At 49.2% G+C, this 142,681-nt stretch overlaps 4 protein-coding genes across 9 annotated transcripts; 3 read left to right on the forward strand and 1 right to left on the reverse strand.

The window, feature by feature from the left end:
- The first annotated feature begins 22,989 nt into the window (after positions 1 to 22,989).
- Positions 22,990 to 45,590, forward strand: NLRP8 (NLR family pyrin domain containing 8). The gene is made up of 10 exons (XM_079906685.1): positions 22,990 to 23,482; positions 24,700 to 24,774; positions 25,932 to 27,531; positions 28,599 to 28,769; positions 31,469 to 31,636; positions 34,605 to 34,760; positions 36,246 to 36,416; positions 38,102 to 38,272; positions 41,707 to 41,877; positions 45,329 to 45,590. Exons 1-10 carry the CDS (start codon positions 23,101 to 23,103, stop codon positions 45,456 to 45,458), a joined length of 3,195 nt encoding a protein of 1,064 aa, XP_079762811.1. The 5' UTR covers positions 22,990 to 23,100; the 3' UTR covers positions 45,459 to 45,590.
- Positions 45,591 to 52,467: 6,877 nt separating this feature from the next.
- On the forward strand, positions 52,468 to 81,398 carry NLRP5 (NLR family pyrin domain containing 5). Its single transcript, XM_079906686.1, has 11 exons — positions 52,468 to 52,765; positions 55,710 to 55,787; positions 59,207 to 60,803; positions 61,825 to 61,992; positions 65,486 to 65,650; positions 67,387 to 67,557; positions 70,077 to 70,247; positions 72,770 to 72,940; positions 75,429 to 75,596; positions 78,768 to 78,938; positions 81,005 to 81,398. Exons 1-11 carry the CDS (start codon positions 52,477 to 52,479, stop codon positions 81,135 to 81,137), a joined length of 3,282 nt encoding a protein of 1,093 aa, XP_079762812.1. The 5' UTR covers positions 52,468 to 52,476; the 3' UTR covers positions 81,138 to 81,398.
- Positions 81,399 to 85,096: 3,698 nt separating this feature from the next.
- On the reverse strand, positions 85,097 to 109,038 carry ZNF787 (zinc finger protein 787). 3 transcript variants are annotated; one of them, XM_079907687.1, is made up of 4 exons: positions 108,891 to 109,038; positions 97,643 to 97,849; positions 95,109 to 95,197; positions 85,097 to 86,856 (listed from the first exon to the last, which is right to left on the reverse strand). In XM_079907687.1, the coding sequence occupies exons 3-4, from the start codon at positions 95,185 to 95,187 to the stop codon at positions 85,784 to 85,786; spliced, it is 1,152 nt and encodes a 383-aa protein (XP_079763813.1). In that variant the 5' UTR covers positions 95,188 to 95,197; positions 97,643 to 97,849; positions 108,891 to 109,038; the 3' UTR covers positions 85,097 to 85,783. The 3 variants fall into 3 exon arrangements, with proteins under 3 accessions (XP_079763813.1, XP_079763814.1, XP_079763812.1); XM_079907688.1 differs by lacking the exons at positions 97,643 to 97,849; positions 108,891 to 109,038 and adding exons at positions 93,680 to 93,777; positions 102,028 to 102,056; XM_079907686.1 differs by lacking the exon at positions 97,643 to 97,849.
- A 14,420-nt stretch (positions 109,039 to 123,458) lies between these two features.
- On the forward strand, positions 123,459 to 138,280 carry ZNF444 (zinc finger protein 444). 4 transcript variants are annotated; one of them, XM_079907800.1, is made up of 4 exons: positions 123,459 to 123,677; positions 130,619 to 130,952; positions 135,374 to 135,458; positions 136,953 to 138,280. In XM_079907800.1, the coding sequence occupies exons 2-4, from the start codon at positions 130,641 to 130,643 to the stop codon at positions 137,534 to 137,536; spliced, it is 981 nt and encodes a 326-aa protein (XP_079763926.1). In that variant the 5' UTR covers positions 123,459 to 123,677; positions 130,619 to 130,640; the 3' UTR covers positions 137,537 to 138,280. The 4 variants fall into 4 exon arrangements, with proteins under 4 accessions (XP_079763926.1, XP_079763923.1, XP_079763925.1 ...); XM_079907797.1 differs by lacking the exon at positions 123,459 to 123,677 and adding an exon at positions 123,748 to 123,835; XM_079907799.1 differs by lacking the exon at positions 123,459 to 123,677 and adding an exon at positions 124,155 to 124,181.
- The last annotated feature ends 4,401 nt before the right edge of the window (positions 138,281 to 142,681 follow it).

Genomic DNA, 142,681 nt, shown 5'->3' on the forward strand with positions numbered 1-142,681 from the left:
CAGCAGCAAGGATGGACTAACCTATGATCGTACTAGGTGAATGAGGTCAGAGAGAGAAGGACAAATAGCACAAGAGAGCCATTATAGGTGAAACCTATCAATTTATGCAAATGATCTAACTGAAAAAACAGAAAGAGACTCTCACAGATAGACAAGTAACTTACGATGACCATACAGGAAAGGTGGGTGAGGGATATATTTTGAGGTTGGGATTGGCGTATAAGCACTATTATGGATCGTAGATCATCCAAAAGGACCTTGGGAATAGCTCAAGGAGCTCTACTCAACACACTACAATCACCTTGTGGAAAACCAACCCGAAAAAGACTAGATAGACCTCTCTGTACGAGGGAATCACGTTGCTGAACAGGTAAACCCAGAATACGTCAGTGCAAATCAGCTCTACTCCCATATAATATAAAAATTAAGTTGAAACGGAAAAGAAGCAAAGAAAAAAAAAACAGACAGAGAAACCTGGGCAAGAGGAAATGCTGCCGCCTTGTGGACCGTTCCTGTAATTACAACGTGGAAAACGCTGCTGACGGGCCCTGAATAATCGCAAGGCCTGTGAGGCTGTTATTCCATAACACCTGCCCTCCAGAAAAACCCGGGGCTACTTCCTGGAAAAAGAATGCAAAACAGGGCAGTCATTCAAGAGGCCGAGTTGAAGATGTCAATTTTACTCACACTGTAGGAAAAAGAAGCCCATGCAAAGCCGCTCAACATCACTCATTATCAGAGAAACGCAGAGTAAAACCACAATCAGGTATCACCGCACACCACTCACACTGGCCATCGCCAAAAAAATCTACAAGGAACAAAGGCTGCAGAGCACGTGGGAAAAGGGAACTGTCCTACACTCTTCCTGGGAATGTCAACTGTTGCAGCCACTATGGAGATCTGCATGGACCTTCCTGTAACATAGCTAAACAGAGAACCCATAGGGGACCTGGCAGTCGCACTTCTGGCCTTGCATCCCGATATGATCATAATTCGGAACGACACGTGCCTTGGGGCCGTTTCCCTTCACTAAACGTTACTAAAACCGGTGCTGCTGGGCGCTTCATATTCACAACCCCTGCGGGGCGGAAAAGCACGCCTGCCCTCAAGAAATGTGCTGAGGTAGGCGACTGAAAAGGAAGTCACGACAGGGCAGAGGTTCAAGAAGCCAAATTCAACAGGTTACTTTGCTCACACTATGATCAAAACGTATTTTAAAACAGGACCTGACACGTTTCAACCTCGCTGAACGTGAGAGAGCTACAAATCAGAACTACAACAAGATACCTCCTGCCACCAGTCACATGGCCATTGTCAACTTAATGTACAAATAAGAAATGCTGGAGAGGGCGTGGAGCAGAGGTAACCCTCCTACACCGTTGCTGGGAACGTAAAACGGTAGAAGCCTCTATGGAGAGCACTGAGGGGGTGCCTTACAAAATAGAGAATGATAATGGAACGCTCCCCAAATAACTGAATCACTTGCTGTGCACCAAAAAAAAAATAAAAACCGACCCTCCTGACTATCTCAACTATACTCCAGTACAAAATACACGTTGCAATTAAAAAATAATGCCGACCCCATTCCCCTACGGCCTCTGGGACCTGGGCTGGAGTCTCATCCATGGACGCGGAGCAGGCTTGGGGCCCAAAGCTGGACCGTCGCGGTGCTGAGCGAGCTGGGGACGATGTGACAGCAAAGGACCCCCTTGGACCTGGAGTGCCTGGTCCCGTCTTAATTGGCCCACAATCTCCACATCAAGGGGGGCTCCCCTACAGCTACACCAAGCCTCGGGCACCAGAAGTCACGCTGCATTCTGGGCGGGAAGGAGAGCTCTCAAAGATGCCCGGGGGCCCACGTCTCCTGGGGGTGGGGTTCCCTCCTCCAGCCTCTTTCCATGCAGTCGCCCCACCTACGCACTACACCTCCGTCATCAGAGCAGTTTCCCGGGCTTTGGGATCTCCCTCGGGGGTGAAGGGCAAGGGTGAGGAAGCGATGAGACACAACCCCTTCGGTGTTTCTTCTGGCACATCCCACTCACACTGAGGACCCAGGGACAGGACTTTCCCTCAGGCTCAGCTTCCCGGGTAACCTCAGTTGGGCCTGAAGAAATGCTGCCGCCTTGTGGACGTTTCCTGTAACAACAACGTGGAAAACGCCGCTGCCGGGCCCTGAAAAATCGCAAGGCCTGTGGGGCTGTGAATAAATAACACCTGCCCTCCAGAAAAACCCGGGGCTACTTCCTCGAAAATGAATGCAAAACAGGGCAGCCGTTCATAAGCCAACTTGAAGGTGTCAATTTTACTCACACTGTAGAAAAAAAAAGCCCATGGAAAGACGCTCAGCATCACTCATTATTAGAAAAATGCAGAGTAAAACTACAGTCAGGTATCACCTCACACCACTCACACTGGCCATCTCCAAAAACATCTACAGGGAATCAAGGCTGCAGAGGACATGTGCAAAGGGATTCGTCCTACACACTTGCTGGGAATATCAACTGGTGCAGCCACTATGGAGAAGGGTATGGAGCTTCCCGTAATGTAACTAAACAGAGAACCGTAGGTGATCCGTGAATCCCACTCCTGGCCTTGCATCCCGATATAATCGTAATTCGAAACACGTGCCACCTGTATTTTCACAGCAGCACGATTAGGACCAGTGCAGACATACATTCCACCCAAATGTCCATCAACAGAAAAATGAACATTATGGGCTACATACATACAAAGAAATACTACTCAGCCGACAAGAAGAATGAAAACATACCATCTGCAGCAGCAAGGATGGACTAACCTATGATCGTACTAGGTGAATGAGGTCAGAGAGAGAAGGACAAATAGCACAAGAGAGCCCTTATAGGTGAAACCTATCAATTCATGCAAATGATCTAACTGACAAAACAGAAAGAGACTCTCACAGGTAGACAAGTAACTTACGATGACCATACAGGAAAGGTGGGTGAGGGATATATTTTGAGGTTGGGATTGGCGTATAAGCACTATTATGGATCGTAGATCATCCAAAAGGACCTTGGGAATAGCTCAAGGAGCTCTACTCAACACACTACGATCACCTTGTGGAAAACCAACCCTAAAAAGACTAGATAGACCTCTCTGTACGAGGGAATCACGTTGCTGAACAGGTAAACCCAAAATACGTCAGTGCAAATCAGCTCTACTCCCATATAATATAAAAATTAAGTTGAAACGGAAAAAAAGCAAAGAAAAAAAAAAACAGACAGAGAAACCTGGGCAAGAGGAAATGCTGCCGCCTTGTGGACCGTTCCTGTAATTACAACGTGGAAAACGCTGCTGACGGGCCCTGAATAATCGCAAGGCCTGTGAGGCTGTTATTCCATAACACCTGCCCTCCAGAAAAACCCGGGGCTACTTCCTGGAAAAAGAATGCAAAACAGGGCAGCCATTCAAGAGGCCGAGTTGAAGATGTCAATTTTACTCACACTGTAGGAAAAAGAAGCCCATGCAAAGCCGCTCAACATCACTCATTATCAGAGAAACGCAGAGTAAAACCACAATCAGGTATCACCGCACACCACTCACACTGGCCATCGCCAAAAAAATCTACAAGGAACAAAGGCTGCAGAGCACGTGGGAAAAGGGAACTGTCCTACACTCTTCCTGGGAATGTCAACTGTTGCAGCCACTATGGAGATCTGCATGGACCTTCCTGTAACATAGCTAAACAGAACCCATAGGTGACCTGGCAGTCGCACTTCTGGCCTTGCATCCCGATATGATCAAAATTCGGAACGACACGTGCCTTGGGGCCGTTTCCCTTCACTAAACGTTACTAAAACCGGTGCTGCTGGGCGCTTCATATTCACAACCCCTGCGGGGCGGAAAAGCACGCCTGCCCTCAAGAAATGTGCTGCGGTAGGCGACTGAAAAGGAACTCACGACAGGGCAGAGGTTCAAGAAGCCAAATTCAACAGGTTACTTTGCTCACACTATGATCAAAACGTATTTTAAAACAGGACCTGACACGTTTCAACCTCGCTGAACGTGAGAGAGCTACAAATCAGAACTACAACAAGATACCTCCTGCCACCAGTCACATGGCCATTGTCAACTTAATCTACAAATAAGAAATGCTGGAGAGGGCGTGCAGCAGAGGTAACCCTCCTACACCGTTGCTGGGAACGTAAAACGGTAGAAGCCTCTATGGAGAGCACTGAGGGGGTGCCTTACAAAATAGAGAATGATAATGGAACGCTCCCCAAATAACTGAATCACTTGCTGTGCACCAAAAAAAAAAAAAAAAACCCACTCTCCTGACTATCTCAACTATACTCCAGTACAAAATACACGTTGCAATTAAAAAATAATGCCGACCCGATTCCCCTACGGCCTCTGGGACCTGGGCTGGAGTCTCATCCATGGACGCGGAGCAGGCTTGGGGCCCAAAGCTGGACCGTCGCGGTGCTGAGCGAGCTGGGGACGATGTGACAGCAAAGAACCCCCTTGGACCTGGAGTGCCTGGTCCCGTCTTAATTGGCCCACAATCTCCACATCAAGGGGGGCTCCCCTACAGCTACACCAAGCCTCAGGCACCAGAAGTGATGCTGCATTCTGGGCGGGAAGGAGAGCTCTCAAAGATGCCCGGGGGCCCACGTCTCCTGGGGGTGGGGTTCCCTCCTCCAGCCTCTTTCCATGCAGTCGCCCCACCTACGCACTACACCTCCGTCATCAGAGCAGTTTCCCGGGCTTTGGGATCTCCCTCGGGGGTGAAGGGCAAGGGTGAGGAAGCGATGAGACACAACCCCTTCGGTGTTTCTTCTGGCACATTCCACTCACACTGAGGACCCAGGGACGGGACTTTCCCTCAGGCTCGGCTTCCCGGGTAACCTCAGTTGGGCCTGAAGAAATGCTGCCGCCTTGTGGACGTTTCCTGTAACAACAACGTGGAAAACGCCGCTGCCGGGCCCTGAAAAATCGCAAGGCCTGTGGGGCTGTGAATAAATAACACTTGCCCTCCAGAAAAACCCGGGGCTACTTCCTCGAAAATGAATGCAAAACAGGGCAGCCGTTCGTAAGCCAACTTGAAGGTGTCAATTTTACTCACGCTGTAGAAAAAAAAAGCCCATGGAAAGACGCTCAGCATCACTCATTATTAGAGAAATGCAGAGTAAAACTACAGTCAGGTATCACCTCACACCACTCACACTGGCCATCTCCAAAAACATCTACCGGGAATCAAGGCTGCAGAGGACGTGTGCAAAAGGATTCGTCCTACACACTTGCTGGGAATATCAACTGGTCCAGCCACTATGGAGAAAGGTATGGAGCTTCCCGTAATGTAACTAAACAGACAACCATAGGTGATCCGTGAATCCCACTCCTGGCCTTGCATCCCGATATAATCGTAATTCGAAACACGTGCCACCTGTATTTTCACAGCAGCACGATTAGGACCAGTGCAGACATACATTGCACCCAAATGTCCATCAACAGAAAAATGAACATTATGGGCTACATACATACAAAGAAATACTACTCAGCCGACAAGAAGAATGAAAACATACCATCTGCAGCAGCAAGGATGGACTAACCTATGATCGTACTAGGTGAATGAGGTCAGAGAGAGAAGGACAAATAGCACAAGAGAGCCCTTATAGGTGAAACCTATCAATTCATGCAAATGATCTAACTGAAAAAACAGAAAGAGACTCTCACAGATAGACAAGTAACTTACGATGACCATACAGGAAAGGTGGGTGAGGGATATATTTTGAGGTTGGGATTGGCGTATAAGCACTATTATGGATCGTAGATCATCCAAAAGGACCTTGGGAATAGCTCAAGGAGCTCTACTCAACACACTACAATCACCTTGTGGAAAACCAACCTGAAAAAGACTAGATAGACCTCTCTGTACGAGGGAATCACGTTGCTGAACAGGTAAACCCAGAATACGTCAGTGCAAATCAGCTCTACTCCCATATAATATAAAAATTAAGTTGAAACGGAAAAGAAGCAAAGAAAAAAAAACAGACAGAGAAACCTGGGCAAGAGGAAATGCTGCCGCCTTGTGGACCGTTCCTGTAATTACAACGTGGAAAACGCTGCTGACGGGCCCCCTGAATAACCGCAAGGCCTGTGAGGCTGTTATTCAATAACACCTGCCCTCCAGAAAAACCCGGGGCTACTTCCTGGAAAAAGAATGCAAAACAGGGCAGCCATTCAAGAGGCCGAGTTGAAGATGTCAATTTTACTCACACTGTAGGAAAAAAAAGCCCATGCAAAGGCGCTCAACATCACTCATTATCAGAGAAATGCAGCGTAAAACTACAATCAGGTATCACCGCACACCACTCACACTGGCCATCGCCAAAAAAATCTACAAGGAACAAAGGCTGCAGAGCACGTGGGAAAAGGGAACTGTCCTACACTCTTCCTGGGAATGTCAACTGTTGCAGCCACTATGGAGATCTGCATGGACCTTCCTGTAACATAGCTAAACAGAGAACCCATAGGTGACCTGGCAGTCGCACTTCTGGCCTTGCATCCCGATATGATCATAATTCGGAACGACACGTGCCTTGGGGCTGTTTCCCTTCACTAAACGTTACTAAAACCGGTGCTGCTGGGCGCTTCATATTCACAACCCCTGCGGGGCGGAAAAGCACGCCTGCCCTCAAGAAATGTGCTGAGGTAGGCGACTGATAAGGAACTCACAACAGGGCAGAGGTTCAAGAAGCCAAATTGAACAGGTTACTTTGCTCACACTATGATCAAAACAATATTTAATAACAGGACCTGACATGTTTCAACCTCGCTGAACGTTAGAGAGCTACAAATCAGAACTCAACAAGATATATCTTGCTACCAGTCACATGGCCATTGTCAACTTAATCTACAAATAAGAAATGCTGGAGAGGGCGTGGGGCAGAGGTAACCCTCCTACATTGTTGGTGGAAAGGTAAAACGGTACAAGCCTCTATGGAGAGCACTGAGGGGGTGCCTTACAAAATAGAGAATGATAATGGAACGCTCCCCAAATAACTGAATCACTTGCTGTACACCAAAAAAAAAAAAAAACCCACTCTCCTAACTATATCAACGATACTCCAGTACAAAATACACATTGCAATTAAAAAGTAATGCCGAGGGCTTCCCTGGTGGCGCAGTGGTTGAGAGTCCGCCTGCCGATGCAGGGGACGCGGGTTCGTGGCCCGGTCCGGGAAGATCCCACATGCCGCGGAGCGGCTAGGCCCGTGAGCCATGGCCGCTGAGCCTGCGCGTCCGGAGCCTGTGCTCCGCAATGGGAGAGGCCACAGCAGTGAGAGGCCCACATACCGCAAAAAAAAAAAAAATTAATGCCGACCCCATTCCCCTACGGCCTCTGGGACCTGGGCTGGAGTCTCATCCATGGACGCGGAGCAGGCTTGGGGCCCAAGGCTGGACCGTCGCGGTGCTGAGCGAGCTGGGGACGATGTGACAGCAAAGAACCCCCTTGGACCTGGAGTGCCTGGTCCCGTCTGCATAGGCCCACAATCTCCACATCAAGGGGGGCTCCCCTACAGCTGCAGCAAGCCTCGGGCACCAGAAACGATGCTGCATTGTGGGCGGGAAGGAGAGCTTTCAAAGATCCCCGGGGCCCCACGTCTCCTGGGGGTGTGGTTCCCTCCTCCAGCCTCTTTCCATTGAGTCACCCCAGCTACGGACAACAGCTCCGTCATCAGAGCAGTTTCCCGGGCTTTGGGATTTCTCTCGGGGGTTAAGGGCAAGGGTGAGGAAGCGATGAGACACAACCCCTTCGGTGTTTCTTCTGGCACATTCCACTCACACTGAGGACCCAGGGACAGGGCTTCCCCGCGTGACCACAGTTGGGCCTGAAGAAATGCTGCCGCCTTGTGGCCGTTTACTGTAACAACAACGTGGAAAACGTTGCTGGTGTGCCCTGAACAATCCCAAGGCCTGTGGGGCTGTGAATAAACAACACCTGCCCTCCAGAAAAACACGGGACTAGTCCATCGAAAATGAATGCAAAACAGGGCAGCCATTCAAGAAGGCAATTTGCAGATGTCATTTTACTCACACTGTAGAAAAAAGAAAAGCACATGGAAAGACGCTGAGTGAGCATCACTCATTTTTAGAGAAATGAAGAGTAAAACTACAGTCAGGTATCACCTCACACTGCCAAGATCTGGAGAAACCCTAAATTTGGAGAGACACCTCCTCTTTAACTTTCATGGCAGCACTGCTTACAATAGCCAAGACATGGAAACAAATTGTATAATGACTGATGAATGGATGAAGAAGGTGTGGCCCCTGTACCCAATGGAATATTATTAAGCCATAAAAAAGGACGAGTGAATTCCACTTGCAGTAACAGGCATGGAAGCAGAGATGATTATACTATGTTAAGTAACTCAGACCTAGGAAGACAAGTAAGATGATATCACTTACAGGCAGAATGTAAAAATGGAAACAGATGAACCTGTTTCCAAAATAGAAACAGGCTCACAGACTTAGAAAACAAACTAATGGTTACCACAGGGGAAAGCAGCATGTAGGGAAATTAGCAATTTGAAGTTGACATATACACAGAAATATTTGTAAAGTAGATAATGAACAAGGACCCACTGGATAGCACAAGGAACTCTACACTGTAATAACTTAAATGTGAATTGAGCCCAGAAAGGAACAACTATACCTCTATGTATAATTGAATCAAGTTGCTCTACTCCCCGCAAAAACAAACAACAAAATACCCCAACACTGTCAATTACCTATACACCAATACATAATATAAATTAAAATAAGAGAATAAAAGAAATGCTGACTCTATTCCCTTCATGCCTCAGTGATCTGGGCTGGTGTCACATCCCTGGAACCTAAGCAGTGTGGGTCCCAAGGCTGGACTGTGCAGGGGTGTGGGAGCTGGGGACGATGTGACAGCAAAGGACGCCCTTTGACCTGGAGTGCCTGGTCCCCTCTGCATTGGCCCACAATCTTCAGATCCGGGGGCGGGGCCCTACAGCTAAAGCAAGACTAGTGCACCCAAAGGATGGTGGACCGCAGCCTGTGATTGGCCCTTGGGTCCCTCTAGCTCCTATCAGGTCTGTCTCCGGGCATCCCACCCCCTTTGTTGCAGCGTGTCTCGGGATAGGGCAAGAAGCCACCAAGACCCAGCTGCTACAGGTAATTGCAGAGTCCTCTTCTTTTAGGTGTTAATCATCCCCACCTGGGAGAGGGGAAGCAGAGATGGGTTTCTAATTAAAAACCCATCTGATGTAAACGGAATCTTCCACTTCAGCCAAAGGCCACTAATAGTATCCTACCATCTGTAGGGTCTTGTAGGACAATGAAAGATGATAGGAATCAAGAATCTGTGAGGCCTCGATACAGAGAACAGACTACTGACTGCCAAGGGGGAGGTGAGGTAGGTAGGTAGGTAGGTAGGTGGGTGGGTGGGTGGGTGGGTAGGGTGAAGGGCTGGGAGTTTGCGTTTTAGCAGAAGCAAACTATTATACATCAAATGGATCAACAAGTCCTACTGTATAGCACAGGGAACTATATTTAACATCTTGGGATAAACCATAATAAAAAGGATATTTAAAAAGAATGCAGGGCTTCCCTGGTGGCGCTGTGGTTGAGAATCTGCCTGCCAACGCAGGGGACACGGGTTCGAGCCCTGGTCTGGGAAGATCCCACATGCCACGGAGCAACTGGGCCCGTGAGCCACAATTACTGAGCCTGTGCGTCTGGAGCCTGTGCTCCGCAACAAGAGGGGCCGCGATAGTGAGAGGCCCGTGCACCGCAATGAAGAGTGGCCCCCGCTTACCACAACTAGAGAAAGCCCTCGCACAGAAACAAAGACCCAACACAGCCATAAATAAATTAATTAATTAATTAAAAAGAATGCATATATATGTATAAAAATCACTTTGCTGTACAGTAGAAATTAACACACTGTAAATCAGCTCTGCTTCAATAAAAACTTTTGACCTCAAAAAATAAATTAATAAACATAAGTGGACTGAACACTATTTAAAGACTATCTGGAAAACTAGATTAAAAATAAAAAAGATCAACCTTCAAGATGGCAGAGGAGTAAGATGTGGAGATCACCTTCCTCCGCACAAATACATCAGAATTACATCTACATGTGGAACAGCTCCTACAGAATACCTCTGAATGCTGGCAGAAGACCGAAGACTTCCCGAAAGGCAAGAAACTCCCCACGTACTTGGGTAGGGCAAAAGAAAAGAGAAAAAACAGAGACAAAAGAGTAGGGACGGGACCTGCACCTCCGGGAGGGAGCTGTGAAGGAGGAAAAGTTTCCACACACTAGGAAGCCCCTTCGTGGGCAGAGACTGCGGGTGGCGGAGGTGGGAGCTTCGGAGCCGCAGTGGAGAGCGCAGCAACAGGGGTGCGGAGGACAAAGCGGAGAGATTCCCGCACAGAGGATCGGTGCCGACCCGCACTCACCAGCCCGAGAGGCTTGTCTGCTCACCCGCCAGGCCGGGCGGGGCTGGGAGCTGAGGCTCGGGCTTCGGTGGGAGCACAGGGAGAGGACTGGGGCTGGCGGTGTGAACACAGCCTGCAGGGGATTAGTGCACCACAGCTAGCCAGGAGGGAGTCCAGGAAGAAGTCTGGACCTGCCTAAGAGGCAAGAGACCATTGTTTTGGGTGCACGAGGAGAGGGTATTCAGAGCACCCCCTAAATGAGCTCCAGAGATGGGCGCGAGCCGCGGCTAACAGCGCAGACCCCAGAGACAGGCATGAGATGCTAAGGCTGCTGCTGCAGCCACCAAGAAGCCTGTGTGCGAGCACAGGTCACTATCCACACCTCCCCTGCTGGGAGCCTGTGCGGCCCGCCATGCCAGGGTCCCGTGATCCAGGGACAACTTCCCCAGGAGGACGCACAGCGTGCATCAGGCTGGTGCAACGTCACGCTGGCCTCTGCAGCCGGAGGCTTGCCCCACATTCCGTACCCCTCCCTCCCCCCAGCCTGAGTGAGCCACAGCCCCCAATCAGCGGCTCCTTTAACCCCATCCTGTCTGACCAAAGAACAGACGCCCTCAGACGGCCTACACGCAGAGGCGGGGCCAAATCCAAAGCTGAACCACAGGAGCTGTGCGAACAAAGAAGAGAAAGGGAAATCTCTCCCAGCAGCCTCAGGAGCAGCGGATTAAATCCCCACAATCAACTTGATGTACCTGCATCTGTGGAATACCTGAATAGACAACGAATCATCCCAAAACTGAGGTGGTGGACCTTTGGGAGCAACTGTAGACTTGGGGTTTGCTGTCTGCAACTGACTTGTTTCTGATTTTTATGCTTATCTTAGTATAGTTTTTAGTGCTTGTTATCATTGGTGGATTTGTTTATTGGTTTGGTTGCTCTTTTCTTTTTTAATTACTTTTTCATTTTAATTATTTTATTTTATTATTTTTCTTTCTTTTCTTCTCCCTTTTCTTCTGAGCCGTGCAGCTGGCAGGGTCTTGGTGCTCCGGCTGGGTGTCAGGCCTGAGCCTCTGAAGTGGGAGAGCCGAGTTCAGGACATTGGACTAGCAGAGACCTCCCGACCCCACGTAATATCAATCGGCGAGAGCTCTCCCAGATATCTCCGTCTCAACGCTAAGACCCAGCTGCACCCAATGGCCAGCAAGCTCCAGGGCTGGACACCTCATGCCAAACAACTAGCAAGACAGGAGCACAACCCCACCCATTAGCAGAGAGGCTGCCTAAAATCATACTAAGTTCACAGACACCCCAAAACACACCACCAGACACAGCCCTGCCCACCAGAAAGACAAGATCCAGCCTCAGCCACCAGAACACAGGCACCAGTCCCCTCCACCAGGAAGCCTACACAAGCCACTGAAGCAACCTTACCCACTGGGGGCAGACACCAAAAACAATGGGAACTATGAACCTTCAGCCTGCAAAAAGGAGACCCCCAACACAGTAAGTTAAGCAAAATGAGAACACAGAGAAATACACAGCAGATGAAAGAGCAAGGTAAAAACCCACCAGACCAAACAAATGAAGAGGGAATAGGCAGTCTACCTGAAAAAGAATTCAGAGTAATGATAATAAAGATGATCCAAAATCTTGGAAACAGAACGGAGAAAATACACGAAACGTTTAACAAGGACCTAGAAGAACTAAAGGGCAAACAATGATGAACGACACAATAAATGAAATTAAAAATTCTCTAGAAGGAATCAAGAGGAGAATAACTGAGGCAGAAGAACGGATAAGTGACCTGGAATATAAAATAGTGGAAATAACTACCACAGAGCAGAATAAAGAAAAAGAATTGAGGACAGTCTCAGAGAACTTTGGGACATTAAATGCCCCAACATTAGAATTATAGGGGTCCCAGAAGAAGAAGAGAAAAAAAAGGGACTGAGAAAATACCTGAAGAGATTATACTTGAAAACTTCCCTAATAAGGGAAAGGCAACAGTCAAGTCCAGGAAGTGCAGAGAGTCCCATACAGGATAAATCCAAGGAGAAACATGCCAAGACACATACTAGTCAAACTATCAAAAATTAAATAAAAAGAAAAATATTAAAAGCGGCAAGGGAAAAGCAACAAATAACATAGAAGGGAATTCCCATAAGGGTAACAGCTGATCTTTCAGCAGAAACTCTGCAAGCCAGAAGGGAGTGGCAGGACATATTTAAAGTGATGAAAGGGAAAAACCTAAAACTAAGATTACTCTACCCAGCAAGGATCTCATTCAAATTTGACACAAATTAAAACCTTCACAGACGAGCAAATGTTAAGAGAATTCAGCACCACCAAACCAGCTTTACAACAAATGCTAAAGCAACTTCTCTAAGCAGGAAACACAAGAGAAGGAAAAGACCTACAAAAACAAACCGAAAACAATTAAGAAAATGGTAATAGGAACATATATATCGATAATTACCTAAAGTGTAAATGGATTAAATGCTCCAACCAAAAGACACAGACTGGCTTGAATGGATACAGAAACAAAACCTGTATATATGCTGTCTACAAGAGACTGACTTCAGACCTAGGGACACATACAGACTGAAATGAGGGGATGGAAAAAGATATTCCATGCAAATGGAAACCAAAAGAAAGCTGGAGTAGCAATTCTCATATCAGACAAAATAGACTTTAAAATAAAGACTATTACAGGAGACAAAGAAGGACACTACATAATGAACAAGGGATCAACCCAAGAAGAAGATATAACAATTGTAAATATTTATGCACCCAACATAGGAGCTAGGAGCACCTCAATACATAAGGCAAATGCTAACAGCTAAGAGGGGAACTCGACAGTAACACAATAGTAGGGGACTTTAACACCCCACTGTCACCAATGGACGGTTCATCCAAAATGAAAATAAATAAGGAAACACAAGCTTTAAACGACACATTAAACAAGATGGACTTAATTGATATTTATAGGACACTCCATCCAAAAACAACAAAATACACTTTCTTCTCAAGTGTTCATGGAACATTCTCCAGGATAGATCATATCTTGGGTCACAAATGAAGCCTTCGTAAATTTAAGAAAATTGAAATCGTATCTTTTCCAACCACAACACTATGAGACTACATATCAATTACAGGAAAAAAACTAAAAAATACAAACACATGGAGGCTAAACAGTATGTCACTAAATATCCAAAGGATCACTGACGAAATTAAAGAGGAAATCAAAAATACATAGAAACAAATGACAATGAAAACACGACGACCCAAAATCTATGGGATGCAGCAAAAGCAGTTCTAAGAAGGAACTTTATAGCAAAACAATCCTACCTCAAGAAACAAGAAAGATCTCAGATAAACAACCTAACCTTACACCTAAAGCAATTAGAGAAAGAACAAAAAAAAAAAAACCCAAAGTGAGCAGAAGGAAAGAAATCATAAAGATCAGATCAGAAATTAATGAAAAAGAAATGAAGGAAACAATAGCAAAGATCAATAAAACTAAAAGCTGGTTCTGTGAGAAGGTAAACAAAATTGATAAACCATTAGCCAGACTCATCAAGGCACTTAGAGAAAAGCTAACACCTATCCTTCTCAAACTCCTCCAAAACAGCAGAGGGAGGAACACTCCCAAACTCATTCTATGAGACTACCATCACCCTGATACCAAAGCCAGACAAAGATGTCACAAAAAAAGAAAACCACAGACCAATATCACTGATGAACATAGATGCAAAAATCCTAAACAAAATACTAGCAAACAGAATCCAACAGCACATTAAAAGGATCATACACCATGATCAAGAGGGTTTATTCCAGGAATGCAAGGATTCTTCAATATAAGCAAATCAATCAATGTGTTACACTATATTAACAAATTGAAGGAGAAAAACCATATGACCCTCTCAATAGATGCAGAAAAAGATTTTGACAAAGTTCAACACACATTTATGATAAAAACTTTCCAGAAAGTCGGCATAGAGGGAACTTGCCTCAACATAATAAAGGCCATATATGACAAACACACAGCCAATATCGTTCTCAATGGTGCAAAACTGAAACCATTTCCTCTAAAATCAGAAACAAGACAAGGTTGCCCACTCTCACCACTATTATTCAACATAGTTTTGGAACTTTTAGCCACAGCAATCAGAGAAGAGAAATAAATAAAAGGAATCCAAATTGGAAAAGAAGAAGTAAAGCTGTCATTGTTTGCAGATGACATGATACTATACATAGAGAATCCTAAAGATGCTACCAGAAAACTACTAGAGCTAATCAATGAATTTGGTAAAGTAACAGGGCACAAAATTAATGCACAGAAATCTCTTGCATTCCTATACACTAATGATGAAATGTCTGAAAGAAAAATTAAAGAAACACTCCCATTTACCATTGCAACAAAAAGAATAAAATACCTAGGAATAAACCTACCTAAGGAGACAAAAGACCTACCTGTATGCAGAAAACTGTAAGACATTGATTAAAGAAATTAAAGATGATACAAACAGATGGAGAGATATACCATGTTCTTGGATTGGAAGAATCAACATTGTGAAAATGACTCTACTACCCAAAGCAATCTACAGATTCAATTAAATCCCTATCAAATGGCAGTTTTCACAGAACTAGAACAAAAAAACTTCACAGGGCTTCCCTGGTGGTGCAGTGGTTGAGAGTCCGCCTGCCGATGCAGGGGACACGGGTTCGTGTCCCGGTCTGGGAAGATCCCACATGCCGCGGAGCGGCTGGGCCCATGAGCCATGACCGCTGAGCCTGTGCGTCCAGAGCCTGTGCTCTGCAATGGGAGAGGCCACAACAGTGAGAGGCCCGCGTACCGCAAAAAAAAAAAAAAAAAAAAGACAGTATGGTACTGGCACAAAAACAGAAATAAAGATCAATGGAACAGGATAGAAAGCCCAGAGATAAAACCCATGCACATATGGTCACCTATCTTTTATAAAGGAGGCAAGAATATACAATGGAGAAAAGATAGCCTCTTCAATAAGTGGTGGTCGGAAAACTGGACAGCTACATGTAAAAGAATGAATGTAGAACACTTCCTAACACCATACACAAAAATAAACTCAAAATGGATTAAAGACCTAAACTTAAGGCCAGACACTATAAAATTCTTTGAGGAAAACATAGGCAGAACACTCCATGACATAAATCACAGCAAGATCCTTTTTGACCCACCTCCTAGAGAAATGGAAATAAAAATAAATAAATGGGACCTAATGAAACTTAAAAGCTTTTGCACAGCAAAGGAAACCATAAGCAAGACAAAAAGACAACTCTCAGAATGGGAGAAAATATTTGTAAATGAAGCAACTGACAAAGGACTAATCTCCAAAATATACAAGCAGCTCATGCAGCTCAATATCAAAAAAACAAACAACCCAATCCAAAAATGGGCAGGAGACCTAAATAGACATTTCTCCAAAGAAGATATACGGATTGCCAACAAACACAGGAAAGGATGCTCAACATCACTAATCATTAGAGAAATGCAAATCCAAAGTAAAATGAGGTGTCACCTCACACCAGTCAGAACGGGCATCATCAAAAAATCTACAAACAATAAATGGTGGAGAGGGTGTGGAGAATAGGGAACCCTTTTGCACTGTTGGTGGGAATGTAAATTGATACAGCCACTATGGAGAACAGTATGGAGGGTCCTTAGAAAACTACAAATAGAACTACCATACGACCCAGCAATCCCACTACTGGGCATATACCCTGAGAAAACCATAATTCAAAAACAGTCATGTACAACAATGTTCATTGCAGCTCTATTTACAATAGCCAGGACATGGAAGCAACCTAAGTGTCCATCAACAGATGAATGGATAAAGAAGATGTGGCACATATATACAATGGAATATTACTCAGTCATAAAAAGAAACAAAATTGAGTTATTTGGGGCTTCTCTGGTGGCGCAGTGATTGGGAGTCTGCCTGCCGATGCAGGGGGCGTGGGTTTGTGCCCTGGTCCGGGAGGATCCCACATGCCGCGGAGCGGCTGGGCCCGTGGGCCATGGCTGCTGGGCTTGCGCATCCAGAGCCTGTTGCTCCGCAGCGGGAGAGGCCACAGCGGTGAGAGGCCCGCGTACCGCAAAAAAACAAAACAAAATTGAGTTATTTGTAGTGAGGTGGATGGACCTAGAGTCTGTCATACAGAGTGAAGTAAGTCAGAAAAACAAATACCGTATGCTAACACATATATATGGAATCTAAAAAAAAAATGGTTCAGATGAACCTAAGGGGCAGGACAGGAATAAAGACACAGACATATAGAATGTACTTGAGGACACGAGGAGGGAAGGGTAAGCTGGGATGAAGTGAGAGAGTGGCATGGACATATATACACTACCAAATGTAAACTAGATAGCTAGTGAGAAGCAGCTGCATAGCACAGGGAGGTCAGCTCGGTGCTTTGTGTCCATCTAGAGGGATGGGATAGGGAGGGTGGGAAGGAGATGCAAGAGGGAGGGATATGGGGATATATGTATATGTATAGCTGGTTCACTTAGTTATACAGCAGAAACTAACACACCATTGTAAAGCAATTATACTCCAATAAAGATGTTAAAAAAATAAAGAAGATACACTTCAAGTATCAGAGCATAAACCATTTAAATTAATGGGGAGTAATGCAGTATGTACACCCTAACCAGAAATAAATGTGCATAGCTATATCATTGTCATGTAGATTTTAAAGCAAAATTACTACTAAATACATAGCACACTATATATTGTTGAGTACAGCAGGAAGATATGGCAAGTCTAAAATTTTATGTACCAGATAGTATAACTTCAAAATATAGAAAGCAAAAACAGAACTAAAAGGACAATACATTGGAGATTTAAATACATCTCAATAGCAAAGTGAACAAGCAGGAAAATCATGTAAGGATCTAGATTATTTGAATCACATCGTTAATCAACCTGACCTAATTGATATAGATACAACTACACCCAACAACTGCAATAAAAATATTTAGGGGGTCAGAACACTTCAACAGGAACCTCACAAATGAGGTTAACCAAATGACCAATAAGCATGCCTCAGAAAATCTCCATTAAAACCCCAAGGAAATAATATTGCCCTCCATGTGACTAAAACGGTAAGAGTTGACATCACCAACTGTTATCAAAAATGCACAGCAACTGGAATGCCCATACGTTACTTGTGAGAATTTTAAAAGATACGTCCAATTTCTAACATTGTTTGCAGCATATATGTACATACACCCTGTAATTCCACTCCAAAGACATGTGCAAGGATGTTTCCAGCAGCTCTACTCGATGATAAACATTTGGAACAAATAAAATGTCCACCAAGGAGAACGTGTTACCTTCGTATGATGGAATTCTACAGAGTAATACAAATAACTAATTGATACAGGCAACAGGACACATGACCCTCACAATTATGTTGAGCAGAAAAGATAACCAAAGGCTCCCACTGCATAATACCTTTCTATGAGTTCAAACATGGGCAAAAAGGAACCAACTCTACCATGTGTTGAGAAGAGTGGTCAGTGCTGAGGGGGGCATTTGGAGGCATTCTCGGGCACCAGAAATGTTCTGTAGCTTGAGCAGGGAGATGGCCTGTGGGTGTCCACATAAAATACATTAAGCGGGCCTCCCTGGTGGCACCGTGGTTGAGAGTCCGCCTGCCGATGCAGGGGACACGGGTTCGTGCCCACATGCCGCGGAGGGGCTGGGCCCGTGAGCCATGGCCGCTGAGCCTGCGCGTCCGGAGCCTGTGCTCCGCAGCGGGAGAGGCCACAGCAGTGAGAGGCCCGCGTACCACAAAAAAAAAAAAAAAAAAAAGCATTAAGCCATTGTGAGCACAAATACAAGTCAACATTTTTTAACTTTAATTCTCACTCATGTAAACAGGCACAGAGACTTTCCTCTTCCCCCTTTTTAAAAAAATCAGTTTTATTGGGGTATAATTGACAAAATTGTAGGATACTTAAAGTGTGCATCGTAGTGATTCGATATATGTACACATTGTAAAAGGACTGTCCCCATCTGGTTAATACATCCATCTCTATATGTGATAACATATATATACACACATATTTTGGGGTGAGAAAATTGAAGTTCTGCTCCCTGATCAAATTTCCATTATATAAGACAGTGTTAGCAGCTAGAGTCTGCACGCTTTACATTAGTTCCTCAGAGCTACACTAGGAACTGGTGACACGGATGTGAGTGAGCAGATCTCACAAGCTTACGTGTTGGTGATGAAGATCATGTTTAGGAAATCCTTGTCTGCCTCGTTCAATCCTCCATTCCCAGGCACACGAGGCGCACATGATAACAGAACCACTGCTTCTACGGGAAATACAGGATTAAGTACCTTCGAGCCTCTGGTTAGAACATTTTGGTCAACAAATCAATACGTAACCTTATTTTATGTGTGTGTCTGTTTAAAGACACCTTACTCAAAATATATTGTCGATTCACTCATGTTGAACTCACAGCCTACAGCACTGTAACTCATGCCTGAAGGAAGCTTATATAACACGCCTGTTTCTCCGGAAGACACATGACAGCCTTCAGGTGCTCAGGAACATTAGACCACACTTTCAGGACTATACTTGGGTTTGTTAAACAGCAATGTCACACCCAAAAATTGGCACCAAATAGATACACATAAACAACACTCGTATAGAGGATGAGACTTCAGACTTAACCAAGAAGGCAAAGAACTGCCTGGTCCAACCTCGGCTGGGTTGTGTCAGGGGACTCAAATTTTTCATCTTTCTGTGCATGCCCAAGAATGACCAGGGAGAGTACCCCAAGTATTGATTTGGGGAGTTACTAATAAATTTTAGCAAGCAGCTGAATTCACAAACATGGAAGCCAACAATAAGGAGGATCAACTGTAATTAGTATCATGTGTGTTGAGTGTGAGACGGGATTTTCCCCCCGACAGGAGCCATGAGATGATACCGTGTAGAACAAGCGAGCCTAGGAAAGGGAATTACGAGAGACTCGAAGGATGCATCATCTTGAGGCAAGGAGGGTGGAAAGGCTTACAGAGCAGTGGTCAGTGAAAACAGGTGGGAGGGAGAAAAAACAAGAAGGGAGAAATTCATCTGCAATTTCTCAAAGACCTGTGTAGAATCTCCTGGGTCTAGAAAGCAGGAAGCTTCAAATGAGAGGACAGAGGTGCAACAGATTCCTGCTGATTAAGAAAACGCCAGCAACAACTCCCCGTTTTCCGCTCCCCCACCCCAAGCTCCTGGTAACCACCGTTTTCGTCTCTGCTTCTAAAAGTTGGAGTCTTTTCGGTACCTCACAGATGTGGAATCTTGCTGTATTTTCCTTCCGGCGCTGGTTTACTTCACCTAGGATAATGTTCTCCAGCGTCATCACACAAATGGCAGAATTTCCTTCTTTTTTAAGGCTGAATAAAGTCCTATTGTACGTATCTCCCACGTTGTAAAGTGTCAGTTATGCAAGATGAATCAGTTCTGGGGATCTGCCCTACAGCAAAGTGCCCATAGTCATCAATACTCTATTGTACCCTGAAAATTTTAAGAGGATGGGTGTCATGTTAAATGTTCCTGCTACACACACACGACACAAAGAAATTTTGGAGGTCCTGGCTATGTCTATTCCCTTGATTGTGGTGTACGCCTGTGTCCAAACTCATCAAGTTACGTGTGTTAAATACGAGCAGTGTTTTTTTCATATATTAATTATACCTCAAAACTGCTTGTTTCTACCCACCCCACGACTTTAAATCAATCACAATAAAGCTGTTCTTTTAAAAAAGAAAAAAAAAACCAAAGGACAGGAAAGTTTGAAGCCCCAGAGAAAGGAGACATCACTTACCTATCAGACCTCTAATCTCATACAAGTTTCCAGATGCCCTTTGCAGGGAACCTCAAAGATGAAGTCAACTCCACGCCCTCCCCAGCCTGTGATTGGCCCTCGGGTCCCTTCAGCTCCTATCAGATCTGTCTCTGGGCGTCCCGCCCCCTCCATTGCAGCCTATCCCGGCATAGGTCAAGACTCAGCTGCTACAGGTAATTGCTGAGCCCTTCTCTTTTAGGTGTAAATCATCCCCACCTGGGAGAGGAGAGGCAGCGATGGGTTTCTAATTAAAAACCCATCTGATGTAAATGGAATCTTCCACTTCAGCCAAAGGCCGCGGATGTGAATACCTCTCCTACCATCTTGTAGAACAATGAACGACTAGAGGAATCAAGAGTGCCTGAGGCCTCAGATACAGAGAACAGACTAGTGGTTGCCAAGGGGGAGGTGAGGTGGGGGAGGGAAGGATTGGGCGTTTGGGGTTAGCAGATGCAGACTATTATATATTGAATGGATAAACAACAAGGTCCTACTGTATAGCACAGGGAACTATATTCAATTTCCTGGGATAAACCATCATGGAAAAGAATATTAAAAAGAATGTATATATATGTATAACTGAATCACTTTGCCATACAGTGGAAATTAACACAGCATTGTACATCAACTACAATAAAAATTTTAAAAAGTGTCCTTGAGGCCTGAAAACCACAGAGGCAACCGCATCTAGGGACCATTTCTTCTCCCAATGCCAGGAAAACCACCTGTGAAACCGTTCCATCATAACACGGAGGCTTTTATACTGAAGTCAGGAACGAGACAGATGGTCTCATGGCCACCACTAACTAACGTCCTGTTGGAGGTTTTAGCCAATTAAATTAGCAATTTTAACTACAATTTTAACTAATTTAACTCACCCCTGGAGGGAATTAGGCTTCCTGGCTCCTGTCAGAAACATCTCCCAAAGCAGAAGGAAAATGCACTTGGTCTGCCCCACCTTCCAACTTAATAAGCTCTGGGGATCCAGGAAGTTGACAATTGTAACTAATTTTAAATTTAAATCAGCAATTAGAGAAAGGCATAAGAATTGGAAAGGAACAGGTAAAACTATATGTGCAGATGACTTGATTACATTTCAGAAAACCCAAAAGACGGCAAGGAAATCTACTACCAATATATGTGTTTATATATATGTCTGTGTGTGTGTGTGTGTGTGTGTGTGTGTGTGTGTGTGTGTGTGTGTGTGTCATTTTCCTACCTGCTCTGTCTCTGAGTCTCCTTCGACAGGGTCTATTGCTTTGGGACCCACATTAGGTCCCCGTGATACAGAAACCCTCCTTTTGCTTAGTAAGATTACATTCCAAATAGGGGAGATGCTCATGTGAACGAGATCATCCAATTAATTGCTCTAGATGTTTTCCGTTGGATGCAACACCTTTGGGCTGACAGCAGTGTTAGCCCTCTGTGAGTTTGGGGAACACTCCAATCCTGTAATTTTCTAAAGTTGTTTGTTCTTCTGAATCTAAGAGGTAGGAGAGCAGCTCCTTCACAAACTGGAAGCACCTGTGAGAATAAGCCTCGTAGCCCAATTCCTCTGACCGAGGATGCTAAATGCTTTCAAATCTGTGCCATGAAGAAGAACGATAACGCACCAGCCCCAGCCAATGGGAAGGGAGGATGCACGTTGCCCAGAACCCCAGGGCCTATTAAGGTGGAAAGTGGGGCAGACCAAGTGCTTTTTCTTTCTGCCTTGGGAGATGTTTGTGACAGGAAGGAGACAGGAAGCCTCATTCCCTTCAGCGGTGAGTGGTGGTGTTGTTTTCCTCTCTTCTACCTCCTATTTTTCCACATCACTTTCTTACAGTTACTACACCAGATACTTGAGTTCACCAGGTCCAGTTGAGCTAAGTTCGTTCTTTTTCCAGTTCTTTGAGGTGTAAAGTTAGGTTGTTTATTTGAGACCTTTCTTTTCTCTTAAGGTAGACTTTTTCTTTTTGCTCCAATATCAGAATAACAGAATCAAGAGTGGAGGTGAAGGTTAAGTAGCGAGGCTACTTCAGAGGTGGTCGTCATCCACAGGGAGCTTGCAATTCTCCAAATTCACTGCAGTGAATTGAAGGAGATAAAACTTTGAGTCAGTGCCCAATACATGATGACTTAAGTATCCAGGAAGTTCTCGGGTGATGGAGATGAGAATTAACAGATGATAATAATAAAAAAGATAACTCAGAGAAGCAATAGGATAGGAGTAGTAGGTAGACCAAGGCGAAAGCCCCACTCCCCCTAGTGAATTCATTCTTTTCTCCTCCACATTCCACTTTTTACACACAATAGAAGGAAGCCCCGAGTCATTGTTAGCTATGATGAACCAGGCACTGTCTTAAATGTACTTGTGGGTGTATCTCTTTGAGAATCCTCACAACCCCAAGAGCACATAGGATAAGATCCTGGTACCAGAGATGAGAAAAGAGGCGCAGAGAGGCTCTGCAATTTCCCCAAAGTCACCTTGCTAATAAGTGGCATAGAGAATTAAAAACTACAACGTGGTTTTGAGTCTAAACACTGAGCCCCAATAGTGGAGGGGCTCCCAGGTCTTTCCGCAGGCCAGAGAGTCTTGGAGGAAGGGAGGGGAAGAGGATATCCAGCACATGGTATGCTCCATCAGGTACGGATTACATAAATCTGTCCCCTGGGGTGGTGTTCTCACGTTCCTATAACTTCATGTCTCCCCAGGTCGCGTCTCTTCTCTCTTCCAACTGGTCCTCTTTATCGCTGGCACTGAGGCTCTCGGCCTCGGGTAAAGATGAGTGACGTGAGCTGGGATTCTGACTCTTCCCCCCGCTCTTCCTCACCTCCTTCTCCCCCCTCTTCCTCCGCTCACTCGCCTTCTTTCTTCCCATCCTCTTCCTCCTCCGCCTTCCCTTTCAAAGACGGAGTCATGCTGTACATGGTCTATTTAAGCAAGGAGAATCTCCAGAGGTTCAAGCAGCTTTTAGTGGAAGAGAGCCCCAGACCTGGCTCTCTCCAGATCAGCTGGGACCAGCTGAAGACAGCCCGGTGGGCGGAGGTGGTTCACCTCCTGATCGAGTCCTTCCCTGGACGCCTCGCTTGGGAGGTGACTCACGACATCTTCGCCAAGATGGACCAGGCAGAACTGTGCCTTCGGGTACAGATGGAGCTGAATGGTGAGTGAGAATCTGGTATACAAGATGCGGTTGGGCTTGGGTGCTGCAGACCTAAGCGCTTCACTAGCCTCTCCTGTGTAGGTACACTATGTTTACACTTTATGTTCTTATACATCTAACTATGCACATGCATAGATATATACACATATAGCACATGCATACATGGATATTAAAGCGTTTATTTATTTCTGTCGACTATGGTTTGGTTTTTTAATTTGGAAATTGGCTCCCTTTTTCATTGAAGTATAGTTGATTTACACTGTTGGGTTAGTTTCAGGTGTACAGCACAGTGATTCATATATATATATATTCTTTTTCAGATTCTTTTCCATTATAGCTTATTACAAAATATTGAGTAGAGTTCCCTGTGCTATACAGTAGGATATTGTTGTTTATTTTATTATTTTTTAAATTTTTATTGGAGTATAGTTGATTTACCGTGTTGTGTTAGTTTCAGTTTCAGGTGTTAGTACAGCAAAGTGAATCAGTTATACATATACATATATCCACTCTCTTTTAGATTCTTTTCCCATATAGACCATTACAGAGTATTGAGTAGAGTTCCCTGTGCTGTACAGTAGGTCCTTATTAGTTATCTATTTTATATATAGTAGTGTGTGTATGTGATCCCAATCTCCCAATTTATCCCTCCTCATACCTTTTCCCTTTGGTAACCATAAGTTTGCTTTCTGTGTGTGTGGGTCTATTCCTGTTTTGTAAATAAGTTCATTTGTATCATTTTCTGGATTCCACATATCTCTGATTCCATCCATGTTGCTGCAAAGGGCATTATTTTGTTCTTTCTTGGAGCTGAGTACTATTCCATTGTATGCATGTACCACATCTTTTTTACCCATTCATCTGTCGATGGACATTTAGGTTGCTTCCTAAATGCACATACGTGTGTATTAAAGTGTTTATGTGTTTTACATGTGTGTGTGTGTGTGTGTGAGTGCAGTGTTTGGCTGGGCTGTACATTTATATGTTATTAAACACCCTCCTCAGGACCTTCTGACACACCACCCTTTGCACACTTCCTAACACCGAGATGGGAGGTCTAGGTCATCTTCTTCTCCCTGAACTAAGGTGGTGAGAGAATGAGACTCGTGAATGACGTGGCTGCCGCTATCCTAAAAGGTCCCGTTACCTCCGTGCTGCTCTCCCTGTTCTGTCCACCTTATCATTCCAATGAGGGGCTCTTTGTTTGTCTGTTCCAGACATTTTACCTAACTTGGAACCGGAGGCCTTGAACCCAAGAGAAACACAAATGAACTTGGAGGAAGATGAGGCTGGTACGTGCTGGCCCTGTGCAGATTCTGGTGGAAAACAGGCTATGGGTGGGGATGAGAAGCCCAGTCCCCAACGCAAGGCAGGTTGTAAATGCATATGTCTAGTGTCCCTTCTGTGAATCAGAACTTCAGAAAAGAGAGCAGCTGTGCACTCACCTAAGCGGGAAGTCCAGCCACTGACCCAGCTGGATGCAGGGGCTCAGGCTACATCCTTGAGACGTCACCTCTCTCCCTCCTTCCATTGGATTCAGTCTTGAGCGGTCCCTCCTCTGCACACTGGCCGTTTCTGCCACCAGCTGCCCTTAGCAACACCAGCAGGAAAACAGAGTGCTTATTTCTCATTTTTCCAACACAAGTCCTGGAGCTCACTCCCCTGAATGAACTGAGACCATGAGCTCCTCGATGAATAATGTGGTGAAATGCTCTGGCGGGTGGACACTGGCTTATGTGCTTATGAGACAGCTTGATGGTAAGTCCAGCCACAGTCCAAAGTAACGGTCGGAGAGTGCGAAGGGGGCAGTTCTCCAAAAAATTTAGGGTGCTGTTGCCAGGCTAGGAATGGTCAGGAGATAGGCAAACACAGCAGCTATCTTAATCCATCCCTCCTTCCCCTACTCCATTATCCTGGACTATCAAAGTAGGATTCTAGGGAACTCCCTGGGGGTCCAGTGATTAGGACTCAGCGCTTTCACTGCTGAGGGCCCAGGTTCCATCCCTGGTTGGGGAAGCTAAGATCCCACAAGCCGTGTGATGCAGCCAAAATAAAATTTTAAAAATATATTTTTTAATTTAAAAAATACAAATAACATAGGTAAAGCTACCCCAGCCATCTTCTGAGAATTAAGAAATAGGAAGAAGGGACCAAAAGAACTGCGGAGCCAATAGAAGCTATGGGGTCACTGAACCAATTTCAAGAACTTTATAACCGCCCCCCACTTCTTATGTAAAGAGCAGCTCTTGCTTTGTCTGAGTCACTTCAAGTTGTCTGTTCTGTTCCTTGCAGCTTCTTAATTGATGCACTGCTCTCCGGAAACGTGCGTGATTGATGCACTGTGTCCTGGAGCTGGATGTAGACGTCAAGCCTCGTTTTCTGGTTGTTCAGTCAGTTCTCACAAACAACTGATGCTGTACCCTGTATCTCTCCCTTCTCATTCATCCAGATAAATTACGGGAGTACAGACTACACTTGATGAATGAATATTCGACCCTACGGAACAGCACCGCTTGGCCTGGGAACCACATGGACTTCTTTTACCAAGACCTACACAGAGAAGAGACATTCTTACCCTGTCTACTTCTTCCCAGAAAACCTCAAGGAAGACAGCCCAAGACTGTGGTTCTTCAGGGGGTCGCCGGGGTTGGAAAAACAAGCCTGGCCAAAAAAGTGATGTTAGAATGGGCAGAAAACAAGTTCTATGCCCACAAGCTCTGGAACGCTTTCTACTTCCATTGCCAGGAGATGGACCAGTTGGACGAGCAGAGCTTCGCTGAGCTCATCGCACGCAAGTTGTCCGGGTCTCGGGCTCTGGCGTCCAAGATCATATCCAAAGCAGACCAGCTTCTGCTCTTCTTTGATGGTTTTGAGGAACTAACCTCAACCCTCATAGATAGACCAGAGGACCTGAGTGAAGACTGGAGCCAGAAGGTGCCCTGGTCTGTCCTCCTGACCAGTTTGCTGAGCAAAAGAATGCTCCCCGGGGCCACGCTAATCATCTTCCTGAGGTTCACCTCTTGGAAGAACTTGAATCCCTTTCTGAAATGCCCATCTCTGATAACCCTTACAGGGTTTAGCGTGCCTGAGAGATCCAGGTATTTCAGGACGTACTTCAGAAACAAGCGCGAAGCTGATGAAGCCTTGAGTTTTGTCATGGGAAACACGATTCTCTTCTCCATGTGCCAGGTCCCTGTCATCTGCTGGATGGTATGTTCTTGTCTGAAACAGCAGATGGAGAGAGGAGCAAATCTCCCGCACACATTTCCAAATGCCACAGCTGTATTCGTCCACTTTCTTTCCAGCTTGTTTCCAACCAGGGTTAGAGACCTTTTCAATAAGACTCACCAAGAGCAATTGAAAGGTCTGTGCTCCTTGGCCGCAGAGGGTATGTGGGAAAGGAGATGGGTGTTTAATAAGAGAGATCTCAATCTGGCCAGACTGGATGAAACAGACGTCGAGACTTTTCTCAGCGCGAATATCTTTCGAAGGGTGGTGGGCAACAGAGACCTTTACGCCTTTGCCCACTTGAGCTTCCAGGAATTTTTTGCTGCCTTGTTGTATGTTCTCTGCTTCCCACGAAGACTCAGAAATTTCCATGTGTTGGACCGGTTCCACGTCCTACGTCTGATAGCACATCCCGGAAGAAAGAGGAACCATCTCGCCCAGATGGCTCTTTTTTTATTTGGCCTTTTAAATGACGCGTGCGCTCTAGCCGTGGAGCGGGTGTTCGGATGCAAGGTGTCCTTGGGCAACAAGAAGAAATTGCTGAAAGTCGCAGCCGAGCCTCATGAATGTGACCCACCAACCCCGCACCACGGGGTTCCACAGCTGTTCCACTGTCTGCATGAAATCCGGGAGGAGGTATTTGTGAGTCAGATCCTAAACAGCTATCGTAAAGCTGCTTTGGTCATCAGCAGAAGTAAAGATGTGCAAGTGTCTGCCTTTTGCCTCAAGTTCTGTCGATGTTTGCAGGAGTTAGAGCTGACGATCACCCTGATCATCACCAGAGCGAGCAGGCTCTACCCGGATCCCCTTCCTGCCTCTGGGTAAGTGCACCCATCTCTCCCTTGGTAGATTCACGGACCTATCGGGGACCTTGCCTACCATCTCCTGGGCATCTAGGGCGACCACCTCCGTCTTGAGGGGATCCCTTGCACATGGGACTTTCAGTCTTAAAAACAGAACGCAATGTAAAATAGGTAGCAAGTAGGACGCAGCCGCATAGCACAGAGAGATCAGCTCGGTGCTTTGTGACCACCTAGAGGGGTGGGATAGGGAGAATGGGAGGGAGATGAAAGAGGGAGGAGATATGGGGATATATGTATATGAATAGCTGATTCACTTTATTATACAGCAGCAGCTAACACACCACTGTAAAGCAATTATACTCCAATAAAGATGTTAAAAAAAAAAAACAAACAAACAGAAGGTGTTCCTGGGGTGCCGATTTCCATGCTAAAACTGGGAGAATCCTGGAAAAAAACAAGATGAGTGGTTCACCTACCTTGCCTCTATGCTGCACACCCTCCTTCCCATGTATGTGGGGACTCTGTTTCAACTATCACCCCGATTCTGTATATCATAAGCCTTTTAGTCTCTAAGGAAGTGCTGTCCAACGAGACTTCCTATGATGGGGAAGAATGAAGGAGAAAATTCGAGGTGTTCCCAGAGCCAAAGACACTACGTGCAGATCTTTCTCTGGATTTTGGATTCTGGTTCACCGTGCCCCTCCCCCACCCCCAAAAAGAAAGAATAATTTTCCCTTATTCTGTTCCTATATAGAGTTTTTTCTTTTTAGTAACAATTTCATAAGCACAGAGTAAGAATATGGATTATGTTTTGCATCCTAATCTCTGCCCTCACATAAATCCTAAGTGATTAAAAAGCAACTCCTTTTTTCCCTAAGTCATAGGACCATATAAGTGAGGCCACGAGTCTTCCTGGAATGAAGTGAAAAATCCTGTAACAGTTCTGCTGGGCATCTTCTTAAATGAGGGCATCTTTTGAAAGGCACAAAGGGGTCTGTGATCATAAGGAAGCCCCGGGTTTGCTAGTAGGTTTTCTCAAGCTTAATCTCTAACGATGAGCCCTTTTCTCTTTTTCTCCCACACAGACCAGAGGGCGGTGATAGGTGTTATCTCTGGTGGCAAGACTTCTGCTCTGTGTTTAGGACACATGAGAGTTTGGAAGTCCTGGCTGTGACAAACAGTACTATGGACCCTGATTCAGTGAAGGTCCTTTCTACAGCACTGAAACATCCACACTGTAAACTCCAAAAACTGATGTGAGTATGAAACAAATCCTAGTTGGAAGGAATTCCATGGAAACAGTCTGTTTCCCTCTCTGCTCACGCTAGACGTGCTCAAGGCATCCACGTCCATAGGTTTTTTTCCTAGTCTTACTGAGATATAACTGACCTATAACACTGTAGGTTTAAGTGTTACAGCCTAATGACTTGACATACATATATTGCAAAATGACGAGCACAGTAAGTTTAGTTACCATCCATCACCTCGTACAGTTACCAAAATGTTCTTTCCTAGTGATTGAATGGTCTACTCTCTTAGCATCTTTCAAATCTACCACACAGCATGGTTAACTACAGTCACCCCAGCACTTATTTGTCTCATAATTGGAAGCTTGTACCTTCTGACCACCTTTGCTCAATTCCCCCACCCCTGCCTCTGACAACCATAAATCTGATCTCTTTTTCTATGAGTTTCATTATTTTTTAGATTCCACCTGTAAGTGAGGTCGTTTTTCTAAAGAAGACATACAGATGGCCAACAGGCTCATGAAAAGAGGCTCAACATCACTAAACATTAGAGGAATGCAGATGAAAACCACCATGACATATCACCTCACACCTGTCTTCAAAAACACGAGAGATAATAAGTGTTGGTGAGGATGCAGAGAAAAGAGAACCCCAGTGCACTGTTGGTGAAAACATGAATTGGCGGCTACTGTGGAAAACGGCATGGAGGTTCCTCAAAAAACTAAAAGTCCTAGTTGTTTTTACTGCCTGAGTGGTAATGTGCTAAGCAGGTACTTAGTGTGGTGTACCACTGCATTCCTTTGGGGTAAGTACTGTTATCCTGATTTTTTTTAAAGGGAGAACCAGAGAGGTTGAGTGACTTGTCTGAGATCACACAGCTGGTAAGCTTTGGGGAACGCTCCCCATCTCAGGTGGTCTGAGGCTCGCCTCCTCCATCACCACACCACACACGCTTAGCAGGCCCCTGCGTGTCACAGGTCAAGATTTCCATGAAAGAGGGAAGAAGGTGAGCCAGATCCAGCTGCCGTTTGGCAGGCTCTACGAAATGAAAAATGCATGTACACCTTGACCCCAAGGTCCACTTTTTTAAATCCACCCAAGGTAAATACACATGCACATACTCAGAGGAATGGTTGAGACCATCACTGCAACATTATCTTCAATAGCAAAAAATGTACAGACATTTATGTAGCGCTCACCCTCTGCTGGGCTGTCTTAGGTCCAGCATTACAGTTCAGTGCTCTTAAAACTCACAGCCATCCTAAAGAAGTAGGTATTTCATGAGGAAGCTAGGGCATGAGGTTACACAGCTGGTACGTAATTGGAATACAGATTTAAACTCCAGAATCAGTTCTCTTAGCTATTACCTTATACACCCTCTCCCTATGGTTTTTAAAACCCAGAAACTCAATACTTCATCAAAATTCCTTGAAATAGCCCACTTGACCAGTATCTGACCTATTTTCTCTCCTGTTATTATAAAGATTATCATTAACTCCCATTGTTTTAAAAAGATTTTTTTTGATGTGGACCAATTTTTTAAAAATCTTTATTCAATTTGTTACACTATTGCTTTTGTTTTATGTTTTGCTTTTCTGGCCACAAGGCATGTGGGAATCTTAGCTCCCGGACCAGAGGTCGAACCCACACCCCCTGCTTTGGAAGGCGCAGTCTTAACCCCTGGACCACCCGGGAAGTCCCTAGCTCCCCTTTTTTGAGTGCCTTCCTTTCTGCATCAAGTCCTATGCAGAACCTCTTACAGGCATCACTAGTGTTAATTCTCACGACCATCCTAAGTGGAGAATGTCATGAGCTCTCTCGAGGATGTGAAATGAATCTTGGGGAGATTAAGTGACTCACGTAAGGTCGTCCAACTAGGAGGCTGAGCTGAGAAGAGAATCCAGTTTGGAGCCTTGGGCTGCACAGAAAGGGGCCTCACGCATTTATGGACTGATTGAATGAAGAAGAACTAATTAGCAAATGGGGAAATGTTGGTCAAAATGTACTATAGGGCTTCCCTGGTGGCGCAGTGGTTGAGAGTCCGCCTGCCGATGCAGGGGACACGGGTTCGTGCCCCGGTCCGGGAAGATCCCACATTCCGCAAAGCGGCTGGGCCCGTGAACCATGGCCGCTGAGCCTGCGCGTCAGGAGCCTGTGCTCCGCAACGGGAGAGGCCACAACAGTGACAGGCCTGCGTACCGCAAAAAAAAAAAAAAAAGTACTATAAACTCCCAGTTAAACATTGAATACTTTCTGGGGATCTAATGCACAGCATGGTGACTATAGTTAACAATACTGTATGGTATACTTGAAAGTTGCTAAGAAAATAGATCTTCAATGTTCTCACCCCAAAAAAGAAATGGTAAGTATGTGGCCAGATGGAGGCAGTTAGCTGATGCTCAAGTGGTAGTCATTTTGCAATATGTAAGTGCATCCAATCAACAAGCGATGTACACTAAACCGATACATTGTTATCTGTATCATCTCAACAAAGCTGGAGGGGAAAAAAAACTAATTAGCCACCTTGATTGTGGTGATGGTTTCATGGGTGTATGAACACATCCAAACTCATGAAGTTGGGTGCATTAGGTATATGATAGATGCACTTTTTTTGGTGTGTCGATTATACCTCAATAAAGCTGTTCAAGAAAAAAGAGCTGATGGGCTGATGCGAGCCTATGATAACCGGACACTGCTTACCTCTGCAGCTTTAGGCACGTGAGCCCCCTCGTGTTGAATGAAGACTTAATCAGGGTTTTGGTGGAAAACCAGTACCTGAGATACTTGGAAATACAAGACACGGAAGTGAGATGCCAGGTCATGGAGTTTCTGTGCAATGCCTTGAAACACCCCCAGTGTTTTCTACAGTGTCTGAGGTGAGACTGGGAGGGATGGAGAGAGAACCCTGGTACCCAGGCAGTCCGTTCAGAGGTGGGGGGTTACATGCTCAGCCTGCCTGACATCTTACTGTAATCAGTTGTCAGTTTCACTCAGCTTTTTTCTTTTATCAAAGTATAGTTGATTTACAATATTGTGTTAGTTTCGGGTGTACAGCATATTTACATATATACATATATATGTATATATGTGTATATATGTATGTATATATGTATATATGTATATACATATGTATGTATGTATATACATACATACATACATATATGTGTATATATGTATGTATATACATATATATATTATATTATATTTTATATATTTTTTTAATATTTTTAATATTTTTTAATATATTTATTTATTTATTAATATATTTATTTATTTATTTTTGGCTGAGTTGGGTGTTTGCTGCAGTGCGCGGGCTTCTCATTGCGGTGACTGCTCTTGTTGCGGAGCACGGGCTCTAGGCGTGCGGGCCTACAACTTCAGTAGTTGTGGCTCGCAGGCTCTAGAGCGCCGGCTCAGTAGTTGTGGCACACGGGCTTAGTTGCTCTGCGGCATGTGGGATCTTCCCGGACCAGGGCTCGAACCCGTGTCCCCTGCATTGGCAGGCAGGCAGGATTCTTAAGCGCTGGGCCGCCAGGGAAGCCCTACATATATATATTTTTAACATCTTTATTGGAGTATAATTGCTTTACATTGTTGTGTTATACATATATTTTTGCAGGTGCTCATCCATTATAGGTTATTGTGAGATATTGAACATAGTTCCCTGTGCTACACAGTAAACCCTTATTGTGTATGTATTTTATATATAATGGTGTGTATCTGTTAATCCCAAACTCCTGATTTATCCCTCTCCCCACCCCTTTCCCCTTTGGTAACCATAAGTTTATTTTCTATGTCTGTGAGTTTGTTTCTCTTTCATAAATACATTTATTTATGTTATGTTTTAGATTCCACTATAAGTGATATCAAAATATTTGTCGTTAAATCACTTCACTCAGTATGATAATCTCTGGGTCTATCCATGTTGCCGCGAATGGCAATATTTCATTATTTTTTATGGCTGTTCACTCAGATATTTTTTAAGGTGACAGTTTCATATATGTATGCACTGTGAAATGATTGCCACAGTCAGGCTACATAACCCATGTGCCACCTCACAAAGCCACCATCTGAACACTTGAGATCAACTCTCTTAGCAGACGTCAAGTATACACTACAGTCTTGTTGACCATCGTCACCATGATGTACATTAGGTCTCCAGAAGTTATTCATCTTATAACTGGAAGTTTGTGCCCGTTGACCATCATTTCCCCCACCCCAGCCCCTGCAACCACCATTCTACCCTCGGGTTCCAAGTTTCACTCAGCTTGAAAACTACAATTTGATGTCCCAGGTGTGTCTGAGATAGAGAAACCATAGCCTTAGGGGTGAGCTTGGGCCAGCCCACCCTGGCTTGCAAGAGCTGATCGTTAAACATTCAGGAATTTGGTGAAGGTTGTTAGACAGCATTATTAAAAAACTAACTCACATAAACTTAGTATCGAATAAATTATATTAAAAAACAAAGGCAATAGTTAAAACTCATTACTTCCTAATTTTTCTTACTATATTATTATCGGTGTCAGTGTTCAGCAAACCTTCTCTATGAAGGGCCGGGTAAGGAATATTTTCAACTTTGCAAGACGTACAGTCTCTGTCACGACTGTTCAACTCTGCTATAACATCTGAATTAAATAGTGGTGACAGAGAGCTAAAATATCCATTGCCAATATGCAAATGAATAGGCATGGTCGTGTTCCAATAAAACTTGATTATGATTAATAATTATGTATTCCTAGAGTTCATCAATAACTTTAATGATTTATTAAGTATCAATTGTGTTATTAATAACTGTAATAATTATATAATTTACTAGTGATTTTATGTATGAACACTGCAATTTGAATTTCATTTAATTTTCATGTGTCACAAAATATTCTTTAACTATTAAAAAAAATTTTAGGGATTTCCCTGGTGGTGCAGTGCTTAAGAATCCGCCTGCCAATGCAGGGGCCATGAGTTCGAGCCCTGGTCCGGGAAGATCCCACATGTCACGGAGCAACTAAGCCCGTGTGCCACAGCTACTGAGCCTGCGCTCTAGAGCCCGCGAGCCACAACTACTGAGCCCGTGCGCCTTAGAACCTATGCTCCACAACAAGAGAAGCCACCGCAATGAGAAGCCCGCGCACTGCAACAAAGAGTAACCCCCTCTCGCTGCGGCTAGAGAAAGCCCATGTGCAGCAACAAAGACCCAACACAGCCAAAAATAAATTTGAATTTTTTTTTTTTTTGCGGTACGCGGGGCTCTCACTGTTGTGGCCTCTCCCGTTGTGGAGCGCAGGCTCCGGATGCGCAGGCTCAGCGGCCATGGCTCACGGGCCCAGCCGCTCCACGGCATGTGGGATCTTCCCAGACCGGGGCACGAACCCGCGTCCCCTACATCAGCAGGCAGACTCCCAACCACTGCGCCACCAGGGAAGCCCAAATTTTAGAAAAATTTTAGATTACTCAGTTCACAGGCTGTACAGGACCAGGTGGTAATGCAAATTTGGTCCACGGGCCATAGTTTAACTGAATCTCATTCTTTATCCTGAAAATGGTTTGGCCAATAAATGTTTAAAAGAAGTTGTGTTTCAGGGGCAGAATCAAGTCCCTGGTTTGGAATTAAAGCCTGACAGCCCATGCCAATTTGTCATGGCCCTGAGTGTGTATTATTTTCTATTGATTATTTTCAATTCAGACGCTGAATTTGATGCAGGTTCACTCAGGCAAGATGGAAATCACCCCTCCAGTCACTCTTGGGTGAAGAACAAGGATGTGAGACAGTAGGTGAGGTCTAGGTGGCTATGTGGGTACCATTTTCCCCAGGAGCTAAGGTTCAGTGTTTTTGCGTGGCTTCTGTAGGGTGGAAGATTGCCCTTTCAGCCCGAGAAATTGGGCTGATCTCGCCAGGAATCTCAAAAACAATGTTCACCTGAAGACTCTAATGCTGAAACGTAGCTCCCTGGAGAGGTTTGAGCCATGTCACCACCTGCCAGTGGCCCAACTGGAGAAGCTGTCGTAAGTCTTTTTGTGGTTGTCATGCTGTTGCCCAGTTGTTTGGTAGATTGAGTGTTTCTAGGAGAAAAACAGAAATGGGGGAATGTGTGTATAATGGAGCAAAATTAAGTCGTGACTGTTAATGACATAGATGGGGCAGTGAAGGCTTGAGCTGAGAGAGAGACAGACAGACAGAGACAGAGACAGAGAGACAGAACTACATAAAAGTACATATTCGCACCTAATATCCTAGAATATATAACTGTAATGAGCCTGATGTATCCATCATCCAGTTTTTGAAATAGAACCTTAACCGTACTATTTTCCTTCCCCACTGATCATATCAATCCCCAAGTCCATGACCCCCACGCCCCCATAGCCATCTTGAATTGGGTTGATCAGGCTCCTTATTTGTATTTACACTGATAATACTGTACATGGATCCTTAAACAGAGCACAGTTTTGCCGTGCTTTGAATTTCACATAAGTGGCCTCATTGAGCATGTGTGCTTTTTCCCATCAACCGACGTTTTAGTCTTCATCAGTGTTTTGTAGTTTCTATAGGCTGTTCCTCTTTGGTGCTGAATGATAACATTTGTATAAATGTGCAACAATTTAGGTGTCCATCTTACTTGCCACCGAGGGTTGAGCTATTAACACACACACACACACACACACACACACTGACACACCGACACACGCTAGTAGAATTGCCACGTCATGGAGAGCATTCATCTTCAGTTCTACCAGGCTTGTTTCCAGACAGTTGGTACCAATTTGCAGTCCCACCAACGGTGTGTATGAAAGTTCCCCCAACTCCAAATTCTCATCCGACTCTTGTTACTGTTACTGCTTTTGCCAATCTGTTGAGCAGAAAATAACATGTTATTGTTTATTTATGACTCAAGTACCACTTTATTATTTTTTAATTGAAGTATAATTGACTTACAATATTATATGAGTTTCAGGTGTACGACCTGATATTTTTCTACGTTACAAAATGATCTCCATGATAAGTCTAGTTATCATCTGTCACCATACAAAGTTATTACAACATTAGATACTTTCTTGTTTACGTTTGCACTTCCCTCACCACACATGAAAACGTTTTCAGGACCTTCCTATACATCTTAGTTTCTCTAATACGAGTGCCCGCTTCTGTCTTCAGTGCGTGCTTCTATCTTTCTTTACCTTGTGAGATGGTGTCTCTTCCCAGGTCACCTCCATATATGTTATTTACTGTTTAGTCATTGCTGGTCCCTTTCTCTTCCCTCTTCATCCCGCTCTGTAACTGTTTTCCTGATCCCCAATTGCTTCTCACATCAAAGTTCTATCCTCCCCCTTAGATCTGAGAAGCCCTAAGGGCTGGTAACAGGAGTAGGATGAGGCGTTTGCATTTAGAAGGAAAGCCCTGATTGAAATCTTCGTCTCTCAGCACGAGACAAGGAAAATCCTGTCGCAGGCATGAATTAAATTGCACCCTGTCTGTGTGTGTCTGTCCCACAGGTTGGAGAATTGTGACCTCACGTCACTTTCCTGCAAAAGTCTTATCTCTTCTCTTGCGAGTAACAAGAACCTGACCCATTTGAGCTTGGCAAAAAATGCCTTGAAGGATGATGGGGCGAAACAGCTTTGGAACGCCTTGCAATGCTCTCAGTATCCTCTGCAGAGGCTGGTGTAAGTCCCCAAATGTCCTCTTTTTGGAACTCCCTGGAGTAGAATAGGGCAATGGAGAGCAACTGTGATATGTGTGTCCATTTATGCAACATACTTTTTAAGCGCCTACTGCATATTAGGCATTGTGCTGATACTGGAAGAAAGCATAATGAAGAGGAAGGTGGTTATGATTTCAGTCTCAGAGATAAATTATCTAGCGGCAGAGTTCTCAAACTGTGTGCCGAGGTACCCAGGGGTGAACTCACAGAGGCGCTGCAGGATATTTTAAATGTAAGAGATACTGACATCATCGCCGCAAGAACTATTAGCTTGAGGTAGTTCTGTTCTAACATCAGGTTGTGCTACTTCCTTTCAATGATGTCATATCTTTGCAAAGCTCTGTCTTTAGCAATTGCGATCACGAGAGCAAGTGCATTGCAAGAATGTTTTTTAACAGATTTTTTTTTTTTTGGCCATGCCGTACGGCTTGTGGGATCTTAGTTCCCTGACCAGGGATCGAACCCCAGGCCCCCGGCAGTGAAAGCCTGGAGTCCTAACCCGTGGACCCCCAGGGAATTCCACAGAGCAAAATTTAATGAAGTACAGGGGTGATGTGAAAAAAGTGAGATGCTAAGGAGGGCATAAATGGAGAAAGTTTGGGAACCTCTGATCCAATGCATTCCTCTAACTCCCAGAGTTTGGGAGTGAGAGTTATACCTCTGAGATCAGAATAATGTAATGTGACCTGGCTTTCTGCTCAGAAGTGAGTCGTGTATCAACCTCAGTGATATGGACCAGCATACATACTAAGTGATATCCTGTTTGGTGTTTGTCTCACTCTATCCTGAATTCTTTAAATGACTTCCCCTAGGTATCAGGGCACATTGGCTGTCATTGACAGAAATTAAACTCAGACTGTCTTAAACCGTAAAGAAATTTGCTGGCTGGTAAAACCAGAAATGCCGAACTGACACACAATACCCCCTGAACCCATTGAAGCTTTCAGGATCCCAAAAAGAAGCAGGAAATTGTGCAGCTGCTTCAGAAGACAGACGGGTGTCTCCTCAAAAGGTTAAACAGAAACGTAACATGAGTCAGCAGTTCTACTCCTTGGTATACATGCAAGAGAAATAAAAACAAAATCTGCACAAAAAATCGTACACGGATTTCCATAGCAGCATTATTTGTAGTAACAAAAAAGTGGGAAACAATCCAAGTGTCCAAAAGCTGATGAATGGATAAAGTGTGGTCTCTCCATATGATGGAATATTATTCAACCATAAAAAGCAACAAACTATATATTAATACATGCCAAGTGGATGAATCTTGAAAATATTATGCTAACTGAAAGAAGCCAATCACAAAAGACCACATATAGTATGATTCTATTTATATTAAATGTCTAGAAGAGGCAAATTGACAGGAAGAGAAATCAGATTAGTGGTTGCTAGAGCTGGGGTGGGTGGGGGAAGAAATTGGGAATGACTGCTAAAAGGTACACCGTTTTCCTTTTTGGGGTGATGAAAATGGTCTAGAATCATGGTAAATGTTGTGCAACTCTGTAAATATACTGAAAACCAATGGTGTGTACACTCCCAATGGGTGAACTATATGGCACGTTAATTATATCTTGATAAAGCTGTTATACCAAAAAAAAAAAGGCGGGAAAGAAAGCTAAGGGTGTTTTGGTTGGTGTTTCTCTGCAGGCTGAGAAATTGTGCCTTGACCTCTGAGTGCTGTCCGGATATGGCTTCTGCTCTTGATAAAAATAAAAACCTGAGAAGTCTGGACCTTGGTTTTAACAGCCTGAAGGACGACGGGCTTATCCTGCTCTGTCAGGCCCTGATGAACCCTGACTCTGGCCTACAGATTCTTGAGTAAGTTGTCCCCGTTTCCTTCTTTGAGACCGAGTGTCTGTAAAATTCTCTTGGGGTAGAATGTGGGAGTGTGTTTTGCACTTCTGGGGTGTTCCCTCCATTTGGTTGGAGGACTTGGAAACTTCAGAGCAGTGGTTCTCAAAGTACAGTCCTCAGACTAGGAACCTTTTCATCAGGGAAGTTGTTAGAAAGGCAAATTCTTGCATCATTTGTCTCTCTGTGTCTGGTTTATGTCACTGAGCATAATGCCCTCAAGGCCCACCCATGTTGTCACAAACAGAATTTCATTCTTTTTATCGGCTGAGTAGTATTCCATTGTACGTATGTGCCACATCTTCTTTATCCATTCATCTGTCGATGGGAATAGAGGTTGCTTCTGTGTCTTGGCTATTGTGAATAGTGCTGCTATGAACATGAGGGTGCAGGTGTCTCTTCCATACCCTGGTTTCGATTCCTTTGGGTCCATTCCCAGAAGTGGGGTTGCTGGATCTTGTGGTGCCCTGAGGGTGGGGGACACCCCAGTCTGTGCTTCACAAACACCTCCCATGATTCCTGTGAATGTTAGAGTTTAAGGACCATTGTTAAATTCTTCCATTCAATGAAAGATAAAGAAGAATTTGTTAATCTTAGACTAATACCTTAGATGGCGAGTCTTCCAAAATCAATGTTTATTCTTAGGGAATCTTTTTTGTGTGTATGTTTTTTCCTTCTCCTAAAGGTCTCTATGCTAACATGCATACTAGCCAAGTGATTTGAAAGAATTCATCCTATTTTTAATTGTTTTAGTGGTTACCCTAAATATTTAGAAAAGATTTATAGACATCTCTGATGACAAAGGTTGAAACTTTTTTTTGAGTTATTTTTTTTTATTGGCGTGTAGTTGATTAACAATGTTGTGTTAGTTTCAGATGTACAGCAAAGTGATTCAGTTATACATATACAACTGTTTTTTGCCTCTTTCCTACCTGCATTTTCTGTTCACTATTGGTATGATCTGGGTTCTAAGTCTAGGTCACTTTTTTCACTCAGAAATGTTAGCTTTTATTCTTTATTGAAGTATAGTTGATTTATAATATTATATTAGTTTTAGGTGTACAGCATAGTGATTCTGTATTTTGATAGATTATACCCCCATTAAACATTATTATAAGATAATGGTTACAATCCCCTATGCTGTACAATATGTTCTTGTTGCTTATCTATTTTATACATAATAGTTTGTACCTCTTAATTCAGTACACCTAATTTGTCCCTCCTCTCTTCCCTCTCCCCTTTGGTAACCACCAGTTTGTTTTCTATGTCTCTGAGACTGCTTCTGATCTAGGAGAGGCAGCAGTGAGCGGTGGCGTGAAGCGAGATCTTAATTCCCTGCCCAGGGACTGAACCTGGGGAGCCTGGATGAAAACCAGGAATCCCAGCCACCACACCCGCTGGCTCTTGCCCCAGTGAAAAATGCATTTCTCACGGAGGCAAAAAAAGAAACCTGTAAAACAGGTACAAAGTTTATTATTAGAGACATAGCACAACAACAAGTGGGAGAGCACACAGAAACAGTTTGCTTAGTTAAGATAGAAGCAGGGCAGAGACGCACACTCGGAGGGAAAGGATGTGGGCGTCCCCCCAATGAGGAAGAGCCCCATAAAAAGGCGGTTACGTCATTCATATAGGGCAGTTCTTCCGGGTCTTTGTTTCCCTTTGGCCAGTTATCTGATTTCTTTTTCCACACCTGACCTTCCCTAGGACCTTCCCCAACTTGCGTGTGCAACTTTTTTCCAAGATGGATTTCAGCCCAGAGGCCTATGGGAGGGCCTTAGCATCACATGTTGTGGGGTGGTGCCCCTCCTTTTTGACCCCCAAGGAGCCTTTCTGCACATATGCAATGTCTCCCTTGCCCCAAGGATGGGAAATACGTAACCTCTTGATCTTTCAACAGAGTTTGTCCCACTCTGTCCCTGCCATAAAAACGTCCAGTGTCTAGTTATTTACCCTATTTCTGTTACTGGTTTTTATATCGAGGTGCAGATCTTGAAATATAGACAGGAGTCCGGTCATAAATATGTAGTCCTGGAGTCCACTTGTCTCTTGCTTCAGGAAATGTAAACAGGGGGGCTGATAATGAATGTCTGGCCTGGAGCCCACCTTCTTCTCACCCAAGGAAGTGTAAGCAGGAGGCCAGTTGTAAATGGCTAGCCTGGAGCCCATCTATCTCCTGCCTCCCTTTTATTTTGCATATATACTCATTTGTGTTCTTTTTAATATTGCACATATAAGTGATATCACATAACTCTAGAGCATTTAAATCACAGTAGGTTACATCCTTAATTTCTAGGATTAGTCCTGATAATGGATTTCATTTTTGTTGATAATTACTCGAAAGGAGTTCTGGAGGTCACAATTCTTTTACTCCAGAAAGTTAGTCTTGGGTTGGGTTTTTTTTTTAATTATTTTTTTATTTATTTTATTTTGGCTGCGTCGGGTCTTCATTGCTGCCCGCGGGCTTTCTCTAGTTGCGGCGAGCAGTGGCTACTCTTTGTTGCGGTGTGCAGGCTTCTCATTGCGGTGGCTTCTCTTGTTGCAGAGCACGGGCTCTAGGTGCATGGCTTCAGTAGTTGTGGCTCATGGGCTCTAGAGCACAGGCTCAGTAGTTGTGGCGCACGGGCTTAGTTGCTCCACAGCATGTGGGATCTTCCCTGACCAGGGATCGAACCCCTGTCCCCTGCATTGGCAGGTGGGTTCTTAACCACTGTGCCACCAGGGAAGTCCTACTACTATATTTAAAATAATCAACAAGGACTTAGTACAGAGAACTCTGCTTAATATTCTGTAATAACCTAAATGGGAAAAGAATTTGAAAAAGAATAGGTACATGTATATGTACAACTGAATCCCTTTGCTGTATGTCTGAAACTAACACAACATTGTTAATCAACTATACTCCAAAATAAAATAACATTTTTTTTAAATTCTTTTCTTTTTTTTTTTTTTTAAACCCCACATTTGTTTATTTATTTATCTTTCTGGCTGTGTTGGGTCTTCATTTCTGTGCGAGGGCTGTCTCTAGTTGTGGCAAGCGGGGGCCACTCTTCATCGCGGTGCGCGGGCCTCTCGCTATCATGGCCTCTCTTGTTGCGGAGCACAGGCTCCAGACGCGCAGGCTCAGTAGTTGTGGCTCACGGGCACAGTTGCTCCGTGGCATGTGGCATCTTCCCAGACCAGGGCTCGAACCCGTGTCCCCTGCATTAGCAGGCAGATTCTCAACCACTGCGCCACCAGGGAAGCCCTAAAATAACATTTTTGAAAAGAAAAATAAGCTCCTTGGAATGAAATGACTCATTCCGGTCAGAGTGTGATTTCCAGGCTGTGAGCAGCTAGGCTGGCTCAGCTCTCAGGGGAGGGATGTGGTGACTTTTCTGCTGCCTGCTTCTCTCCCACAGGCTGGACAAGTGCCTGTTCACCTCCGGCTGCTGCCAGGCCATGGCTTCTGTGCTCCTCAACAACCAAACTCTGAGATACCTGGACTTGAGCAAGAACGACATCGGGTTCGGGGGCATCCTCCACCTGCGTGAGGCCGTCAGGAAGAGGAAGTGGGGATCTGAGGTCTCTCTGTAAGTCTCCGCTGGGTTCCCTGTGCAGGATGCATAGCCCTAGGAAACCTCCTCAGCAGCAGTGAGATTCTGGACCCCAAATGCTGTTGGCAGATGTTGCTAACGACCTTTGTTCCTTTCCTGGGGATTTTTATTTTAATAAATTTTTTATTTTATTTATTTATTTTTGGTGGCATTGGGTCTTCGTTGCTGCGCATGGGCTTTCTCTAGTTGCATCGAGTGGGGGCTACTCTTCGTTGCGGTGCGTGGGCTTCTCATTGCAGTGGCTTCTCTTGTTGCGGAGCACGGGCTCTAGGTGCGTGGGCTTCGGTAGTTGTGGCTCGCGGGCTCTAGAGCGCAGGCTCAGTAGTTGTGGCGCACGGGCTTAGTTGCTCCGCGGCATGTGGGATCTTCCCGGACCAGGGCTCGAACCCGTGTCCCTTGCATTGGCAGGTGGCTTCTTAACCACTGCGCCACCAGGGAAGCCCTCCTGGGGATTTATAGTTTCCTTCATGTGGCTGACAAACCACAACTCCTGCGTGTGAAATGAGAAAATAAACCTGGATTCTACTGTCTGCTCTTTTTTTTTTTTTTTGCATTTTAAAAATATTTGTTTGTTTTTTACAGTAGGTCTTTGTTGGTTATCTATTTTAAGTATAGTGTGTACATATCAATCCCAGACTCCCAATCTACCCCTCCTCCCCACTCTTCCCCCCAACCCCGTAACCATAAGTTCATTCTCTAAGTCTGTGAGTCTGTTTCTGTTTTGTAAATCAGTTCATTTGTATCATTTCTTTTAGATTCCGCATATAAGCAATATCATATGGTATTTGTCTTTCTCTGTCTGACTTACTTCACTCAGTATGATAATCTCCAGCCCATGCATGTTGCTGCAAATTGCATTATTTCGTTCTTTTTTATGGCTGAGTAATTAATATTCCATTGTATATATGTAGCACGTCTTCTTTACCCATTCCTCTGTTGATGGACATTTAAGTTGCTTCATGTCTTGGTTATCAGAAACAGTGCTACAGTGAACACTGGGGGGCATGTTTTCTTTCAGGTTATGGTTTTCTCTGGATATATGCCCAGGAATGGGATTGCTGGATCTTATGGTAGCTCTATTTTTAGTTTCTTAAGGAAACTCCACACTGTTTTCCATAGTGGCTGTACCAATTTATACTCCCACCAACAATGTAGGAGGGTTCCCTTTTCTCCACACCCTCTCCAGCATTTATTGTTTCTAGATTTTTTGATGATGGCCGTTCTGACTGGTATGAGATGGTAGCTCATTGCAGTTTTTTTTTAATTTTTTATTTATTTATTTTTGGCTATGCCTCACAGCTTGTGGGATCTTAGCTCCCCAACCAAGGGTCAAATCCGCACCCCCTGCATTGGAAGTGCAGAGTCTTAACCACTGGACCGCCAGGGAGGTCCCCTCATCGTAGTTTTGCTTCGCATTTCTCTAATAATTAGCGATGTTGAGCATCTTTTCATGTGCCTCTTGGCCAACTGTAAAAAAAAAAAAAGTGAAAACGTAGCCATCTGCTCTTAAACTGTTTGTTTCTTCATCTTCTCTCCTGTCTTAAACAAATGAATGTGTTATCATCACTTACCAGATCTGCGGCTGTGAAGGGCTTAGTGGATCTTTCTGTTTCTCCATCTGTAATTTTGGGTTGGCATCCTCCTCCAGGAGATACTATGAGGATTGGAAGAAAGTGCATCTATAAGGCACTAAGTTCAGTGCCTGAGACCATCATGATCTCAATTATCGATGGATTCTGGGTATAGGTCATAGGAAACAGCTGGTGTATTCATTATCTATTGCCCTGGAACAAATTATCTCAATGCTTAATAAGGCAACACACATCTGTTGTAAAATTTCTGAAGGTCAGAAATACAGGAGCAGTTTAACTGGATGGTTCTACTCAGACTCTTTTACAAGCTGAGTTAAGGTGTTGACTGGAAGGTGATGAGGCTGGAGGACCAACCTCCAAGCTCACCCATGTGGCTGTTGGCAGGAGGCCTCAGTTGCCCTCTGCAAGGCTGCTCCTAATGTTGCAGCTAGCTCCCTCCTGAACAAGTGATGGGAGAGGGAGGAAGGGGGAAGAGGGGGGGAAAAAGTGCCCAAAACAGAGCCACAGTCCTTTATTACTGAATCTTGAAAGACCCATCCCTTCTGCTTTACTCTAACGGTCACACAGACCCACTATAGCCCAGTGAGAGAGGGGGCTACATGATAGTGTGAATAACAGGAAGAAGGATCTTTGGGGCCACTTGGAGTCACCTGCCACACCTTGTAATTGGTGGATCCAAGGCACCTGGGCTTCATCCCTGAGCTCTTGAGAGCTGCACCATTGATCTTGAGCTTGTTGACTTGAAAAATATATTCACAGCCTAAAAGTTGAGAGGTAGGTTTTATTCAGTAGGAATTTTTAGGACTTCAAGCCCAGGAGTCAGAGTCTCAAGTAACCCTGAGGAAACTGCTCTGAGGAGGTGAGGGGAGAGCTAGGATATATAGGAGTTTTGCAACAAAGGGCAGGTGGTAGGAACAAAAGATTACTCTTAATAAAAGAAAAGCAGATACCTCGAGTTAAGGCATATAGCACTGTTCTATGTATGGGAAGATGCAAGAGTCTGGGCTCACTGAAATCATTCCTTTGCTATGTATCTCAGCTACTTGGGGCTAGTATCCTGTGTTTTCTCATCCTGAGTTCCCTCAGGGCTCACCGTGGGGAGTGGCTGCAGTCTGATGGCTGCTAGATGGCAGGTGTTCTTTGTTTCCTTCCTGAGTTCCCTCGGTGCTCACCAGCTCACCCCTGGGTTGCAATCACTGATGACTGTGACATCCTTTGTTTACTGATACGGCAGGCAATATTCCATTTACATTAAGTCCCCTACGTATGAACCTTCAAGTTGCGAGCTTTCAGAGATGTGAACGTGCATTCACATCTGTGTATGCCTGTCTGTCATACATTGTCTCGTGCGTGCGTCCTCTACTGGTTGTGCATCTTGCCCTCTGTCTCCTATGGCTGAGGATCCTTCAGCTCTGCCATCTCCCACCTCCTCTCCCTCCTCCAGTCAGTAACTCTTCTTGCCTGTTCACTCAGTGCAGCCCCTGTATGCTAGCTGTTATACTGTACTACTGTACTTTTCAAGGTACTGTTCTGTAAGATTAAAAATGTTTCCTTTGCTTTTATGTATTATTTGCGTGAAAAGTATTATAAACCTATTATAGTACAGTACTATATAGCTGATTGTGTTAGTTGGGTACCTAGGCTAACTTTGTTGGACTTATGAACAAATTGGACTGACAAACGTGCTCTCAGAATGGAATGTGTTCATATGTAGGGGACTTACTATATCAATCTCATGGGTGGTAAATTTCTGTCCTAGAGGTCTTACATATTTTCCAGCACTGCAAAAGAAAACTGAGCACAGGAGAACCAAACCTGATTCTTATCCTTCTCAGGGAGAAGAAACAGAGCGATGGAGTGGATATGATGAGAAGACTGGAGGGCCCAGTAGTGAACAACAAAATCCTGAAGATAGTTCAGGATTGGAAAGATGAGTGCTGTGATAAGGCAGAGTGGACGAATTGATCCGGTGACGCCCTGGATGATTTTTTCCTGATGAAAAATTGGGCAATGGTTTCCTATTCTGTGGGCCCTTCTGAGTCTACAATGGCTCAGTTAGTTCTGGGAAATGGTGTAACGCGTGACCTCCAAATAGCTCCCTCGGAGATACTGAAGGTCACGTGTCAGACATAGATTAGTCACGGAATTGGGGGCACCACGGTAAGCAGCGTTCCAGCTCACTTCTACTCCTGGCTTCTGGAAGTCATTGAATATGTCATGTTAACATTGTCTCTGGGAAATATCTGACTCACCTACTGGAGTATTGTGAGAATTGAATTAAAAATGTGCATGAATGCAATTCAAAAACTTGTCAAGTGTTGTTTATTTACAAATAGACTTGTACATCAACTGTTACGAAGGAAAACATCTTGCCTCGAAAGAGGGTCCACTACTGTATAGCACAGGGAACTCTGCTCAATGTTATGTGGCAGGCTGGATGGGAGGAGACTTTGGGGGAGAATGGATACATGTATATGTAGGGCTGAGTCCTTTTGCTGTGCACCTGAAACTATCACAACATTGTTAATTGGCTATACTCCAATCCAATACAAAATAAAAAGTTTTTAAAATAATAATAAAAAATAGGAAAAAAACAGTGTCCAGAGAAAATTTCTGAGGGAGATAATATAGCAGGTGATGGAACAGGGAAATCACCTCATGTTTAAGGAACTCTTTTTTAAAAAGTGAAGTGTGGGACTTCCCTGGTGGCGCAGTGGTTGGGAATCTGCCTGCCAATGCAGGGGACACGGGTTCGAGCCCTGCTCCGGGAAGATCCCACATGCCACGGAACAACTGAGCCCGTGTGCCACAACTACTGAAGCCCGTGCACCTAGAGCCCATGCTCTGCAACAAGAGAAGCCACCACAATGAGAAGCCCGCGCACCGCAACAAAGAGTAGCCCCAGGTCTCTGCAACTAGAGAAAGCCCGCGTACAGCAATGAAGACCCCATGCAGCCAAAAATAAATTAATTAATTAAAAATAAATAAATAAAAATAAAAAGTGAAGTATGACTCAACTTTTTTTTTGAAGGAGTTTAGTCCATTAATAAACAAATTAAAGCGAATTTCTCTTGGATGTGTACTAGGCTGAACCTGGACCCAGTTTGGAAGGTCTAGAGGGTGGTTTCCTGAATTCTGTCTCCCTAGTGACCATCACAGGACCTTGAGAAGCTTTAGAATGTGCAGGTGGCCTCCTGTGCAACGTCGTGGAATAGACTGCACATCACAGGGCAGACGCTGCACTTTTTTTTTCTTTTGGCCGCACCATGTGGCTTGTGGGATTTATTTCCCCAACCAGGGATTGAACCCAGGCCCTCTGGACCAGCAGGGAATTCCCCAGACTGCAGTTTTTCAGGTCCTAGCTATCTAGCGCAGGATTAAAGTATTAGGGCAGCATTTAGAACTCAAAGATCTAGAAAGCAGTCATACAAGTATTTTCTTTTGAAACAGTCCTCTTATTCTACACAAAGTGATGACCGGGTATTACCTACATTGGTTTCTCAGCTCTCTAAAGGGGTTTTGTTGCAAAAGTCAGAGCAGTTGAGACCCTCAACCCTACCCCCAGTCCATTCTTCAGCGGTGGACAGAAATAAATGTCCATCCAAAGTCGGACTCTAAAGTGAAAATTTGCTTTAATTTGTTCTCCAGAGCCCAGAATTTCACATGTCATGCATTGCTAAAAGGATTCACAGTGACTGAGGTGAGGCTGCCCAAAATGCTTTGCTGGGGGTGGGCAGGCTCGGAGGTGGGCAACGTAAAGCCAGAGACCTCCCCAACTGACACGTTCCCCAGAAGGACCTAGGAGACCCCCACTTTGCTAAAGCAAGGAGGGAATATGCCTTGAGATGAGCAAGGCTGAAAGTATGATCAAGGTTTCCCATCTTCGTGGCACACTTTATTAACACGGAATCCTTAAAGATGCTGTAGCCTAGCTCCCAGCTCCAGACATCCTGACTTAATTGGAATGGGTGCAGCCTGAGTATGAGGGATTTTAAAAGTTCCCCCAGAGGGAAGAGATATGGGAACAAATGTATATGTATAACTCGTTCACTTTGTTATAAAGCAGAAACTAACACACCATTGTAAAGCAATTATACTCCAATAAAGATGTAAAAAAAAAAAGTTCCCCCAGGTGATTCCAACCTGCAGTGAAGTTTGGGAACCACTGAAGTAGGAGATATTGTTACTGTGGTAACCATTTTGCAATATATCTATGAAATCAACATGTTATACACCTTAAGCCTACACAGCATTGATGATTCCCTCAATAAAGCCAGAAAAAAAGAAAGAACTGCTTTGGGAGGTAACCATTAATGTGGAGGCTCGAGGCACAAGGTAGCTGGTGTTGCTATTAACCGAGATGGGCACTTTTTATTTTTTACACAATTTTCAAAGGTTACTTTCCACTTACACTTATTACAAAATATTGGCTAAATTCCCCCATGCTGTGCACTACCTCCTTGTAGCCTGTCTTACACCCAATAGTTTGTACCTCCTACTCCCCCACCACTCTATTACCCCTCCCCCTCCCCACTAGTAACCAGTGGCTTGTTGCCTATATCTGTGAGTCTGCTTCTTTTTTGTTATATTCACTCGTTTGTTGCATTTTTTTAAGATTCTGCATATAAGTGATAAAATACAGTATTTGTCTTTCTCTGACTTATTTCACTTAGCATAATGCCTCCAAGTCCATTCATGTTGCTGCAACTGGCAAAATGTTCCTTTTATGGCTGAGTAATATTCCATTGTATGTATGTACCACATCTTCTTTATTCATTCCTCTGTTGGTGGACACTTATGTTGCCTCCATATCTTGGTTATCGTGAATAGTGCTGCTATGACCGTTGAGGTGCAGGTATCTTTTCGAATTAAAGTTTTTGTTTTTTTCCAGATATATACCCAGGAGTGGACTTGTTGGGTCATATGGTAGTTTTATTTTTAGTTTTTTGAGAAACTTGCATACTGTTCTCCATAGGGGCTGCCCCAATTTACATTCCCACAACAGTGAAGGAGGGTTCCCTTTCCTCCACACCCTGTCCAGCAGTTGTTACTTGTGGTCTTTCTGGTGATGGCCATTTTGGCAGATGTGAGGGGATAGCTCATTGCATTTTTAATTTGCATTTCCCTGGTGATTAGCAATGGTGAGAAGAGGGGCACTTTAGAATGTTGGAAAAGATTCATTTGATAACAAACAGGTATATATATTATGAGTTCACAGGACTCCAGGTGAGAGAGTTTTATGGAGAAAGTCAATTGAACAAACAACAGCAGCATCATTAGAGAGCGGTCAGTAAATGCCGGGTCTGGTAAAATGAGGACGCACACACACATCATTGCTCTGGGACAACCAGGTGAGGGCTGTAGAGGTCCTGGGCACAGGTGTGCTAAGGGTGCTGCAGCATCCTCACCTGTTAGGTGGGAAGGGGGCGGGGCATGCAGGTGCAGAAAGCAGCGGCTCCACATCTACCCTGGGTCTGGCCGTTTAGAGCCGTGGCAGCCAATGGACGGCAACAACGTCACCGGCCCAAGATTCCCCAAAGGCCCATCACCACGTGGTTGCCAGTTGGGATCTGGTCTTGGAGGCAAGGAGTGAACGTGGTGAGTAGTTTCTCCTGTCTTGTTCCTGGTACCTTTCTCTCCCCGTTTTTCTACATTCCTGGTTGGAACTGTTCGTTGCGCCCTGCTCTGTGCTCCCTCTCTCTCCATTTAGACTAGTCAGAGCCCAGAGACCAAAGATACCCTTAGACAGAAGGAAGTGTCCCATTTCCCCGCTTTGCTGAAAAATCTACCCACAAAACATATCTGTTTGGGGTGTTTCGGTACAGCTCTCAATGCTTCCTAATCTCTAGGTCTAAAGTGCAGGACAGAATTGGGGTGCTCTGACTCAAAGGGTCGAGACCAGCTGATGTCTGGTCCACATCTTACAAGACTCCTTTTTTAATTCTGCTAATAATATGTTCACTATGGCTTACAGCCATCAAAGTGCTATATGGTCCTGAGGGTGTTTGTCAAGGGAGGAAACTGAGTTACAGGTGAGTTAAATGTGTTTGCCTGGGGTGCTAAGAGGTGACTCAATATTTGAAACGGGGTCTAACTTATGTCAAGCCCTGTAATCTTAACTGCTTCTGTGGAATCATTCAAGACACCTGTGCAGCAAATGAACCTATCTACTACAAAACAGAAGCAAACTCACAGACTTGCAAACTCACAGACTTCCCCTTGCCGAGGGGGAAGGGGAAGGGGTGGGTTGGGAGTTTGGGGTTAGCAGGTGCAAACTATTACATATAGAATGGATAAACAACAAGGTCCTACTGTACAGCTCAGGGAACTATAGTCTACACCCTGGGACAAACCATAATGGGAAACAGTATAAAAAAAGTATATATGTGTATAGCTGAATCACTTTTCTGTACAGCAGAAATTAACACAACAATGTGAATCAACTATACTTCAATAAAAAAAAAATTTTTTTAAGATACCTGTGCAGAAACGTGTTTCAGGAAAGAGTATAGATAAAGGATAGAGACAAACACAGTTTTGGTGAGTCATTTGTTCCCAGAAAATAGCTTTGACCACCAGTCTTTTTTTATTTTTTTTTTTGGCTGTGTTGGGTCTTTGTTGCTGTGCGTGCACGGGCTTTTCTCTAGTTGTGGTGAGCAGGGGCTACTCTTCGTTGAGGTGTGTGGGTTTCTCACTGCAGTGGCTTCTCTTGTTGCAGAGCACGGGGCGCACAGGCTTCAGTAGTTGTGGTGCACAGACTTAGTTGCTCTGCAGCATGTGGGATCTTCCCAGACAGGGCTCGAACCCATATCCCCTGCATTGGCAGGCAGATTCTTAATCACTGCGCCACCAGGGAAGTCCCTGACTACCAGTCTTAACTTATATCCCTACAACCTACAGTCCTGCTTCTATTGGAATAATGTCTTTGCCTTCTCACCAATCCTGCCTCGATTTTACAGCAGAAGGTGTCCGTCAGCCTATCCCACGTTAATCCTTCCACCTGGGCTCTCCTCCCATCAATTCACCTGTCTTTTGTGTTTGATGTATCAGTTCCCAGTCTGGGATGTATTGGAAGAGGTGGAGTGTTAGAATCAGATGCACAGGACAATGCTCTTTTCTAAAAGAGAGCAAGCTCTTCCACTTTACAGAACTTTACAGAACCTCTGATTTCAACTCTGTGAAGTGAGGACAATAATAATATTATTATTATAGTAATAATACAGTAATCGTTATATATTGATACTGTTTACAGAAAGTTTACCTGAGATGCTGCAAATCTCCTAAGAAGGGATTTAGATAAGTACTCATTTAATTTTTGTTTTTGCTTTTTTGCGGTACACGGGCCTCTCACTGTTGTGGCCTCTCCGATTGCGGAGCACAGGCTCCGGACGCACAGGCTCAGTGGCCATGGCTCACGGGCCCAGCCACTCCGCGGAATGTGGGATCCTCCCAGACCGGGGCACGAACCCGCGTTCCCCGCATCGGCAGGCGGACTCCCAACCACTGCGCCACCAGGGAAGCCCTATTTATCCTTTTATTAGGAGGTTTTTTTACAGGGAAGAGCCAAAACTGACTACGTGTTGGATCTGTTTCTTTTACTTTAACCTTTGCTTCCTGTTGCCTTTGTTCACTAAAAGGATACTGTCTATACATAATGGCCTGCCTTGGGGAAACCTGCCCTCTGCCTGAAGGTTAAACCAAAGTGCCTTTGTTCAGGGAAACATCTGGACCCTGTTCGACCTGTGAATGGCTGCAAGAAAGAAGAAATTAACACATCCGCTCCTGGAGGCTGGCCATTCCAGGAGATATTTGCAAATCTTATGGCCTTTTTTACTTTACTTCCTCATCTCCTCCCCCTCTCTGTGCTATAAAAGAAGCTGGCATCCAAACCCTGATAAGATGGTTATTCGGAGACTTTAGTCTGCCACCTTCTCAGTCTGCCGGCTTTCCGAACAACTCGTCTCCAATTTATTGGCCTGTCGTTTGGCGAGCAGAGAGAGCTTGGACTTGAGAGCAGTTTTATATTTTCTAGATACAAGTTCCAGATCAGATATTTTCAGATACTTATTAGTATACTTTTTTTTAAGTAGTACCTTCCTTCATCTACCTTTAAATTTATTTATTTTATTTATTTTTGGCTGTGTTGGGTCTTTGTTGCTGCACGTGGGCTTTCTCTAGTTGCGATGAACAGGGGCTACTCTTAGTTGCGGTGCACGGGCTTCTCATTGTGGTGGCTTCTCTTGTTGTGGAGCAGGGGCTCTAGGCACGCAGGCTTCAGTAGTTGCGGCACGTGGGCTCAGTAGTTGTGGCTCGCTGGCTCTAGAGCGCAGGCTCAGTGGTTGTGGCACATGGACTCAGTTGCTCTGCAGCATGTGGGATCTTCCCGGACCAGAGCTTGAACCCGTGTCCCCTGCATTGCCAGGTGGATTCTTAACCACTGTGCCACCAGGGAAGCCCTATCAGTATACTTTTATACCAAAAATCTTTACTGTGTGTGTATAACTGAATGTTATATTAACAGGCACAACCGGAATCAACTGATCTAAAAACTGTGTGACTGATTTTCAGTAAGTGATGGGAACCTATGTGCCAATTCCCTGAGTCTGGCCTGTGAGCCAAGATCATTCACTGGCAAGTGTTTTCAGTCTTACTCTGTGCCAGATGCTATTTCAGGAACTAGGGATACAGGCAGTAAAATATCCCAGAGCTTATATTCTGGTAACAAGATAGATAACGGCGTCAAGTAATTCTAAGTCTATGAAGAATTGTTACCTGTTAATTGGGCTTCTCTCAGTATCTTTCACAAAAGGAATAGAGAATGTCATTCCATCTGGTGAGTCCATTGAGGCTGGTTGTACAAACTTGAGAATTGGATGCAAGGTTCTCTTTTGAATCGTGTCACTTTTCCAACAGGTCCCATTTGCTTCGTTTACCGAAGAATCTACTTCTCCAACAAAACCTGAGCTCTCAGCCTTGCGTTAAGATGGGAGAAGCCAAATTATCCTCCTTTTCCAGCTATGGACTGCAGTGGTGTTTCGAGCAGCTACACAAAGAAGAGTTTCAGTTATTTAAGGCATTACTGAAGGAAAGCGCTTCGGAACCAGCAGCCTGCTCTTTTCCACTGGTTGAAGTGGATAATGCCGATTCGGAACAGCTCACCTCCCTCTTGCATGAGCATTATAAAGAATCTCTTGCCTGGAAGATATCCATTGACATCTTTGAAAAGATGAGCCTGTCGGCCCTCTCAGAGATGGCCAGGGATGAGATGAAAAGTGAGTAAGACAGATTTGGGGCAGATCTAGGGGTAGGAGAAAAGGGAGGTGACCTCAGGTTCCCATGGGAATGGGAAAGGTATCATTGTTCTCTCAGGGAGTCCACCTCTACAGCATGAGTCTGAACTAGGAGAGCTAACTCACTCATTGGTCCACCTCCCTGGCTGGAAGCTAGAGTCATCTCCAGCCTGTGAAACAATGAAGGAGAAGACAGGGGTAGATAAGCCCTCTATCTGGACAGAATTTGGTCAAAGTTAGTAGATGGGATTTGTAGTCAGAAGTGCATAGCTCTGGTGCCACCACAAGTATGACTTATGGCAAATTTTCTCCTACTCTGACCCTTGGATTCTACAACTGGGAACAGTAACTGTGATGCTTATCTGTGCTGTTGCAGAGGTTCCATAAGATAATGTATAGAAAGTCCTTAACAAAGCTTCACTCATTTTTTGAGAACACTAATGGCTGTACAATGGGCATCTCCCTTATTTCTTGCCCCAGACTGAGGGACTAAGGTTCAAGGAACTTCTCTAAGGACTGACCTTCCTCAGAATGTTGGTGCCCATATTATAGCAACGTACTTAGATCAAATTGTGTAGTTATCTTAAGGTATTTAGGAGAAAGGTAGTAGAAAAAAATAATAGCTCTCCTTCATCAGGAGGAATTGTCTCCTCAACTGTGGACAAAAACTTAATGAAGAGCCCCAAGTGTAAGCAATCAGATTGGCCCTAAAGACTTACAGGTATTACATGCCTATATGTAGCTCATCAGCTGTAGCTGCAAAGGACTTGAACAGAAGCTATTCCTTCGGAGCCTCAAAAAAGCCCTGGGTGGAAAACATATTAGTATTATTCACAGGAAATAAGGGTTATAAAATTAAAATAATTGTTGGTGTTTACCAGTCAGTACCCCAGTCTAAATACCATGTTGAAGTTGTCATGTGCTCTGCTATTGATTTTCAAACTCACCCAAAAAATAGGTTCCCCATGACAGAAGCTAAAATAGAGATTCTACCAAGTTACACAAGTTGACCAGGTTCATGACCTAATATGTGACAAAAATTACTTAACATTCATTTTGCGTATCTTTAAATTCTCGTGTAAGCTGACCAAGTTCATGACCTAATATGTGACAAAAATTACTTAACATTCATTTTGCGTATCTTTAACATTCATTTTGCATACTCTCGTGTATCGTGTGCCAGAGATTTATAGCTTGCAATGCAATAGGGAAGAGGGATAAATGGGCAATTTTTTAAATGGATGGTGTAGAAAAATATGTGAAGACTAGAATCACTTCCTAGAAGAAGTAAGGTTTAGACTGAGACAAAAATGAAGAAAAGGAATTAGCCGAGCTAATTGGGTAGAGGAGAACATTCTGAGCAAAAGAGAGCAACATTATGAAGTCTTTAACAAAGAAAGAGGTTGGATAGACCATGAAGCATTGGAGAGAATATGGCAGGAGATGAAGATAAAAAGATGGTCTAGGGGCTTCCCTGGCAGCGCAGTGGTTGAGGGTCCGCCTGCCGATGCAGGGGACACGGGTTCATGCCCTGGTCTGGGAGGATCCCACATGCCGCGGAGCAGCTGGGCCCGTGAGCCATGGCCGTTGAGCCTGCACGTCCGGAGCCTGTGCTCCGCAACGGGAGAGGCCACAACGGTGAGAGGCCTGCGTACCGCAAAAAAAAAAAAGATGGTCTAGAAGTCAGACAGCATCTTGAAAATAATTTTAATAGCAAAGCACAAGCAATTAAATAGTTTTAAAGGGGTAGGGGTAGAAATAATCAAACTGGCATTTCACCATTGTTGCTGAAGTCATGAGTGGTCTGGAAAGAGTCATGAGTGGATATGGGGAGACCAGTTAGGGGTCCATTCTAGCATCCCATGGGAGAAATAAAGGCGGCTTGGACTAGGGTGATGATGGCAGTTAAAGAAAAAGTAGAAATGGAATTGGAAGATATTTTGGAAACAGACACAACAGTTTTTGAGGACTAAATGCAGATGGAGAATATGGAATCAAGCATGGTACCCAAGTTTCTGGCATGAGTTACGGGGTGGATGGGGTTCCATTGCCTCATCCCAGGAAATACTGGAAGAGATTTTTGCAGCAAGTAGATGGGGGAGGGGGAGGGGGAGGGAGGATTGGTCAATGTTAGAGCTTATGAGTTGAAGGTACCTCTATTTGGAGAACTCACAGGCATCTGAGTAGTTAACAAACTATTCTGATGTTCGAGAGAGGTGTTTAAGATGACTCTTGATGATTAACTCTTTTTTAAAATTTATTAATTAATTAATTTATTTTGGCTGCCTTGGGTTTTCATTGCTGCACGCGGGCTTTCTCTAGTTTCAGCGAGTGGGGGCCACTCTTCGTTGTGGTGTGCGGGCTTCTCATCACAGTGGCTTCTCTTGTTGCAGAGCACGGGCTCTAGGCAGGTGGGCTTCAGTAGTTGTGGCACGTGGGCTCAGTAGTTGTGGCTCGCAGGCTCTAGAGCGCAGGCTCAGTAGTTGTGGCACATGGGCTTAGTTGCTCCGCGGCATGTGGGATTTTCCTGGACCAGGGCTCGAACCCGTGTCCCTGCATTGGCAGGCGGATTCTTAACCACTGAGCCACCAGGGAAGCCCTTGACAATTAACTCTTAATAACCATAATATACTGTCTTATTATATGACCTACCCAGGATCACACAGCAAAAATGGGACTGAAATGTACATTTACGTGCTCAAAATTAGACAGTCTTTACTATAAATCTCTGCTGCTTCACCGTGCTGGTGGTATTTGAGGGTCTGTCTCCATTTTTCTCATTTCAGACTAGTCATGGAATAAACTGTGAGATCCTGAGACTAGTCTTTGTTGCCCTCAGTAATTTGGGCAGAGGATGTGCTCATCCCTGATTTGGGGAATTGTCATGACTTTATTGAGACATTATCTCATCTACTCTCTATTGCAGAATATTTACTGGCTGAAATACCAGAACATTCTACACCAACAAAGACGGACCAAGGTCTAAGCATGGAAGAAGTACCAAGTTAGTGGGGGAGAGGGGGGTGGAAAATGGATGTGTATGAATGATGCTGCTATTAACATTTATGTATAAGGAAATTATCACAGAAAAATATTTATTGCGATCTAAGATAGTAATATCTCAGTAAGATATGGGGTAGATATATCTAGTAGAATTTGGCGTTGAGGGTTTCAGAAAAACAGAGGTTCAGAAATTGCTCCCACCTTTCTGTTCAGACAACCTGGTGGATGGTGATGTGGAAAGTCAATGATTTTTTTCAAAAATATTGATTGATGGATTGACCGATTTGGCTGCACAGGGTCTTAGTTGTGGCACACGGGATCTTCGTTGCCACATTCAGGATCTTAGTTGCAGCCTGTGAACTCTTCATTGTGGCATGGCATGTGGCATCTTAGTTCCCGGACCAGGGATTGAACCTGGGCCCCCTGCATTTGGGAGCGCGGAGTCTCAGCCATTGGACCACCAGGGAAGTCCCGAAAGTCCATGAAGTAAATTTCAAACTCTGAAATCACTTCAAGCTGGGCTTTTATTCCATCCGTACAACATAACGTATGTTGGCAGGTGTGGGTTACTTTAATCATTCCTTGGACAAATACTTGAAAACCTAATAGCGGGCAGTATTGTCCGTTTTCAGTTGGAATGGGTAGTAACAAATACCAACAATGACGACATTTCTAGAATACTTGCCGTGGGCCGGGCGCTGTTCTCACATTTTGGGATTATGTTGTGGGATCCTACACCTGTCTCATAAGGGAGGTATTAATATCCCCATTTTATTGATGAAAAACTACCATAGAGTGATGGTGTGGGGCTAAAATTAGATTTCTGTATAAGGGAATGAGCCAAATATCTGTTCCAAGGTAAGTTCAGAAAGAGAAGCTTCTTTCTAATTATCATTTACGGGACACTTACCAGAAGGAGTAAGTTTTTGGTTAGAGGTAAAAGCTGAAATGAGTTTTTGGTGCATTGAATTTGAGGTCCCTTTAAGGTAGTGAGTTAGACATATGATCCTGGATTTTTAGGGAAGAAATCAGCACTAGAGAGCAATATTTGGAACTCTTAAGTACAGACATGATCACTAAATCCATGGAAGAAGAAAAGGTGTCTCCCCCCGACCCCTAGTATCCCCTTTGGTAACCCTAAGTTTGTTGTCTATGTCTGTGAGTCTGTTCGTTTTGTAAATAAGTTCATTTGTATCATTTTTTAGATCCCACATATAAGTGGTATCATATGATATTTGTCTTTGACTTACCTCACTTAATATGATAAACTCTAGGTCCATTCATGTTGCTGCAAATGGCATTATTTCATTTTTTATGGCTGAGTAATATTCCATTGTATATATACACAACACTGTATATAAAATAGGTATATTTAAAACATATATAAAACAGGTACCTACTGTATAGCACAGGGAACTATATTCAATATCTTATAATAAACCATAATGGAAAATAATCTGAAAAAGAATATGTGTTTATATATACTCATAAATATATATAAATAAATATATATACAAATATTAATATAAATATATATAAACTGAATCACATTGCTATATAGTTGAAAATAACACAACATTGTAAATTAACTGTACTTCAATTTAAAAAAAAAAGAAGAAAAAGAAAAAGCGGCTGAGGAAGAGGCAAAGAAGGGTTGAATTCAACTGCAGCCTCTCTTTCTGGGGTTCCTCTACCTCTGCAAAAACCTACAACCCAGGAGCACAGTCTGTCCTTTTGACGGAAGATAATACATCAGTGTGACCTCAGCAAATGGACCTTGTTCAGATCTCAGAGGGTCTGCTGCTTGTGGGTTCAATACAGATCTGTTCATGACCTTCCTGATGCAGAACAATGAAGTTTAAGATTTGGAACTTTTGTGTAGAGATTTTATGTAGGGCTAGTCACTGTCTCATGCACTTGTATAGAGAGAGTCTTACTCTCTCTCTCTTTTTTTTAAAGATAATGGTAGTACCAGCAAATGTAAGGGACCGGATAGGAATTTTTAAATTTTTTTTAATTTTTATTTTATATTGGTGTATGGTCGATTTACAGTGTTGTGTTCGTTTCAGGTTTAGAGCAAAGTGATTCAGTAACACATATATATCTCTTCTTTTTCATATTCTTTTCCCAACACAGAATATTGTGTTCCCTGTGCTATACAGTAGGTCCTTGTCGGTTACCTATTTTATATATAGTAGTGTGTATACTTTTCTCCCTCCCCGCCCCCGCCATTTCCCATTTTGGTAACCATAAGTTTCTTTTCTAGGTCTGTGAGTCTCCTGTTTTGTAAGGAAGTTCATTTGTATCCATTCTTCGATTCCACTTATAAGTGATATCTATGATACTTGTCTTTCTCTGTCCCACTTACTTCACGTAGTATGATCATCTAATTTTTTATGTTAGTGCATACCTATTGGATGTCAGAGACGGTTAAAGAGGCTACAGGGATGGAGGTAAAATGACAAGGTATTTTTCTCATGGAGCTCACCTTGGAAGCTGGGAGCTAGATGATTAAACACATAAAAGAATTGCCATTTATGACAAGTGTTGGGAATAAAATAAAGAGGGTAAGGTTGAAAGAATTACACTTTTTAATGCTAATACTGGCCATTGCTCATCTTTGCCAAGCCCCGTGCCGATAAATATCGAATGCACTTTCTGTTCCTTAAATATTTGTCGCAGCCCTTGAAGAGGATGTCCATCTCATCTTATGGGTGAGGAAATGGAGGTCCAGAAAATGAGGCAACTTGTTCCAAATCACAGACACTATAGAGCTTCGAGTTGCAGGCAGTACCGGTCTAACTTCAAAGGCTGTGCTTACCTCCCCGTAAACAGCAGTATCCCGTCACATGGAGCTGTTTCTCCACAGTAGCCCGGGATTCCTGGGCTGGAACTGAATGTGCATGCCCACCCCGAGGTCTGGAACGCAGGGCCAGGCACGCATCCTCAGCTCCCCCAAGCTTCTCTGTCTTTCAGAGACCACATAGGCATGTTCAATGTAGATTATTCAGTGAATACGTAGTTGTGTGTCCACAGGGCACCAGGCGCTGTTACAATACTGAAGAAACAGTAGCAAGTAGCAAAGTCCCTGCACAGAATCCATTGCCGGAGACAGACAATAAGCAAACAAAAATGTAACCTATCAGGTATGAAGTCCTGGAAAGAGAAATCAGGTTAAAGGGACACAGAGCTATTTGGCAGAGCATCAGTAAACTTTGAGGAAGTGATCTTCATACAGGGACAGAGCTTGTTATATGTAAGTTGCTAGGAAGAAACAAAAGACCCACAGCTGTAGGCTGTGTGACTTAGGATCCACTCGGTCTGCGGTTTTTGTTTTGCTTTTCTGCTAGTTTTTTTTACTGAAATCCAGACTTTCTTCAAACTCTCTATCTCGTTCTTCTTCTCTCCTGTCCGACTCAGGCCACAGAGATGACCAACAAGACTATAAGAGTCACGTGATGAGGAAATTCTCCACGAAGCTGGATGCACACCACAGCTTTGAAAAATTTGCCTCTGACTGTCCAGATGTGCACGTGTTGTTGGGGGCTTTTAATCCAGACCAGGGGGGCTTCCGGCCTCTCACTGTGGTTCTACACGGAAAGGCGGGGATCGGGAAATCAGCTCTGGCCAGAAGGATCCTGCTGTTCTGGGCACAAGGTGAGCTCTACCAGGGCATGTTCTCCTATGTCTTTTTCCTCCACGCCAGAGAGGTACAGCGGACGAGGGAGTGCAGCTTTGCAGAGTTAATCTCCAGGCAGTGGCCAGACACCCAGGTCCAGGTGGAGGAGATCCTGTCCCAACCAGAAAGGCTCTTGTTTGTGGTTGACGGATTTGAGGACCTGGACCTCGCCTTCAAAGACGATGACTCAAATCTCTCTGGAGACTGGGCGGAGAAGCAGCCCGTGTCCGTCTTGATGCACAGTCTTCTGAAGAAAGTCTTACTTCCCGAGTCTTCCCTGATCATCACCGTCCGAGACTCGGGCATAGAAAAGCTCCAGTCCGTGCTCCTGTCTCCCCATTACCTGTTGGTTGGGGGACTCTCAGTGGAAAAAAGGATGCAGTTGCTTCTTGAGCATATGAAGCATGAACATCAAAAGATGCAAACCTTGCGTTCAGTAGTGGGCAACCATGAGGTGTTTGACAAGTGCCAGGTGTCCGTCGTGTGCTCCCTGGTCTGTGAGGCTCTCAACCTGCAAGAGGCACCAGGAAAGAGCCTTTCCATCACTTGCCAGACTCTCACGGGCTTGTATGCCTCATTCGTGTTCCATCAGCTCGCTCCAAAAGATGCAGTCAGGAGCTGTCTGCGTCAGGAGGAAAGAGTCACCTTGAAGGGCTTGTGCCAGATGGCTGTGGAAGGCGTGTGGAATACGAAGTTCGTGTTTTACAGCGATGACCTGGGCATTCACGGACTGAAGGAACCTGAGCTCTCCGCTCTGTTTCACACAAGCATCCTTCTCCAAGGCAGCCGCTGTGAAGAGTGTTACATGTTCTTACACCTCAGCCTCCAGGAGTTCTTTGCTGCCTTGTACTATGTCCTGGAAGGATGGGAAGGAGAGGGGGACCCCTACCCTCTGTTCACTGAGAATGTAAAGAGTTTGATGGAACTCAAGCAAATCGACTTCAACGTCCACTTGGTCCAGATGAAGAGGTTCTTGTTTGGCCTCATGAGCAAAGAGGTGATGGGGGCGCTGGGAACCCTCCTGGGATCTCCTGTCCCCCTGGTGGCAAAGCAGAGGCTTCTGCACTGGATCTCTTTGTTGGGTCAACACACCAACACCACTGCCCCGCTAGACTTCCTTGACGCCTTCTACTGTCTTTTTGAGACACAGGATGACGAGTTTGTTCGCTCGGCATTGAACAGCTTCCAAGAAGTGTGGCTTCCGCTGAACCGGCCAATGGACTTAATAGTGTCTTCTTTCTGTTTCCGGCATTGCCAGTATTTACGGAAAATTCGGTTGGATGTCAGAGAGGTCCCAAAGCATGAATTTGCTGAGTCATGGCCCAGCATTCCCCAAGGGTGAGTACCTTATCTCTGCAATTCGTTTTTTTCTTTCCATCTTTGGGAGGGGAGCTATAATTGACAAATGAAAATTGCATATATTTAAGATGTATGCCTTGGTGTTTTGATATACCTGAAATAATCATCACCGTCAAGCGAATTAACATACCCATTACCTCTTATAGTTATCATTTTCTTTGTGTGTGTGTGTGAGAGCCAGCGTGTGTGTGGTGAAAACACTTAAGACTACCTACTATCCCTAGGCACATCGTTGTACATTAGCTCTCCAGCATGTATTTATCCTGCACAACTGAAACTTTGTACCCTTTGGCCAACATCTCCCCATTTCCCCCACCCCCAGCCCCAGGCAACCACCACTCTACATTCTGCTTCTATGAATTCGACTCTTTTAGAATCTCCGTGTAAGTGAGATCATGCATGTCTCTCTGTTACTGCTTTTTTTAGCATAATACCCTCTAGCTTCATCCCAGTTGTTGCAAATGGCAGGACTTCCTTCTCTTTTAAGGCTGAATGATATTCCATTTTGTGTGTATACCACATTTTCTTTATCCACTTATCCACTGACGGACACTTAGGTTGTTTCCATGTCTTGGCTATTGTGAATAATAGAGTACAAATATCTCTTTGGGATCCTGATTTCAATTCTCTGATATACCCCCAGAAGTGGGATTGCTGGATCATGTGGTAGTTCTATTTTTAATCTGGGGGGGAAACTCCATACTGTTTTCAGTAGTGGCTGCACCCTCTGACATTCAAGGGGGAGCTAGAATTTAAGCACAAATCTTACTCGAGAGCTGGAGGTGTGCCCCGTGGGTGTCGAAATATTCAGGAGGGAGGTGGTTATGAGAGCACTTCTCCAGAGCATGAGGCGAGATCTGCTACACTAGCCTCAGAGTCTCTAAAACCATCCCTGTCCCGCCCTAATACACTGGTTTCTCTCCCCGGGCATTTCTGGGGCAGTTGTTCATGTCAAAATCCATCCTGTGGAAGCAAATGCTTATTTCCTTCTCCAACATAGCCTGCAGATCAAGACCCATGATGAGCATTGGGAACACCTCTGCTCTGTGCTCAGCACCCACCCAAACCTACGACAGCTCGACCTGAGTGGCAGCATCTTGAGTGAAGAGGCCATGAAGACCCTCTGCATCAAGCTGAGGCAGCCAACCTGTAAAATACAGAATCTGATGTAAGGCTTCCCAGCCCTTGTACATGCCCCTTTGCCTGGCTGTGTCATGGCTCTCCTCTCCCACCTACTGAGGAAGACCAATCTATAAAATGTATTTGGAGGGAATAAGTGCCATGGAAGGTATAGGAACCAAGTTCCCAAAAGCACAGGATGGGGAATGACTAAAGACCTTGTGAAGGGATTACTAAGGTGGCTTCATTTACTCGGGGTCTTGAAGGATGAATAGGAGTTTGTTAGTGAGGGAAAAGTGAGGGAGGCTCATTTCAATAAATGGTAGAGCATGAGGCAATAGCAAGATCAAAGTGCATGATCTGTGAGAGCCTTTAACTCAGTCCTTAATGCTTTTAGGCTAATAAGGTAACAAATATTTAAATATCCAATATATTGGGTTGGCCCAAAAAGTTCATTTGGGTTTTTCCATAACATCTTATGGAAAAACCCAAATGAACTTTTTGGGCCAACCCAATAAGTTCCTGGGTCTGTTGGAGATGCCAGGGTACTTACCAGATACCTAGAACAGGAAATGAAGGGCTTGTTCTACTTCAACAAAGGTTCTATTTCTACTTTTCCCTCCAGGACCAAGTGAAGCACATGTGACACTCAAGACTAGACCAAGTCAAGTTCTTGGCTGCAAACATTTTCCTCTCCTGTGGCCACTTCTATCTCTTCCCGAATTAGTTTCCTTAAACTGGGCTGAGCCAAGGAACTTGGTGATCCCAGAATAAGGAATAATGCCTTGTTCACCTTAAGTCCTACACCAAACTTGATTGCTCTGTCAGCTGTTATCTTAACTGTTTTTCCCTTGGGAATCCCTCCCCACTAGCCGCCCCTATGTTAAGCTCTTGTTACACCCTGTCACTTGCTTTAATCCGTGTCATCCATATATACACTACCAAGTGTAAAATAGATAGCTAGTGGGAAGCAGCCGCATAGCACAGGGAGGTCAGCTCCGTGCTTTGTGACCACGTAGAGGGGTGGGATAGGGAGGGTGGGAGGGAGATGCAAGAGGGAGGAGATATGGGGATATATGTATATGCATAGCTGATTCACTTTGTTATACAGCAGAAACTAACACACCATTGTAGAGCAATTATACTCCAACAAAGATGTTAAAAGAAAAAACAGTAACTCTAAAAAAAAAAAATCCATGTCATCAATATTTGTCATTCAGCCCTAATACATGATCATCGTAAAGAGATTCAGGTAGTCCAAAGGATTTTCAGTAAGTCCCCTGATGCCTCTTCTGCTTCCTGTTTGCCTAATTACTTTCACATATTCTCATAAATTTTCCATGCAATTATAAATATTTAGTGGCATATGAAGTTCTTAATCCAAATGATATCACATTGCACAGTCTGACATTTGACTTTTTTCTTCCACTTGAACTTGGCTAGATATCTGTAGCTCTATTCTTAATGAACTATAACATATTTCATTCTTTTTTTATAATTTTTTTGGAATATAGTTGATTTACAATGTTGTGTTAGTTTCTGCAGCATAGCAAAGTGAATTAGCTATACATATACATACATCCACTCTTTTTTAGATTCTACTCCCATATAGGTCATTACAGAGTATTGAGTAGAGTTCCCTGTGCTATACAGTAGGTCCTTGTTAGTTATCTATTTTATACATAGTAGTGTGTATGTGTCAATCCCAATCTCCCAATTTAGCCCTCCCCCACCCTTTCCCCCTTGGTCATCATAAGTTTGTTTTCTACATCGTGATTCTATTTCTGTTTTGTAGATAGGTTCATTTGTACCATTTTTTTTTAGATTCCACATAGTGATATCATATATTTGTCTTTCTCTGTCTGACTTACTTCACTTAGGATGATAATCTCTAGGTCCATCCACATTGCTGAAAATGGCATTCGTTTGTTCTTTATATGGCCGAGTAGTATTCCATTGTATATATGTACCATGTCTTCTTTATCCATTCATCTGTTGATGGACACTTAGGTTGCTTCCATGTCCTGGCTATTGTAAGTAGTGCTGCAGTGAACATCGGGGTACATGTATCTTTTTGAATTATGGTTTTCTCTGGATATATGCCCAGGAGTGGGATTGCTGGATCCTATAGTAGCTCTATTTTTAGCTTTCTTATGCATAACTCTTTTGCCTCTGTTGAATGTCTTCCCTGATAGGTTAAGCTCCATAAGGCACAGAATATTAGCATTTGTTTAATACACTCTTCCCAGTGCCTGATGCATCATAGGTACTCAAGTGTTTGCTGCTTTAAAGTAAAATACTTTTGACCTTTGAACAATGCAGGAATTGTTTTGACCCTTGAACAATGCCAAGCCCTGGCCCCACGCAGTCAAAAATCCAAACATAACTTTTGACTCCCCAAAAACTTAACCACTAATAGTCTACTGTTGACCAGAGGCCTTACCAATAACATAGTCAATTAATACATATTTATATATGTATTATATACTTAGTCTTACAATAAAGTAAGCTAGAGAAAAGATGTTATTAAGAAAATCATAAGGAAGAGAAAGTATATTTTTACAGTACTGTATTGATACCATAAATTGACGTTGTCTGTTTATAAGGGGAATCATTTGTCAGTATCTCCATCAATATTATATGATACAAAATACTTTAGATGTTATATGTATAACATACATATGTGTAGATACATACGTGTTACAGTGGACATCAAAAATGAAAATATAATGTGAAAGAAATTCATATTTATTTACAGGTGTAATGATTCATGCATAGATAATGAGGAAGCAGCAATAAGATTGCTTTATGGTAGCCTAGCCTGTACACTAATGAATGAATCATCATAATTTTTTTTTTCTTTTTTTTTTTTTGCGGTACGTGGGCCTCTCACTGCTGTGGCCTCTCCCGTTGCGGAGCACAGGCTCCGGACATGCAGGCTCAGCGGCCATGGCTCACGGGCCCAGCCGCTCCGCAGCATGTGGGATCTTCCCGGACCGGGGCACGAACCCGTGTCCCCTGCATCGGCAGGCGGACTCTCAACCACTGCGCCACCAGGGAAGCCCCATTATAACGTTTTTATGGCATCCATATTACAGTCATACTCATAATACAGTATTGGAAACATTGTTACATTTTTTAAAAAAACACCTGTGACGATCTGCTGATACAGTGTCTACAATTATGAGAGAGAAAGGCAGACTGTACAGTAATGCAATTCTTTGAAAGCAAAGTTTTAAAACAGTGAGAAAACAAACACATTAATTTTATACTGAATATCACTCACCTTATTCCTGTGTAATGATAGGCTATCCACTTCAATACAAGTTTTGCACACAATGTTCTACATATATATTTTTATTGAAAAAAATCCATGTATGAGTGGACTTGTGCAGTTTAAATCCATGTTATTTGAGGGGCAATTGTAAATGCAAATAATGAGAGATCAGAGTTGAAATGGAAGAAAGAGCAAGAAGGAAACATTAGGATACAACCAAATGTCACCCAAATGTCTAACTAGTGTTTTCTTTCCTCTTCTGTAGATTTACAGGTGCCCAGATTACCCCTGGTCTCCGTCACCTCTGGCTAACGCTTATCAACAGAAATATTAAATACCTGGACTTGGAAAGCACTCACCTGAAGGATAGAGATGTTATGATGGCATGTGAAGCAGTAAAGCACCCAAACTGTTTGCTGGAGTCTCTGAGGTAAGTCCTGGGTATGGTTTTTGCTTGGCGGATTTCAGGGCTTTATTGTTTTTACTTTTTATTTTGAAATAATCATTCACAGAAAGCTGCTAAAATATTATAGAGAATCAGGAGTCTGGATAAAGTTGGTGGCGATGGCTGCACAACAGTGTGTCTATAATTAATGCCACTGAATTGTACACTGAAAAGTTAAGATGGTAAATTTTGTGTTACGTATATTTCACCACAAGAAAAAAGTAACTTTCAATTTTTTTTTTCTGGCAAAAACCAATTTTATTTAGGCTGTTAAAACATTTTTTTATTGTGGTACATTGACTTGTATATATGAAACTTACATAACATTATATTTCTTTTTGATTAATTAATTAATTAACTTTTGGCTGTGTTGGGTCCTCTTTGCTGCGCATAGGCTTTCTCTAGTTGCAGTGAGCGGGGGCTACTCTTTGCTGCGGTGCATAGGCTTCTTGAGGTGGCTTCTCTTGTTGTGGAGCACGGGCTCTAGGCGTGCGAGCTTCAGCAGTTGTGGCACACGGGCTCAGTAGTTGTGGCTCTCGGGCTCTAGAGCGCAGGCTCAGTAGTTGTGGTGCACGGGCTTAGTTGCTCTGCGGCATGTGGGATCTTCGTGGACCAGGGCTCAAACCTGTGTCCCCTGCATTGGCAGGCGGATTCCTAACCACTGCTCCACCAGGGAAGCCCAGGTCCTACTGTTAACACGCAGCTTCCAAGACCCTGCTGGGCACAGGCAGTCTGCTTATAGAAGCAGAGGGAGCTTGGGGAAACCTGGAGGTCTTATGGACCTGACCCAGAAGTGGTTCAAATCACTTCCCCTCATATTTCTCTTAGCAGGAACTCAGTTCTGTGATCATACTCACTGCAAGGCAGGCTGTGAAATGTAGTCCAACTCTGCATCCAGGTAAAAGCAAGAACAGGTTTGCACAATTAGAGCAATGCCTGGCTGCGGTATTTACTCTTTTAATCCTCACAAGCACCACTGTGATTGGTAGCGGTTATCTCCATGTTTCAGATGGTAAAGCTACTTGCAAAACGGCAGATTACGTGACACATCAGGCCTAGAGGATATACTATTTAAGGGTACCAACTTGCCAATAGATAGATAGGTCCTGGAGATCTAATGCACAGTATAATGATTATAGATGCCCCAGTATTGTATTATAAACATCAAAATTGCCAGGAGACTAGATCTTAATTATTCCCACCAAAAACAAAAAAAAAGAAATGATAACGCGTGATGTGATAAAGGTTATAGCTACTGCTACATTGGCAATCATATTGCAATATATGAATGTATCAAATCAATGTATACATATTGCAATGTATAAATATATCAAGTTACACCTGATACACAATGTTACATGTCAGATAAATATATGAGATGTCAGCTTTTGATAATTGCTATGAATAAAATAATACTGAAGCAAGAGGATGGGGTTGGGTAGGGAAGGGCAGGCATAGTTAAGGAAGGTAGTGAGACTCGCTTACTCAGAAGAAATGACACTCCGGAGAGTGAATGGAAAATTGAACCACAAAAAGACCTGGGGCTGGGCTGAGAAGGGGTGTTGCAAACAGAAACAGCAAATGCTCAGACCCTCAGGCCGGAGCAAACAGCATCCAGGAACCGGCCAAATGGACAGAGTGGCTGCCGTGCAGGGAAGGAGGGGAAATGGCTTGCTTCCGGGAAGAGGTGAGGATGTGTCTCCCGTTGCCTGTCTCTGCAGGTTGGATCACTGTGAATTAACCCACACCTGTTGTCAGGTGATCGCCCAAATGCTTGTTACGTCCATCAGCCTGAAATCCCTGAGCCTGGCAGGAAATAAGGTGACGGACCAGAGCATAAAGTCTCTCTGTGATGCCTTGAAGGTCACACAGTGCACCCTGCAGAAGCTTATGTGAGTTGAACTCTGTTCACCAGAGTTATCTTCTCTTGAGATCATCCAAGTCTGTGGGAAAAGGGAGGGGAATTGGCTGAGTAAGCCGAGGGTTAGAATGGGAGATGGGACCTCGTGGGAGAGCCCAATGTGGAGGTTGGAGAAAGACCCAAAAACTAACATCTGTGTCTTTGCTACTGACTCCAAACGGATATAAAAGACCAGAGCAGAAGCTGAACTTGCAGAAACAGAGTAGAATGGAGGTTGCCAGAGGCTGGGAGTGGGGAAATGGGGAGCTATGTGTCAAAGGGTATAAACTTCCAGTTATAAGAGGAATAAGTTCTGGGGATCTAACATACAGCATTCAGATTACAGTTAACAACACTGTACTATATACTTGAAACTTTCTCCAATGCCCAAATCCCAAAGAGACGTAGGATTGTGGTTCAGCTGCCATCTATGGCATCCTTAAGCGCCAGGCTCTGTGCTAAGTGTTCTCTCCCGTTAACATCATTTTCACAAGAAACCTACCAGCTGGGAATTTTTTCCTCCCACTTGCTGGTAAGGAAAACAGAATCCAGAAGAAGGGAAGTCTCTTGTCTCAGGTCACACAGGGAATAAAAGGCACAACTAAACTCTGAGCTCCCGTTTGATACCTAGGGAACTGCTCTGTTACCTGGGAATTTCCTCCTTGACATCCCACAATTCGGACAAGGTTGTTTCTCCCCACCATTCCCAAAGCGTGCCATGGCAGGAGCATCCTCCTTCAGTGGGAGTTTGGTTCTGAATCCGAGCAAAAGTTGAAAACCAAGTGGCACTAATTACCCTTTCAAGCCCAGAAGGGGGAAAAAAAATCACAGTGGAAGCCAACATACCTTCTAGCCATCAACCTGTGGAGGGGTGGGGGAGAAAAACTTTATTCTGCACTCTTATGATCAGTATCTGGGGCCTGCAAATTAAACAGACAATGGACAGATTTGCAGGAGAAAAGGTATACAAATTTTATTGATGTTAATTTTTTTTAACGCGCGTGGGGCCTTCACGGAAAGAAAGTGAAAATCCCGAAGAAGCAGTTAGACTCGGGAGCTTATATATCATTTTAACAAAAGGTAATGAATTGCGGAGAAGTGACTAGACAAAGGAAAGGGGTTTGGGGCTTCTATGGGCTGATAAATTATGGGAAGGTGACTAGGAAGTAAATGGGGGAAACTAATAGAAAATAAGGGTTCTAGGAAGACTTGCCTCAGTGCCACCTCTATCTCTGTGATAAAGGTTGTTCTTTCCCTGGTACAGGAAGTGGGGGAAATGTGTGCCCTGCTTTCAGGCAGATAGGTGGAGGGCAGAGAGCTCCTCCTGTGTCTGGTTTTTCTTAATTGCCTCCAGCTCAAAATACTGTTTAAGTCAAAGTAGCATATTTTTGAGGTGGCCTGTCCTGATCCCTTTCAAGTCCAACCCAGCAAGCATTTCTTCCTTCATCGAAAGGAACCACCACCAATAATACAGCGGAAGTGCTTGCTATGGGCATTGCACTGCTCTAAGCACGTCAGATGTGTCAATTCATCTAATTTTGTCACAATCCCATGAGAGAAGTACTATTAAACTCTCATTTTCAAGTACTGTTGCTTCTTAAGCTTTGCTAAAGTGGTGGACTATCTAGTTTGTATCTGTGGGTCATAGTGTATTAAATGTTAAGTCCTTCTAAATAGGGAAGTCACCCATCTCTGCAAAACCTCACACCACAGTAAAACAGCCAGATAGAGAGATTTGCTTTGCCCAGGCGCTGCCCATGGTGGTTGATGGAAGATTTAATCACCCACGATATTTAGAGTAGTATTTTTGTTTTACTTTGTTCTGTTTTGTTTTGATTTGAAGTATAGTTGATTTACAATGTTGTGTTAGTTTTGGGTGTACAACAAAGTGATTCAGATAAAAATGTACATGTATATATGTATATATATGTGTAGGTATATATACGTATGTATATACACATATATATATTCTTTTTCAGATTCTTTTCCCGTGTAGATTATTACAAGACATTGAGTAGAGTTCCCTGTGCTGTACAGTAGGTCCTTATTTGTTATCTATTTTATATACAGTAGTCCATATCTGTTAATCCCAAACTCCTAATTTATCCCTCTCCGCCACCTTTCCCCTTTGGTAACCATAAGTTTGTTTTCTATGTCTGTGAGTCATATTTGTTTTGTAAATTCATTTGTATCTTTTCTTTTAAGATTCCACATATAAGCAATATCATATGATATTTGTCTCTCTCTGTCTTACTTCACTCAGTATGACCATCTCTAGGTCCATCCTTGTTGCTGCAAATGGCATTATTTCATTCTTTCAGAGTGCAATTTGGGGACTGAATCACTGGAGTTGAGCTTGCAAGTTAAACACGGACATGATGTGACATCACCAGATATCTGCCAGGGCGTGTCGGCTATGGGGGTGACCTTTCTCTCCCTTCCTTGCAAGGGAGGGAGAGATGGAAATCTAAGAATAGATATCATTGCCTTTCTGGGACTCTCTCCTTGCAGACTGGGGAACTGCGGCCTCACAGCCACTGACTGCCAGCATCTGGCCTCGGCTCTCACCAAGAACCAGAGCTTGACACACCTGTACCTGTCAGGAAACAGCCTGGGGAGTGAAGGCATGAATCTGCTGTGTCGAGCCGTGAAACTTCCCAACTGTGGTCTACAGAGGCTGATGTGAGTCCAACTCGCTGCCCTGCGAGGATTCGTAGCTTTATTACAAAGAGCAGAAAGCAGTGGGGAACGTGGAAATTGTCAGGACGAAGGGACCTGATAAGTGCCACATCCTGCTCCTCCTGAGAGCGTCTATATTTCATCCTTCCGTGGAAAATTCCACCTCTGCCTCTGTGTTCTCTTACAGTGGGAAGTCCTCATTTATCCAAATACAGCCGATTCTCATTACTGGTGGCAGTTGTGTTCTGTAAAGTTGCCGTGAATACTGAATTAGCAAATGCTGAATTAGCGAATACTGAACCATTGCTCCTGGGGGGAATACAGGGTTAGGTTCCTGGGAGCCGCTGGTCACATTTTTTTAAATTTATTTTATTCAAGTATAGTTGATTTATATTGTTGTGTTAATATCTGCTGTATAGCAAAGTGATTCATTTATACATATATATATTCTTTTTCATTATGGTTTATCACAGGATACTGAATATAGTTCCCTGTGCTATACAGTAGAACCTTGTTGTTTATCCATCCTACAGATAATAGCTTACATCTGCTAATCCCAAGCTCCCAATCCATCCCTCCCCCAGCCTCCCTCCCCCTTGGCAAGCACAAGTCTGTTCTCTATGTCTGTGTGTCTGTCTCTGTTTCATAGGTAAGTTCACTTGTGTCACATTTTCTTCAACCAATCAATACATAACCTTGTTTTGTGTGTTTCTTTTTAAAGACACTTTATTTAATGCATGTTATTGATTCATTAACATTGAACTCACAGCCCACAGCACTAGATCTCCTCCCTGAAGGAAGCTTATGTGATACATATGTTTTCTCCATAAAGCACATCCCAGCCTTCTTACCCTTAGGACACTAGACAGCACCTTAGCACTACCCTTGGGGGCCATTTTAAACAATGAAGTCACCACCAACAACCAAAAAAAACACAAAAATGCAAAAAATCATGGCGTTAACTGGACCGTGAAAAGGATGCCTGTTTATGGTGGGACAGCTGAAAAATTCCAACCTCAGCTAGGAGCATGTGCAACCGACAACTCAAATTTTTCTCTGCTCTGCACATTATTGATTTGAAAATATCGGTTTTTGGGGACACCAGTGTTCGCAAGGAGGCGGATTCAGGAATGCAGAGTCCATGAATAATGAGATTTTTCAGTACTTCCCTGGCGGTCCAGTGGTTAAGACTCTGTACTTCCAATGCAGGGTGCACTGGTTTGATCCCCAGTCAAGGAACTAAGATCCCACGTGACGTGTGGCCAAAAAAAAAAAAAGAGAGAGATGAGATTTTTAGACGAGGGTACTGGTGATGTAGGATTATTAGCCAGAAAGTGTGTGTGACACCCACACATATCTGGGGGTGCTGCGTACCCTAGCTATTTTACAGTAGGTGTAGGTGTCCCTGTCACTGTTTTAAATACTGCCCCCTCGTGTTGCCAGACTCTTCCATCAGAAATCTTTGGTTTGACGGTAAGAATGTGAGACTGTCAGCCCTGCTCAGGGCCGACAACCAGCTCTGCCGTTTCACCTCTTTGACCCATTAGTCCACCAACAACGTCACGTGAGGGGAAAATATTCGTGCATTAATGGTGTACCTGTAGCCAGAAATTCTGTTGAAGCATATAACTTTGATTCATATGTCTACCTTACGACGAGTTCTAAGGTTCCCCAGTGAGTAAGTATGGGGAGATAGCAGTGTAGAGAGACTAGTGGGCACCACCCCCTCGCCAAGATGTCCGTGTCCTAATCCCCGGAACCTATGAATATGTTACCTTACGTGGTAAAAAGGACTTTGCAGTGTGATTAAGTTAAGAATCCTGAGGGACTTCCCTGGCGGTCCAGTGGTCAGGACTCCATGCTTCCACTGCAGGGGGCGGAGGTTTGATCCCCGGTCAGGGAACTAAGATCCCTCAAGACGTGCGGTGCAGCCAAAGTAAAAATAAAATAGAATAGAATAAAAGAGCAAAAGAAAAAAATTTTAAAAATAATCTTGAGATGGGAAGATTCTCCTAGATTATCTGGGTGGTCCCCATGTAATCACACATGTCCTTCAGAGGAAAGAAGGAGGTAGGAGACTCACAGGTGGAGGGGTGATAACAGAGTGATAACAGTTGCTGGCTGGAGATCGAGATCTAAGGCATGGGGGCAGCTTCTAACAGCTGGAAAAGGCAAGGGAACAGATTCTCCCCAGAAGGAACACAGCCCTGCTGACACCTTGATTTCCAGACCAGTGAGACCCTGACCTCCAAAACCGTGAGATAACATAGGTGTGTTTTTAAAACACTAAGTTTGTGGCCACTTGTTACAGCAGCCACAGGAAGCGAATGCACTGAGCATGGAGGAAAATTTTAAAAAGATGGATTTTGAGTAGCATCCAGCACGTGCACTGTGCCAGGTGTTCCAAGGTCATCCCATCCCTGACACCCACAGGAGGAGAAAACTGAGGCCGAGGGGAGTTGCTCACGTGAGGTCACACTGAGGAACATGTATGACCGTCCTCTTTCCCTGTGTGTGCCCTGCAGATTAAACGCGTGCAACCTGGATGTGGCTGGCTGTGGCTTTCTTGCGTTTGCACTCATGGGCAACAGACATCTGACGCATCTGAGCCTTAGCATGAACCCCTTGGAAGATGACGGGATGAACCTTCTGTGTGAGGTCATGATGGAGCCGTCTTGTCTCCTCCAGGACCTTGAGTAAGTTTCCCTGGTTGTTGGGGATCAACTCTACCATGGGGGGGCCTGAGGTTCTAGAATGTCAAGAGCGATGGTACCACAAATGAGTTCTAGGGTCGACTGAGGCTCATTCTTTCCAGTGGACACTCTGCGTAAGTTGATGTGTTGACACTGCAGTGAGTATGGGAAGGAAAGAGAAAGTATTCTGAACGGGAGCCCCGTGGAAGGATCTGTGGGATTCTAGGACATGCTTGATCTCTAAAACCTCTTTACTTTTTAGAACATCTTGCACCAGGTTAATCTTCAGCTATTCTTTCTGTTTGTGGGGTGGAGGGGGAGGGGGGCAGCTGTCTATCTCTCAATCCCTTTTCTCTCTGGGGCTCAAATTTCTTCACCCCTATTGGAACATTTTTATGTACTAGGAGTATTCCATCACTAAACCAACTAGAAAAAATTAAAGGACCTCAATGAACAGAAATAAATCTCTAAGCTTGAAACCAAGCAATAATCACTCAATATTTCAGTTAATGTCTCCCGGATGCATAAGCAGTATTGAATGTGTCACAAAGAAAGGATCCTAGCAGTTTCCACTTCAGGTATTCTTACCATGTGGCAGGCATGTGCTTCTCAATATTTCTGCAGTTCCCCCACCAATCATACACCAGGGGGAACTAAAACTCCCAAGGACCATAAACCTTGCTTGGGTCTCACGTTCTGTCCTTGAGGATAAGCAAATCATAATAATAAATGAAGCACGATATGGTATTCCATTTAATGGTGCATAATAACTTTTAAAACCCCCCAGAGCTGGGACTTCCCTGGCGATCCAGTGGTTACGACTTTGTGCTTCCACTGCAGGGGGTACGGGTTCAATCCCTGGTCAGGGAACTAGGATCCCACATGCCAAGTGGTGTGGCCAAAAAATAAAATTTTAATAAATAAAATCCCCAAAAGCTTATGTCCAGTGTTTTAGTCATGTGTCCCTTATCAAACTCTGTGTGCTTGATAGCCTTTTCTTATGATCGATTACAAAGGTAGAGTTAGTGGACCAAAACGTGGGACCACTTTGAGAGCTCTCCCTCCCCAAAAATAAGTAAACGAAAGGAATTGGATAGAGATCATAGTACACAAACCTCTGAGTAGCCCCCAAGTATTAATTCTTCTATTTCTTTTCATGGAATTGGCATTTTGAGCCCTAATGCTGCATGGTATAGAAAATTCAGCTTAGTCCATTGGAGATGCCATTTCTTTGGGGTTGCACTTAAGTGCTGGGAGATTTTCTGGTCCTCACCATCACCATTGGTCCATACTGGCCTCTAAGACTTGTTCATTCCCACCTGGTCTTCACAAGTGAGTCCTTCCTCGTTCTTTTTTCTTTTTCTTTTTTTAAATTTATTTTTGGCTGCGTTGGGTCTTCGTTGCCGCATGCGGGCTTCCTCTAGTTGTTGCGAGTGGGGGCTACTCTTCTTTGCTTTGTGCAGGCTTCTCATTGCGGTGGCTTCTCTTGTTGCAGAACATGGGCTCTAGGCACATGGGCTTCAGTAGTTGTGGTGCACGGGCTTCAGTAGTTGTGGCGTGCAGGCTTCAGTAGTTGTGGCTCATAGGCTTAGTTGCTCCATGGCATGTGGGATCCTCCCAGACCAGGGATCAAACCCATGTCCCCTGCATTGGCAGGTGGATTCTTAACCACTGCACCACCAGGGAAGCCCTCCTTCCTCGTTCTTGATGTGAATGCCTCATGGAGATGGACCCAGTGGGATCATTCTGTGCTGAGCACACTAAGTTGATGATGTGAGACTCCGGAGCTGTTTCTGTCATGTCTACTCAGATGACTCATATAGTCACTACTGAAGGGGCCATTTCCACCCTCTCCCACTCCTCCTGGGAACAGACACACAAGACCCCTTCTCCTTTTGGATCCCAAACCCTACCTAATGTTTCAGTGACTTCTATCATCTTTTCTGTCCCTCTCAGGACTCTGTCCCTTTGTCAGAGGCTCTACCAATTTCTACTGGCGTTTTTTTCCATCTCTCTCCCTGCCCTCCACCAGGGAGAATGTTTATCTCATTTTCAGGTGAAAAGAATGCTCTGATAGCTCATTTCTTTGTCTGAAGACGCCTCCAGTCTCTTCAAAAACTTTCCCCACCCTCTGCTATTATCTGTCTCTTGAGATGATAAACTGTCCTAAGCTGTTCACAGGGATGGACAGAAAGATCCCCAGTTAGGAAGGAACAAGGGGAATCTCTACTAATGTTTCTGAACCTTATCCCACTGTGGCGCTCTCCTCAAAAGGAGAGATATTGTCTCTCTCTCTAAATCTCGCTCAATAATCTCCATCTCTCTCCTCTTCATCTCAACCTCTCTCTCCCTCTCTCTCTCCATCTCTCTATATCTATTCATCTCTTTCTGTCTTCATCTCTCTCTCTTCATCTCTCTCTCTCTCTCTCTCCATCTCTCTCTCTCTCACGCTCTCTCTCCCCCACCGACCCCCACTTCCTTCCTCTTGCAGATTGGTAAAGTGCCGTCTCACTGCCGCTTGCTGCAAGAATCTGTCCTATGTCATCACAAGAAGTCAACACCTGAAGAGCCTGGATCTAGCCGCCAATGCCCTGGGTGACCACGGGATTGCAGCGCTGTGTGAGGGATTGAAACAGAAGAATTCTCTGAGGAGACTTGGGTACGTTCCTGGGATCACCTCTTTGAGGGCTGGGCACAGAGTGAAGGGGACCCAAACGTTAAGTCGCTTGAACAAAGACCGTGTTCTGATTTTCACAATTCCATCAAATTAGACAGCATACAACCACGGCAGAGTAACAGACTGAGGCACAAATTCCAACTGGGCTCCTTTATGTGGATGAATTAAATAGCCAACGCTTGAGAACAGGGTCTGGAGGTAGTGAGAACTAAATAGATGCATGTTTACTGGAAAACCCATGTGTGCTGAGCACAGTGCCAAATGGTGGAGGTATGGACATATATGGACCATGGAGTGGCTGCAATTATGGTCTAGTGAGAAAGGTGGACCAAAGAGCAAATGATGACATGGCTGGTTCTCAAACCCTAGTAAGCATCAGAATCACCCCAGAGGCTTGTTTAAAACAGTGTGCCAGTACATACAATGGAATATTACTCAGCCATAAAACAAGAATGAAATAGTGCCATTTGCTGCAACATGGATGGACCTAGAGATGGTCATACTAAGTGAAGGAATTCAGACAGAGACAGACAAATACCATATGATATGGCTTATATGTGGAATCTAAAAAAAAGGATACAAATGAACTTATGAAAAAGAAACAGACTCACATAGAAAACAAACATCGTTACTAAAGGGGAAACATGGCGGGCAGGGATAAATTACAAGTTTGGGATTAACATATACACACTAATATATATATATATATATATATATATATATATATATAATATCCAACAAGGACCTACTGTACAGCACAGGGAATGCTACTCAATATTCTATAATAACCTATATGGGAAAAGAATCTGAAAAAGAATGGATATATATATATAATATATATATATATATTATATATATATACACAATTGAATCACTGCTGTACACCTGAAACTAACACAACATTGTGTCAATAAATCAACAATATAATGTAAAATAAAAAATTTTTTAAAAAAAGAACTGAAGCACTGACACATGCTACAATGTGGATGAACGTTGAAGACATTAGGCTAAAGTGAAATAAGCCAAATACAAAAGGTCACATGTTGTATGATTCCATTTCTATGAAATATCCAGAATGGGCAAATCCATAAAGACAGAAAGTAGACTACAGGCAGACCTCATTTTATTGTTCTTCCCAGATACTGTGTTTTTCACAAATGGAAGGTTTGTGGCAACCCTGCATCAAACAAGTCTATCAGTGCCATTTTTCCAACATTTTCTCACTTTGTGTCTCTGTCACATTTTGGTGATTCTCCCAATGTTTCAAACTTTTTCATTTTTATTATATTTGTGATGGTGATCTGTGAGCAATGAGCTTTTTTTTTACTTTCTAATTTTTTAACTGAAATATAGTTCATTTACAATGTTGTGTTAGTTTCAGGTATACAGCAAAGTGAGTCAGTTATACATTATACATATAACTATTTTTCAGATTCTTTTCCCTTATAGGTTATTACAGGATATTGAGCATATTCCCTGCGCTATACAGTAGGTCCTTGTTGGTTACCTATTTTATATACAGTAGCTTGTATCTGTTAATTCCAGATTGGTGAACTTTGATGACTTGATGAAGGCTCAGAAGATTAACATTTTTTAGCAATAAAGTATTTTTTAATTAAAGTACACTGTTTTGGGACTTCCCTGGTGGTGCAGTGGTTAAGAATCTGCCTGCCAATGCAGGAGACATGGGTTCAATCCCTGGTCCGGGAAGATCCCACATGCCGTGGAGCACCTAAGCCTGCATGCCACATCTACTGAAGCCCGCACACCTAGAGCCCATGCTCTGCAACAAGAGAAGCCACCACAATGAGAAGCACACGCACAGCAACAAAGAGCAGCCCCCGCTCACCGCAACTAGAGGAAGCCCACGCATAGCGACGAAGACACAATGCAGCCAAAAATAAATAAATAAATATTTTTTTAAAACTACATTGTTTCTACAAACAATAAATGCTGGAGAGGGTGTGGAGTAAAATGAACCCTCTTGCACTGCTGATGGGAATGTAAATTGATACAGCCAGTATGGAGAACAGTATGGAGGTTCCTTAAAAAACTAAAAATAGAGCTACCATATGACCCAGCAATCCCACTCCTGGGCATATACCCAGAGAAAACTGTAAATCAAAGACACATGCACCCCAATGTTCATTGCAGCACTATTTACAATAGCCAGGACGTGGAAGCAACCTAAGTGTCCATCAACAGATGAATGGATAAAGAAGACGTGGCACATATATACAGTGGAATATTACTCAGCCATAAAAAGAAATGAAATTGGGTCATTTGTAGAGATGTGGATGGACCTAGAGACTGTCCTACAGACTGAAGTAAGTCATAAAGAGAAAACCAAATATCATATATTAACGCATACATGTGGAATCTGAAAAAATTGGGAAGGTAGATTCTTAACCAGGGGACCACCAGGGAAGTCCTGCTGCTGATTTATTTTATACCTAGTTGTACCTCTTAATCCCCTACTTCTCTATTGCCCCTCCCCCACCACTGGTTTTTTTCTCTGTGCCTATGACTCTATTTGTTTTCTTCATTCATTATTTTTTAGATTCCACATTTAAGTGAAAACATACAGTGTTTGTCTTTCTCTGTCTGACTTACTTCACTATGCATAATACACTCCAGGTCCACCCATGTTGCTGCAAGTGGCAAGATTTTGTTCTTTTTCATGGCTGAGTAGTATTCCGTTGTGGTATTTATTTTTGGCTGCATTGGGTCTTTGTTGCTGTGTGCAGGCTTTCTCTAGTTGTGGCAAGTGGGGGCTACTCTTTGTGGTGTGCAGGCTTCTCATTGCGGTGGCTTCTTTTGTTGCGGAGCATGGGCTCTAGGCACGTGGGCTCAGTAGTCGTAGCTCGCGGGTTTCAGTAGTTGTGGCTCGCGGGTTTCAGTAGTTGTGGCTCGCGGGCTCTAGAGCACAGGCTCAGTAGTTGTGGTGCACGGGCTTAGTTGCTCCATGGCATGTGGGATCTTCCTGGACTAGGGCTCGAACCCATGTCCCCTGTATTGGCTGGTGGATTCTCAACCACTGTGCCACCAGGGAAGCCCCCCGCTGTGATTTTAAAGTTGTGGTGGAAGTCAAACGTGTTGAAGGAGGGATCCGGATCTTGGGGTCATTCCTTGGCTGTGCTGTGCTCTCTAAAGGTTGGAGACATGTGGACTGACCTCCAATGGCTGTGAGGCCCTCTCCTCTGCCCTCTCCTGCAATCAGCACCTGACCAGCCTAAACCTGATGCAGAACAATTTCGGTCCCAGAGGGATGACAAAGCTGTGTTCGGCCTTTGCACAACCCACATCTAATCTACAAACCATCGGGTAAGTCCCCGGCGATGTCTTCTGAAATACGAACCTCCTTCTGCTAAGGCACACTAATTGGCGGAGAAGCAGTGGATCTGAGAAGCTGAGACCTTGTGTCATCAACCAGATCTTTATCCAACCGCTAAGTGCCCACCGTGTTCCAGGCACCGCCTGGGGTGCTGTGGATACAGGGTGGGTACAGTGCCTGGTACCCTGGGGTTTCCTCTGGGGATGGGTTTGGGGAGCGTGGAGGGATGACATACAAATAAAATGTTTATCTTCCAAAAAAACCCCTAAAACTGGAATTACCATAGGATCCAGCCATCCCACTTGTGGGTATACACCCAACAAAATTGAAAGCAGGTTTTCGAAGAGATATTTGCACATCTGTGTCCGTAGCAGCATTATTCACAATAGCCAAGAGGTGGAAGCAACCCAGGTATCTACTGATGGGTGAATGGATAAATGACGTGTGGTCTGTCCATACCATAAAATATTATTCGGCCTAAAAAGGAAGGAAATTGACACATGCTACAACGTGGAAGAACCTTGAGGACACTATGCTTGGTGAAATAAGCCAGTAACAGAAAGACAAATACGACATGATACTACTTAGGTGAGGTCCCTAGACTCATCAGATCCACAGAGACAGAAAGTGGAATGGTGGGGGCCTGGGGAGCGGGAGACGGGGAGTTAGCGTTTAACGGGGACAGAGTTTCAGCTGGTGGAGATGAAAAGAGTTATAAGGATGGACAGTGCTGATGGTTGCTCAACAGTGTGGATGGACTGAGTGCCACTGACCTGTACGATGAAAAATGGTTCAGATGGTAAAGGTTATGTGTATTTTCCCACCATTAAATGTTTTTAATGTTCAGGATTACTGCAGGTGGTAAACACCAAGAAGGAAACAAAAGAGTAAGAGAGAGTGACCCGGTGTAGAATTAATTTTGACGATAGAAAAAGTATTTGCTGCTTAGCACCTCATGTTTGTAGACAAAATAGAAGCTCAGGGCACCCCTGGAGGTGAAGAAGTACAGCTGTGATTGAGGGAAGTAAAGACCTGACTGGAGAAACATAAAACTTGTGGCAGCACAGAAGGCCCCTTGTGGTCGATTGTGATGTATTTATATCAGTAGCAAACTTCCCGGTTGACTAACTGGTTTCTCCTGTATGGTCCAGCGTACAGCAGGTGGATTTATCCAGGGGTCAAGTTTTGACTGATGGACGCCACCAGAAAGAACGCGATGGTTGTGGTGTGAAATCCGAGGGGGAGGGTGGATTGGAAAGCATGGCTCAGTGGATTTGGAGATCTTGATGCAGCCAAAGAGAACGGTTTCAGCGATCACTTCAGCGAGTGAGCTGAAAAGGCAGAAGGCTGTGTTGAAAAGGGGCATATTTGTGTCGGTGACTCACGAGGCAATGGAGCCTTTGATGAGATAAGGTTGTGACTTAGGGGACTTAGCAGGTAAAGATGAGAAGAGGCAGACCTAGATTTTACTAATGGACCTTTCAGGAGGCTGTTTCCTCATCTGTCAAATGGGGACAATACCATGTGTCTATTTGGATACCTGTTTCTCTCTCCCAGAATATAAGCTTCATGATGGTGGGGATTTTGCCTTGTTCATCACTGTGCCTCTAAACCCTGTAACAGGACCTGGCACAAAGTCAGTTCTCAGGAAGGAGTTCGTGAATGGATGAAATAACCATGTCTGTCTCTTCAGATAGCTATGAGGGACAGGTGCCTGTAAAAACTCAGTGTAGCGTCTGCCCTGTAAAGGGCTCCTTTACAAGGAGGGACTGACTTTCATTCTATGGGGAACACGCTGTTTCTCCTCAAGAATACAAGAGGAGGGACTTCCCTGGCGATCCAGTGGTTAAGACTCCGTGCTTCCAGTGCTGGGGATGGGGGTTTGATATCTGGCCAGGGACCTAATATCCCACATGCCGTGTGGTGTGGCCAAAAATTAAAAAAAAAAGTGCAAGAGGAGGTTTCAGCCCCTTGGTGGGGTGTCCAGGAATTCTGAGGAAGGGAGAAGCGTCAGAAGCAAATTCTCAGAGTAGTAAGTCCCCTTTTTGCTCCCCAGGCTGTGGAAATGGCAATACCCTGCTCGAATAAGAAGGCTTCTGGAGGAGCTAGAGCGACTCAAGCCGCACATTGTAATTGGTGACGGTTGGTATTCTTTTGCGGAAGATGACCGGTACTGGTGGAAAAACTGAAGACGTAAAAACCCTCCCCACCCACACTCACTCTGATGGAGGAAACTTCTAGGGTCCAGCTGTGCCCAGGGGTTCCTTTTCAAAGATGGATAATGATTTCTGATTCTCATAAAGCCCTCATAGGTAGTGATTCTTGTGTGTCCACTTTAACTTGGTCATTGCATTTGCCTGAGGTAGGCTTGTGAACTTCATGTCATAGGACCTCAGTATCTGTGAAATGTCTGTCCTACCAGAGGGCATGGAGAGAGAATCAAATAAACACTGAGCATTTGGAAAAAGCATCCAGTGGCCTTCTTTTTTTTTTTTTGGCTGCGTTGGGTCTTCATTGCTGCATGTGGGGTTTCTCTTGTGGCGAGCGGGGGCTACTCTTCATTGTGGTGCGCGGGCTTCTCACTGTGGTGGCTTCTCTTGCTGCAGAGCACGGGCTCTAGGCGTGCAGGCTTCAGTAGTTGTGGCACGTGGGCTCAGTAGTTGTGGTACACGGGCTTAGTTGCTCCACGGCATGTGGGATATTCCTGGACCACAGATCGAACCCATGTCCCCTGCGTTGACAGGCGGATTCTTAAATACTGCACCACCAGGGAAGTCCCTCCGGTGGCCTTCTTGATCAATGTGGGTGTGATTCCAGAGCAGAGGAGGGAGGACTTAGGTCCTTAAAAGTGCCCCCAAATTTTGATAACACAGATCTGCTGGTTTTTTAAAGCACATATCTGAATTTCAAAGGAGGATGTGACTATCATTCAACATCTGAGATATAAACACAAAGCTGAATTTATTGCTTAGTGTAGTAAAGAACAACTGGTCTACCACAGTCTCTCCCTCAAACCAACCCCAAGAGGTAGGTAATAGTTTCCCTATTTTACAGATAAGGAAACAGAGGCCGATGGATGTTGACATTTGTCTGTCTGGTGTCACAAAGTCAATTAGTAATCCAGAGAAAACTCTAATTGGAAAAGACATGTGCACCCCAATGTTCACAGCAGCACTATTAACAATAGCCAAGACAGGGAAACAATCTAAATGTCCATCAACAGAGGAGAGGATAAAGATGTGGTACGCGTATACACTGGAGTATTACTCAGCCATAAGAAAGAATGAAATAATGTCATTTGCAGCTACATGGGTGATCATACTAAATGAAGTAAATCAGGAGAAAGACAAATACCATGTGGCATCACTTATATGTGGGATCTAAAGTATGATGCATAGTTGCATGCACATTTCTTTTTATATTTGCGCCCCCGGAAGGCAGAGCAAGAGGACAGGGAGCATCTCCTGGAAGGCGACCACTGGCAAATCCAGGGACATCGCCCTGACCTAGTACGTCTGGCCACGGGGTGGGGACCCAGGGTGGGCACATGCTGCCTCCTGGATGACTCTGGGCTCTTCCGTTGTCATTTTCTCCAGTTGGATCCTTTCCCCGTGTCATGTGATGGAGCACTCCCTTCTACCCACTCCTCACACTCTGCAGGTGGGTAATGTTGGGGGTGTGTGTGGTGTGAAGCCATGTCAGGTCTGATCCTCTAAGCTACAAGTCACAGAATTCCTGACCTGAGGTCACTGAGTAGAAGTTCCCCGACTGGTGAGTTTAGTGAATTCGGCAGCACCGGGAGAGCAGGATCTCAACCCACCTCCCTGCCATTCCCTTGAACGTCCCCTGGAGCTCACTAGGTGGCGGTAGAGCGTCACCCAGAAAGGACGGCTCACACGTCCCCAGGGCAGGTGTTTCATCCTCAGCACTGTGGAACTTTGGGGCAGGATAATCCTTTGTGGTGGGCAAGGGGGCTGTCCTGTGCACGGTAGGGCATCGAGCAGCATCCCTGGCGTTTACCAACTAGATGCCAGGTGCAACCCACCCCCGGTCCTGAGAACTAAAAACGGCTCCAGACATCGCCAGACGCTACCTTTGGGGCACACTCACCGCCACCCGAGAACTGCCACTCTACGTTAAACAGAGAAACCTCCCTCGGAAGCACCGCCACACCCCGCGGGACAGAACTGCTTCCCTGGCAAGCCCACATCGGCGTGTAATGCTGAGGGTGTGGCCACTTCTCGTTTCCCTCGTAGGAGGACAGCTGTTTCGTAGACCCAAAGGTATAGCTGCCAAAACTTGGAAGCAACCAAGATGTCCTTCAGGAGGTGAGTGCATACAGGGCCTGGAGAGGGTAAGCGGCACCTGCTGGCAGAACAGGGACTTGAACCCTGGTTCCTCACCCCTGCATTAGGTGCCTTCCCGGGACAGGAATTAGCTGTCAGTGACCAAGGACCAGGCACTTACAGACACTCCCAGGGATCCCTTGAGACAGTCGAGACAGGCAAGATCTTCTCTGCACAGAGGAGGAAGCCGAGGGTGAGAGGGACTAGCTCACTTGCCCAGAGTCACACAGCCTATATGCAGCACCGTGGAAACTGGCCCAGAATCTTTCTTGCCCCAGGGGTAGGGAGAGAATGACTCAACCCAAGCCCTTACTTCAACCCAAGTGACGGGGCACGTCCCTTCCACCCACCAGGCACGACTCCTCCCTCCCTCCCTCCCCCACCTCCGGAAGTGCCCAAGGGCAGCGCTGGATGAGAGGGAAGGGACTGCGGGCAACGGGCAATGTGTTCTCAGCCTTTGTTTACCCAAGCCCGCTCTGGACAAACAACAGCGTCACCCCTCCCTCCTCTGGAGGGGTCTGAGATCTCAAACTGAACGGCCTCAACCAACTTCCAAGTGAGGCGCTGGCCACTTGAGAACAGGGTTCTCTGACCTACGATCGCACCCAAGATGTTCTAATATATCCTCCTGGGGAGTCACGTCTCTGCCCACCAGATGGCCATCCGTGACCTTGGTTTTGAGCCCCTGGTTCACCAGGTGAGAACCTGAGGCCCTGAGGTGGGTGGGGGCAGTATCTGCTCAAGGGCAGCAAAGCACCAGGGGGAGATTCAGGGCTCAAGGTAGAAACCCCCCTTCCTCCTTTAGCTCCCCTTCTGCTGGTAAACTCCTCTCTCTTTCTGCAGAGGTAAAAGGAACGTTGAGTCCAGCCACGGCGTTTGGCCAGGCTGGAAATAACCCCTGAAGATCCCGGGGACGTGGTCCCCAAGACTCCAGCTGAGGGTCCCAGGACACTGGAATTGGCATCATTGGGCCCCACCCTGAGGACTGACCTGCTAGCAGTCCTCAACGTCCCAGGACTGCTGCGATGATGCTGCAGGACCAGGTCCATCTGGCAAGTAGCACAGCGCCTAGAACACAAGAAACACCAGAAAGCAACTGCCCACCCTTGTCTTCCCGCCAGACCCCTGGCTGGCTTCTCCAGTGGGGCCCTGGGGGCAGGCAGGTATCCACCCACCCACCAGAGTCCATCTCCCGCCTCTAGGATAGTTTTGTTGCTAGGAAGCAGTGGCAGGCCAGGGACACTTCCAGCCTCCTCTGCAGTGACATGTGACCCCGTGACTGTCCCCTGCTCCCCCGATGGGATCTGAGCAGGGGGACACAGGTGCAACGTCCAGGCCAAGTCTTCCAAGAAGCTGGATGCAGGAAGGGGCTGCAGGGGCTGGGGGAGGACGCCCAGACGGGAGCATGGGCTCATTTACTGCGTGGGGGGAGGCTGCCCTCCACTGTGAGGTGAGGCACGGCCTGTGCAACTCCCACCTGCACCTCCAGACGGTGAGATTCCTTTCAAAAGCAGCAGTGGGTGGGCCTTACTCTGAACAACCGCCCCAGTTCCTCACAGGCCTGCCCATCCTCCAGCCTGGATACTTGACGGCCACTCCGCTGGGGCCCAGAACCCGCTGCCAGTGACCTGGCCGGTCACTCTTCCAGGACAACCGCCCAGTCTGCACCCGGGCGCGAGTGCGGGCCGAGCCGGCAGCCTCTCCATGGGCCTGGCCCGTGGTCAGTACCCCCTCAGCAGCAAGTGCCCGGTGCGGAGCCCTCCGTTTACCCGAACTCAAGAAACACGCACAGCAGGGACAATTGGATAGTGCGATTTATTGCCCCCCGCACCCCTCCTCCAACCGTGCCCAGGCCTGGGATGAGACGGGAACCCGTTTTCTGCGGGGTGCGCCTGGGACAGGGGCTAGTTCCGCTCCAGCACTTCTCTGCTACCCCAGATCCAGGAGGGGGAGGAAGGACTAGGGCGAGGAAAGAGGATGGGACCCGCGAAGAAGAGAGAAAATAATAGGTAGGCGGGGTCAGAAAGGGGATATGATTATAAAGAAAATTCTAAAAGGGAAAAGGACCCCTCTTTCCCTTCCCTCTCTGGGGCCCCTCCGAGTGGAAAGGTCCCAATGTTCGCCATCTTCTCAACACCCCCCGTTGGTGGGGAAGAGAAAGAGGGAAAATGGTCTTTCGCTCGTGGGTTTTGTCGTATCTTGGTCTCTCTAGTTCTCACACGTCTTGATTCGGGCTCGGCCGAGAACCTACAAGGGTCGGGCCAGGCCGAGGGCCGGGCGCGGGGAGGGGCCAGGCGGCCCGGTGAGCGTCCCCAGTGTCCCGCCCCAGGCCCGCCGCACCTCTCAGGCCGCACAGGCCGCGGGAGGGGAGGGGGTAGAGCGCGCCGCCGGTCCGGGGCAGCCCTCTGTCCGTTTCTCCCCGGGTCTCTGGGTCCTGCGCCGTCGTCCCCGCCAAGCCCGAGGGGCCCTGCCCCCCCGGGCCCCCGCCCCTACCGGCCCTCCCCGCCACGGCACTCGCTGCACCGCCCGCCCGCCGCCTCCTCCTCGTCGTCGTCGTCGTCCTCCCCGCCTGCCCGGTAGTAGCTCTGTCCGCAGCGGCTGCAGACGGAGGGCGCGCCCACGGCGTGGACCTTCTTGTGTCTCCGCAGCGCCGCGCCCTGCACGAAGCCCTCGCCGCACTCCACGCAGATGTGCGCGGGCTCCTCTCCCCCCGCCGCCCCGAGCCCGTCCCCGTGCTGGGCGCGCTGGTGGGCCAGGAGCCCGGCCCCGTGCCCGAAGCCCTTCCCGCACTCCACGCACACGTACGGCTTGGGGGCCGGGGCGCGCCGCGAGCGGGGTCCCGGCGCCTTGGTCCCCGTGCCCGCCATGGCTGCGGCCGCCGCGGCCCCCTCGCCCGGCGCGCCCACCACGATGATCCCCTCGCCGTCGCCCACCGGGATGGCGATCTCGCCGTCCGCCGCCGCCGCCTCCTCGGGTGCCTTGGCCCGGCGCACGCTGGCCGCCAGCACCTTGGCCGCCACGCCAGGCCCCGACAGCTCCGGGTGCAGCCGCAGGTGGCGCGCCAGGCTCTTGGGCTGGCTGAAGCCGCGGCCGCAGCGCGGGCACACGAAGGGCTTGAGGCCGCTGTGCGAGCGCCGGTGCTTGGCCAGGCTCTTGCTCTGCGTGAAGCTGCGGCCGCAGTCGGGGCAGGCGTAGGGCTTCTCCCCCGTGTGGATGCGCTGGTGCTGCATGAGGTTGGAGCTCCAGCTGAAGCGCTTGCCGCACTCGGAGCAGGCGTAGGGCTTCTCGCCCGTGTGGATGCGCCGGTGCTGCACCAGGTGCGAGCTCTGCGAGAAGGTCTTGCCGCAGTCGCTGCAGGCATTGGGCCGCTCGCCCGTGTGCGTGCGCTGGTGCCGCGTCAGCTTGGACCAGTGGCTGAAGCTCTTGCCGCATTCGTTGCAGATGTAGGGGGCGGGCGGCCGCGGCCGGGGCGGGGGACCAGCCGGGGGCGCCGACTGGGGCGGGGACAGCTTGGTTGGGGGCCAGCTGGGGACGTCGTCGTCATCCATGATGAGGATGTCCACTGGAAGGCAAGAGGGGAGAGGAGGGAGTCAGAGAGGCTACGTGCGAGGGCGGCCTGGGGCCCCTCCACCTGCTGCTCTGCGTGCCCCCGGGAACCTCGCTCACCTGTGCGCCCTCCCAGGCTTCCCTGTAACGGGGGCGGTGGCAGAACCTCCCTCAGAGGGCAATTGGGCCCTGCCAGTGCGGAGCCCTCCTCACGGACCTGGCCCTGGTCAGACGTCCCTCCCATCGGTCCCCTTCCCCTCACCCCTCCTAGTGTCTGTCCTCAGGGCATCGAACACGCCCCGGCATTTTACTAAACATTCATTACCCATCCCTTAGGACTCTTCCTTCCTTCACGGCCGTTTCCCCAGCATCTAGAACAATGCCCGGGACTTAGTAGGGATGCCAGAAATGTCTGCTAAAGGAAACAACAGAAACCAACGGGGGTACGGGATGGAGGTCTAGGGAAGGCTCCTAGTAAAGAATGCCTCCCGAAGCCCAGGCCCCAGGCTGGGGGCCAGCAGAGTGCGTCCCCGCCAGACCGGAAGGCAGCCGCAGCGCGGTTTCCACCTTTGCCCAGGGACAAGGGCTTGCAGCACCCTGTGGGTGTACAAGCGGGAAATGATGGTGTCACATCTGGGCTCTCGGAAGATAATCCTGGCTGCGGGTGGAGAAGAGAGAAGAGCAAGGGGTCACCGGACTGGTTAATGGGATCACAGGCCGCATGGAAGTCCTGACCCTCCATTAACTGGGAGTGCAACCTCCAAACACTGCAGCCTCTATTACAGACTTCCTCACCCTGGTCCCTGGGTTTGTAGGTACTGTATGCCCAGTGCAAACAATACAGGAGCGTGGGGCCTTGGTCCTGGCGTCTGCAAACTGAGGACACCACCACGGGCCATCTGCCCAACAAAGCCTCTAACACAATTACGCCGCGCCTGGCCTGAGCGGCCGGCCTCCCGGGAGAGACGAGAGCCTGCCCCTCCCCGCAGCCTGCCCAGCTCTCCGAGACTGTTGTGTGTGCACGCTTGGCCTGCTCTGTGTGCACCCTTGGCGACATTTGCCTTCCCTGTCCGGCTTGGGCCTGAGTTACAGAATGGAGGTGGGGCACGTGCTCGAGCCCGGACTCGTGCCTGGGTTCCGGCCCCGCCCCCTGATCACAGCCCCGCCCTCCCGCCCCTGGCCCCGCCCCTAGGTGCACCGCGAAGGTGTCTTTCAAAGGTGAATCCTATTATAACCTACCAAACATTGTTTTCCCTCTCCCTCTCACTAGCCTGCAAGCCCACAAGGACAGCGGCCCGATCCCTGTGTTCCAGCACCTGGCCGGGAACAAAGTGCTCCAACTGTCCTGAGACAGTGGTCCCATGCACTTCATAAGCATCCATGCGTTTAAGTCTTGTAAGGTGGGCTCCATGGAACTCGGGTCTTTACAGGTGAGAACACCAAGGCACCAGGAAGATGAACCACCGCCCAAGGCTACACGGCCTGGGAGCAGCAAAGCAGTATCTGCACGGGTAGTCTGGGTCCCAAGACCGCCTGTACTGGAAAGGGTAATGGGATATAGAATCATATATGGAGCAGGAAAAAAAAAAAATCCAGGTAGGAAGTCTGGGCCGGGTGGGGGCCGCTTTTCAAGAGATGACACAGGGCCCACTTTGGTGTCAACATAAATCAAGAAGTGGCATCATGGGGATTCCCTGGCCATCCAGTGGTTAGGACTCCAGGCGTCCACTGCCACGGGCCCCAGTTCGATCCCTGGTTAGGGAACCAAGATCCCGCAAGCCACCAGGCACAGCCAAAAGAAAGAAAAAGCAATAGAGTCATAAGCACATTATGTGGAGATATTCAAGAATAAAAAAGTGAACCTTGGGGAGCTGTCTGCCTCTGAGCAGTGTGTCCGGGCAGCAGGGGTGGACTGGGCTGGGCTGGAAAGGAGACTTGCTCTTTGCGGGAAATGAGCCGCACCACCTGACCCATAGCAAGTATTCTGCACTCCTTTGATTGAAATAAACGTCTTGTTTTCAAAGTTGTCAAGAAAGTTTGACAATATGCCGCCTGACTCAGCGATGAAGAGTATTTACAATCATGATGACAGGAACTGAACACAGCCCATCTGAACTTGTGAAACACCTGTAACTCAATCCGGGGCCCTGGATGCGGGTTGGGGGGGGGGCGGTTGGCGAGGGGCCGACCACCCGTCCAGGTCCAGAAACAGGGAGAGAAGGCCCGAGGAGCCGGCTGGGCAGTGAGGTGCGTGCAGCGGGTGCAGGCTTCCTCTGTAGCCTTGGGCTACGTGACTCTTCTCTCCGCTGCTGCGTTCTGTTTCCCCCACTCACTACTTTTTAAGCAGGTGTTAAGCTGTTAAATGGAAAAGGGTCTAATCATTTCGGGAGTTGGGGTTCTCTCTCAACCTTCGGATTCCTGGCCCCCCCTGCGAGTGGGTGCAGGGACCGGCGCTCTCCAAGCAGCGGGCGGCTCTCAGGCACACCAGCGTCTGAGTCTGCACCCCTCCAGGTCAGGCTGGAAGTCAGTGGCTTCCCTCTGGGCCGCCTTCCTCATGGGGGCAACTTCACTGCCGCACAAACGTCATCTTTAAAAGGATGCAAGAATTCCCGGAAAGCGGAGAGGACAGCGACCAGCACAAAGGGCTCACTCAATCAAAAGCACAGAAATGACGAGTGATCGCCATTCCCGAAGGGAAGGGGAGGGGTGTCCCAGGCTCCAGGTCCCGTCATCCCACAGCAACTGTCAGGGTCCTTCTCGCTGAAGGAGGGCTCAGCTCCGGCTCCTGCGCTCTGGGCCCAGGCGGGGTCCTGCCGCCCACGCAGCTTCCCGCCCCAGGGTGGATCCTCCCAAGCAGACCTTCTGGAGAAGGGCAGGACCTGCGGCTTTACCGGATGTTAACCTTTTCCCCCTAAAACACACGACATGCAGAGAGCCCGGAATGCAGAGCTGACCACAATCAATGCAGAAAGACAAATGCCCCGTCAAGATATAGGTCTTGGCCACCCACCGGGAGTCCCTCCGTGCCCTTCCCAAGCTCACCCCCTCTCAACCCCAAATATAACCACCATCCTGACCTGTGCGGTAATCGTTCCCTTGCATTTCTGTACGGTTGTCACCCAAGTGCAACATCCCAGACATTACAGTTCGGTCCGTTACTTTTTCAGTATGTCTTTTTTTTTTTGCGGTATGCGGGCCTCTCACCGCCGCGGCCTCTCTCGTTGCGCGGAGCACAGGCTCCGGACGCGCAGGCTCAGCGGCCATGGCTCACGGGCCCAGCCACTCTGCGGCATGTGGGATCCTCCCGGACCGGGGCATGAACCCACGTCCCCTGTATCCGCAGGCGGACTCTCAACCACTGCGCCACCAGGGAAGCCCTACTTCAGTATGTCTTTAAGTCTCCTGTAAGACACGACTTCCTCCATCTCTTGCTTTTCCTTACGATTTTCCTTTTAAGAAGCGGAGCCCTAAGGCCCGTTGGACCCTTGCTGACTGCATGCTCCTGGTGCCCTGCATCTGCTGCCGGTTAGCAGCTGGCTCACCGAGCCCCGCCGGCCCCTGAAGTCATTCTGAAGGTGCAATCCTGTTCTTTCACTGAAGGCACCCGATATCTCGTGTTTCTCTTTTTGTGATATCAAGGGCCACCGACGCTCAACGCTTAGGTCTGCTGATTCGTCGAGGGGTGCAAAATGGGGCTGCCCTGTGGTTTCTCCTGCGTTTAGGAGCTGGAATAGCTTTTAGAGACTCTACATCATCTGTTGGTTGGTATCCAGTGGTAAATTTCATGTGGTTATGGCAGGATGAATCTCATTTCCCCTTACCTGCCCAGTTTTCCAGGTTACGAACTGGTTCCCTACCACCCTCCAAGGTAACCACATAGTCTTTCCTTTCTTAACAGCATTAGGAGATCACGGATTTAAATATATCCGGTAGGCTGCACTGCCTGCCATCTTCAGCGCGTGGGAGCCTCAAGTGAGCTCCGAGTCCTCTGGACGGGACCCAGGTGGTCTTTGACAGATTCTCTGCCATCCAGCCTAACAAGGGGCTACAGGTTCATCCATACTTCCCACCCCAAACCTGCAACTGGCCGTTTCTCCAAGGGACTCTGGTTTCTTTTCGTGGGAAACAATTTCAAAACCAAAATGTGGAAATGATCTTCACTTTTTTTTTTTTTAAGATAAAATTCCTGTGACTTCTGATACTTCCCATACAAATTCAGGCCAAAAGGCTTTTATGCGGTCTTTTCTAGGACGTCTGCATCTCTGTTCCTCACTAGGGGAGGAGAGGACTTGACTAGCCCATAATTGCTTATTTGCTGAACCCACATCACACAGCTTCACGATAAGCATTCTAACGTGAATGGTTAGAATCACCCCCACCACTGCCAAGTACCATTCCTGAGAAATCAGGTGAACTATTCCTGTTCCCCTCACTGATTTCACAGCCAGACCTCCGCCGCCTGAGCCCTCGTGGAGCCTGCCCCGGCTCAGCGCCCATCTCTCTGGCCACGGCGGCTGCGCAAGGCTCACTTGCCCGCACACTCCTCGGGAAGGCCCCACGACAACCCTGTTTCCTCAGCTCCTGCTGGCTGAGGTCATCTGCGCCCTTCCAACGTGGAAGGCAGTCTTCCTGAATATGATCCTTAGCTCTACCTTTTCTTCCCCTGAGAATCATAAATATGACTCCATTTTCTCCTGGCATAAAGCATTGCTGGCAAAGTCTGACAGCAATCCCATCTACTTTGCCTTGTAAGTCATTTGCTCTTTTTGCCTAGATGCCCCAAAGGATTTGCTTCTTCCTTTAAAGCCCAGTGACTTGAATAGAATATGTCTTGTTCATCCGAGTTGATATTCTCAGATCTGTGATTTGCTCCTTCAATACCTAACTTTGACATTTCAGGAATGTTTTCTGGACTCGTAGTTTTTACCATTATATTCCTTTGGATTTCTTCTTCAAAGGGCTTTCTTTACCTAACTTCAGTACCTGTTTTTTTTTTTTTACTCTGCCTTAATCTTTACTCATTTCTTTTTGATTTTAAAATGGCCCTCTTTTTCACCTTCGATTTTTCTTAAGGAACAATGTGTTATTTTTATTCAGTCTCGAATTCCTCCTACTTCACTTTGAAATTAATTTGACTCTGTTTCCAGTTCTCTGCTGAGTTCTGCCCCCTGGGCTGAGCTGTTCTGATCTTGCACTTCCAGGGGCCGTCATCTCCTGGCCACTCTGAACAATCCTGACCTGTCTGCAGGTGTATCTCTGACCACCCTCCCTGTTTGTGGAGATACTATTTGCCCCTCTTCTTTTTTATTCTAATAGCTTCCTGGGGCGTGGAAGCAAGAGGACTGAACTCACCATTTTCCAGTTTCGCTCATTTCTGTGGTCAGTCTCCCTGAACTTCTGGGAGGCTACAGTCTGGACAGCGTTTCTGGCTCCTCAGGGCTCCCTCTTCCGAGTGCAGGGCTGCCTGCTCTGCGGCCACCCCTGACTTTATCTGGACCTTCCCTTCTCCCTTGTGGCCAATGACAGGGGTCCCACTCGATCCTGAACCCCCTCCTGACGGGCTCTGCTCTGCGTGGGTCCTGCCCGGGCAGGGCACTTTACCTGGGTAAAGGAAGCCATGGGCCCCAGCAGCCCCGCGCTCCCTGCTCCTGGTCTGGACAGAACCCCTCCAGCTTCAGTTGCTGGCCGCAGCGTGACCAGCCCCAAGTCCTCCGGTGAACCCCCGAGGGCTACCCGGGGCGTCCTCCCCTCCTGCCCCTGCTAACACCACACTGCCCCGGCTGCTGGCTTGTCCCCATCCAGCTGTATTTTGGGGCTTTGCACCTAAGGTGTGCTGCCAGTGTGACCCGGGAACATGGGTTTTGCCCACAGGCAGTTGCTGTGTTTTTACGTGGGTCTGCTGTCATCCGGCTCAGACGTGGCATTTGCGGTGAACTCTGCGGGGTCATTCTGGAGGGCACTGAGATGTGAGAGGCGGGCGTGAGAGCGGGAGGCCGGGACCCTGTCCCTGGTGGGTGATTTCCAACACACCAGCTGAAGACTCTTTCCCGCCTCAGAATTGGGATGTCTCTTTATTATTCATTTTTGGATGGCTTCTCTTTCTGAACACCCTGTAGCTAAGGCCCCAGGCCGAGCCTGGACAGCTCTCGCACCTGCAGGTGGTGGGCCGGGGTCAGTGCGCCAGCGAGGCAGCGCAACAGACTCTGGCTGCAGCCTACGGACAGTCCAGGCCCCAGGCCCCTTCCACTGGCTCCCGGCTGCCTCACCCTGGGCGGTGGCCTGGCCTCTCTCTGCCCAGCACCCTCTGATCAGCACCCCGAGCTCGAAGGGTGTGAGGATTCCATGAGAGGGCCTGCCCGAGGTGGCTGGCCTCAAGCTCGGGGCACACAGGAAGCGCTCACAGCCCTGCTTACGGACCCCACGTCCCGACCCAACAGGGAAACAGCTTACAGGGGCTACCGCCAGCCCAAGCCTCCTGCTCCTGCGTCCAGGCATCAGCCGGGGGTGGGGGTGGGGTCTCAGTGCAGGGGTCCGGCCCTGTCCCATCACGGGAGGCTGCCACAGAGGTAGGACCCAACAGGGCAGGCCCAGAACCAGGGGACGCACGGCAGCTTGAAGGCATCCGGGCCACACGGCTTACAAGCTGAGCGAAGGGGTGTCACGCGGTTGGGGGTACCACGCAGGGAGGGGCCGGAGCAGACTTGCAACAGACTCCAGTGCGGGGTTGGGTCAGGGACAGCAGGCCGGACAAAGGGGATATGAGAACCCACTTGTGCTTTGTAGAGGTTTCCTCAAGAGAATGAGTTAGTGGACGGAGTGTAAAATTAAAACCACCTTACTTCAAGGCAAACATGCATTTTGGAGACAGCTGGGGACACCTTCACACACTGGGCAACGCTTCGTCAGGTGAGATGAGCGTTTGTTATTGCTGGAGAATCTGTAGGTGAAATGATACAATATCTGGGATTTTCTTTAAAATTCTCCAGAAGAAAAAGCAGGCACAACCAGGGAAAAGACCGCAAAGTACTGCTCACCGCTAAGGCTAGGCAGTGGGAAGTGCAATCACCACACTATCGATGTTTGCAATTTCCAGCATGAAACAGACTGTAAAATTAATTTTAAAAAGGCTAAAAGACAGGGAAAGGAGGAAGGGGCAGGCCCGGCAGCATGAAATGGGGAAGGATGGGCCGTGCACCCTCCTGCTGGGTGGTGGAGGGTCTGCGCCCCACGTGCCATGTGCCCTGAAATCTGTTTCCTCCTGTGTAACCACGGCTGCCCAGAGCCAGCCCAAGGAGCTTCCCTCACCCCCTCAGTGGATCTTAGAACTAGATCAGGTGAAGGGGCTCGAGTGCTTTATGCAATCTATCCCCAGCCCGCCCAGGCCCTCGTAACCTCTCTTGGACGACTATGACACGCTGGCACCGGGATCACGACCTCAGAGCCTGTTCTATAAATAAGGTGGTCGCGCCCATTCACTTCCACGCTGCAGGGGCACAAGGCCTACAATGCTGAAAACACCTCCCCTCTGCCCCCTCACAGCAAGAAATGCTGGCTGACCCCGTCCAAAACGCACGAGGACGGGATGCCCGCACGAAGACGCATCAAAAGCAGCATGAAAAAGAGCTCATACTTTATTTCTCAGGTGCCCTGCATGAAAACCCCAGGAAACGGGGAGCACATCTTCACCAGAGGGCAAGGGGTGAGGCCGTGAAGGGGCCAGCGGGGCCAGGTGGGGTCTCAGCAAGCAAAGCCTAGTCCCCGAGGGCTCCAAGATGAGTTTTATTCAACCCAAATAACGCTTTGTCAAACAAAACATGTGGCCAATATTTAAAGAGTGACAGATAAAACCCCAGAAAGATACAAGCCCCATAAAAACCCAGACACCCAGCTGTCCCTCAGGATGGTCACTGGCCCTGCTCTGTGAGCCTGCCGCTCCCCACACATCACAGTCTGTCCCCAGCTCTCCACGTCCTGGCCCACCGGTATGTGGGCCTGCCACTCTGGTCTAAAGAGCATCCCGCCCAGGAGGTCCAAGGGGCCACCTAGAAACGGTGCCGAGCACCCAGCGAGGGGAGGGGGCAGCCCCCAGGGGCTCCCAGCTGGGAGGGAACTCGCAGACTCCACACAGGCCCGGGAGGCAGCCTGGCTGAGCCCCCAGAGGAAGGATGGTGAGCCCCGAGCCACGGGAGGGGAAGGGGAGACAAAGGAAGCGAGGGTCCAGGGAAGGGTGAGGGACCAGCTGGGAAGAACTCCTCAAGGCCGCCTCACCTGGGTTCTCATGGCTGGCCATCTGCTGGTCCTCAGAATCCAACGGCCCCGGAGACCACGCCTCTTCCCGCAGCTCCATGTCTGGGTCCCTGTTAGAAGGGGACGAGACAGAGGACAGAGTTTACAGGACGCCAGACTGGACAGAGGGCCCCGGGGTGGGGGGACAGGTGCTATGTGGGCTCCAAGCGCCCAGCTCAGGCCCAGCAGACAGGAGGTGAGTGGCGGCGGGGACTTAAGGGCCAAGGGAGAGATGGCCCTCTGCTCCCCCACTGGACAGGGGTCCAGCCCGAGGCCACACGCAACCTGGGTGAGGAGGAAGTGCTCCGGCTGCGGCCACCTGGCCGGGGCTAGCATCCCAGCTCCACCGCTGACCAGCTGGGGCCAGGGCAAGAGACCCCCTCCACCCCCCCACTCGGTTTCCTCACCAGGAAGATGGAGGACAGCCCGACACATGGGTCGTGAAGTCTACGCGAGACAAGTACAGACGGGGCTCTCACCCCAAGCAAGGGAACCCTAAATCCACTCCAGGCCAGGGCCCATCCCACCAATCAAGGCCAGAAGGGCTCCCCTGCCAGGCCCGTCCTAAGGCCTCTCCCTGGACCAGGATGAGGCAAACCCCACTGAGACGTGACAGTGTGTGACAGGGAGACAGGTGACGCGGGCACTGAGCGTCTGAGCAGCTCACAGTCTGAGGTCTGCTTCCAGACGTGGGCCAGCCAAGCAAAACTCCACACCAGGCCTGGACACAGCGACGATGGACCCTCCGGGGACCTGCACGGGAGGAGCGCCGGCCGCTCTGGTCCCAGCCCCTGGCCACCACTCGCCCTAACCCTGGACGTTTCTTATGAATGGCATCACACAGCACGTGGCCTCTGGCGTCTGGCTTCTCTCGCTGAGTGGCACGCTCTCAAGGCTCACCCACGGAGCAGCGTGTCAAAATTTCCTTCGTGTTCACGGCTGAGTAATGCTCCCCTGCAGGGACAGACCACGTGTTGTTTGTTTCTCTGTTCTTTGGGTGACAGACAGAGCCTGCGTGTTTCCCCTTTGGCTAAAGTGAGCACGGCTGCTGTGGACACTGGCGTGCACGTCCCTCACATACTGTGTGGCCTGCCTCCAGAGCCCACACTTCCACTCCCCGCCGCTGCCCGGGGCAATGCCACAGCAGAGCCTGGCCCTCGGGGCGCACAGCTCAGCATTCCTCCCCTTCCCTCTCTGGCCCCTGCAGGGTGGGCAGGGCAGGCAGGGCAGGAGCTGCCAGGCCTGGGCTCCAGGCTGCGCAGAGGTGTGGAGCCGGCAGGGGTCTGCCGGCATCTTGGACTCAGTGTGCAGGGCGGGGAGGTGTGGGCAGGCACCCAGCCCCGGCAGCGGAGCCTGGTACTGGGGCCACGGCATTCTGGTCCCCTCTGGGCCCTGCTCCTTGGTGTGACATCCCTGTCCAGCAGGACGCTGGCAGGCAGGCAGGCCTTCTGACAAGAAGGGGCACACCGACTGGGACCCGGGGCGGCGCCTCGGTTCCTCCTCTCGTGTTCAGGCCCCTTCAGGTGCAAACCAAGGCCCGTCTGTCTGCATGCACACAGCTCAGAGAACCTCTCCCCACACAGTCCTTCTGTCCCCCACTCCAGTTGGGGGAACTGGCATCTGGGAACGGAGCCATCCAGCCCCAAGCATCACACACCCTGGCACAACAAGCCTGACCCATTTCTCTTGAATCCCCCAGTAACAAGGGGCTCACCACCATCCAGGCACGGAAAGGAGCCCGTTCCATGGCCCGCCCCTCAGTAACCTCTGCTGACATCTGCCAGAAGCTCAGAGAACTGGCCTGTTTAACCGGCCTGTTTAGTTAAGTAATAAACACACGCGGCTGTGCCGAGCAAGTCGCTCACAAGCCCCCAGGTACTGTTCTCAGTGGTTGATGCAACCCTCTGGGCAGATGCGACCGTCACCCCCAGCCGTGAGGATTCCGAGGCAGGGGCGGCAGAGCCGGGACGTGAAGGCAGACTGTCCCGGCTCCAAGTCTGTGCCCAGAACCAGTGGAGCTGCCGCTCAGGGTCTGGGCCTGGCTCTCCCGAGCGCTCACTCACGGAGTCCTGAGACCAGGAGACGGGCAGTAACCGGAGAGGCCAGGCCTGCCGCAGAGCTCGCGGGCCAGGAGAGAAGGCGGGCCCAGGTCCCACAGTCAGACACAGCCCTACGTTAACCTGCGCCCAAGTGCCCCACGTGACCACCACCCCCACACCCCGGGTCAGGGCACAGAGGTGGAAGCGCCCAGGAGCAGAGGAGGGACACAGACCGCGTGGCTCACCCGCTCCGCCATCCTGACGCTCAACAAATGGTCACAAGGACTCTTAAGAGCAGGGGCGCAATCCAAGGGCAAGACAAGCCAGGAGGCCAGGGAGGGAGACACCCCTCAAAGAGGCCTGTCGGGGCCTGGGCCACCTCTGGGCGGAGCTGCCCAAGCACCCCCTGGACCCGGCAGTGAGCAGACCGTCGGGACACGAAGAGGGAGACACCACCCCCAAGCACGCAAGAATTGCCGAAATCTGACGAGAAGGTGGGAGCCTGAACCAGGCAGCTCACGGGAATGGAGCCAGTGGCGAGAGGTGAGGCCGGTGGTGAGGCGGACAAGCTCTGGTTGGAGGCCACGGCAGGGTTGATGACAAAACCAAGGCAGCTTCCCGTCACTGTATCTGGGACGCAGCGGGGCCCGATCCTGGGTCCCCTGCAGCAACAGCAGGGAGCACCTGGACAGCAGCCAGGAGTTACTCAGCGCTGGTGGTGCAGGACTCAGGGCTGAGACGACTCCCAGGACCCTGGCAGCCGGGGGACAAAGGAGGACGCTGCCCTGCCTCCCTCCCGGGCCCACGGCCTCGCTGCAGGTCACGGGGCAGGGGATGTACCCGGCCTCCAGGGCCCTGCCGACACCCTCCGGGGGCCCCACGACAGCGCCAGGCACAGACATGTGCTGCCAACGGGTGGGTGACAGGCCAACTAACAGAGCAGAGGTTCGAGGGACGGAACGCAGTGCACCCCAAATCCGACCCCCACGACCACCCCCCTTCTAGGACCCACTGCAGGAAGTGGTGAGACCCATACCGGAAGGACAGACCGGCCCTCGGGCCCATCGGGCCCCAGCCCCTAGCGGGCCGAGAGACGGGTACGACATGCACAATCCGGGTGACGAGGGCCCAGTCAGGTGATGCCGCTGCAGAGCTCACGGCCCCTGCCCGGGGAAGCCCACTTCATAAACTAATCTGTGGGGAAAACCCAAACCTCGGAAAATGCTTCCTGCAGGGTCTGCCACAGCAAGATTTAGAACAGGGTAAGAACTGGAAAGAACCCGCCAGCCCCGTGGTGGGAGAAAGTGTAATAAGATCACAGACCATGGGAAGCGGGTCTACGGACATCTCACAGCCTCTGAAACAACGCTGTAAAGTGGCCGCCCCGCCCCCGCCGCCCCGCCAATAACAGGAAGAGCCATCTTAACATTTTCTTCTCCTTTACCTTCACCTTCTCAATTTTTTTTACATTAATGGATAATTACTTGTGTAACGAGGGGAAAAGACTAAAGGTTGGCTTCTTTCTGGTGACAAGGCCTATGTATCACAACAGGGAAATCGGGGTGTTGGGGAGAGAGAACTGTGCGGGCCCTCAGATCACAGGTAAACGTGAAAACTGCATGGCGGGCGGGTGTGCCAGTGGGGCAGCCGCTGCGAAGAGAGCCTGGCACGTCCTGATAATGACGAAGTCACTGTGTGACCCCAGGACCCCACTCCTAAGTGTTATTCACAGCAGTGCTGTGCGTGACAGCCAACACGGGGTGACAACTCCAACACCCCGGGAAGCCGCCAGCACACAAGGCCACTCAGAGCGCGGCTCCGGGATGTGAACCGTCCAGGCCGAGATAAGCGGCTGCCAGCCTGGGGGTGGGATGGGGAGGGATCGCGCACTGGCACGGGGTTTTTGGAGCGATGAAAATGTTCTGGAAACAGTGGTGATGGTTGCACAACTCTGTGACTATATTAAAAAACCACTAAACTGTACACTTTACGAGGGCGAACTTTGCAACATGTGACTTATATCTCAATTAAAAAGTAAAAAGAGCTAAGAATTCGTACGGGGCCCTCTTATTCAAACCCCAGCAACAACAGAAACACACAAGAGAAAGAAAAGGAAGAGAGGCCAAGGGCTCGGGGGCTGAGGAGGTGGGACGGACAGAGGCCGCTCCTCTGTGGCTTCTGGGTTGAAACTCGTTTGCCAGGCGGTTATCATGTGCTGCCACTGGAACAATCACATATAAGTCAATAAAGCAGGGACTTCCCGGCCTCGAGCGTCCACCTCAGGCCAGCTTCCTGCAGCGACAAGGCCTGGGCTGGCCTCCATCCTCCTTCCAGGGAACCCACAGGCTCTGGGGGAAGGGACGGAGGACAGGGAGGTGACAGCGGCCAGCCCTGCACCAGAGATTTCCCTGCACCCAGAGGTGCTTACTGAGCACCGGGAGCCACGCTGCCCAGAACAAGGCAGTGAGGGAACCAACACCCCGATTTCCATGGTGGGAAGAGCCAGCAGGAAAGTGAGGCTGGGCATGGAGGGGAAGGGGCTACTCTTGAACCAGGACGTGAGATGCAGAACTTCCACCTTGATAGGCTGCTTTACCACACTGATGACCCCGAATTCAGGGCAGTCGGAAAACAGCAGGTGCAACAAGGACGCTCTGAACGCACCTTCTCCCCTGAAAGCAGGGGGCACGTGAAAGTGCCCTCCCGGCTCCAGGAAGAAGAAACATCCCGAGAGAGACCTGCTAAAATGACCTTCCTTCCTGCATCCCCCCGGGTCCCGCGGTTACTCCCCACCATGGCACCTGCTCACCCTGGTGTATAAGGAGCACTCCGGCGATTTTCTCCTGAGGGCTCCCAAGCTCACGGAAATAAAATTCGTATGCTTTTCTCCTGTTAATCCGCCTTAGTCAGTCCAGCCGGAAGCCCTAGGAGGGCAGAGGAAAATCCTACACCCCCTACAGACTGCCAAAGGCCCCTCCATGGGCCAGACTGGAGCCAAGACAGGATAACGTAAGGGAGGGTCTGTACACAATGACCCTCCTGGGAGCTGCCCTCCAACCAAGAACGGTTCTCACGGGGTTTAAATGGTCACAAGTTAACTGGTATGTAGGTGTCAACATATACCCTCAACATGGCCTCTTGGTCTGTAAGCCCTCAAACGTTTACTCTCTGGCTCATTAAGGAGAGTTTGCCGACCCAGATGCGAAGGAATGACGGATGCCAGGATTTAGGGGAAAGCGTCCCAGGCCAAGCAGACACACAGGAAAGGCCTGGCGGGGACAGGATAGGTGGGCCTGAGGGAGGCTGAGTCCTGGATGGTGGAATGGAGGGCGGGAAGGGGCAGGTGGGGTGCCTGCAGGGGCCACAGCAGGGCCACCAGTGGTGAGGGAGCCCAGCGCATGGGGGTCAATACTCTGTGGTCGCCGCCCTGAGACTACTGCTAATCTTATCTCGGGATCCGCGTTTTGCACAGGAGGTCCTACGGGGGCCCGGGCAGGAGCCAGGCCTGCCCGAGGGCAACCCTGTACCTGGGGGAGTGCGACACGAAATACCACGTTAAAAACACCCTGACAGGCTGAGAGACCTCGGAAGAAAGGGAAAAGCTTTTTTCTTGCTTTTTGCCCAAGGGGCTCACCTCTTCATTTCATGCCAGGCCCTGAAAACGACGGAGCCAGCCCTGCCCTGGGGTAGTAGATGAGGCACTAGAGGCAGAGGGGCCAGAGCAGGGCCGTGCAGGCCCAGCCAGGCGTCTGCATGGTACTCCAGACACGGCAGGAAGCCCTGACTAGGCAGAACTCTACTACGAGGCCCTAGAAAGAGGGAGCTTCTCTCGCTGACTTCTGGGGGTTCGGCAGGGGCTCCCACTGGCGCTGCTGGTCAGGGGTGCCTGGCGCAGGGCACACCTGGGGACTCGGGGACAGTCCGCTCTGCATTTCGGTTTCAGCCCTGAGCAGAGGGAGGTTACACCACCCACCAGGGAGACTGAAAACCAGCCACGAGGTGAGAACACCCCGGCATCTCCTCTGTCTCCACGGAAAAGGCCCCGGTGGCGGTGCTGCCCTGGCTTCTGGCACGGAGGCTGGAGCCTGGTGCCTCGGCCACTCCACTCTGTGACCCTGCACATGCGGCTCAGCCTCTCTGGGCCTCGGCTGCCGCCCCCGTGCAACAGGGACCAGCAGGTACCCCTGGAGCTGAGTGAGAGGTCAGGAAGCGCGTGCTGGGGGGCCAACTGCAATCCTGGTGAAGAGCCGAGGGCGTTCACTAAACCATCCTACCCAGGTCCCTCCCTCCCCCGTCCAGCCAGTCACTCATGCGCTCATCCACTCACGCAGCTGTTGGGCCCTCTTGTCCTGATCCGGGGGGCTTGGGGTCCTGCCCCAGGACCTCAGAGGGGAGCGGCCAGAGCTGAGGGCCTCAGGCAGCCCCTAAGCTAGCTGCTCTCAGGACCCGGGCGGCTCTCTGGGGGAGAAGGGGCAATTCCCGCAGCCAGCCTGACTGTGGACTCTGATAGCCCCGGAGGCCAAAAGCAGAGGGTCCTACTCTCCCCCGGCCCCCCAAACGCTCAACAGTACCGGCCCAGCCTCACCCTGCTCGGACCCCCGCTCTGCAGAGACGAAGGCACGCCGCTGCTGCGGCCTTGAGCGATTCAATTAGCGCTGGCTATTAAGTGTAAGACAAATTATCGTTATTATTGTTGTTATTAGATCCCGCCCACCTCCTCTGGATGCCTGCCCACCAATTACCCAGCTCTTTCTTCTGCTGCCAATCTCACCTCGTCCTCCTCCCCCAGCTCTGCTTGCCGGCGGCTCCCTGCTCCCCCTGTCCTCGCTCTCCGCCCCAGACCCTCCCGTGGGCCCACTCACTTGTCCCCTCACCCCGCGTGCCTCTCTCTCCTTTCCAGCTGCTTTCCCTCCACTGTCGGGCTGAGCTGTGACCCCCACCTCCTCCCCCGCCATCCTCCAACCGCCACTCCCACAACCTTCTGGTCACCAAATCCAGTGGCTACTTCTCAGCCTTGACCCCGGGGGCAGTAGGCAGCACCATCGTGTGCACACACGCTCCCTCCCTTCCCGGAGCTCCCTCCCCGCTCCCTCTCCCCTGCCTGCCATCCTCACCACCCTCCTCTCCCAACTCCCAACTCCCACCCCCCCACCCCACCCCCCGCACTCCTGCCAAACACCCCTCCAGAGTCCATTCCCCACACCACGGACCAATTCATCTTTTCAAGGCACTCAGTTCAAATAAGCAACTAAAAACGGGCAAAGGATCAGAAGAGAGGTTTCTCCAAAGACAGCATGCTGTTAAGTACATGAAAAGATGCTCAACATCATCAGCCCTCAGGGAAACGCTCATCAAAACCACAGAGGGACCCCACTGTACACCCACTGGGACGGACATAATAAAAACAGAAAACACAAGTGTTGGAGAGGGTGTGGAGAAGTTGGAACCCTCGTGCATTGCTGCTGAGACTGTGAAATGGTGCAGCCACTGTGGAAAAGAGATTAGCAGCTCCTCAAAAGGTTAAACACAGAATTACAGTATAATCCAGCAACTCCACTTCTGGCCACGTACCCAAGAGAAATGAAAACATGTCCGCCCCCAAATTTATACACACGTGTTCACAGAAGCATAAATCACAACAGCCAAAAAGTGGAGACAACCCAAACCCCCATCACCGGGTGAATGGACGCACAAACGTGGTCCATCTGTAGCTTGAGTATTACTCAGCCAGGAAAAGGAAGCACTGACCAGTGCTGCGTCACAGATGGACCTCGGCAGACACAGACCACGTGGTGTGTGATTCCACTCATGTGAAAAGTCCAGGACAGGCAAATCCAGTCAGAACACAGACCAGGGGTTCTCAGAGGCTCCGGGCCGGGGGACACGAGTGGGTACACAGCCTTTTAGGGGATGATGAGAAAGTCCTAAAATCAGCGTGGTGATGGTTGCACATCCCTGTGAATACGTTAACTGTATACTTTAAGTAAGTGAACTGTACAACATGGGAATTACATCACAATGAAACTGTTACTTTTTTTTTTTTCAGGTAGCTCAGTTCACATCACTCCCCTGCCTGAACCACCTCCAACATGTGTCTGCTGCACTCAGTCCAAAATCCAGACTCCTCTGCAGGTCCTGCAGGGCCCCATCGGCCCCAGTCACCCTTGCAAACTCACTTCCTCCTCCAGCCCCTCACTCCCACCTCCCGCCCAGGCCTCCTCTTTCCCGCCAGAGAGCCTGGCCCAGTCCTCCACCTGCCTGGCCCCTTCTCACCTTTCAAGGGTCTGCTCAAATGTCAAATCCCTAGCCCAACAAGCCCCGCCGACATCCCAGCGCAGGGCCTACTTCCCTCCAAGGCTGCCACCACCCACCACTGTTTGGGATGGCCCTCCTCATCTCCAGCATCCGCTCCTGTGCACGCCAGCTCCCTGCAGGTGAGTGGGCTGGAGCTCTCAGACCACCGACTCAACAGGGCCGCCTCGGACCCTCAGCCCCTCTTCAGCCCTCCCTGGATGGTAGGTGCCCCCCAGTACCCCCAGGGCTGCAGGCACACCCCTACATCTCCCATCCAGCTCCTTCCTCACTTCCCTGTTCTGTAGGCTTCTTCACCCCTCACTCCAGGCCTGAAGACCCAGTCTGTTCCCTCCTCTGCATCTGTCTGGGCCCCCCGGACCCCCAAGGTGATCCGGGAGCCCTCCCCACGTCAGACCTGTGGTTTGAATGTTGGGGGAAATGTCTCTGTGATGCCATCAGGATCTTGCACCCCTTTTTGGGTGGCAACTGTCCATGTTTCCTCCATGGATTGACCATTTAGATGTTTTCTGTCTGGTCTGGGGCCAGCTGGGCAGACCACTCTTCCCTACAAGGATTCCAGCATGCTTAGACACACAGGGTTGAGCGAGGTCCTGAGGCTCCCCCTCCAGTTTCCTTCTGTCTCTCTACTTCCTCCCCCCTTTCCTTCAATTAGGCTGCCTCCTGCTAAGTCTATTACACTGCTTTATTTCCCACACCTGGCCTCTCTCAGGTCCTTTGAAGCCCTTCCCAGGGGCCCAGCAGGGCCGGGCTGGCTCAGAAAAGAGTGAGCTCAGGGTAGACATGCACAGCCCCAGTCACCACTCCCCATCTGCTCCACGAGAGACAGAAGTTTCTGGAACTCCTAGAACCCTGACCTACTGTTACGGCCGCAGGCCCACCCAGGAGTAGAGGGGAGCACTGCAGCCTCTGCCCCGTCCCAGCCACCGGCCACCACCTAGTGCTTCTAGAGCTTCCGAAACATTTGTGACCACTCCTGATTCTTAAATGTTGGTGAGCAACTAAAAATTGTTTAAACAAACAAAATACTCTTCAGGACAAAAGCAAAAAACAAAAAACAAAAACCAGAACTGCACCTATGGGGCATCTCATGTTCTGTCACCCCTCAATCAGGCCAACGGGCCAGACTCCCCATCCTCCAGGTGAGCATGGACTCTCCCAACCTGGCAATCTGTGCGATCTGCACGGTGCTTCCTTCCACCTTGCCCACCCGCCTTCCCCCTGTAGATCTGCTACCAGAGCCCAGCAAAAACAGCACCTCCTCCAGAAATCCTTCCCAGACTTCTCCCTTCCCTCAGCTCAACTGTCCCCTCTTATCAAATAAGACCAATTCGCAGGACTTCCCTGGTGGTGCGGTGGTTAAGAATCTGCCTGCCAGTGCAGGGGACACAGGTTCAAGCCCTGGTCCGGGAAGATCCCACATGCCGCGGAGCAACTAAGCCTGTGCGCGATAACTACTGAGCCTGCACTCTAGAGCCCGTGAGCCACAACTATTGAGCCCACGTGGCACAACTACTGAAGCCCGTGTGCCTAGAGCCTGTGCTCTGCAACAAGAGAAGCCACCACAATGAGAAGCCCGCGCACCACAACGAAGAGTAACCTCCGCTCACCGCAACTAGAGAAGGCCCGCGCGCAGCAACAAAGACCCAATGCAGCCAAAAATAAATAATTAATTTTTTCAAAAAAAATGGCCAGCTCGCACTCATCAAGCACAGGCTACACACTGCAGACCGCGCACAGGGTGCAGCAGGTACATAATCTTGATCCCCCACCACCACCAAGAGACGAGAGGCCGTCCTCTCCGGGCAGGAGGGCAGGCTGCCGGGGTTGGGATCGGCCTCACCACCCACCGCCTAGGGCAGCTGCTTCACCCCGTGTCTCCTCTTCGTGGGCTTGGCGTCAAGATCAGACGAGATGACGCGCTCCACAAGGAGCCAGGTGCCCGGTACTGCCTAGTAAGTGTGAACCAGGAGTCTAAAGCCCAGTTCAGACAAGTTCACTGGCTGACCCAACGCCACAGAGCCACAGGGCAGAAGGGCCAAGGTGAAACCAGTGGGCCAGACTCCAAGGCACTTCTTCCCCTTCCACCGAGGACAGGGGCACCTGCTCCCCTTATTTCCACGAGTACAGATGCAGCCTATGTCCCTGGGAGGATCTCCCCGGCTTACTCACCCCTGCGTGTCCCCCACGCAGCCCTGGAGGACTGCGACCTCCCAGCAGACCCTGCACACAGAGCCCCACGGGGCCACAACTTTCTGGCCGGCCTGACCCTGAGCCTCAAGGCTGGGGCCACGTCTGATGCGTCTTTAGGTCCCCAGAAACATTCATTACCAGGCTGCCCACACGGGACTCCTCATTCGGCATGAGAGAGCCCAGAGACCAGGCAGACGGAGCCAGGGAAAGCCCGCCAAGGCAGGCCCAGGAGCAGCCCAGGGCCCTCCCCGCCAGCCCCTCACCCCAAGCTCTGCTGGCTGGCTGTACAGTGGGGTGAGGCAACGGCTCTCTCTGCTCCTACGACAGGGCTGCTGACCCTACTAGCGTGACAACAGAACTCCCCTACCTGCCTCATAGGTTAGTGAGACCTCCTGACACCTGCATCTCAGCACACACTGCCCGTGTCCTCACCACCTGTGAAAGGCACACCTGAAATGAGGGGCTGGGTCTCAGAATCCCCTGAGCCAGCGGCCCCGCCTGTACGAATCTTCACGATAGCTGCCCCACCGGAAGGGGATCCCCGAGTCCCCAAACCAACTAATGACACCTAAGAGACCTCCTTCAGAACAGCCTTTGTCTCCCCCAGGCCCCAAGCCTGGCCAAAAGAAGCTGACGCAGGCGGTGGCATCATGGGAAAGGGCCAGGCTCTGGATTCACACAGACCCATGCTCCGGTGCTGCCGTGGCGCCTGGGACTCAGTCCCCCCCAGAGTGGGGTGACCACCCCATCCCAGGGCCTCCGAGGGCTCAGGACACTGAGTACCGGGCACAGGGCCAGCCGCCTGCCTAGGGCTCAGCCAGAGTGTCGTCAGATCTGCAGTCTGTCTCCACCAGGAGGCCAGGGCCAGAGCTGAGTCCCTGGGGGCAGTGCCCGGCACGTGCCTCGGCAGGCAGGAGACCTCAAGCAGCACTGTGGGACAGCCAGCCAGGGTTAGGGGGCTATGGGCCTCATCTGAGCACAGGTGCCCAGAGATCTGTGTGCCCAGGAGTGACCACCAAAGAGCACAGGGCAGCCAGGCAGTCGCTGGAGGCCATGGAGCAAGATTACCTCTGCCTGCCCAGAACTCACCATCCTCCTCCCCGGAGTCCCAGAGTCCTCTTGGCCAATTCCTCTGTCTTTCAAGACTCGGAACACGCCATCTCCCCAGACATCCTTCCCTGACCAGAATGCCCTCCCTCTGGGTTCCTCTAGCTCCCAGGGCCATCCTGGCAAATTCCCGAGCCTTGGGCTTCCATGCACGTGCCTCCCCGCCAGGGCTCTGAGCTGCTCCAGGACAGGAAGTGCTGCCCAGCCGAGTGACCCTCCTCTCCCACCCCACCGCAGAGCACTGCACCAGGACCACCGCTGTGTCCAAGGGCCCAGCACAGGGCGGGGCCTGGGCAGCAGCTTTGATGGACCAGGCTTATCCAGCGAACGGTCGACTGTGCTCTCCATCTTAAGGGACTGAGGAGGAAACTGAGCCTGGGAAAGGGGAAGTGGCATGTCCAAGGTCACAGGGCTGGAAGAGACGGAGCCAGAGCCTGGCCTAGGAATGCCTGGCCCCAGAGGCCTGTCCACATGCTTTACACCCACTTTTATGAGATTTGCTTTGGCTCTAAGAGGAAAGCGTTAAGAATCTTCCTGCCAAGATCAATACTATTATTATTATCCCTGTTTCACTCAAGTAGAAACTGAGAAATTACTTGTGCCGCAAGGTCACAAAGGTGATGAACGGTGAAATTAGGACTTGAAAGCAAGTCAGTCTGACCCCAGAGCCCCGGGCTAACACACTACAGTGCTGCTCCTGGGCCCAGCATGGTGCTAAGCCCTCCCTGTTCTCTAGCTCTTCTGGGTGGTGGTCAGACCTGGATGACTTCCAGGAGGAAAAGGGCTAATACAAGAGATAACATTAGAAGGAATCTGATCTCAATGTTCTCTGTGGCTGAGGCAGGAGGACAAAGGAGACTACAGCAGAGACAGGTAGGTGAATGCCAGCTGCATTTAGCCAAAGAGGCTTACAGTCTTAGGAGATAAGCCAGGATCAACAGCAACTGTGCTTCCCCAGAAGCGAGGCCAGACCCAGCTCCTAGCTGGATCCTCAGCATTGCCCAACGCAGGGCCGGGCACCAGGAACCACACGGAAAACCCAAACCAAGTCAGTCCTTTCCTAAAACGCTGACTGCCCCTCTGGATTGGGCTGGGTGGGGTGTCTTCCCTGGCTCCCTCGGCCCCCTGGATGAGGACGGGGGTGGAGAGGGGAGAGGGGCACGGACCTCTGTCCAGGTCTCTACCCGCTCCCTCAGGGACCTTGTTCATCTCCCTGTCCTTGGTGCCAAGCATTGGTAACAGCTCTGTAACAGCCTCTGTCCACACTCGCTGTGGTTCACTTTTCCGACTGATCACGCCATCCCAAGCTTGCCCGACCCCGCGGGACCGAAGGGCACTCATTTCCACGAACTGGGGTGTCCCCCTTTACGGCGGAGACTGGGAGCTGGGGTTCAGGGGCGCGGTTCGGCGCCCGGGAGGCCTCGGGATGGCCATCGGGCCTGGCCACCGTCCTTGCCCTGCCCCGCGGGCCACGCGGTGCCTGACCTTGGCCCATCACTTCCCCTCTGGCGCACGCGCTTCCTGCCCGCCGCCCGCGCAGGGGCGAATGAATGAGCCTCCCGCCGGCCGGAAAGCCCGTAATTATCGGCCGGATCAAAGGCCGCACGCAGCCCGCCCGGGACGACAGCGGGACCGAGTTCCTTTGAAAGGGGGAAGGAATGGGGGCAGGCCCGGGGCCACGACGGGCCCCCCGGGGCCGCCGTTTCCGGTCAGGCAGGCTGGGCCCGCGCGGCCTCCTCCCCCACCGGGGCCTCAACTTCCCCCGGGAGTCGCCACCGCTTCCGGCCACGACCGGCCAGGGAAGCCAGGGAGGACGCGTTCGCCCGAGCCTCCGGCCCGGCGCGCGCTCCCGCCTCGGGCGCGCTCCTGGGAGCGGCGCACGCGCACTCCCCAAGCGCGTTCCCCGCAGCCCCTCCCGGTGCCCCCGCCCCGCCCCGCGTCACCGGCCGCGCGCCCACTCACGCCCCCCCAGCGGCGCGCACGCGCACTCGCCCGCCCAGTCGCGCTCGCCTCCCGCCTCCCCGCCCGCCCCCCCGGCCGCAGCCCGGCGCCCTGAGGCGCGCGCCCACCCGGCCCCCGGCGCATGCCCCCCGCCCCCGCGCCCTCCCCTCACCTCCTCGGTCCCGGGGCCGCCGCGCCGCACTCCTCCTCCTCTCTCCTCCCTCGCGGATGGTGGCAGCGGCGGCAGCGGCGACTCAGACCCTGGGGTCAGGGGGACGGGCGCCCAGGCCGGAAGTGACCTTCCTGGCCGCTTCCGCCCGCGCCGCTCCCCCCTCCCCTTCCCACCCCACCTCCAGCCTCCACCCCGTCCTCGCCGCTCTAGGAAGGCGAGCCCGGCAACCCCTAGCTGCCGACCCCCCCCCCCCCCAGCTAAATGGTGCGAAGCGGGCGCCCCAGGGAGCCACTTCCGGATGCGTCTAGGACAAGGGTCCTCCGTCCACGCTCTATGGCGCCGCGCTCTGAGGGGCTTCGGGCCCCGCCCCCTTCCAGGACAGGAGGCCCGGGCTCGGCCCGTTAGGCGGAGACTTCCGGGTGTCTAGGGAGGTGCCCCCCGCCCCCACGCCGGGCTCTCGCGCCTGCGCATTCGGCTCCCGGCGCTAGCCCGGGACGGGAGGCGTTCGTGAGGACGGCAGCTAGGGCGGCTCATGCCACCCATGGTCCTCCTGTCGTCTCTATCGTTGTAACCCCTTCCCTGCCGACGCCGCTCTCAGCGGTTGGAGCCCGCGTGCCCGGAGCGGTCCCTTGTCTGCCACGCTGGTCCTTTCTTTACTGGACTGAGCACTTCAGGCGCCGCCCGGCGTCGACGTCCATCTCTTGAGCCTGTGTCCTCCTTTCTAAAGTAACATTGCACGCCTGCCTCCAAGGGCTTTTAGATACATTAAGTCCTATTGAGTACCCAGTCCAGTTTTGCAGATACGAGGAACAGAGAGATCAAGGCTCTTGGCGAAAGTCACACAACCGAGAATGCAGAGCCTGGGCTCGAACCCGTGGAGTCTGGCTCCAAATTCTTGCACTGACCCGTGCCTGTGCAAACTACCTCCTGTAACAATTTTTTTTTAATTAATTTTTGCTGGAGTATAGTTGCTTTACAATGTTGTGTTAGTTTCTGCTGTACCGCAAAGTAAATCAGCTATACGTATAGATATATCCCCTCTTTTTTGGATTTCCTTCCCATTTAGGTCACCACAGAGCATTGAGTAGAGTTCCCTGAGCTATACAGTAGGTTCTCATTAGTTATCTATTTTATACATAGTATCAATAGTGTATCTGTCACAGAATATTGATCATAGCAGCTAGGGATCCACCTCCCCTCTTGTGAGGAGGGTGCTTTGTAAGCTTAGTTAGCTGTTTCTGTTAGTAAATATATGCTTTTCAAATTCCTCTTTACACCACAGTGTCCTTGCAGGCTGGGACCCTCTCGTCCTTTCCCGGGTCTGTAGTTGGCTGGCTGTCACCTAAGCAACAGATGATTTATCGATGTTATTTATAATTATTTTCTTATCGTCATCACCAAAACAGTCATAAGCTTGGAAGTCATTAGCTTGTTGAATAACACCTTTCACAGCCTCAATTTAACGAGATGATCTGTGTACATTTGCTTAATTCAATACCTGGCTCATAGTAAGCTCTCAATGGAAATGGTAGTGATTAATATTACTTACTAGTAGTATTATTTCTACTACTGTGGTTGCTGTATGCCTTCAAGGCTCAGCCAGCATCAATCATAAAATGTGCATTGTTGACATAATAATATCCTTTCAGGAAAAAACAAAAAAAAGTCCTGTATTAAGTGTAAATAGTAAGGTATGCCTGTGTCTCACCTTCAGAAATACTACATAGGTAAAATTTTGAATGCATCTTAGAATGGAGGGAAAGGGCTATGACATTAACAATAATACAAATTATTTATATGGGTATGAACTTCACCCCCACGATACCCGTGTATAAGAAAGGTCACACGTTTGTGCTCCTCTGAATCAGATCATTCGGAACTTCTCTGGTTGGTGGGGGAAACAGCTGACTAAATTAAGGACCCAATGGCAAGATCCAGAGCAGCTCTTTTGCATCACCAGATGGAAGCCATAAATGGAGGATAGTGGAGCAACAATCTAGAACGGGTAAGATAGACACTTGATGGCTTTGTGGAAAAGAAGCTCTGTGCTGGCTGAGATGTTACAGGAGAGAAATTGCTTTCTATCTGATTTAAACTATTGGTAATTATGAGTCTCTCTTAAGACAGCCAAAGCAATAGTATTGAGCTATTTCCCAAACACAGGATGGAGTTGCAGTAGAGATGGCTAATTCACCACAAAACCTGCTCTTCCCTTCCAATGTATGGAATTATTCCTGGAATGCCTTCCCATACAGGGACTATATTTACTAGTCCTCTTGGCATCTAAGTGTGGACTTGTGAGCGGTTACCACCAATAGGACTGGAATGGAAGTGACAGTGGCCATTTGCACACCAAGGTGCTTAAAAACAAGCATCCCGGGCTTCCCTGGTGGCGCAGTGGTTGAGAATCCGCCTGTTGATGCAGGGGACACGAGTTCGTGCCCCGGTTCGGGAAGATCCCACATGCCGCGGAGCGGCTGGCTGGGCCCTTAAGCCATGGCCGCTGAGCCTGCGCGTCCGGAGCCTGTGCTCCGCAACGGGAGGGGCCCCAACAGTGAGAGGCCCGCGTACGGCAAAAACAAAACAAGACAAAAAAAAAAAAAAAAACAAGCATGCCTGCTCCATATTCTTTCCCCTCTTGTTAGCTGGATAGAGAGGATAACAAAACCCTAGGCAATGGTGTAGCCCCAAAACTCAGGGTCCTTTAACAACCATCTCATGGAGACAATCTCCATCACCCAATACCCTATATCCATCCAAATTGTTACATGATCAATAAATAAATAAATCTCTAATTTGTACACCCATGTTACAGCAGCATTAGTCCAAAAGATGGAAACCACTTAAGTGTCCATTGATGAATGAATAAACAAAATGTGGTATATACATATAATGAAATATTATTCAGCCTTTTTTTTTTTGCCACGTGGCATGTGGGACCTTCGTTCCCTGACCAGGGATCAAATCCACGCCCCCTGCACTGAAAGCGAGGAGTCTTAACCGCTGGACCACCAGGGAAGTCCCTATTCAGCCTTAAAAAAAGGAAGACTATTCTGACACATGCTATGGCATGGATGAGCCTTGAGGATATTATACTCAGTGAAATAAGCCACAAAAAGACAAATACTGTATGATTCCACTTATATGAGGTACTTAGAGTAGTCACATTCACAGAGACAAGTTCACAGGTCAAGTAGAATGGAGATTTCCAGGAGTTAGGGGAGGGGGAATGGAGAGTTAAAGTTTAATGGGGACAGAGTTTCAGTTTTGCAAGATGAAAACAGCTCTGGAGATGGATGGTGGTGATGGTCACACAACAATGTGAATGTACTTAATGGTACTGAACTGCACACTTTAAAATGGTTAAGGTGGTAAGTTTTATGTTATGTGTATTTACGATCATTAAAAGTTTTAAGAGAAAAAAGCTTGTGATTTACCATTATAATGTATGGTGTTGTGGTCTGCATATGTGTCCCCACAAAATTCATGTGTTGAAACCTAGCCCCTAAGGTGATAGTATTAGAAGGTGAGGGTCTTTGGAACAAGACAAGGTGAGGGTCTTTGGTCAAGAGGGTGGAGCCCTCATAATTGTAACTAGTGCCCTTATAAAAGAGACCCAGAGAGCTCCCTTGCCCCTTCCACCATGTGAGGACACAGCAAGAAGCCCACCATTTACACCCCTGAAGACGGCATTCACCAGAACACAACCATGCTGGCACCTTAATCTTGGACTTCCAGCTTCCGGAACCGTGAGAAATAGACTTCTGTTGTTCATAAACCTCCCAGTCTGTGGTATTTTAGTATAGCAGCCCTAATGGATTAAGAAGTGTGGGTTTCCTAGTTATGGAAGCTTCCCGCACCCTAACTAATTCAGGGTTTTTGGATGCTAGGCTCAAAAAACAGTTCCAATGCTCCCCTTCAGGGATTCGTCAGCATCTAGATGGAAATGAAAGCCGTGGGACCAGATAAGATCACGGGGGCTGGGAAGAGAATGGAGTCTGAGATCGAAGAAAGAAGCAAGCAGTGGTCACCTGACCCAAGGCCAGCCAATCAGCAGCCTTCCCTGGGATTTTTCCCCTTTGGAATTGAGAAAAGCTTTTGTCTATCTCTGTGGGGTATGGGAGACTTGGGAGCTGATGGCAGCCTTGTCATCGTGTGCAGGAAGCCAGGCTGCAGGAGGAGAAAATGAAGCTGCACGGAGAAGCAAGAGGGGAGAGAGAGGATGACTCAGCTGAGTTCAGGTGCCCCCCCAACACCCCCTAACCTTCCTGAGGTTGGTTTGTTCAGCTCTGCCTTCCCTCCAGTGAGTTTCTCCCAGGAAATCCCCTTTGTCGCCTCCGCAAATTCCACTCGAGTGTCTGTCACTGTAACCAAAAGAGCCCCGAGTCCCCCACAGCACTCTGTGCATTGCAAGCATCGGTCAGTGTTGAATGAAGTGATACGTAAACCCCCAGGGCTGTACCCAGAGGGATTCCTGGGTGCAGGGGCTCAAGGAACACTCCCATGCTGGAGCCCTTTACAAACCCCCTTCCTACGTCCTCCTGATTATATCTTCTCCTCCAAGTGACAGGAGCAGCTGCCCTGGGCAGACCGGAGGTGGAGAGTTTGCAGCACAGCTGCTGAGAAGTCCCCTGAGATACAGAGAAAGACCACACACAGAGACACACACACACTATTCAAATTATCATGCTGAGGAGAACCATCTCTTGGGGTTTCGTCATGGGCTGGACACAGTGCTGAGGGCTTTGTTTCGATTAACATTGTCATCCTCTTCTCCACCCCCACAAGGTAGTGTGGACACTTCCTCAAAGTGCGGGTCTCCAACCTGCAGCATCGGCCCCACCCGGGAGCCTTTGAGAAGTGCAGGATCCCAGGCCCCACTCTGACCTACCGAGGCAGAATCAGCCTTTTAACCTGATCCTCAAGTGATTCTCACCCACGTGAAAATCTGAAACGGGCCAGTGCCACATAAACTACAGGATGCCCGGTCAGATTTGGATGAGAAATGTTTTAGTAGAAAATGTCTTGATACTTCTAAAAAATTATTTGTCATTTATTTGAAATGCAAATGGAACTGTGCATGCTTTAATTTTATTTGCTAAATCTGACAGCCCCATGTAGGGGACACGGTGGGTGCTCCTACAACATCCATCCACCCTCTTTGCTTCACTGCCGTCCCCAGATTTCCACACCTACTCCGTGCATCCCAGGTGCTGAGGGGTGCATGGGAGGGAGGGGACAATCCCACCCCTGGCTCTGTCCTGTCCTCCCTGCCTCCGGCCTCTCCCCATATCAGCCTCAGAAACAGCTTTCTATCACCCCGAAATGACGATTTCTTCCCTGTCTGAAGCCCTCCTACAGCTCCCCAACGCCCTCCGGAGGAAGTCAGAGCTGGCTGAGCTCCAAGACCCTTCATTGTGTGGCTCTGGCCCACTCGTCCAGAGTCACATCTGACAGCCGCCCCCAACCCCCAAGGGAACAGTAACCTATAGCCACAGAGAGCTACTGGAAAATTTCCCAGCTGTGCTGCCATCTCTCCACTTCTACATGTTTGTTCTAGCTGTTCCCTCTACCTCTGTTGCCCTCCCTCATTTTGTCTCGATGATTCCTTCTCGTCCTTCACGACTCAACCAGGTTAGGTACCTCCCCTGTGCCACCCGCCACCACCTCCCTGTGCCATCCCCATTATTACAATGACCCCTTTTTGTCCAGAACCCACAGTGAGCAAGGGCAGAACTGAGATTCGATCCCACACCCATCAGGCTCTGAAACTCTGGTCATTGCTTGGGGTTTCCTTGAAGGCCCCTTGTGGCCCTAACACTTTAGAATTCTATGATCCAGGTGTGTGGCTGCTCCATGCAATCTGCACAGATCTCAAGGATTCCAATCCCCAGGAATCGGGTCATAAACTAGGAGGACTATGACAGTTAGGGCTCAGGTTGCATGAAATTGAAACACAGTTCAAACAGATTTAAGGCAAAAAAAAGGAGAAAATTGTGTTGGCTTGTATAACATCAAAAAAAACCCATATAGGGGCTTCCCTGGTGGCGCAGTGGTTGAGAGTCCGCCTGCCGATGCAGGGGACACGGGTTCGTGCCCCGGTCTGGGAAGATCCCACATGACGTGGAGCGGCTGGGCCCGTGAGCCATGGCCACTGAGCCTGCGCGTCCAGAGCCTGTGCTCTGCAATGGGAGAGGCCACAACAGTGAGAGTCCCGTGAACCACAAAAAAAACAAAAAAAAACAAAAAAACCATATATATAGACACCTTCAGGTATGGTTTGATCCAGGAGCTCAAAGAGTGTCACCAAGGCCTAGTCTCTTGCCATCTAACTTTTGGCTCTGCTACCCTCCCTTTTGTTTCACTCTAGGCATCCACATGGTGGCAAGGTAGCCTCCAGCAGTTTCCAAGCTACACTTACTTCCCTAAAAGTTAGGTGGGAAAGTTGGTGCCTGCCTTTCTCTCACTTGTTCTGGCAAACGTTCCATTCTGTTTTGTTGAATCTGACTGGGTGGCCTGAACCAATCACAGTGGCCGGGGAGGGGGTGAGTCACATGATCACTCCTAGACCTGGTAATGGAGCCAGCTTCCCCAAAACCAGGGGGAAGGGGAGTGGGGGAGAAATGGCCCACTCGACTCCCCAGGAAAACTGGGTGCAGTTATCAGAGACAACGGAGTGGGTACCAGGAGAATAAAGATGGTCTCAAGGAAGGGTCCGGGCTGGCAACAGGTGGGCGTGCTGGGTACTTTACAGGCATTTCCTCGTGTTACCTTCATCACTGTGCAAGTGAGACAGGCTGGGACCCGGGACCCTTTGCTGCAGTGCTGCAATGCTTACACCTGGACAAACATCAAACTGTATGGGACTAAAAATAACTGCAAGAAAGTGCAGTTGGGGTAGAATTATGGACAAAAGATACAAAGAGACCGAAAAACCCAACTGCCATTTCTGAAGAGCCAGGAGCAAAAACAGGGTGTTGGGACCCAAAGCAGGTATTGAGCATGCCCCCTGTACACAACACTACCAGAGGGGTGGGCAAACCACCTAAGTCACTCCTCTGGCCTGACCCCTGGACACGCCCCTACCCTCACCCCAGATAAGGAACAAGCTTCCACCATTCCCCCCCCCCAGCAAGCCAGCCAGCAAGGGAACCTGTTGTTTGTTGTCGCTCCCCCTTGCTGCAGCAGGGGCCCCAATAAAGCCTTGCCTGAATTTCTTGTCTGGCCTCTGATCAGTTTCTATTGATTAAGTAGGCCTAGAACCCTGGTTGGTAACACAAGGAGTTGACAACATCAACTAAAATTTATCCAGGGGGACACTGGTGTGCTCTTCACTTACGTGATCTCAACTAATCCTCACAATAATCCCACGAAGCGGGTGCTAGACGTGGAAGATAAACAGAGATATGGACCCACACATAAATGTATCACTCTTGTTTCAGTACATTCCGCCTGCTATCACAGAACACAGCAGACTGGGTGGCTTATCAACAACAGAAATTTATTGTTCACAGTTCTGAAAGCTACAAGACCAAGATCAAGGCCGCAGCATGATTGCCTCTTGGTGAGGGCCCCGCTCTTCCTGGTTTATAGCCAGCACCTTCTCGATGTGGCCTCACACGGTGTAAGGGGCTAGCAAGCTCTCTGGGGTCGCTTTTATAAAAGCACTGATCCCCACATCTGAGGGCACCACCCTCATGACCTAATTACCTCTGAGGGGCCCCACCTCCCAGTGCCAAGGCACGAAGCATTAGGATTTCAACATGAATGTTGGGGCGACGCGGATATTCAGACCATGGCAACTCCCTCTGTAAAGGAAGTGTGAAAGCATAACTGTGTATTTCTTCTTTGAGAATGAAATGTGTGTCTCATTAAAAGGCTTTTCTAACTACATCTGTTAAAAAATAAAAATACCCAAATGACGGGGGAATTCCCTGGTGGTCCAGCGGTTAGGACTTCAGCTTCCAATGCAGGGGGCATGGGTTCGATCCCTGGTCAGAGAACTAAGATCCCAGCATGATGCTAGGCCAAAACATAATAAAATAATAAAAGAATCATAAAACATTAAGGGACTTCCCTGGTGGCGCAGTGGTTAAGAACCCGCCTACCAATGCAGGGGACACAGGTTCGATCCGTAGTCCGGGAAGATCCCGCATGCCGCGGAGCAACTAAGCCCGAGTGCCACAACTACTGAGCCTGCGCTCTAGTGCCCGCGAGCCACATCTACTGAGCCTGTGCGCCAAAACTACTGAAGCCTGCGTGCCTAGAGCCCATGCTCGGCAACAAGAGAAACCACCACAATGTGAAGCCCTCGCACCACAACGAAGAGTAGCCCGCGCTCTCCGCAGCTAGAGAAAGCCCGCGTGCAGCAACGAAGACCCAACGCAGCCAAAAATAAATAAATAAATAAAACATTTAAAAAAAATCCCCGAGTGAGACTACATTGACTATACACACGCTTCCTAAAACTCTTGACACCCAAGGAGAAAAAGGTTGACCAGAGAAAGAAATAAAGCAAAACCCCAAAGACCTCCTTAAGTATAAAGCTAATGAGCTTTTACTACATTTAATTATGAAATATACTATGATTCTTATTACGGAATAGGACAATTATATTAAGATCCTGTAGATTTCAGTTCACGGGAAGCCTGCTTTGGCAATTACAAAACGTCAGGAGAAAGTTAATGTGAGTTGGAGGAGGCGTTGGTTGGTGTAAACAAACTATAAAACCCATTAAACTTTCCTCTTCAGGGGGTGAGTTGTTTCCCGGAGCTATAAAAAGTTCAGCATAAATTCAAATGGTTATGAGGTTATGAGGAACGCTCTCTTGCTGCTGAAGGAGTTCGTTTAAAAATAAACGTTTATTTCTGTCTGGCAGTTTTTCCTGACAATATCACAGGACATGAGATGTTTTGGGTTGCTGGCTCTGCATCTGTTCTCATTCCCATCTCCCTGACTCCGCCCCCGTGTCCCCCCTCCTACCCTGTGCCGCCGGAGAGAGGAGCTGAGAATTACCACCTGGCAATCTAAGTCCAGGGTCGGGCCCTTCACCTTCACAAAGACAGCCCGCTTCTCCGGTGGTCCCTCTGGGGAGTCAGCATCCCAGAATAAGTGGCACTGGGAAAAGGCTGCTTAACACAGGGACCTGTATCTCATATTTACAAGAATGTTATTTCCTGTTTTTGTGGGGATTCTCTCTTGACAAATGAAACTAAAAATTATTTTTTGAAAGAGTTGATCCTCACTGCATGTGGATTCCATACCTGTGAACTCGCCGACTCACTAAAGTGTGCTACCCCCAACCAGTACCCAAAATCAGTACTCACAAGAAACCAGCCCTGCTGACACCCTGATCTCGGACCTCCAGCCTCCAGAACGGTGAGAAAATAAACGCCTGTTTGACTCCCTCCTACTGTAGGCCCTGCTCACTGTCGGCGTGCCCAGGGAAGGGGGTATTCAGGCCAGTGGAGAACCTGCCCCCCACCCTGGGCTGGGCCATGGCCTCAGATGAGGCTCACCACACCCACTGCTGGTCCTAAAGCCTGAGTCCAGCCCCACCCCTGCCTCTCTCCTGCTGTGTCACTTGGGGAAAGTGCACTTACCTCGTAGAGCCTCACTTATCCCGACTGTAAAATGAGCTGATGCTTTGATCTGCTCTGCCTTCTCACTGGGTGAGCGTGCCGGTGAGCTAACATAAAGGGGGCAGTGTGACCCCATCATTAAGCAATTCATTCACAATTTCATTGTTCACCCTTGACTGGTACCTGCGGCGTGGTGAAGATGATTCACTCTCAAATCCAGCCCCCCACCACGCCCCCCCGCCCCGGGAGCCCTCACTGGGGGGTGCAGTCTTACACAGACACACCACCCATTCATCCCAGGACTCTTCCCCTCCTTTGTTCACAGGCTCATCCATCACCTGTTTATCCAGTAAACGTTACCGGAGCCTCCCGGGTGCTCTGGGCTGGAGACCCAGACGTGAACCCAACGCCCTCCCGGCCCTGGAGGATCTCCCTGCTTTAAACACCATACAAAGAGAAAACGTTAATTATTATTTTGAGTAATAATTACATTGGTGCTACAAAGGAGCCGAGGAGCTTCTATAGGGTATGGCTAAGTTTGCTGCCAAAGGAATTCTCGCCCTCGGGCCTGGGAAGAAGGGTGACAACCACTTTCCTCCCATGTTTATTTACTCATTCAGGAGCAGGCCCCAAGCTGGGAGCTGGCAACAACTGGGTCTGTGTTATTGAGTTCCTCACCAGAGGGTCGGCAGGGCAGACACACACACACACACACACACACACACACACACATAGTTGAAGCATGAGGTGGAGAGAGAAGGGGCACCGTGGAAGCTCAGATGAGGCCCTTCATCCAGGTTTATTGCGGTGGGCATAGTCAGGGAGGACTTCCTGGAGAAGGCAGCATCTGAATTGATCACTGAGGGATGTACGATGTTACCAGGTGAAGAAATGGAGGGAGGACATCCAGGGAGTCCTTCTTTCATTCTATTCCTCACCAATAACTATGGTATACTTTAATGCTGGAGAAACAGCCGTGGTGTGTGGATACTGCATAAACCATCAGGTGATGTTACATGAATGGCTACTTAATTTGCGGACCCAATGAAGAGTGAAAATGCAGAGCCTCATGTTAAAAAAAAAAAAAAAGCATTTAGAATTTGAAGATGGGGACTTCCTTGGTCATCCAGTGGTTAAAACTCCATGCTCTCAATGCAGGGGGGCCCGGGTTCGATCCCTGGTCAGGGAACTAGATCCCGCATACCACAACTAAGACCCAGAACAGCCAAATAAATAAATAAATATTTTTTTAAAAAAAAGAATTTGAAGATGGCCACAGGAGAGCATTAAACCGAGCGTGGGGCCCTGGGCAACCATACAGGTTGCAATTCCAGGGAACTGGCCCTGGATGTGTGTGTGACTTTTGTCACCTTTGCTTTCGAGAGCAGACAGCTTGGCATGAAAAGGCTTGAGGGGATGTGATGGTAAAGAGGAGTCTGGTCGGTTAATTCAACCATGCTAAGAAGGACCAGGTTCATGGGCAGGAGATCTAAATAGACATTTCTCCAAAGAAGACATACAAATGGGCAATAAACAAATGAAGAGAAGCTCATCATCACTAATTGCTAGAGAAATGCAAATCAAAACTACAATTTAACAAATGCCGTGAGCGTGTGGAGAAAAGGGACCATCCTACACTGTTGGTGGAAATGTCAGTTGGTTCAGCCACTATGAAGAAACAGTATGGAGGTTCCTCAAAAAACTAAAAATAGGGGGGGAAAAAAGGACCAGGTTCCCCCCTCTCCTCCCTTCCATCCTAAGTGGGATCTCCGACTGTCACCCCTCATGGCGGCCGCCGCCGCTTAAAGTGTCACCCACAGACCAGACAGTGCAGGACCACTCTGACTGCTTACCTCCTGTTTGAGAGTTGGGGAAACCTCTCCCTGAGGTGCCCCACAAACCTGCCTTCATGCCTCATTGGTCAGAGGGTGTCACACACCTGAGCCTCAGCCAATTGCTGGCAAGGAGAACGGGAGCGTCTGATTGGCTTAGGCCAATAAGCACTGCCCTTTATTGGGCCCTCATCATTCCCACAGGACTCTGTGTGCCAGGTCACTTCCAACTCGGATGAAGACACTGATGAACTGGTCCACCCAGGGTGTTGCATCTCCGCGGAGGGGTGCTGGGGGGCGTTCTGAACCTGGACACACCCACTGTGTGATGCTGAAGCTCGGAATGGATCCAGTTTGCCGTCTGCCCCTGTATTCTCTGAGCCTGCCCAGGAGCTGTCGTTATGATAAGTGCCCAGTACACAGGAATCGGACAAGTGATGAGTAGAGGATAGTCTGTGGTGAAATAAGCTGTTTCGTTCGTTACATGGTGGTGGGCTGGGGGTGGGGTGGGGTCAACTTTGCATCCGGGTTGGGCTTGCCTTCATTAGTGACTCAATGATAGGTAAAGTGAAAAATAGCTAATGTTTATCGACTGACGCCTTACTCTCTGCCAGGCAGTGTCCTAAGTGCTTTGCATGTATTCACTCGTGAATCCCGACAGGAACCCTGAGGAGTGGTTACTATTCTAGCGTGTGGCTGAGGCGTGGATGCACGTGAGGAGCATAAGAATGCCCTGGAGGGCTTGTTAAAACAAAGTGCTGGCCTGCCCCCTGAGGTTCTGAGTTGGGGGCCGAGAATTTGCATTTCTTATTTATTTATTTAGGCTGCGCTGGGGTCTTAGTTGTGGCACGTGGGATCTTTAGTTGCAGCATGCGAACTCTTAGTTGCTGCATGCATGTAGGATCTAGTTCCCCCGACCGGGGATAGAACCCACGCACCCTGAATCGGGAGCACAGAGCCTTATCCACTGCACCACCAGTGAAATCCCAGAATTTGCATTTCTAACGGGCTGCTAAGGGATGCTTTGCAGCTGTTTTGGGGACCGGACTTTGAGAACCACTGTTAGAGGAACATTTGCTTGCCAAGCCCCTGCACTCCTTCTGCGGGGTGCCCTCTTGTAATTTGCACAAAGGCACCACATAAGCTAGAGGAATCCTGGGTCTGAAAGGGTCCGATTGAGTCAAGGGTTTAAGTTTTTTTTGTTTTTGGCTGCACCGTTCGGCATGCGGTATCTTAGTTCCCCGACTAGGGATCGAACCCATGTCTCCTGCAGTGGAAGCTCGGAGTCTTAACCACTGGACTGCCAGGGAAATCCAAGGGTTTAAGTTTTAAGAGGCGCCTTCTGAGGAATGGACACACAAAATGTGGTCTATCTATGCAATGGAATATTATTCAGCCTTAAAAAGGAAGGAAGTTGTGACACCTGCCATGACGACATGGATGAAACTTGAGGACATTATGCTAAGTGAAATAAGCCAGAGTCACAAGAGACAAGTACTGTATAATTCCACTTACTTACTTGAAGTGTCTAGAATAGTCAAATTCATAGGGAGAAAGTAGAATGGTGGCTGCCAGGGGCTGGTGGCAGGGGGAATGGGGAGTCAGTGTGGACAGTTTCAGTTTTGCAAGACGAATCGCGTTTTGGAGATGGATGGTGGTGATGGTTGCACAACTATGTGAATGTACTCAATGCCATGGAACTGTATTCTTTTTTTCTTTTTTTGGCTGTGCCGCGCCGCTTGTGGGATCTTAGTTCTCCGACCAGGGATCAAACCCGTGGCCCTGCAGTGGAAGCGCAGAGTCTTAACCACTGGCCCGCTAGGGAAGTCCCCTGGATTCATTTTCTAAGAGGGGAGAAAACTGGGGGGAAAGCAAGCTTCTTTGCTGGGGGAGGGGCAAAACATTCTCCTCTGTCCACCTTAAGGTTTGAGATGTCCCTTAAAAAATCCAAGTGGAGGGCTTCCCTGGTGGCGCAGTGGTTGAGAGTCCGCCTGCCAATGCAGGGGTCGCGGGTTCGTGGCCCGGTCCGGGAGGATCCCGCATGCCGCGGAGCGGCTGGGCCCGTGGGCCATAGCCGCTGAGCCTTCGCGTCCGGAGCCTGTGCTCCGTGGCGGGAAAGGCCACAGCGGTGAGAGGCCCGCGTACCGCAAAAAAAAAAAAAAAAAAAAAAAAAAAAAAAAAAATCCAAGTGGAGACGTCAAGTGGTCAATCAGAAGTGAGTGGGAACAAAGATCAGTGTTTTCCTGGAGCAGAAAAGATGCCTGTGTGGCTGGAACACATTGGGCAAGAGGGGAGAAGTGGGCAGAGAGGTGGGCCAGGGTTGGTTAGATCAGTGAGGAGGTTGGTTTTCACCCGCTCTCGGACAGGAGGTTGTGACTCAGCCACTGACCGCTTGTGAAACCAGGGGAAAAGTGATTGTCCATCTAATGAATGATGGTTACGCGCCAGCCACTGTCACACCCTGTCTGCACACCAGTCCGGACGGTGGAGGTGGGGGCGAGGGGAGTGTCCTTCTCACCCTTCCTGCACCGAGGAAACGAGGTGTGGATCAGGCGTTGACTAGCCCTGGGTCCACGCGGCTCCTGGGTCGTCCTCCGGCCTGGAACCGTCTGTGCACGGAGCTCCAACTCATCTTCCCGTTGCTGAAATGGGGAGACTGAGGCCCTGTCCAACGGGGGCACGTCGAGGACTTTCAGGCAGTTCCCTCCCCGACTCAAAGGGGGGTAAACTGAGGCCAGACACCGCGTGCCGGACTCACAGAAAAGATCAGGGCGCCTGGGTCGGCCCCCGGCCCACACTCCCCTGAGGCCGGCAGCCGGCTTACATTCGGATCGCGCATCAACCTCAGACCGCGCATCAACCTCGGACATCACTGCTTCTGCCCGGGTGGGGGTGGGGTGAAACGCGACCCGTTGTCAAGGAGACGCACCCCGCAGGCCCTGATTGGCGTAGAACTCAGGCCCGGGCCGCCCGCTCCTAGGGTACAGAGGCCCCATTTCCTGGGGGCCAGGAGCCTCTAGCCTCCTCCAGTTTCCACGGCAACGCCGCCATGGCTCCTCCTTCTCCCTTCGCCCACCGGCTCCCACCTTCGGCACGTCTGCGCATGCCCGGGGCCCGCCCGCGCGCGGGCCAATGGGAAGACCTACTCGTGCATTCTCGGAAATGTAGTCCAAACCCTGGCGCTCTGAAAGGCCATGTTTGCGAGGACCCATAGGCCGCTGGCAGCCCTTCGATGCATCTTGGGAAATGTAGTTCCTGCTCTGGCGGAGCCATTCGGGGACGGGAGTGAGTGGGTCGCCACGGCGAGAGCCAATGGGAATCCACTTTTGCCGCGATGCTTCGTGGGAGATGTAGTTCTGGGTGAAGCCGGCGGGGTAGTTGGGGGAAAGGACCACTGGGTTTCTGGGAGTGTTGGGGGGAGGGGGACAGATGAGTTTGGCGCAAAGCCTGCCGGGGCATGGAGTCCTGGTGAGCTTTGTGCGCATGTGCGAGGTGGCGAGGGGGCTTGGGGGGCCTCGCCCGGGAGAGTGAGGTGAGCAAGGGGGGCAAGGAGGAATGGGAGGGGGCCGGTTGGACGAGCTTTGGGGAGAGGGGGGCTGGAGGCCGGAGGAGGAAGGAACGGGAGGGTTGGGGGAGGGAGTGAAAAGGGGGCCCGAGAAGAAGGGGGAGGGGGAGGGGAGCGTGAACGGGAGGGGGAGGGTCGGGAAGTGGGAGGGGGTTGTGGGTCCCGGAGGCGGAGAACGCGGGGGAGAGTTGGAAACTGAGGAGGGGTAGTGGGGGAGGGTCGGGAAGTGGGGGGAGGGGGAGGGGACTCCAGCAGCGGGTGGGCTGGGCCCTGCCGAGGAGTCCGGGGGCGCCGGAAGGACCGGGTCGGAGAGGTTTGCTGGAAGGGGCTCTGGGGGAGGGTCGTGGTCCAGACGTGGGTGGGGTGCAGGTGGTTCACGTCGTGCATGTCTTTACAAGTTGGGTCTCACTTTTGTGGAGTTGTGAGATTCCCGAGGATGAGCTGAATTGTCCTCTTTCTTTCTTTCTTTCTTTCTTTCTTTCGGGTGCCCTCCCCCCCACTAGCTTGTTGCAAGGGACTAATTTCGTGGGCGTGCAGTGCTTCAAGGCTGTGTTTGCTCTTGTTAACGTGTGAGGCTGCCCTCCTCCCCGTCAGCCCCCATCACCCTCTTTTATTTGCTATTTTAACCCCTGCTCTTTCTCATACTTGGATTGAATGTGTGTGCTTCTGATCGAAGCTATATCCCTAGCATCTCACCAAGTAACAGTAATAGTAAAGGTTAACTCTGGTTGAAGGCTTGCTTAGCACAGCTGGGTGCTCTTCTCAGCATCTTTGTTTTTCTTACATCTTGAATTCTTACTGCTACTCTTGGGTATGACTTCTCTCCCCATTTTACAACCCGGGAAGGGAGATTTAGTGTGTAAAAGGTTCTATACCTTGTCCTGGGACGACTAGCTGGGAGAGGGCAGGGCTGGGATTTGCTCCAGGGCCCTTTGCTCTGAGTAAATATTTGTTCAGTGGACCGGTGGTTCTCCACCAGGGTCAACTGTGCCTGCCCCCCTCCCACCTCGAGGCACTCTCTGGAGACATTTTTGATTGTCACAGTTGGGGAGATACTGCTGGCATACTGTGGAAGGAGGCCAGGGATGCTGCTAAACACTGTAGGTTGCATAGGATGTCTGCCACACAGAATTGTCCAGCGCTAAATGTCACTAGTGCAGGGGTGGGAAGCCCAGGCGTGGGTCAGCAGGTCTTCACTGAATGCTTACTCTGTGTGGGATGGGGGCTTCTTCTAATTCATGCTCCTAGCAACCCCTGTGGGGAAGGAGTTACTCTTAGATCTGTACTACAGGTGGGGAATTTAAGTCCAGAGAGGGCCCAAGGTCACACCGCCGATAAATGGCTGAATTAAAAGCGGAAGCCGGGCAGGCAAGCTCCAGAAGCTGTGTCTCTTTGTTTTTTCCATTTTTTTTTTGCGTTTTTTAAAACTTATTGCATTTTAGTTGATTTACAATGTTGTGTTAATTTCTGCTGTACAACAAAGTGATTCAGTTATACACATATATACATTCTTTTTTATTTTGTTTTCCATTATGGTTTATCACAGGATATTGAATATAGTCCCTATGCTCTACAATAGGACCTTGTTGTTTATCCGTCCTATATATAATAGTGTGCAACTGCTAATCCCAAACTCCCACTCCATCCCTCCCCCACTCCCTTGGCAACCACCAGTCTGTTCTTCCAGAGCCCTGCCTCTTAACCATTAAGTTAATGCAGCAGGCGTGGGCTCTGGATTCGAATCCTGCCTCTCTGTCACTCTCTGCATGTCCATTTCTCTCCTTCTTTACAGTGGGGCTCATCTCCCCAAGTCGCAGGGCTGTTGGGAGGGACGGGTGGGGCAGAGTGAGACACAGGCCTCGTGGTGGTCTCCTGAGGCCTCCAGGGTGCCTGGTGGGGCTGGATGATGCTACCGGGACACACAAAGGCGTGTTACAGTTGCTTTCATGGAGGCAGCACAGAGCACTGTGGCAGCTGCTGGAGCCACTGGCCCTCACTGAATAAGAGGAGTTGCTTTCCACAGCAGAGGGACCTTTTGTGTGTGTGGATGTATTTTGCTTTGTTTCTTCTTGTTTTTTGTCAAGCTATAATTGACATATATTCATTTCAAGTATACAACATAACGGTTTGATATTTGTATGTATTGCAAAAGGATGACCACAATAAGTCTAGTTAATATCCATCGCTATACAGAGTTATAGAATTTTTTTTCCATGATGAGAACTTTTTTTTTTTTTTTTGCGGTACACGGGCCTCTCACTGTTGTGGCCTCTCCCATTGCAGAGCACAGGCTCCAGACGCGCATACTCAGCGGCCATGGCTCACGGGCCCAGCCGATCCACGGCATGTGGGATCTTCCCGAACCGGGGTACGAACCCGTGTCCCCTGCATCGGCAGGCGGACTCTCAACCACTGCGCCACCAGGGAAGCCCGATGATGAGAACTTTTAAGAGCTGTTCTCTCAGCAACTTTCTTTTTTTTTAAGATACATATTTTTTAATGCTTTTTAAAAAAAAATATTTTATTTATTTATTTTTGGCTGTGTTGGGTCTTCGTTGGCACGCGCGGCCTTTCTGTAGTTGCGGCGAGCAGGGGCTGCTCTTCATTGAGGTGTGTGGGCTTCTCATTGCGGTGGCTTCTCTTGTTGCAGAGCACGGGCTCTAGGCGCGTGGGCTTCATTAGTTGCGGCACACGGGCTCAGTAGTTGTGGCTCACAGGCTTAATTGCTCCACGGCATGTGGGATCTTCCCGGGCCAGGGCTCGAACCCATGTCCCCTGCATTGGCAGGCGGATTCTTAACCACTGCGCCACCAGGGAAGCCCAACTTTCAAATATACAACAGAGTATTATTAACTATAGTGGCCAAGTGGTACTTTACATCCCCAGGAATTAGTTCTTTTGTAACTGGGAGTTTGTAAGTTTTGATTCATTTCACCCATTTTGCCTACCAGCGCCCCCACCCCTGCTTCTGGGAACCACCAATCTGTTCAGTGTATCTATGAGTTTGCTTTATTTTTGTTTTTTTTGGATTGCACATGTAAGGGGAATTATACATTTGCCTTTCTCTATCTGATTTATTTTGTCTTAGCACAATACCCTCGAGGTCCATCCATGTTTTCACAAATAGTAGGATTTCATTCTTTTTTATGGCTGAATAATATTCCATTATATTTATTTATATATGTATTTATATTTGTATATTCCGCTTTATATATATATATACACACACACACATATATATATATATTGCATCTTCTCTGTCCATTTATCCATCAACGACACTTAGGTTGCTTCCATGTCTTGGTGGTTATTGTAAATAATGCTGCTATGAACGTCGGGGTGCGTGTGTTTTTTCAGATTAGTACTTTTGTTTTCTTTGAATACATACCCAGAAGTAGAATTGCTGGATCAAACGGTAGTTCTATTTTTTTTTAACCTATTTTTTTTTTAATTAATTACTTCTTTTTTTTTTTTTTTTTGGCTTGTGTCGGGTCTTTGTTGCTGCGCGCGGCCTTTCTCTAGTTGCAGTGAGCGGGGACTACTCTCTGTTGCAGTGCGCGGGCTTCTCATTGCGGTGGCTTCTCGTTTTGCAGAGCACGGGCTCTAGGCGCATGGGCTTCAGTAGTTGTGGCACACGGGCTTGGTAGCTGTGGCTCGTGGGCTCTAGAGTCCAGGCTCTGTAGTTGTGGCACACAGGCTTAGTTGTTCCGTGGCACATGGGATCTTCCCAGACCAGGGATCGAACCTGTGTCCCCTGCATTGGCAGGCGGATTCTTAACCACTGCGCCACCAGGGAAGTCCCCAGTAGTTCTATTTTTAATTTTTTGAGGAACCTCCATAGTGGCTGCATGGGGTGACCTTATTTATCAGTCAGTATGTGCTTTCTCAGGAGCAGCCCCTGAGCTTGGTGACCCTGGGACCCAGGGAAGAGTCCGTCTGGCCCTGCCTCAGGGGCTAACCTTGGACAGCTGAGAGCGTGGGTCCCTGAGGTCACAAGGCCCTTCAGCGTGATTCCCAGGGCCTCACTCACTCAGGTGAGACTCCACTCCTGTCCCGGAGGGACCTTTCTCACAACAGAGCAGGCTTCTCTGCCTCTTTTGAGACTCGGCTCTGGCCCAGGTCTTCTGGGAAATCTTTCCTGCCGCTGCTGGGCTAGTCAGTCCTTAAATGGAAGGATGGGAGGGTGGAAGGTGATGCTGTGACCAGCTCCAGGGCCAGACAGACGCCAGTGTGAGTTCAGCCCCTGCCACTTATTAGCTGGGTGATTTGGGGCAAGGCCTTCACATTCTCCATCTACAAAATGGGGGCAATAATGCTGATTACACAGGACCGGTCATCCTATAAATTTTCTGTCAGTGCCAACCAGCATGCTGGGCTCTGTGTATGTGGCCTCTTGCAACGCTCAAATTCTAGCAAGGGAAATCAGCGCCCAGACATGGGAAGACCAGATCTTATTAAACGCTGAGATGAAATTAATACGGTGACATGACAGTAACTGCAGGGGAGGGTGTGTAGGTGATTCAGGGAGGCTGTCCAAGGAGGGAAGGATGGCATCTGGGCCTCAGAGGTGAGAAGGAGCCAGCGGAGCAAAGATGGAGGTAGAGAATGGCAGTACCAAGGCCCTGAGGTTGGGCCAGCCTTGAGTCTTAGAAGATCATCAGTGTGTGGCAGACAGGCATGGCTGTGTGCCAGTAAAACTTGACTTAAACAAACAGGCTGCAGGGACTTCCCCGGTGATCCAGTGGTTAGGACTCTGCCCTTCCAATGCAGGGGGTGCAGGTTCAATCCCTGGTCGGGGAACTAAGATCCCACATACCACACAGTGTGGGAAAAAACAAACAAGCAAACAAGAAAAGACAAAGCAAAACCCAGGCTGCAGGCCAGTGGCTCCTGAAGGTTTTAAACTCAGGACCCCTTTATACTTAAAAATTTTTTTGAAGACCCCCCCAAAGCACTTTTGCTTACAGGAATTACATTTATTGGTATGTGTCATGTTAGAAACTAAAGCTGAGAAAATTTCAAAATATTAATGCATTTAGAAATTGCAGTAATCAACTTTCCATATGTTAAGATTTAAATTACACTTTTTTTCTTAATTTTTTTTTATTTGTGTGTAGTTGATTTACAATGTTGTGTTAGTTTCAGGTGTACAGCAAGGTGAGTCCATTATACATGCATATGTAGCCACTCTTTTTCAGATTCTAGTCCCATATAGGTCATTACAGAGTATTGAGTAGAGTTCCCTGTGCTATACAGTAGGTTCTTATTAGTTATATATTCTATATATAGTAGTGTGTATATGTCAGTCCCAATCTCCTGATTTATCCCCCCCCAGCAAATGACAGTTTATTTTATTTATTTTTTAAAAATAACACTTTTTAAATGAAAAATAACCATGTTTCCCCAAACGAAAAGCTGGAAACGTGGCATCATTGTCTTGCACATCTCAGTGTCTGGCTTGAACAGCTGGGTTCTCCCATCTGCCTCTGCTCGCAGCCTGTGGCCTCTGGAAGGCCCCAGCATACACTCAGGAGAGAATGACAGTGAAAGAGGCTGGGAACCTGTGTTAGGAAAATAGTTCTGACCTCGAGGTACCCCCCGGAAGGATCTTGGGGATCCCAGGGGTCCCCAGCCCATTCGAGGACCACAGTTCTAGGCCGGGGTTTCTTAGGGGCTGGGTCTTTCTCTGCTGGGGGGCCGTCCTGTGCACTGTAGGGTCCTTAGCAGCACCCCCAGTCTCCACCCACCGGATGCCAGCAGCACCCCCACCCCCATACAACGAGACCTTTCTAGATGCCTCCCCGGGGTAACGTCACCCTTGGTCGAGAGCCACTGCTTTGCGTCACCCCGCGACTGAAGCCGCTGCACGTCTGTTTCCTCCAGGAAGGGGAGGAGGAAGTGGAGGGCACACGGCTTCCTGGGGGCGCCGGGGCGCAGGTCTTAGAAAAGGAGAATGGGGAGAACGGATAAGGGGGGCCTCTTGCAGTCTCTCGCGTTTCCCTGTACGCAGACGTGATTGGGGGCCCCTGAGCGTCGTGGCCTGCTGGGCGGCCGTGACAACACCACCGACCAGGCAGCTTCAACAGCAGACATTTATTCCTCGCAGTTCTGGAGGTTGGGCGTCGGGGATCAGGTGCAGCCAGACTCGGTGTCTGGTGAGGGCCTCTTCCCGGCTTGCAGACGGCTGCTTCCTGCTGTGTCCTCTCACTCAGGGGAGACAGATCTCTTCCTACGAAGACGTTAGTCCTGTAGGAGCCCGATCTGATAACCTCATTTAGTCTTAATTTCCTCCTAAAAGCCCCATCTCTAAATACATTTGGGGTTAGAGCTTCCACATATGAACCTGGTGGGGGGTACGGACGGACATAGTTCTGTGCACACTGGCTAGTAAGGAAGAGATTGGGGGGACTTGGAGCAAGCATCCTAGGGTGTCTGCCTCGGGGACGTGGGTTGGGACGTAACCAGGCATCGATGGTGGTGATGACAGCTCACATTTTCTCGAGCATGTGCTACGTGCCGGGATCCGTTCTAAGATCTTGGTGCGCGGGGAGGCTGCGGGGCTAGAGGGAGGACAGGGAGGCCACACGAGGCCGGCGAGCGCGGCGCCGCCGCCGCTCCTGGGTGGGCGTGGGCGGTGCGCACGCATGCACGCACGGAGCGTGGTTTTCGACCCCATGCCCATGGCAGAGGCAGGGGCTTCCGGGGGATGGTCGGAGTTGGGTTCTCACCGCTACCCTTCGCCCCCGACAGGCGCTGCCGTCCCGCCGGCCCCATGGAGGCCCCGGCCGCCCAGCCTGTGAAGCAGGAGTGCCGGGCCGCCGAGGGCCTGACCCTGGACTCGCCGTGGCACCGCTTCCGCCACTTCCACCTGGGCGACGCCCCGGGCCCCCGCGAGGCGCTGGGCCTGCTGCGCGCCTTGTGCCGGGACTGGCTGCGGCCCGAGGTGCACACCAAGGAGCAGATGCTGGAGCTACTGGTGCTGGAGCAGTTCCTGAGCGCCCTGCCCGCTGACCTCCAGGCCTGGGTGTGCAGCCGGCGGCCCCAGAGCGGGGAGGAGGCCGTGGCCCTGCTGGAGGAGCTCTGGGTGAGCGGAGGCGGCTGGCGGGAGGGGCCTGCACCGCCGCGTCCCCCCACCCCGGGCCTGCCGTCTGCCTTCCCCAGGGCCGGGGGTCCTCAGCTCCACACTGAGACAAACACAACAGGCTCCGTGGGACCCTGAGGTCCAGGGTGTGGTCGAGTCGGGTGGGAAAGTCAGGCCAGTGAGGACGTTTAGAGGGACTGTACACAAGCCCACCCTCCTGATGCTCAGTGCAAGTTCGGGGTCCCCGGGACCACCCTCAGGTCTCACAGCTCAGTGGAAGGACTCAGAGCTCCATCCTGCGCACAGCTGTGGCTGGTCACAGCGGAAGGACACAGATTAAATCAGTCGAGGAGGGGGCAGCAGGGCAGGGTCCAGGAGGGTTCCTCCCAGGGGATTCGTGGGCGGTGCCACCTCCTGGCGACAACGTGTGCAAGACACAGGGAGCATCACCAACCAGGGTGCTCCCCGCACCTCCGCGCCTGGAGGTGTTGGGGCTCCGGCCCCCGCGAAAGGCTGAGCGGATACCGTGTGGCCCAGAGCCTTCACATGAATTACGCTGTTGGAGTGTCCAACACGGCCCAAGGCCCCTGGCAGGAGGATGTGCTGAGTGAGGGCTCAGCGGTTCCCCTCCCAGCAGCTGAGGGCAAAGGCCAGACCTCTCTCTGGGGAAGGTCGGCCCTTGGCTGCACCCCAGGGGTCAGCGGACTGCAGCCTGAGGGCCACATCTGCCAGCCTCGGGGGCTGTGGTGTGACACAGCCTCACGGGGCCACGGCCTCACCATCCACTCTCCCGGGGGCAGAGCTGAGCAGTCGCGACGGGGACCAGAGGGCCCGCAGAGCCGAAAACCTTTGCCCCCTGGCCTTTTCAGGGAAAAGCCTGGGCACTGGGCAGGTACCAGGTGATTCGCGTGTGCAGAGTTCGGGGGTCCCAGGACCACCCCCGGGTTCAGTCGTTCATGGGAAGTACTCAGAGCTCGAGGAAAGCTGCTGTTCATCACAGTGAAAGGACACAGATTAAAATCGGCCGAGGGAGCAGGCGGATGGGGCAGGGAGACCCTCACGGAGCTTCCTCGCCCCGGGTCACGTGGACGGCATGAGTATTGCCAACCAGGGGGCCTCCCCAGCCTCTGTAGACATGGCTTCCCAATCGGGGAGGCTGACCTTAATCGCAGGTCCGTCTGAAGGTCAAGCCGATACAGCAGGGCCAAGCTTCCCCCAGATCGCACTATCAGCATGGCCTGCCTGTCCCCATGCAGTCCTGAGGGGTGGGCACTGGAGGCTATCATCCTCTCCATTTCAGAGGTGAAGGTATGAGGCTCAGAGAAGTCGAGTGACTTGCCCAAGGTCACACAGCCAGTTGGGGGGGGTGAGAGGGACAGAACCCATGTGCTGTGGCCTGAGATCCCTGCCTCTGTCCCCTGCTGGGTGCCAACACCTGGCCCAGCATCTTCCTGGGGATGGGGCTCAGCCTTGGCACAGTCCAGCATCCTGTGCCTGTGACCCGGAACTAGAGAGCCCGCAGGCCAGCTGCAGGCCCCACCCCCCCACCCCCTGAGCAGTAGAAAGTTCCCAGGCTTGTGTGCCTGGGAATCGCAGGGTGGCCGGTCAGTGCAGCTTCCCAGGCTCCACTCCGGGGCGAGCCAGCCCGCGTCCTGCTCCCACCCTGCCTGCACACCGGCAGGCGTCACCTGGGGTTACTGGGCCCCACTGAGGCCAGGGAGCTGGGAGCTCGGCGTCCGCCAGTCTGAGCGGGGTCTCCTGGTGAGACCATGTGCTGCCCACCTCCCCCCACAACTGACCCCCCCGTGGGAAGTAACTCGCTTGGGCCCCCCAAGCAGGTCTGTGGCTGGAGGCGCCCAGGACCCAGGTGGCCCCGTGCCAGCCCCACCCCACACCTCGGCACGCCCTTGTCTTGACCCTCTTCCTCGAGGAGCATGTCCTGAGCCATTGGAGCGAAGGCAGGTGGTTGGACACCTCCATCCCTCTGTCCGTGCACTTGCTCAGTGTCCATTGAGGGCTGCGGTGAGAGGCTCCGGGGGTCGGGACCCTCTGAGGTGGTGGGGTTGTAAAATGGTGCAGCCGCAGTGGGGGGCAGTCTGGCAGTTCCTCGGGTTGAACGTGAAGCGGCCACGTGGGCCAGCAGCCCCACTCCTGTGTGTGAACCCAGAGAAGTGAAAACACGTCCACACATACCTCACATGCGATACGACCTGAGTGGTAGCAAGTCAGCGTCACTTGTAACAGCCAAAAAGTGAAAACAACCCTCACATCCACCGGCCTGTCCACGCAGCAGGACACCACTCAGCCATAGAGGCGTGAAGCCCTGACGGGCTACACCGTGGGCGAACATCAAAAACACAAGGAAAACATGAAAGAAGCCGGTCACAAGGACTTCCCGTTGCATGGTTCCGTTGCCGTGAGATTCGCAGAAGAGGCAGGTCTATAGAGGCGGGGAGCAGATTAGCGGTTCCCGGAGGCTGGCGGGGAGGAAATGGGGAGTGACTGCTGACAGGGACGGGGTACGGGGGCTGGGGGTGATAAAAATATTCTCGAATCCATTGTGGTAATGGTTGCACAACGGAATGTACCAAAAACCGGAGAATTGCAATTTAAGTGGGTGAATTCTCTGGCATATGAGTCATGTCGCGATAAAGCTGCTGTTTATAAATGGTGCCAGGGTCAGCACAGAAGTGGGACAGGCCAGTCCCCGCCCTCCTGGAGCGTGCGAGCCGGGCAGCTCCAATGGGAGGCCGACCAGGCCTTTTGCGGGGAAAATGACCATACCAGCTCTTCCCGACATCTGAAGAGGAAGGAACGTCCCAGCTCATTCTACAGGGCCAGCGTTTTCCTGGTACCAAAACCAAGGAAAGACAACTGTAGGCCTTCTTCCTTAATCTCAAAATAATGATGTTGAGTGAAAGAAACTAGACCCTCCCCCCCGAAGAAGTACCGATTTACTGTATGGCTCTATGAACATGAAGTCCTAGAAGACAGAGACCACTGTATCGTGCCGGGAAGCCCATCAGTGGTTGCCCTGCTGGAGGGAAGGGGGGAGGTTACGGATGTGCCCAGGGAAGCTCACGAAGCCACGAGCACATACGCACGTGGAACTCGGGTCGTGTGCCGTGAATCATGTGCATTCACTGTACGCGTGTCACGCTTCGGTGAAGCTGCTGGGAGTGCAGTGTGGAGGGTACCAGGATGGGGGCGCCCTTGAGCCTGCGGGAGGTGGCAGAGCCGGCGCTTGGCCAGGGCCTGCAGGGTGTGTAGGAGGGCAGGCCGGGCACGGGTGGGAATGGGGCTCCAGGCAGAGGGAAGAGCGCGTGCAGAAGCGTGGGGCTCTGAGCGCCTGGCACACCCAGGACACCATTGGCCCTTTGCTGTTGCCTGGGCTTGGAGGTGCAGGCGGGGCCCCGGGCAGAGGTAGGAGCTGAGCACGTGGCAGTGACCAGGCCACAGCAGACGCGAGTGACGTGGCAGCACCTGCGTTGCCGTAACGCCCTGAGCCACACTAGTGTGCTGCAGTAGCAAGGTGACCACGTGGATTCTCCCGCCACCACCAGACAAGGTGGGCACTTAGGGATTCCTAACGACGAGCTTTCATAAAAGGCCCTGGAAGCTTCCTACCATCTGCTCGCCAGCTGGCAGAATTGTCGGCATCTGCAGCCTAATAGCTGCTTGGGTCCAAAAGCACTGAAACAAGTGAAACGTGAGAAGCGGGGTTGGGTGCCTGTAACCCCTGACAGCTCTTCCTCATCAGCACCAGGAGAATTCTGGTCTTTTCCTGGAGGCATGGGCTCGAGGAACAATGAGAAAGAGTATAAGGGAACCAGAGTAGTGTGAAGCTGCTTTTTATACCACTGGTCTGGCTGGCGCCATGCTGCTTGGAGCTGTCCACTGGCTGAGCTGGGAGAAGTTCCCTTCTCAACTTCCTTTATTTTTTGCTGAGTTAAAAGTAGCTTCTCTGTTTTCCTTCTGCATTTTGTCGAGGAGTTTGCAAAAGGCATTAAAAAGCTAAAATAAGATTCAAAGCAGGTGCATCAGTTATCTGCTGTGTAACAAATCGCACCAAACTTAGTGGCTCAGAACAGTAAACATTTATCATCTCAGGCAGCTTCTGTGGGTCAGGAGTTTGGGGCAGTGCTGGCTGAAGGTCTCTCACGAGGTTGCATTTAAGACCGACTGGGGCTGTCCTCACCTGGAGGCTGGCCCAGGGCTGGAGGATCTGATCCTGAGGCGGCTCCCGCACGCGGTGGTCAGCTGGAGGCCTCCGTCCCCGCCACATGGGCCTCTCCGTGGGGTGGCCGAGCACCCTCCAGCTTGGCAGCCGGCTTCCCCCGGAGCGAGCGGTAGGACTGAGAGGGAGAGAAGTAGAGGCTGTGGCTCAGGTTGCTCAGTTGGGGTTGTGGTATCTCTGGTTTCAGGGACCAGCAATGAGGGCACCTCGGGATGCGGCAGAAGGCTCCGGGGTCGGCGTGGGAAAGGAAGACGGTGGGGTAACGCCCTCAGGTGAGCAGCTCACTCCTTCCCCACAGCGCTCCCAGCCCCGGGGGGCCCTCTCCTGTCCGCCCTTTATTTGTCCAGTGAACATCCCTGCTGTGAGCCAGGCCCCGTGCTGGCACCAGGACGGGAGCTGAATCAGACACGCCGTGCTCTGGAGGGCACGGCGAGTGGGGGGTCAGACAGGACAGCGAGCGCCCATGATGCGCCAGGCGTGGTCCCGCCAGCTCGCCAGAATCCCGCGCCCGCCCTTGAGATCCCCGGCGTCATCAGCTACCTTTTGTAGCTGCAGGAACCCAGACCCAGAGCAGTGAAATAACTCACCCAGGTTCGGGTGCCGGCCAAGCCAGGGTTGCACCCCGGCAGCCTGACCCCAGAGCCTTTGAGCCCCAGTTCTTCGCGTGGCGAGACCTCCTGCAGTCATGCTCCTCCTGACCCAGGCACTGTGCAGGACTCTCTTCTCATTGGCCAGCCTGGAGCCGAAGCCCCGGCCGGGAGCTGGGGAAGGTGCTGGCTCCACCCCGACCACAGGCATTAGGGTGAGGAAGGGAGAATCAGATTGAATCTCGTCAAAGCGGGGAACAGACCCGGGAGGCAAAACCCGAGGATGCCCACCAGAGGCAGAAAGGTGACTCTGGTAGCCGGCCTGGACTCAGGCGCCTCGAGACCCGGTGGGGGAGGGTGGCGCTCACCTTGTGCCAGGGCTGTGGCTGGAGAGGACGGAGGAGCTGAGGATCATCTCTGAGGCCACGTGTAGGGGTGTCAGGATGGGGGCCCTTCTGATGACACCATCAGGACCTGTAGAGCCCGGGTCGGCGGGGGGGGGGGGGGTGCCTGTGGACCTCCAGAGGGGCGTGGGTCGGAGAGGGAGCAGCGCTGGGACGGTGACTGGGAACCCGAGGCAGTGCCCTCTTATGCCCCTCAACGGGGACCACAGCGGGGGTGGAATGAGACGGCACACCAACGTGCTCGGCACTGTGCCGGCACAGAGGGAGAGACTAACAGGTTTTTATCACACCCGTCCTCGTGTGACACCTAAAGGTTGCTTATCTCCTTGGAATTCCATAGAGCAGTTTGGAAACCTGAAGAAAGGAAATGTGTGATTCATCCACCCACCTGACTTATCCATCCCCACTTACCCACCCGTGCACCCACGCATCCATCCATCACCCAATCCATCCACTCCAACATCCGTCTACACACTCTCATTTACCACTTACCTACCTATCGATTTCCTCCTCCCGTCCATCCACCCATCCATTCGTTTATTGGGCACTTACTCTGCACCAGGCCCTGTGCGGTACGGGGACCCAGGGATGAATCAGAAGCTGGCGGACAACGCTCTTCCCTCCCGGAGGGCTCCCTGGCATTAAGCGTTCCCCTCCTGCCCCGGGACCACCCCTCTAGGCAGGACACGGGCCGCCCTTGCGGCCTTCCCTTGCCCGGCTGTGCCCTGCGCCCGGCTGTGCCCTGCGCCCGCCCTGACTGCACCTTTACCTGCAGGAGACGCGGCCCCCGGGGCTGAGGAACTGGCGACGGGGGACGCCCAGGCCGCGCGCCCTTACAAGCAGGAGCCGGGCAGCCCCCAGCCAGCGCCACCGCCCCCACCGGCGCCCGGCCTGCCCGCCTTCCTGGCGGCCCCGGGCTCTGCGTCCTGCCCCGAGTGCGGCAAGGCCTCGCTGAAGCCGGCGCACCTGCTGCGCCATCGGCAGAGCCACTCGGGCGAGAAGCCGCACGCCTGCCCCGAGTGCGGCAAGGCCTTCCGGCGCAAAGAGCACCTGCGGCGCCACCGCGGCACGCACCCCGGCGGCCCGGGTCCGGCGCTGCGCCCGCTGCCTGCGCGCGAGAAGCCACACGCCTGCTGCGAGTGCGGCAAGACCTTCTACTGGCGCGAGCACCTGGTGCGCCACCGCAAGACGCACTCGGGCGCGCGGCCGTTCGCTTGCTGGGAGTGCGGCAAGGGCTTCGGGCGCCGCGAGCACGTGCTGCGCCACCAGCGCATCCACGGGCGCGCGGCGGGCGCGGGCGGGGCGGCGGCGCCGGGCCCCGAAGGCGGGGGTCCCTTCCCGCCCTGGCCGCTGGGGTAGCCCCCGCCCCGCCGTGCAACCCCTCCCGTCCCTCACCGGCTCCTCTGCCCCCTGTCTCTCTCCTCCACCGGCCCCTCCTTTGTCCGAACCTCCTGGTGCCCTAGAGCTTTCTGTTCCTTACCAACTCTCACTTTATGTCCCAAACCTCACTCCTGTTCGGATCTCACGCCGTCCTCGTCCTCGCAGTCTCTCCCGCCTATAGAAGGAGACTCCGCAGTCCTTCCCTCTCCCGGGTGGGGGGCAGGACTGGCCAGGAGCAGCAGGCGGGGCCCCTGGCCTAGAGGAGGCTGGAGGAAGGGGACTGGGTCTTGTTCCCAGGAGACACCCCCCAGGACGGAGTGGAGGACGGCTCTGACAGGACACCCCCCCCAGGAGGCACCCCCCCCCCAGGAGACACCCCCCAGGGCGGAGTCGGGGACGGCTCCGCCAGGACAGACCTGGGTTCTGGCAGTGGGCTCCCTGGTCTGGCTTGTCTCTCTGCGAGCCAGAAGGCATGGGATGGACAGAGATGCCTGCCCGTGGGAAGCGTGTCGGAGACGACAGTTCACCAGCATCTGGAGAGTAATAAAGCCACTGATAAGTTGTGCAGACCCCAAGTGCCCTGCGTTCTGTCCTGGGGGCCGCCCTCCCCAAGCTGCCCAGGATGGGAGGGGCATTGTGGGCCCCACCTCAGATCTTCCCAGCTGGCAGGGCCCTGGGCCCAGGGGGCTGGTTCCTTGTCCTTGAGCCTAGAGATGAGATGAACCCCGTGAGAGGTGACAGAGATGAGTTCTCGTGGGGGTCTGCACTGTGGGGGAAACGCAGGCACACGCCACCTTATGGAGCCCACTCACTGCCCCAGGAGCAGGTCTCCCTGCTTCCACTGCACACAGGCCGGACTCAGCCCAGCACCCAACGGCTTGGGTTGGAGTCTTGGCCTTAACAGCTCCCAGGCTCCATGATCTCAGGCCCCTGAGAAGGGGCCCATTCTGGAAACTAAATGACGGAATGACAGCAAACGCTTGCACTGCCAGGCCAGCAGAAGCAGTGAGCACCGAGGGCACCTTTAGTGGCAGGGCTGTCCTTCCACACTCGAGGTCCATGTGGCCATGTCTATAGCAGAGGAAGCCGGCTTCAAGAGGCCACGTCATCTGCTGCAGGACCTCACAAGGGAGCTGGCAGGAGCACAAGGCAGGAGAGTGGAGGTGTCAGGCCACGGGGCTGGGGGCTGAAGACTGGGTCTGACAAGAGTGTGCCATGCGCCAGCCCCTCTTTCAAGCACTTAAAGCCATCAGGTCTTTTAATCGTCATAACCCAAGGAGGCAAGCACTGTGGTTACTCCCATCATGCAGATGAGGGGCCCAAGTTATCGAAAGGCTGCGTGGTTGGGCCGCAGTCACAGATCTGAGCTGGGTGTCTGGCCCCGGCGTCCTGACGTCTGCTCATCACCCAGCAATAATACTTAGTCCAGCTCCTACCGTGGCTCAGGGGCCCCAGCCTCTGCCGCCAGCACAACCGTGGCTTGGGCTTGTTAAGCCTCCATCCCTGACCTCTGTCTGGGGACCTCCTACCCCAACACACTGCATCCATCAGTGTGGACGGTCCCTCGAGATGTCCCACCCCCTCCACCTTTGTGTCACTGGGGATCACAGTGCTGGATGAGCCTCAGGCATGGTAGGGGTTGGAGGGGGAGAAAACACCTCCGACAGCTGGGAAGATGAAGACAGCTGGGAAGATGAAGAGCTCTGACAGCTGGAGGTTCGCCTGTTTCCACGCAGGTACCACCCCCATCCCCTGTCTGCCTGCCGGGGAGCGCTGGTCCCACCTTGGCTCCCACACCTGGTGATGGGCCGTGCCTTCCTCCAAGGCTCACACAGTGGCCGGGGTCAGGGTGGGAAGGAGAAGCTGGGAGGCTGAAATGGAACAGAAAGACCCTCTGCATGGCGGTAGGAAGCATGTGCCCTGCTGCTGACGGTGCAGGCGGGCGCAAGCAGAACCAGCTGGCAGGACTCCAGATTCTGTAGCGTGTCAGCATCGTCCGTGGTGGACTCACGCCCTGGCCCCCGCCCCACCCTGATGAACTCCCGTGCTCGGCCACACACAGGAGCACTTGTGTAGCCCTGTGCCTCGCAAGGCTGTTCGGACGTCCACCCTGGGAGAGGGGGGAGAGGAGGTGCACGCACGCTGTTCAGGAAAAGTTGTCCAAAACCCAGAAATAGGGTGAGAATTCAGCTCTGCAACCTTATAAAATCATGCTAGAGTGTTAAAAAACAACAACACCACCCCCCCCCCCGAGTTTCCTGTAACTCCCTGCAAATGAAACTGTCGGGCTAACAGTTGTTTGGAGAGGGGTTGGTTCACCACTCCTGCCAAGTCAGAGGTTAACCCGAACACAGCGAGGTGGGTGTGGGGACCAGGTTTATTCTGTCTGGCAGACGGAGCAGCCAGGTGTGGAGGTTGACCGTCTGGTGCGGCATGAACCAGTTATAAGCAGCAGCCCCGCTTCGGCATCCCTCCCCACCAACCACACAGCCCTGGTTCATCCAGTCCTAATCCAGCAAGCTCTGCATCCTGCTGGTCTGTCGTAAAGAAGCCCAATAAGTCATCAACCCAGCGCTGGTAACTATTGGTATGAGATTTTTTTAAATCAATAATTATGACTTTACTGAATACTACCCGAAGCTGGAGGCAATGAACCAGAAGTATCCGCAGAAGCATGACCTTCTCTCTTCGAAACATTCCGGGCGGTGACAGCAGGGAGAATGAAAGAAAGAAAGATAATCAGATCTCTTGCACCACCCCCACCCCACTCACAAAATGGCACAACACATTCCATAAACGCAGGAAAAAAACCAAGATACAATGGGTTCCCCGGGTAACCAGTGAGGAGATGGAGGTCCACAGACCCGCAGGGAATCTACCACAATCCCACAGTCGGCCAGTGAGATGCAGAGATGCCTCCTCACGGCCCCTCTCGAGTCAGGGCAATGACTGAAGCTTGACTCCCCAAATCCCTTCTTTTTGGGGCATGAAGTGGTGAAAACAGGAGTGGGGAAGTGGGGGGCACTGGGATGACACTGACCTCTGGGTTATTTACGGGCAGGAGAGGGAGAGGGGTCTTAATCCTAATCCAGACCCGCAGCCCCAACAATAACACACCCATGTCCTTTAGAGGGTTCATTGTAATCCCCTGATTTTGGTCCAAGATGAGGAGGAACTGATTGAGGGAGATGCAGGAATATTCAGCACAATGGACAGAGGTGCTTGCTCGAAGCTGAGCCACGGGAAAGAAGGATGTCTGTCTCCTGACGCCCCGGAAATCTCTCTTACCTCCTTTCTCAGGCAGGAAAGAGAAATAAAGCTTTCATGCAAATGGTTTTCCAACTGCACAAGGACGTCCTGTTTTTTGCTTCATTGTGTGTGTGTGAGGGGAATTCTCTGGTAAGACTGAAAAGACAAGTATGGGTCTACAACTTTCAATCTGAGCAGATTTTTACAAATGCCAAGTGGCTGGACCACACATCACGTGGGCAGCGGTTTTTTAGAACTGCCTAACTCAGAAGACGTAAAATTCAAAATCATTCACGTGTCTGTTTAGAGAGAACCCCCCTTTCCCATCAAAACATTTAACAGCCCTCCTCAAACCGTCATGGTAACCAGAGTTGTTAACAAGAAGTACACAGCCTGCCAGGGTCGTGACAAGGTCTGGCCCCATCTTTTTATTATGATATTTTAGCTCATTTTATTTTACTATTAAAAAAATTTTCTTTTCACTGTACAGTTTTGCAGACTCTGAAGGAACAGAGTCACTTGTGCCATATCTGACAGGAGCATTCCCGGCAGAGCCAATAGCAGAATGCTCTCTCCTTTCCCACACTTTTCAAGATTCTACCCCCTTTTCCATTCCACTAATAGTATCTGTGCACCTACAAGGGAGGCCAAAGCTGGAGAGATGCAGCCACTCTCTGCATCTCTTCTCTTGAAGGAGTCATCTCCCCCACAAGCATCTCTGTACCATTGACTCAACATCGAGAGCTTGCCTTGTGTTCTTCTCTCTTTTAAAACTTTTCACAACTTGGGCTTCCCTGGTGGCGCAGTGTTTGAGAGTCCGCCTGCCGATGCAGGGGACACGGGTTCGTGTGCCGGTCCGGGAAGATCCCACCTGCCGCGGAGCAGCTGGGCCCGTGAGCCATGGCCACTGAGCCTGCGCGTCTGGAGCCTGTGCTCCGTAACTGGAGGGGCCACAACAGTGAGAGGCCCGCGTACCGCAAAAAAAAACAAAACAAAACCTTTTCACAACTTAACAACAAAAAAACAAACCACCCAATCAAAAAATGGTCAGAAGACCTAAAGAAACATTTCTCCAGAGAAGAAATACAGATGGTAAACAGGCACATAAAAAGGCTCAACATCGCTAATTATTAGAGTAATGCAAAACAAAACTGCAATGAGGGATCACCTCACACGAGTCAGAATGGCCGTCATCAAAAAGTCTACAAATAATAAATGCTGGAAATGGTGTGAAGAAAAGGGAACCCTCCTACACTGTTGGTGGGAATGTATGTAGGTGCAGCTGCTGTGGAAAACAGTATGGAGGTTCCTCAGAGAACTAAAAATAGAATTACCATATGATCCAGAAATCCTACTCCTGGGCATATATCCAGACAAAGCTATAATTCAAAAAGATACATGCACCCTTATGTTCATAGCAGCACTATTCACAATAGCCAAGCCATGGAAACAACCTAAATGTCCATAAACAGATGAATGGATAAAGAAGATATGTATACATACACATATACACACACAAACACACACACACACACAAAATGGAATATTACTCAGCAATAAAAATGAATGAAATGATGCCACTTGCAGCAATATGGATGCAACTAGACATTATCAAACTAAGTGAACTTAGAAAGAGAAAGACAAATACCATATGATATCACATATATGTGGAATCTAAAATATGACACAGATGAATCTATGTATGAAATAGAAACAGAATCATGGACATAGAGAACAGACTGGTGGTTGCCAAGGGGGAGGAGCTGAGGAGGGATGGAGTGGGAGGTTGGGGTAAGCATATGTAAGCTTTCATATATAGAATGGATAAACAACAAGATCCTACTGTATAGCACAGGGAACTATATTCAAAATCCT

Source organism: Stenella coeruleoalba (assembly GCF_951394435.1).
Source record: "Stenella coeruleoalba genome assembly, chromosome: 20".
In the NCBI taxonomy this organism is placed as follows: Eukaryota; Metazoa; Chordata; class Mammalia; order Artiodactyla; family Delphinidae; genus Stenella; species Stenella coeruleoalba.

Excerpts from the sequence above, each read along its gene's own strand:
- NLRP8 (XM_079906685.1), top strand. The coding sequence starts at position 23,101 with ATGAGTGACGTGAGCTGGGATTCTGACTCTTCCCCCCGCTCTTCCTCA. Across the intron at positions 23,483-24,699 it reads GGTACAGATGGAGCTGAATG|ACATTTTACCTAACTTGGAA; the intron begins GTGAGTGAGAAT and ends TGTCTGTTCCAG. Across the intron at positions 41,878-45,328 it reads TGGGGATCTGAGGTCTCTCT|GGAGAAGAAACAGAGCGATG; the intron begins GTAAGTCTCCGC and ends TATCCTTCTCAG.
- NLRP5 (XM_079906686.1), top strand. The coding sequence starts at position 52,477 with ATGGGAGAAGCCAAATTATCCTCCTTTTCCAGCTATGGACTGCAGTGG. Across the intron at positions 60,804-61,824 it reads TGGCCCAGCATTCCCCAAGG|CCTGCAGATCAAGACCCATG; the intron begins GTGAGTACCTTA and ends TCTCCAACATAG. Across the intron at positions 70,248-72,769 it reads TGTGGTCTACAGAGGCTGAT|ATTAAACGCGTGCAACCTGG; the intron begins GTGAGTCCAACT and ends TGTGCCCTGCAG.
- ZNF787 (XM_079907686.1), bottom strand. The coding sequence starts at position 95,187 with ATGGAGCTGCGGGAAGAGGCGTGGTCTCCGGGGCCGTTGGATTCTGAG. Across the intron at positions 86,857-95,108 it reads GGCCAGCCATGAGAACCCAG|TGGACATCCTCATCATGGAT; the intron begins GTGAGGCGGCCT and ends CTTGCCTTCCAG.
- ZNF444 (XM_079907800.1), top strand. The coding sequence starts at position 130,641 with ATGGAGGCCCCGGCCGCCCAGCCTGTGAAGCAGGAGTGCCGGGCCGCC. Across the intron at positions 130,953-135,373 it reads CCCTGCTGGAGGAGCTCTGG|GGACCAGCAATGAGGGCACC; the intron begins GTGAGCGGAGGC and ends CTCTGGTTTCAG. Across the intron at positions 135,459-136,952 it reads CGGTGGGGTAACGCCCTCAG|GAGACGCGGCCCCCGGGGCT; the intron begins GTGAGCAGCTCA and ends CTTTACCTGCAG.